The sequence below is a fragment of the Vanellus vanellus genome (assembly GCF_965231255.1).
Source record: "Vanellus vanellus genome assembly, chromosome: 1".
Classification (NCBI taxonomy): domain Eukaryota; kingdom Metazoa; phylum Chordata; class Aves; order Charadriiformes; family Charadriidae; genus Vanellus; species Vanellus vanellus.
Genome location: NC_138905.1, coordinates 51,201,421 through 51,345,599, shown reverse-complemented (window position 1 = coordinate 51,345,599; position 144,179 = coordinate 51,201,421). Strand labels below are relative to the sequence as shown.

Sequence of the window (144,179 nt, the reverse complement as noted above, 5' to 3'; positions counted from 1 at the left end):
CTTTATAGTTCATATAATTTACCAATGATGTACAAATATTTGCTCTTTAACACCCACTGCCAGCACGGGAACACTGAAAAAAGGCTTTCAGTTTGCTGAATAGATGCTTACAGAGAGTTTCCAAAGTTTTTTACTGATTTCTCTATGTGCTCTGTAATGCCAGTCAGATGAATCCATAGTACATGAGAAGTTACCTTTTAAAATATGTAATTGTTTTCATGATTTAGCATTACTTGAATAGAACGCACTAAATTTAGACCTTTCTTTCTGATAAGATATGAAAGATTGGAAGACCAGTTAAATGACCTCACTGATCTTCATCAACATGAGACAGCAAACTTGAAACAAGAGCTAGCCAGCATAGAGGAGAAAGTGGCGTATCAGGCATATGAGCGATCACGAGATGTTCAGGTACTTTTTTTTTTTTCCTTATCATAAACTTCTAACACTTTTGTAACGAATCTGGGGAAAGATTTAAGCCTGTTTTGTCTGTTTTAAGATAAAAACCCAGCACACTTAAATTGGTGATAGCTCCATTTGTTTCAATGGATTCAGAATCTTATCTGCTGGCATTTATGATATAGCCTAAGCAGACCAGTGGATGAAGAATGGCCTGTTTTAATTTCTTGCACCAGAGGAATGAATTTAGTCTCCTTGTATTGTGTAAAATGCTACTTTTGACACTGTCCTAACGCAAACCTCTTGCATAGACTTTTGACAATATGTAGTTATATCACTGGCAAGGTTTATTATAAATTGAGTTTAAGGTAAAAAGTAAGAGAGCTAATTGATAAATAGGCTTGTAGATTTGCCAGTTATAATTTAAGAGTTTTAATCCATGGTTACAATGGCCCCTATAATCAAAGCTGTGGGGTGTGTTCACTTCAGTGATCAATTGTAGTCATGTGTGGCTTCTGTCAAAAGCCAGTAATAATTTCTACAAGTCTGTTGTAGTTACATACTTGAATATTTATATACAAGATAATGTATTTTATATAACGCATAATATTTCTACCCAAAGTCTGAGCAAGTCATGCAAAATGGTGAAAGCATTGTTTAGCCTTACCTTGGGTTTAAATTTGCTGACAACTGAGGAATGCTCAAAGCCTGTCTTTGTATTGGCTCAGATGGTAAAAAAACACAACCACCCACCCACCCCCCCCATCCTGTCCCGTACACCCCTGTGTTCACATTTCTGCAAACGGAGAGCACAGGCAGCAGGACAGTCTCCCTGTTTCCTGATTGGTGTGAGAGTTGGGAATGCCCCGGAGACAGAGTGGGAAAGGGACGGATGGTACTGAATCTAAGCATATCATAGGTTGCTTTGTAGGTTTAAAGAAGAGAGGTCTTTTGTGCAGGACTGCTTTCTGTGCAGGCATCTTGAGGTTGTAAAAACTGAATGAGACCTGCATTCTTCAGCAGAAGGGCTGTGAAATGTTCACTAACTCGTTAGCAGAACCCTAGAGGGGTGTCAGAGACTTTTAAAACTAATTGAAGTGCTATGTTGATACAGCCTTGTTTCTTTTATCTCTGTACAGTTGGGTCTATTTAAACCTCTTACTGGGTTTGGCAAATAAGCTAAAACAGAGTAAAAGCATTTAAGTTGTGGATATTTTAACTAACAACCTAACTTTGGAGCACCCTGTCCCTAAGGGATGGGCAGATCGTTTTTAAAACACTTGCTCACCCTTTCAATGCAGAGCTGCAGGTATCAGACACTTACAGTTGGACTTTCTCTAAAGCAGCTCAAGATGATTTGAGAATAACTTATGGTCAGAGTGGAAGAAGGACCAGGAAGGTTCTTTATTGTGTAGTGGAGAGCATACATGAACCCTAAGGGACTTTGTACCACCCGTTAAGAACTGTCTTCTATCTTATTACTAATTCCTAGAACGGTGAAAGGAAGCAGCCTTTTGTAAGATGCTGTGCCACACGCTTTGCGTTGAATTTAGTGCCTGGCTGGTCACGCGATAAGCCAGTTCAACTTGCCAAAACAACAGAGAAGTGACCCAGCCAAAGAAAGCTAATAACTCTGTGTGCAGTGGTTTTGTTTGTTTGCTTTTATGGGGAGGATTTGGTTGAATCAGCTTACTATGTGATCAGGTAAACACCCCTGCCAGTGCAAGGAAAATGTTTGGAGTTTGAGAGTGGGAATGGAAGTTGGGAAGCTGGAGGATAATTTTTCTGTTTAACACAGTGGTAAAAGGTTATGTCAAGCTGATTGATCTCATTAATTATAGACTTGCACTGTGTTACATTGTGGTGCCCAAGTCCCAACTCCAGCAAAAAGTGGCACTTTGGCAAGCAAGTGAAGCAGTCAGAAATGTTTCCATGTTTCACTTTGAGAGGGCTTAAGTGTGGGGTTAGTGCCTTAGGAACCATTTTACTCAAAGACTGTTTTTAGTCCACCCTCAAGCAGAAGAGCAAGGTCTGCTTTCATTAGAACAAAATGTGAAGTGAAATATATCATGTGAGAGAGAGAATCCCATAAAAGCATCACTACAGATTTCTCCACTGTCTCCAGTGGACACTGCCCTGTTGGGGTATGGATTAATGAGCCTTCACAGTGACAGAGGAAGCAGGCAATCTCTTACTGAGGACTCAATCCCAGCACTGGAGTGGCTTTGAGGAAGAAGGTAATGTAGACCATAGAGGTGGTGTAAACCAAATGCTACATGTTATGAAGTAGATTTAATTAGTATTGCAGCAAGCCTGTACTACCTAATGTTTTCTATAGCGTATACAAAGAAACTAACTTTGCTGTTTTAATGCAGTAAAAGTTGCCATGGCAACAGCTTTCCCAGTTCTTTATCTCATCAGTATATGCAGGAAACATTATCTATTGTGAACATTAGAGTTATGATACTTTTTCTCAAGCATGAAAAATGTAAAAACTACATTTTGGACAGCGTTGTCAGTCTCGATTATGTCTGAGCAGACAGTAATACACATGCAGATATATATGTGCATTTATTTTTAAGAGTTGGTTCATTCAAGTTTTAGGAGTCTATAATAAATTACACTTCTGTCTAGCTGATGGATGGCTCTACAGCTAAAATGGGAAAAGCAGTGTATGGAAATACAGCTGCCCTAATTCTTGTTTTCTGTCTCCAGGAAGCCTTGGAATCATGCCAGACCCGGGTTTCAAAGCTGGAGCTCCATCAGCAAGAACAGCAGGCACAGCAGTCTGAAACGGTTAATGCCAAAGTGCTCCTGGGGAAATGTATAAATGTTATCCTGGCCTTCATGACTGTCATCTTAGTGTGTGTTTCTACTATTGCAAAGTTCATTGCTCCTATGATGAAGAGCCGTTTTCATATCATCTGCACTTTTTTTGCAGTGACACTGCTGGCAATATTTTGTAAAAACTGGGATCATATCATTTGTGCCATAGAAAGGATGATTATACCAAGATAAAGCTGCTGGTCTGGCTGCTTTCTTTTTCTTTTTTTCCCCTTCCCCTCACTTTTTTTTTAAGTGCTGTGTGTATACAGATTTTTTTTTTGTCAGTTTAAATATGCAGACTGGATGGCGAAGGCTACAAAGACTCTTGGACTTTAACATACTTGTTGGCAGTCACTTGCCTGTTCAATCTGATTGTGTCTAATTGGCTATGTCTGTGGTGAACTGCTCGCTTATGTCAGTCTTCTGCCTTAATCCAACGAGTTTTCCACTTTATACACCCACAAAAGATGGTATGATGCTCTGGGAGGGATCCAAACAACTGCAAGTGTCAGGTGTGCTTTTTACTAGACTGGAGTGCAAAGAGCGTGATCAGGAGGGAGTGCACCATAATGTGTAACCCTGTTAGGCTAGTAAGTTAACTTTCTCTCTGAATCCAACTAGAATGATAAACCAAATTATACAGCCATATGTCTTAATAGCTCTTGATTCTAAATTAATGGGTATCTGTATATGGAGTTTCTAGTTTTAAGGACCAGCAAAACTTGATGCTTCTGCTAGTAACCTTTTGCAGAGATTTTATTGTTTGTAAATTAGAACCATGATGACTATTGACCACAGTCAGCGGTTGTTCTATCCTGGCACTGTTCCTTATCACATTCGGGAAACACATAAATGTGGCATAAGGCTTCCAAAGATGAAATTAATCGAATGCCAAGATTTCTGTGCCACTTTGTAAAGGAGTAAAGAAGCAAGTAACTGGTGGGTAAGTTGTCGTGCAGACCAAAGCACTCTCTTACTTCAAGCCCTGCAACCTGCAAGGGGAAAGAAGTACACAGAAAGGCAACATTTAGGTTAGCCTTTGTTAGCACTGAATTGTTGGGGTGCTCTAACTGAATGCAAAGCAGATAGGTGGTGGGACTCGGTACAGTGGATTTCTTTCTTGGGTCAGATTAAGGAATGTGGAAGAACCATGAGGGAACAGCTTCCTGGGTGAGCAGGGAGTTAAATTTTTGTAAATATACACACACTGTGCAGACTCTTTTGACAAACATTCCTGAAAATAATGTATTAGGATACAGTACCACTACTAGGAGATAGGGTTGGGTTTGTTTTCTTACTGGAATTTATTTTGCTTGATTTAAGAACTGCAAAAAAAAATTCCCTGAAATCTGCTTGGCATTCAGCCATGATGTAAAACAAGATCTTTAATAAAAAAATAAAAAAATAAAACAAAACCAAAAACAAAACAAAGCACACCAAAACCAGAACAAACCACCACAACCAGAATTCTTCTCCACTCTCTGTTAAATGAAAAGATAGTGTCTCCAGTTATTTGATGTTCATTTGATGTTACTTTGAAAGTAATTTTCACAACAGATTTTCTTTTCAGTTGCAGTATTTGTTATGCTGGGTTTATGGGGCGGGGTGAGGGGATTACTCAGTGTATTTGTTTTTAATCAAGTGCAATAGTTGGTGTAACAACCTTATTCTGAGGAGAGGGAGTGGGGGAGGGGAGGCAGGGGAAGAACTTTGACATTTTACTACAATTGGATTAACAGTGAATACAGTTACTTTTTGTATCTTCAGGGACTGAAGGAAGGACAAAATTAACTGCATAAATAATGATATGACTCAGCATCTGGAAAACTCAATTAAAACACTTTAAAACTCATTAAAGAATTCTTTATATGTGCTACTTCTTTGAACCGAGAAATCTGGGAAGGATTCTGCTGGCTCGCAGGCACCGGAAATGGATCAGATCAGGCACACCCATGTCATCTAACCCAGCCCTACCTCATCATCAGGGGAAGGTGGAGTGGAAAGCAAAAGTCCTGCTAAGAGGGATATGACTTTATAAACCCCAAACTTATAAATCAGTCTATCCCTGGTTGTGTCAGGAGGAATTGTTATATAGATACATTCTTCTTTTCCTTTATTTATTTTTTTCTCTTTGCCTTTGGCCCTGTATTCCTGGTATCTGCTGAAGAAGGAAAGAGGTATTGTGTGCTGTATAAAACTTTTCTGTCTTGATTCCTGCCTGTGCTTCTGCTGTTCGGTTCAGGGACACCTTTCTTCTTGTGTATCTTAACCCATTTTGGCACTGTATACATGCATTGCAACAGGCCTTCACCCCCACCTTCCAAGTACTTTGCCTCCTTTTACAGCCAGCTCATAAACTCAGGGGATTGCTTCCACCAATGCAGCTCATAATTATCTTCACAGGAAAGTCCCTTCCACAATGTTAAAAAGATTAAAAGGAAAAAAGCAGTAGCTCTTTCCTGGCCTTTACATCACAAGAAAGGGTTTCTCTTGGTTTATTTTTATGCCCTTTTGATGTGTCCTGAGACCCTCTTGGTCTTTTCCACTGTTTTCATATAACTTTTTATCTTCATTTTTTAAAAGGTGTATAATGTCTTATAGTCTGTAATTTCAATTTCTTTAGCCAATGAGTGTGCTCCTTTTCAGACTCCTTTCCTTTCCGAAGTCTTTTCCTAAATTCTACGATCCATTTTACTAATCAGCCCTAGGACTGCCCCCTCCTTCCATAGGCCACAAGATTTATACATCCATTACAAAAAAAAAAAAAAAAAAAAAAACCAAGGATCCTGGTACTGATCCTCAGAAAGCTGTGACTCTTCATGGTGTTTCCTTCCTATCTTTATTATAATCTCTACTCTATTACATTTGCACAGCCACTTTCTGGTTTGGCCACTTGAGAAGACACTGTCTAGCATTTTTTTAAACACGTTCAGAAGGGTACGTGTGCAAGAAATAAATACTATGTGTTAATAAATTTTACATAAGATAAATTCCTTTGCCTGTTTTATGGTTATATGTTTAAAGAAAGAATCCTCCCAGTGCTAGTGTATGTAGTTAAAAATGTAATGTCAGTTAGTTTCAAGGTCAGGCAGGAAAAAGGTTAGTCAATTCTCTTATAACAAAGGAAGTTGGTGTGGTATGACCTGGGGCTGTGAAGGCTTCTGCTCCAAGGGCATCCTATTGCAGTCCTGGAAGACGACCTCAGTGCAAAATGAGAACATAAAATCAATGGCCCAATGAAAGATTGCTCACTGTCTTGATAAAATCTGACTGGGTCCAAATTGGAAACAGAAGGGTCCTGCGTTTCCATAGTGGCAGAGGACACAAAAAACTGTAAAGGCTACATAATGTTATTCATGCAAATTAAAACAACCCTAATTGGTAAACGGGCACAGCACTTCTGTAGGTTATTTTCCCTGCTGGATTTAAATCACTGGAGGATGTGAAATGCATCAAGAAATTAAAAAAAGATGTGAAGGGCAAAAGTCTGCTTTTGGGTGAAACAGCTACAGTTATGCACAGAGTAAGGCTGCAGCCAGGAGCCTCCACCATGTGGAAGGCCACCCAAAGGGGAGGGAGGTCTCCCCTCCCATTTTGTACCCTGTGCTGACACTGGTGTGTGGTGCAGTCTTCCATATGCCATGTGAGCTCACTAGGCTGGAAGAAAAACCAGCAAAAGAGGTGGATAGTTCTCCACATCTAGAGACTTAGAGGGCTGATAGAAAGGTCTCAACAGTGCAAAGCAGGGACAAAAAGGGAGATGAGCCTTTTTCTTTCTTGCTGCAATGACTTGTTGTCTGCCCCTAAAACTGTGCTCTAGGCAGCCTCCCTCCAGAATGACGGGGCAGCTTCAGCATAGAAAGGTTCTTCCTAGCTTTTGCCTACAGGGAACAGATGCCAACAGCAACAGAATGTGGTAGCCCAGGCTAGCCAGCTGTGTCTGTACGCAGGATCAAGAGCAGGCTCGTGGCCGGCCGGGCTAGCCAGCGCTGATGCCTGTGTCACTAACTTCAGTATCAGTATCATTTCCACCACCTGGGCTGGGATTATGTGAGTGTATGTATCTGGCCTGCAGTCAGAGCGCCACTTGCTGTGAAAGTATGCCTAGGCCATCCCAAATGGTTGTAAGACGTCTCTTAATGAGAATGTTGATCAGCTTCTCAACAAATTAACCGTGTTCTGTCAAGTTACCATTTGCTTTTACGTTCTCATACAACACATTAGAGGTTCTTTGTATACTCCTTACACTTACTCATCACAAGCCTCTAAGACGCACCCACTCAACAAAAGGTTGCCAGACAGTGTCTTTTCTGCTTGGTGCTGCCTGGTAGTCAATTATTTCACTTCACTTTTGACAGTAGTTTTCCAACTGAAACAGCCCTTCAGTTAGTGGTTAATACCTGTTCTATAGGCTTTTAGCAGCTTTTTTGCTCAGAGGTTTCTGGAGATTTAGTTTCTCGTGAAGGTTAGCACAATTTTTCTCATCTCTCCCATTTCAGCATTCAGGTCTAAATTAGGTTTCCTCTAGAACTTGTACAATGGATTCCTCCGCTAGCTTCAGCTATAACTCCATTATTGTTGAACATCCAATTAAGTCATTGACAGCATTGAATGAGACCTAATTTAAATTCCTACTCCTTTCTGCTTTACGTTATATGCATTCATGCAGCTTCTCATTTTACTGCACTCTTGTGATGTCTACTTGTTCTGAATTCTTAGAGAAGTGCTATCAAATCTGTCTACTTTTTACTTTAATATCAAAATGCCTGTGTGATGCAGTGCCTCTGCTGCAGGACCATCACATACAGATCTGATATCTGCACTACATGAAGGATATTTAAAAGCCAGTGGTTTTCTCTGAACAAATCATGACTGCTTATCTGGGGAATAGAAGTTCAACAGGCGAAGGCAAATTGCTGTAGGAAAGATACACAATCCACTGACTAGAAGTTGAAGCTAGACAAATCCAATGTAAGGATAAGCATCGGTTTTGTAATCATAAGGGTTACAGGTTAATAATTAGTTACTGAATAACATAAACAAGGACTCCAACATTTGAAGTTTAAGCTGAATGCTGCTGTTCAGAGAGGAATCAGTTCAGGCTTATGTTTGATACAAAGTCAGATGCATAACCACAGGTAGTGCTTTCTGGAGTTAAAATCAATGAACAAGAAAATATTTGGGAAAAAAACAAACAAACAAACAAAAAACAACCCACAGAAGCTTGTGGTTCATTTAGGTGGTATGGAAACCAGGCCCCTTTCCATTGTGATATAGACATTTTACTTCAATGGTACAACAGAAGGTAAACACAGATTAATGTAATTAAACACTTTAATTTGGGTAACAGAATTTAATCACTTCTGAAAGTCCATCTAGGAATAGCAATCAGGCAAATTTATTCTCTTTTTTAATCAAGCAAATATTTATCTGCTTTTTTCAGTTACCATCGTGCCAGAACATGGCCTTTAATTAATTACATTGCTCTACTTTAAAATGCAAGAGATTATAAAAGGCTTGTTTTCAGGTAAAGTTTGAATGGTCTCTCTGATGTTGGGTAGAATCCAGCGGAAAGAATCAGACAATTTTACATTACAGCAGTGAAAGACTAAAAAAAGTTTAATTTTAGTTAATGGAATTGCTTATTTTCCCTGAAAAAGCAAACTGAGTTGATGCTGTATATAAAGACTGCATGAGGACTAGTCAAGCTATCTTGTATGGTTGATTTGCTATGTGTTTAGCGTATTAAGTTGTACTGTTGTTGGAAAGTTTTGCACAAAGCCACCTTTCCTTTTTACCCAGGGAACCTGGGCTGGTAGTATCAAGGTGTACCAAAAATTGTCTGGTTTTATCGACTAACGTTAATTGTCTCAATGTGTGATCTACCATGTTTTTCATGCCATTTTCATTTTGTGCAACACTGTGGAAAGATGCAACTATGAAAATGTAATTTTTGTATATTTTGTTGTGTAATCATGACTGCCTCTAAGGTGCCATTAACATTTTTTAAAATAAAAATGCTTACATTTATTTGATGATGAATGTTATTTCTTAAACTTACTGTTTGATCACTCAAACCCCTATCAGTTTTTCTTTGTCAGTAACAGTTATTTAATTGACAGTAACAAAGATATTCAATGGACCATAAGCCCCAGCTTTAAAATACTGATGAAACTTAGTATTCTGCTCTGCTGCAGTTTTGACCAAAACTGGTAATTTGAATTTTATTTACAGCTATGCCATAGCAAAACTGCAAACATCAAATGAGATATCATCATTGCTTTTCTCCAGAGCTTGTGTGAACATCCTATGCAAACATGATGCTATTGTGCCAAGCAGTTGGACTCGCTTTGAATTTTTTTTTTTAAAACTGAATTAGTAACCTAAGCTGAATTTTTACATTATTGTCAGAAATTTTGGTCACATGTGCCAAAAAAGTAATACTGACATGCCTAATAGTTAACATAACTGACATAAAGCAAAACATTTGCATTTATTTTTCACAAAACAGAGGTCTTGTCAGCTGTCACTGGCAGCCATTGAGAACGGTATTATTTTTATACCAAGAACAGAGTTGAAACAGTGTGGTAACAGCATGTTGCTTTGCAATCATGCTGTACTTCCTATTTCCTCCTATTTGAGGAAATGGCATACAGCAGCTCCCACGTCACCTGCAGACTTTCCAAGGTCTTGTCATGCTGAGTTTCATGTGGGTGCCTGGAACTCAGTCTATATTAAGGCTAACTCCATTCACAAACAGCAGGTGCCCTCACAACCGCTAATAACTTTTCCCCACTTCTGGCATGGGCTGAACAACCCCTAACACACTGGCAAACCAGACATAAAAAAAGGCATCTCATCATCAGTTCTCTCAGTTGTTCATAACTGGCTTTGAAGAACGCATAACACACCCTGGTAACTGTTTTAGCACCCAAAACCAGAAAGGCAGGGAGGAAAAAAACGTTGCTGTTTAACTTAGCACAGAAAAAGAAGTGTCACTTATAGCCAAGTAGTGGTCACTACACAGTGTCAGCAATCACTGGATGAGACAAATAACCTTTACCAGCAGTATACACTGAAAATACTTTGTGTTGGTGCCACCAGTAACTCTGAGAACCAAAGTTGTATGAATGTGCCAGAAGCCACGTGAAGGCACCTAAGACTTCATCTGTTTCTTCACTGCAACTCATTTAGACACACCAAAACCTGCTTTGAACTAGCTAGTTCAGGCACTGCTAGCAGTGCGGTTTAAACTTAGCAATATGCTTCCTGAAGGCATGTGTGCCATTGCTCTACTCGTGCTAATGTGGAAGAGTACAGCAATCAAATGGCAGGTTCTGCCTCCCATGGCAACTGGCACAGAGCTGATGTAATTAAAGGGAGAAATTTCCATGCTGTATCCTCCTCAGTTCATGTTTGGACTGTGGACTGTGGCTGGCAACAGGTGGGGGAAGCCTAACCCGAAGGGGAAGAAAGATCCTGGGACAAGAGCTAGTAGGGCTCATCTATAGGGCTTTAAACTAGGTTTGAAGGGGGATGGGGATGAAACCAGGATTACAAAAGTGGTCCCTGGGAGAAGCGTACCAGTGCTTCTGGGTAAAAGTGTTAGCAAGGTCTTGCAGCCTGTCCCAGTGATGGTGGGGGATGGTGAATTGTGTGACAGCAAAGACATGAGGGGTAGTGATAATTTGGTAGCTACAGTAGTGTCTGAGCATGATCAGGTGAGAAATAGGGCTTGTCCCCAAAAGAAAGTGGCAGGACAATTAGCCCAGCTGAAGTGCATCTATACTAATGCACGCAGCATGGGGAATAAACAGGAGGAACTGGAGGCCATTGTACAGCAAGGAAACTATGATATAGTTGCCATCACAGAAACGTGGTGGGAGGACATACACAAGTGGAGTGCTGTAACTGATGGCTACCAACTCTTCAAAAAGGATAGGCAAGGAAGGAGAGGTGGTGGGGTGGCCCTCTATGTTAGGGGCAGTTTTGAATGTCTGGAACTTAACAGTGTGGATGACAGTGTTGAGTGTGTATGGATAAGAATTAAGGGGAAGGCCAATAAGGCAGACATCGTGATGGGAGTTTGTTATAGACCTCCCAATCAGGATGTAGAAGACGATGAAGTATTCTATAAGCAGCTGGCAGAGGTCTCACGATCATCTGCCCTTATTCTTGTGGGGGACTTCAACTTCCCAGACGTCTGCTGGAAATACTACACAGCAGAGAGGGAACAGTCATGGAGGTTCCTGGAGTGTGTGGAAGACAACTTCCTAACACAGCTGGTGAAGGAACCAACTAGGGGAAGTGCACTACTGGACCTACTGTTTGTTAACAGAGAAGGTCTTGTGGGGGATGTAAAGGTTGGAGGTCGCCTTGGGCAGAGTGATCACGAAATGATAGAATTTTCAATTCTTGATCAAGTAAGGCGGGGAGCCAGCAAAACTGCCACCTTGGACTTCCGAAGGGCAGACTTTAGCCTGTTTAGGAGCATGGTCGAGAGTGTCCCTTGGGAGGCAGTTTTGAAGAGCAAAGGTGCCCAGGAAGGCTGGGCATACTTCAAGCAGGTGCTCTTAAAAGTGCAGGAGAAAGCCATCCCCTTGTCTCGAAAAACTAGTAGATGGGGAAGAAGACCAGCCTGGCTAAATAGAGAACTTTGGCTGGACCTCAGGAAAAAAAGGAAAGTTTACATTCTCTGGAAAAGGGGGTTGGCAACTTATGAGGACTATCAAGATGTAACAAAGCTCTGTAGGGGGAAAATGAGAAGGGCCAAAGCTCAATCAGAACTCAGCTTGGCCACTGCAGTTAAAGACAATAAGAAGAGATTCTTTGAGTATATCAATAGAAAAAGGAAGACTAGGGAAAATGTAGGCCCACTGGTAAATGAGACAGGTGCCCTAGTGGTGGAAGACACAGAGAAGGCAGTTACTGAATGCCTTCTTTTCTTCGGTCTTCACTGCTAAAGCTGTCCCTCATGAATCCCATACTCTGAAGGCAAAGGGGAAGGTCTGGAGAGAGGAAGATTTTCCCTCTAGGAAGGACCTCCTCTAGGAGGGCCGTGTCAGAGACCATTTGGCCAAGTTGGACATTCATAAGTCCATGGGCCCTGATGGCATGCACCCGCGAGTGTTGAGAGCTGGCGGATGTTATTGCTAGACCACTCTCCATCGTCTTTGAAAGGTCATGGAGAATGGGAGAGGTGCCTGAGGACTGGAGGAAGGCTGACATCACTCCGATCTTCAAAAAAGGCAAGAAGGAGGACCCAGGGAACTACAGACTGGTTAGTCTCACCTCTGTCCCTGGGAAGGTAATGGAGCGACTCATTCTGGATGTCATCTCCAAACATGTTGAGGAACAGGAAGTTATTGGAAGTGGTCAACATGGATTTACCAAGGGTAAATCATGCTTGACCAATCTGATAGCTTTCTATGATGTTATAACTGGTTGGCTGGATGAGGGGAGAGTCGTAGATGTCATCTACCTTGACTTTAGCAAGGCTTTTGACACTGTCTCCCATAACATCCTCATTAGGAAGCTGAGGAAGTATGGGCTAGATGAGGTGACAGTGAGGTGGATTGAGAGCTGGCTGCGGGACAGAACTCAGAGAGTTGTGATCAGAGGCACAGAGTCTAGTTGGAGGCCTGTAACCAGTGGTGTCCCCCAGGGGTCAATACTTGGTCCAATTTTGTTTAATATATTCATTAATGACCTGGATGAGGGGACAGAGTGTATCCTCAGCAAGTTTGCTGATGATACCAAACTGGGTGGGGTGGCTGACACCCCAGAGGGCTGTGCTGCCATCCAGCGTGATCTGGACAGGCTGGAGAGCTGGGCAGAGAAGAACCTAATGAGGTTCAGCAAAAGCAAGTGCAAGGTCCTGCACCTGGGGAGGAAGAATGTAAAGCACCAGTATAGGTTAGGGGTGGACCTGCTGGGAAGTAGCTCCAAGGAGAAGGATCTAGGGGTCGTGGTAGACAGTAAATTATCCATGGCCCAGCAATGTGCCCTTGTTGCCAAAAAGGCCAATGGAATCCTGGGCTGCATAGGGAAGAGTGTGGCCAGTAGGTCGAGGGAGGTCATTCTCCCTCTCTACTCTGTACTGGTGAGGCCACAACTGGAATACTGTGTCCGGTTTTGGGCTCCTCAGTTCAAGAGAGACAGGGAACTGCTGGAGTGAGTCCAGCGAAGAGGGATGATTAAGGGATTGGAGCATCTCCCTTATGAGGAATGGCTGAGAGGAGACCTGGAGAAGAGAAGGCTGAGGGGAGACCTTATTATGGCGTACAAGTATCTGAAGGGTGGGTTGAAGGAGGATGGAGCCAGGCTCTTTTCAATGGTTCCAAGTGACAGGACGAGGGGTAATGGGCACAAGTTAGAACACAGGAAGTTCCGTTCAAATACACGGAAACACTTCTTTACGGTGAGGGTGACAGAGCACTGGAACAGGCTGTCCAGGGAGGTTGTAGAGTCCCCTTCTCTAGGGGAGTCCCCTTCGCTAGGGGAGATGATCTCTAGAGGTCCCTTCCAACTCTGAAAATTCCGTGATTCCGTGACTTACGTGGCAACTCATTAGTTTTGTGAGGTCAGCTAGTGGATTGATGCTATGTTACCTTTTACGTGCAGCTTACCAGATTCAGACAGAAGGGAAGCAGAGAGGCTGAACTCCCCTGCCTTAGGGCAAGCTTGAAACTAGCCAGTGCTAAGCTGCCGAAAGAAACATCAATACGCTTATGACAGGAAGTTTAGGAATTGAGCTTGCATTTGATGTAGTCGTGATCCCTTTGGTTTGGTGAGTGTGTGGTTCTAGCAATCTGTGTGTGTAAATTTGGAAAAACTCTTTTTAGTTAGTGTGGTTAGAATGGAGTCAGTCTAATGGAAATGAAAGCATAGTCCTCCCCCTCCACTCTGCCTTGGTGAGGAGTACTGTGTCCAGTTCTGGGCTCCCCAGCTCAAGGACAGGGAACTGCTGGAGAGGGTGCAGCATAGGGCTACCAAGAGGATTAGGGGACTGGAACACCTCTCCTATGAAAAAAGACTGAGGGAATTGGGTCTCTTTAGTCTGGAAAAAAGACGGTTGAGGGGGGACCTGACCAATGCTTATAAATACTTAAAGGGTGGGCGCCAGGAGGATGGGGCCAGGCTCTTTTCGGTGGTGCCCAGTGACAGGACAAGAGGTAATGGGCACAAACTTGAGTATAGGAAGTTCCACCTAAACATGAGGAGGAACTTCTTTACCTTGAGGGTGGCAGGGCACTGGAACAGGCTGCCCAGGGAGGTGGTGGAGTCTCAGTCTCTGGAGACATTCAAAACCCGCCTGGACGCGTTCCTGTGCAACCTGCTCTAAGGTGGCCCTGCTCTGGCAGGGGGGTTGGACTAGATGATCTCCAGAGGTCCCTTCCTATGATTCTATGATTCTATGATTCTGTGTCAGGACTGAAGCCTGCAATATATGAGAACAATATACATAAATGTGAAATCTCCTTGTATCCCAATAAATTTTTCTGTTGAATACCATTTTAATAAGTTGGTACTGGTCTGGGAAACATCCTTTTTCCCCATAGCCACAGACACATGGTTGAAGGGGAAGGACACAAAAGATCAGTATTCATAAGCACAAGATCCTCTCTGTACATGCTGAACAGAAAAGTAGAGAACAACGCCTGAGTGATCAGCAGTCCCATACAGCACACTTGCCTAAGTAATGGCTTCATAAACTGCCTCATGCTTTATATCTACGGATGTCCTATGTGCTAAAAATTACATTCTGGCCCTACTGAGCTCAACAGTAAAAACCCCTCTGAATATAACCAGGAAAGACTCTTATCACAGCACTATGGCACTTAAAGGCAATTTCACCTCCTGATTTTGTAATGCCAAAACAACTATTTTTCTCAGGCAATCTACACACAACGTATGGTTCTAACTCTCCACCACAAATAGCACACTACTTGTTCGCAGACATCTCTGCCCCAATTGTGTGAGACGATGAAACTATTTGAATGCTTTCAGGCTCTGCTGACTCAGAGGCTGAACAGAGCTTGTACTCCCAGCACCGATTCCCCACTTGGCCTCTATCCTGCTAAGTTGGATTCAGGTCAAGGTGACATAAACTAAGCATGGATTAAACTACAGGTATGACCAGCAGCATGTGTGTGTAACCGCAAACCCCTTCTCTAAAGATATACCACTGGGCTACAGGAGCTCGAGGATTTATCTAATCTAGCAACTATTTTCAGCTTGCTCAACTGAGGCAGCAAGGAAGGCTAAACGAGCTTTCAAACTCATCAAGCCATTTTCTGACCATACTTACACAGTGTCTTCTTCCAAAGACTCTATCTGTAAAACACGTCGAAATATTTTCCTGGGCTTCTCCACATATTTTACAGTTCTCTGTGTGTTGCCTTCTTTGTGTGAGGATGAACCTTGCTGCCTTGTGAAATGGTGAACTACCCAGAACTAATATAAGATGACATTTAAAGAGACATACAATCTCTTAATACTGTCAACCAAAAACCTTGAGGTCTCTAAATGAAATCTTACTTTTACGTGAGCCCCCAGTGAATTTAAATAGTGTACCTTAAAGAAATCTTACCTTTTTTTGAAATAAACTACTGAGATCTGTAGCTGCATAAATTTCTATTTCTACAAAGAAAAACTGTTGTGGGAATGCTTCAAAAAGGGGAATTTGCACCTGTTGGAATAATCCAACATATTATAAAGGTATTATACCTGCTTCCTTTAGGTTCTGACTTAATTAGAAGAGTAAAACTAACATAAACAAAGAGAAAACAAACCAACCCCAATATGTATTTCCCCTCTCTCCTCAACAGGATGGCTTCTTTTTACATTTACTTGTCTCCCAGTTTTTTTCATTTGTCTTGTAATATTGATAGTTGTCTTTTTCTAGTTGTTTCTCCCTCTTGCCCTCTACGCTCATCTCTTGATTGACCCTCTTCTCTCTCTGCTGTGTCCATAAGCCCCATGCACCTGCTTTCTATTCCTCTTTCCGTCAGCCATCTCCTCCTTGTGCCTTTGAACTCCATCTCATCTGTTGCTTTTTCTCTCTCTTTTCTTGTATTCTACAAGATTCCCAGGTCAAGCCCATCTGAGTCACTACAGCAGCTCTATTATTAAAGCAAGCAGAGGTAGGAGCAGGTTTTCGGAACAGCTTCTCACATTGCTGGGAGACATAGAGAGAGACGGTCACTGTGACAAAGAGGCGCATCATCACCACCCATAGTTCAAAAAATGCTAGCTATCAGGCAATTAACTAGAATTACCTGACTCAGAGGGCCTTGGAGGGAAACATGTACCCTTTTTTGATCAATGTGAAAAACATGGAAGCAAAAATAAAGTAACATGATTTCCATCATCTTGAGCCATCCTCTTAGAACAAGATTCAACACTGGAAAGGCTTGCACAATAATTGCACCATTATTTAACAAATTAGCTGGCAAGAGACACCCAATCCTGTTTGTTGATTTTAGTTACCTAAATAATTTTAGATTTTGTATTTTTTTTTTGCTATGTCCCCTGCAGAGCTCACTGAGTGACCTAGATTCTTGACATTGTTTCTCATGTAAATTAATTGTTTTCCAATAGATGATAGCTGAGCAATCCTGATGTGTACAGACACTAATAGAACCAGAGAAAGAATCTAGGCCACGCTACCATTCCTGTTAATGAAGCTGTATAAGGGAGGAAGAATGACCTTAGTTAGCATTAGTATTTGCAGAGCTGGTATTGAAAAAAATAATATAAACACAAGCAAATTTGATACAGAAAACAAGACAGTCAGGCATGCAACTTCATCATACTTTTTAGAAAGATTTTTTTTTATTATAAAGCTGTGTAGAACTATGGCTTTTTTTTTTGTTCATCATAATCTGATTTGCACCATAATTAAATTTTAGTTCATTTTGAAGGCGAACTTTTAAGTTGTAATGTTACTTATTTCAGTATAGGTACACATTGATAGATTGAATACTGTTGATATTTCACTTCTAATATTGCGAAGGCATTGACCACAAGCACAACACGGATGTAAAACTGTACAGCGACGTCAGTCTGCAGAGTCAGACTTCCAGCGAAGTAAGCACTGAACTCCTGTCATTGTAGCTATGGAAGTGACTTGTAGTATGTTTTGGACATCTTCTTATTAACTGAGCTTACAACCACCTCTAGGGGAGCCACCTGTAATTGCCATCTTCAGCTCTGTGTAAAACTATTGGCAAGTTTAGCATTTGGCTTTTTTCTCTTTTTTCATGAGGATGTGCGTGCGTCATCAGTAATGCCCACCTTCTAATACAATATTTGAAGCCAATTTAATCCTTTTTAAAGGACTGTAAATCTTACTAGCGGAGTGTCGATACCGGTCTGGATAATCAATCTCCCACTTCAATGTCTCTCTAAAATCTCTTCGACTGAAGAAATTTACGAGATCACGATTACAGTATTTCAACCACTCTTACAAGCCGACTTCTGTCAGAAAACAGCGACCATGGCCGGGAATGCCTGGAATGTATTTTCCTTTGTACGTGGCTATATACAATCCTGATTGTTCAGCTTGGTATGGACAAGCGCTACTTAGTACCGCTGAATACAAAACCATAACGCATACTTTTTACCTCAGCGAGAAAGCATTAGGCTCAGGCATCTATTATAGGAAATTACCGTGAGCTGCACGGCCGCGCTTTCGCCTCCCTCAGCGCTGCCAGGTCGCTTATTCTCCCTCCCCCCGAAGCGAAACGGCAGCGACTGTCACAGAACCTCATGAATTACGGTACAGAAGCTTCAGACTGCTGCACAGCGGCACAAAACAACGCGTTTGAAACGCGCCGCGTTCAACGGAGGGGCGTCACAGGGGCAGCCTATACCGACTCCGCCCTCCCCTCAAACGGCGGAGCGACCGTTGGCGCCGGGGGCACCGCCCCTGGCGCGCAGGCGGGCGGTGCCAGAGGGCTCAGGGGCGGGGCAAGCGGGCGGAGGGCCGGCGGCGCACGAGGCCGTTGCCCTGGCAACGCTGCTCCGCCCCCCTGTTTGAGCCTCGGCCTCCGCCACGCTCCCAGCATGCTCCGCGGCACCCCGGCGGGCGGAAGCGCCGGCGGGAGGTGAGGCGCCATTTTTAAATTCCTCGAACGGGTGGTGGCCGCTACCGGCTGAGGGGGCTGGTGTGTGAGGGGCAGGGCACCGTTGAGGGGAGGCCAGGCGGGAGCAGAGGGCGGGCGGGCGGACTGGGGTCTTCCTGCTTGGGGCTTCACCTCGCGGCGTAAGAGCTGGGAGGCCCTTCGGCCTTTGCTGCGGCCCCGCCCGCTCCTCCCCTGGGTTGTTAGTTACCGAGCGGAGAGCTGCAAAGCCGGGAGGAGAGGTCGGCAGCCCGTCCCAGAGTGCCATCGTCTTTGTTCTCGTGTATTGTCTGGTGGTGACAGTCTGCTGCGGCCTCTGTTGGCTGGTGGTGGGCTGGTGGGTTTGGGAATCGCCCAGCACAAGCCGGGGCGGCAAAGTTCATGGGTAGGAAGAGCCTGCTCACTGCCAGGCTTTCAAATGTTCACGTTTGCATGCTATTTTTCCCCACCAGTGAACTTCAGCATGTGCAGTTTGAGGATAGTGATTACTTTTCTGCACTTCTGGATGTGTGATGCCTGTATTAGTGTTGTTCCTCTGACCAAGCTCCTATGTCCACAAGTCATAGGAAAATTAACAGTAAAAGTGTCATGGTGACTTACATGGCTTGCTTTGCCTGGTGTGCTTTTAGTCCACATAATGTGGAGGTGTATATATTCATATTTCTGCCTACAGGAGGTGTGGGATACATACTAATGTGAGGCCTATGCCCTTTCTGAACATCTCTGGTTTTAGGTCAATGTGAAAGGGAAGTGATTTTTCAGAAGAGTTTTGGTTGTGGACTGTTGAACTATTTGTTACAAGCAGCCATCTGTATTCCCGAGTAAAACTGAATAAGATTGTATTCAGCAAAAGTTCCTCATGTGTGTTTGAAGGTCTCTTGTTATGAAAAAAACAGTGGAAAACACACATGGCATATGTAGGCTAGCTGTTCTTGAGTACAGCTAGATTTACCAACTGTAGTTCCCATGCAAAATTTCAATTTGGTCAATAACTGCTGTCAGTTTGACTTAGTAGTGTATATGGCTAAAGCAGAAATTTTAATCCTGAGTTAAGATATAACCTTGTTTGTTGCTTTTCACCTGACAAAATTAACCGTATCTCTAGTGTAAGACAGAAATTGAAAGGGTCATAGCGTGCTATGTGTAGGGATGGACACTGAAATAATGTATGCTTAATTGTTGGAATTTGTACTTTGACCAGTGTTGTGGAAGAAGTGGTAGTAGTTTGAATGAGATTGGTTCTATAATGTAGAAGTCATACAGATGTTCTCCAAAACTTCTGCACTTAGGCACGCAAAGGTATTAAGCGTTTATTTTCCCTGGATTCTCTACAGTGATATCTGAGCAGTGTCCAGATTATGGAACTTCCTATAATAATAAAGTTTTTTGTGTTTTTCTTTGATATTTTTTCCTCAGCATGTGTGTGTGTGTATATATATATTTAAGGTGATTACTTTGCCTATTCCAAGTTGCTGATGATGGATTAGTAGAATATGGACAGTTAAAGCAATTTCTCAAATGAGATATAATTTTGGTTTTTATTCACTTGATGTTCATGGGAATTCTGATCTACCGTGCGTGTGTTGCACAGTCATTTTAGGTAGGATTTGTTTCACTTGACTTTGACTGTTTAAAAGCTAGGTATCTAGTCCAAGGATGTGATTTTGTGAACGTCTGAGTACATGATGAGACAACTCTGCTCCTGAAAGGAGAATACGTTGCTCCTCTTCCTGCCTATTTATTTGGCTGTTTGTTCCTTTCTTCTAGTCCGTACCAGCTGTCTCCTTTCACTGATGATATAGCTTCTTGGATTTTTCCATGAGCTGGTGTGATTCACTGACGTCGCGGTAAAACTACTGAGTGTTTTCTGCTTGTTTAAGTGTGTTGTCTTCTTGAGTTAAGTCAGTTCGTGGAAGGGTCTGACGAATGATAACTCTAGGAACAGGGATGCAGAAAGGATGGAGCTTCCCGTTCCTGGTGACAGTGAGCTCTTGTATGGGATTATGCTTTTTCATTAGTTCATAATGTACTCTTACTGTAGACTCTTAAGCAGGGATGAGAAGGGGTAGTGTTTGAAGAGTCACTTTCATGAGGCTGTGCTTCCTTTGAGTGTCTTGCTTATTCTTTCAGGAAAATAGTTGTATTGTTTCACAAGACCTTGGCTAATTCAATTAGGAAAAAAAAAAGAAAGAGCATATAAAGATGTCTAGAGTTCTGACAGAGTCAGGCAAATGGATTAAACCATAGATTGTGTGAAACAGATGTTTGGCTTTCAACAGATTTTACTGAGAATTTTAGTGCTTGAACAAAACACGGCACAAGGCTAAATGCTGTTAAGTTTTTTTTATCAATAGTTGCAAAATTACATTGATTGTATCATTTAACTGTTTAAAATGGTGTTCAAATATGATAAATTTATGTGTGTTAAGTGTGGCTGTGGTATGGAAAGCAGAGCCATGAGTGAGTTATGTCACCCAGGTGAATTACCAATACCTGCTGAAATCATGAAACAATTGGAGAAGAAAGGCAAACCAAAGGTGATTCTTGGAAATGTAATTGAGTTACTTCACTTAGCTAAATATTCTACAATAAATATTGCTATTTCAGCTAGTGAGTGTGCATTTCCTAGGTTTTAGGACTCTGCACCAATACCTTTATATGTGTACCTGCACAAAATTATGTTAAGATTTCATAGTATGAATTTGGGGCAGCTGATACAAGTTGAATGTGATAAAATTCAGCAAATATATAGGTGGAGAATTAGTTTTAGATATAATGTGGTTTTAGTTTCTTTATGTTTTATGGTTCTCTACTTGAACAAATCTCAAACCGGGGAATAAATTTTAACTAGTGTTCCTTTAAAATATTTCTCTAAAATTATGAGTGTAGTCTTGTGTAATTTTGAAGATTATTTAAGTTGATTGACTATGAAAAAGTACCATAAGCCATTAGCACAGAAGAAATTCTTGTTAGTAATATACTTAAAATATCTGTAGCCCTAAACAAAGTTGACTGTTGACAGTTCACTGCCAGGAATTATTTTATGATTATTTGGGGGGGGGTGGGGGGAGGGGCGGCAAGGTTTGTGTTTGTAAGAATTTGAGTACGTTAAATATTACAAGTTGCTATTAATGATTTCAAGGAAAGAGCTCTCATGAAGTAATGAAATCTCTGTTTAGTTTGTTTCAGTTGTCACCAGGAATGCAAATCATGAAACTTGCCACTAGATGTCCCTACAAGCCAAAATAGTTTTGTTTCCTTAAATACAAATTGCTTAGGTTTTTGAAGTCTGAAACAATTGTTTTGTAAGCTACATTTTTTTTCCTCTGTTCTTTCCTTTTTTCTTTTTCATGAAATTTTCATCCAGGTGAATACATGACCAGGTGTGTGTCTTGCTTTACAATTTGTGCACTTTATGATAGTCTCTCATCACAGCTTTCGTTACTATACTTGTCACCTGCAGCAGCTTGGAACTCAAGAGTACAAAAGGCTGCAATTCCATTTATCTTTTTCTTTCGGTTGATATGCTCGCAGAAAATGCCATGGTTTTTTTATGTCTTTGACTATATATCTGTTATGCCACTTCAGAAGTACTTCTTACTCAAGCAAGTGGCAGGATTCAGACTCAACTTTAAATCTTGTGTTCCTAATTCTGAGTTTTGGCTTACGGTTTGATAGTTACATTTGGTATCTGGAGCTTGTGAAAGCAAAGATCTGAGATAGAGGAAAAGTACTATTGCCTGATTGTTTCTTGTGTTTGGTGTTGGTTGGTGTTGGTTTGGGTTTGCTTGTTTTTGTTTACAGTGATCATGATAACCCTGTTGGTATGCTTGAAAATTCTAAATTCTTAGGGATGTGCTGCCTTGGAGTTTCTCTGCACCAGAACTTTCTGTCCTCTCACATGGTTTATTGTCCTTAGGATCACTGACCAGTTCTCATACAGCTGTTGGTTTAACAGTCGAAAATGTACTTATATTGAGTTTGGAAATTGCTGCTGTTCTTTGTTTCTCATCAAACAACAAAATTCAGGAATGAAAAATAGATACTGTATTTATTAGAAGGTTGTTCAGAACTTGTGCTATTACTGTTTGAAATTTAAAGAGTGGGATGGTAGAAAACACTATATATTCAATTGTATATGTAAAGGTGAGGTATTTGTAGTGATGATGGAGATTTAACATTTTTCCTGTTTGAGTTTTACTTTGTACAGTTACACTTAGTATATTGCAAACATGGTACTGTTAGGCACCAGTCAAGTTGTGCCAAAAGCTTAAATGGCAGAGCAGTTGGTTTCAAAGCTTTGTAACTTCCCTCAAATTCAGTTACAGTCCTCCCTTCCCCAGATCCCTTATTAGCGTCAATAATGATTAGATCAATATATCTTGCTTCTAATATCGAAAATAGCTAATGAGGCATATTAGAATACTTCCTTATTTCTCAGCATCTGTCGATTTGCAGCTTTCTCACACCAATCTGATATTGTCACATTTAGCAAAACTCTTTCTGGAAAGGTCACAAGAAACCACCAGATAAACTTTGAAAATGAGGAAGTGACATGTATCAATGATGTTTTAGGGTTGCACTTTGAGCACGTATCTTCCAAACTGTCCATGAAACTTCTACTCTTCTCCAGAGATAGCTTGGTAGGAATTCAACAGTGAGAATTACCTGCTCTTCTTCCAGCTGAAATTATGGTGTATTGAGTAATACAACTTGTTAGGCTAGTGTGACAGATTGCGACTGTGTGAAAGCTGTGTCTGATGTCTGTGGCCTCTGCTTGAACCCTGGATAACATGGAATAATTAGGGTATTACTAGCATCATAGTTTGATTCTCAGTGTATAACATTTCTTGTAATCTGTCACATAGAGGTGCTTGTGCTTATTTTGTATTAACTCAAATAATCTCCATGTTAAAGTTTATTCTGTGCCCCTGGAAGGGCTATGACTTTTCAGGGCAGGCAGAATAAGCAGAGAAGAGTTGCGCTTTCAGTAGAGGTTTCTAACCTGAGTTACAGCAGGGCCAGAATTCTTCTGTACTGAAAGCAAAAGCAGCATGTGAAATCTTTGAACTGTGAATGTACTTGATTGCTAATTACATGTCCTTGTATTTGTTCAGGTGACTTGATCTTCTGGGATGTCAGCAGAAAAAGTGGATGGTGTTGTAGATTACTTATAAGTTAATTTTATTTTGTCCTCTACGTACTTATTGTGAACAGTCATCATAAAATGGATACTTTGGGCAGTCTTCTTCCTCCTGTGGTTGGAAATGGTGATATGTCTAATTCACAAGAATTGCAAAAACTTCTGATTGATGAAAAAATGCGATGTGAACACCATAAAGCAAATTATCAGACTATAAAGGCAGAACATTTAAGGTACACTAATTTAAACAGGTTTCTTCATTTGAGCTGTTAAAAGGTGAAGCTAAATGTTAGGTGGAAGGGATCTGTGTGTGTGTGTGTTAGCTATTTCTGTATTTAAGGACAGATTTGAGTGTTGTTCATATTAAAAAATAACCAATTCAAAATACCTTAAAACATTGCAGATTAGGTTTCTGAAATACTTTTTATGTTTGTAAATATGGGATAACTTTTCAATATATTACAGGAAGAGGATATTAATAGCTTAGTTCTAACTTGGTATCTGTATGTTTGCTTCTGCATGTGAGTTTTTTGAGCTTGAAGATCTAATTTTGGAGTGTAAATATAAAATAAATATGTATTTTATCTTGCAGATTACAAGAGGAATACACGAAATCACAAGATGAACTGAAGCGATTGTTAGTTGAAAAGCAGACTGTACATGACAAATTTCAGTTTCTTCTTGCTGAATATCGAGAGGAGTTGCTGGGTAAAACACAAGAGCTGGAAAAATTGAAGATGCAGGTGAGGTAATTTACTGGAAGGACTTAATATGAATTTTAATTCTGTAATAGGGCCATGCATACATTCAACATAGGTATATACATGTTACATAAACAGAAATGTATTTCAGGTATTTTGAAATTCACCCAACTCAAGTAATGTTTCTTCTCTACAGCGACTCTGGGATGAAATTATTGTTTTCTTGTTTAACTGAATCTTCCAAATCCTGTTGTTATGTGCTATGTGAATTGTAAGATACTTGGTGTCTGTGCGTGCTCTCCTCTTATGGGGAGAATCGTCTGCTGTGGAGGATAACTTAGATGCCTAAATCTGTTGCGATAAGTGACTGGAAAAATAGGTATTTGTTTCTCTTTGTGATGACAGCTTTCCCCATCTTTAAAAAAAAAATCCAAACAAACCAAAAAAATCCCCAACATTTGTGATAACGTGGATGACACTTTCTATAACTGCTTGCTTCCTTAAACTAATGCAGGACATAGTTCTTAGGAAACAAACATAGCATCTAACAAAGGATCCCAGACTGCGAATGGCGGAGATGTACCTTGGTACCGTAACTAGAATTAGTTTTCAAGGACCTTGGGGAACAGAAAAGTGGAAGAAAAGTATTATAAATTAGAAGATGTCACAGGTTGTGGATTATTTTTTTTTTAATGCTTTTTCTTGGTAGATATTTTGCTGTGTTAACCATACCCAAGAAAACTTAACAAAATACCATGCAGCATGGAGCTTAAGGCAGGACAACTTTCCTGATCTTAGTTTCATTTCAAATCTCTACTCATGTACCTGCAGGAGAACATGTATCTAATGTGTTTTACAGAGAATTGGTTTGGTGTTGCTCATTTTGATTCTTTGGGGTTGGTTCATTTACTGTTTAAGTTTTTCCAAATGCTAATTCTTTGTCTTTTATGTGAGACCACTTTTGCTTCTGCCCCTCCCCCACAAAGGAGATAAATCTTTTGGCAATTCAGCTTGACATTTGTATTGCTTCTACCAGTAAATACTGACATTTTAAATGCTTCTGTTATCCTCCTAGAGTATTTTTAGTTCGCTAATATGGTTGTTTTGCTTCTGTAACTACTATTGACAATTCTTTAGAAAAACATAGAAAATTAAGCAGGATTACTAAAATCATATTCAAAGTACTTTATTCCAGGCCATTTGTCCTATCACAGTGTAAATAAATGAATATGACTATTTATAATACTTTTCTGTCTTAAGGTGCTAACTCCTCAAAAATTAGAACTGTTAAAAGCACAAATACAGCAGGAATTGGAATCTCCTATGACAGAACGTTATCGGAAACTAGAAAATGTAAGTAGTAAGTATTGAAATTCTATTTCATTTAGAGTAGTGAACATCAATTTGTAGTTGTTCCTGAAACCTTAGGAAATTAAAACTGAAAGGGGAGCAAAGTATGACATTCTTTATCAGGTACTGTAGCTCCAGCAGTGAACATTGAAACCCAAGAAGAGGGAGAAGGAGGGATTCAGTTCATCAAATATAACTTGTGAAATGATAGGAACATTGCATGGACTTTTGAAGGAAATAAATCTGAAAACTTCTCTGATGTTTATGTTTTTTTTTTTTTGTCTAACTTAGGAAGTGGAAAAATACAGAACAGAATATAACAAACTTCGTTATGAACACACTTTTCTGAAATCAGAATTTGAACATCAAAAGGAAGAACATGCACGTATTTTAGAAGAGAAGAAAATAAAATACGAGGCTGAGGTACATAGAATGTTACAGTAGCTTAAAATGTATCTGATGACAAAGCTGCTTGAACATTGTGAAAATGTTGGTACTTGATGGGTTGTCAGTTTGACATAATTTCATAATGTAGAGTTTGTTTCCGTTCTCTTAATTCTTAAAATACTTTTATGACTTAGCCTAAAGCTGTCTCTGTAGGTTTGTTCAGTGATGTGTCGCAATATAATTTGTGCCATTATAAGTAAGAATAGAGTCACCTTCTGATAAATGACAGCCGGTAGCTTTGCTTAATGCTTTTTTTACTTGCATTTGTGATGGAATTTGAGACATTACATTAATTTGAAATTAATAAGTTATCTGAGCAACTGATGTAAGTTTAGATTTTAAATTACTTACATGGCAACTAATCCAAGAAGAAGGCAGCAGACGATATTGTTAATACCAGACAGGGTTGCATTTTGCAACTAAGTTGGATCATGACAGTGGTGGTCAAAAGGATACTGAAAACTTCGGTAACATTATTTCAGTTGTATTAACTCTTGAATAAACCATTAATGAATTTTTCTGTCTCAGAATTGGATTTTCAAAAGTTTAGCTAAGTAAATTGCTGGCTTATTTATGTTTTAAATATATGCAACAGTGTAAATGTGTTGCATATGTCATTTGCATATTCATTTAAGTATTTGTCTGAGAGCATATATACTAAGATGCCAGATTTGAATGTATTAGTCCAAACATGAGACACAAATCAAAGCAATCATCGCTTTCAAAATCTATCCAAATTTGGAAATGCAATGCATTAAAAACAGAACAGTTGTCCTTCCCAGAGCTAAACCCACATGCTGCTTTACAGCCTGCCACTTTGTGGGCTTGTTGAGTTTGTGGTATTCCTGCAGCTAATTAGCACGCTTACAGAGAATGAAACTACCTTGAGCCCAGGGCGTGATGTGATCTAGTTTCCCTCTCTTAGAGCCTTTTTAACCTCTCATGCCATTTATCACAAGGAGGCTACAAAAATTTCCTAATTCTTAAATGATGGCTTGGGCGTGCCATGCAATAAGTGTTAGAATCTCCCCATAAAAGGGATTTGGAGGGCTTTTGCTGCAGAAATTGGCTTTGATCCATGGAGCAACTTCTAAAAGAACTGCTGCAGATCAGAGTTTGGACTAGTCTCCAAATATCAAAAGAACTCTTACATCCCTTACTTTCTCACTCGTTTGCCCCCAATATTACATTCAGTCCACATAACTAATTTTGAAACACTAGAATCTATATATTTATAATATGTTAGTTACAATCTCAAGATTAGTTTGTACCTATCGTACTGCCTTGTAACAGAAAGATTGTTTTGTTTGCTTTTTTTCCTGCCTGACAGGGCCCAGTCATGTTGGCTGTCTTGAGTTACTAGCAGATTTGAGTTCTGTTGTGGTTATAGAATTGTGGAATCATAATATAAATTGGAAGACACCTCCTTCTGGTCCAACATCCTGCTTAAAATATCAAAGTGTAATGAGATCAGGTTGCTCAGGGCCATGTCCAGTTGAGTCTTTAACATTTGCGAGGATGGAGATTCTACAACCTTTCTGGACAAACTATTCCAGTATTTAACCATCTTCATGGTAAATTTTTTTTCCTAGTATCTAATTGGAATTTCACATGTTCCAACTTGTGTCCGTTGCCTCTCTTCCCATCACCGTACATCTCCTTCTCCAAGCTGAAGAGGCATAGTTCTCTCAGCCTGTCCTTATATGTCATGTTTCCCAACCCCTGTCTTGGTGGCCATCTACTGGACTTGCTCCGGTTTGTTGTTTGTGTACTGGACACAAACTCCAGATGCAGTCTTAAAACTACTGGAAGGGGACAAAGGATCACTTCCCTGGATCTGCTAGCTGTGCTTCTGCCAATCTGCCAGAATGCAGCTTGCCATCTTTACTGCAAGGGTATTCTGCTGACTAATGTTCAACTTGTTGTTCACTAGGACCCCCAGATCCTTTTCCTTGGAGCTGTTTCCTAGACAGTTGCCCCCAGCCTGTACTGTTGCACTGGGTTCCTTCAGCCTGTTCAGAGTCCTCTGAATAGCAGTTCTGCTTTCCAGCACATTGGCCATTTTCCCCTTATTTAGTGGCACCTGCAAACTTGCTGAAAGAGTGCTCCATCCCATCATGCAGATCACAAATGAGGTCATCAACCAGTATTGGACCCTGTACTGATCTCAGAAAGACCCCACTAGTTACAGGCAGTCAGCTGGGCTTTGCACCACCGATCATCACTCTTTGAGCCTGGCAGCCCAGCTGGCTTTCCACCTACTTTATCATCCACTTTTCCAGCCCATATCTTACCGATTTGGTGAGAGAGAAGATTATGGGAGACTGTATCAAAGGCCTTGTTAAAATCAAGGTATACAAGATTCACTGCCCTCTCCTTGTCTGCAGTGCCAGTCACCTCTTTATAGAAAGCAGAGAAGTAGGTCAGGCATGATTTGCCCTTGATAAACTCTGCTTTCCATCACCTTGTCTTTCATGTGTTTAGAAGTGGCTTTTGAGAGGGTTTGCTTATAACCTTCACTGTGAAGCTGTGAAGCTGACTGTCCTGTAGTTATCTGGATCCTTCTTGACCTCTGCTCTTCTTTGTGGACGTGCTGTCTGCCTCTTTCCAGTCATTAAGAACCTTCTCTGATTGCCATGACTTTTCAAAGATTATAGAGAATAGCCTTGCAACGATACCAGTGAGCTCTTTCAAAACGGTTGGATCCATTCCAAGAACTTGTGTGTGTCCAGTGGATTAAATGATCCCTAACGTCTTCTTCCTCTACTCTGGGTGCTGCTTTACAACCACAGACTGCTAGTGGGCTCAGGGACATCTGAGGTCCAAGGACAAGCCTTATCAGTGAAAACTGAAGCAGAAAAGGCCTTGAAGAACGGGTCTGTTGGTTTTCCTACTCTAAGAAAGAAAATAAATATGAATGTAATTTCATAATATTTTAAATGCACACTGTTGCTCTTTCCTGAATTGTCAACTGTACTTGTTGCTGCCTGACACCTAACCAATGTAAAAGCTTTTATTTTTCTGATTAACAACTATCAGATTGCAAGGCTGGATAAAGATAAAGAAGAACTCCATAATCAGCTGCTTAGTGTTGATCCCACGAGGGACAGTAAACGCGTGGAGGCACTCTCTAGAGAAAAGGCACAACTGTATCAGAAATTAAAAGGCTTAGAAGCAGAAGTAGCAGAACTAAGAGCAGAAAGAGACAATTGTGGTGTGCAAGCAGAAAATGTTCAAAGAGTACAAGTACGACAGTTAGCTGAGATGCAGGCTATGACAAGGTCTCTAGAGGTAAGTTTGTTTGTTTGTTTGTTTTTTTTATTTTGCCTCCTTTTAGAGTGTGGCAAGAATAACACTTGACCTGGTAGAACTGTCACTGAAGTCACTGATAACTTTGCCATTGACTCCACAATTTGCATTTGTACATTTCGGATTTAAAACCAAATTGTAAGTATGTTGGGAATTGGGAGTCATGTACTGCCAGTTCAACTTTGGAAAGGTGGAGAGCTCAACTGAGAGATTCTGTTGAACAATCTCCTTTCTAACCACGCGAGTGATATCCATGTTTGCAGTCAGTAAGATGCTTATGTCAGCACTTGTCACTTGGCTGGAGTTAGAAACGACTATGTTAATAATCTGCTACAGTAAATTTTTCATTCTTTTCAAAAATGTCATATGATGCTCCCCTATTTCTTTAATCCCGTCTTCGCGTGTTGTCTTTCTTGCCTACCTGTGTCTCTCCTTTCTCCAGCACATTACTGCAATTGTCTAGTTCTTTTCTATTACTCTCCCTTAAAAAACCGTTGGCGTTTCTGGCCTGTTGTATGGTTCTCAGGATTCCACTGTATTCCTCATCCGTGGTCTTCAGTCCCTCCTGTCAGTTCTTGCTACCTCCCTAGGTAGTGAGTCTTTCCATGTAGACTTCTCACACAGTTGCAGCATACAGATAGATGGTTCATTTTCCTTTTTACTGTTATCAGTGCTGTATACCTTTGTTACAAAATGCTCTGATCACAAATTAAAAAGAAAAGTGCTGTAATATTCTTAATTTAGAAAACTAAAAAAGTCTGCTGGAAATAGGTCAGTTCAGAAAAAGGAAGGTGAAATTGTGTGTTAGATTACCTTTTTGATACTTAATAAAGCTCAGGGTCTTGAGTCTATAATACTCAACAGTAATTGCATTTTATTTCCTCTTAATTTCCTCTTAATTTGTTTCCTCTTCATTCTTCAGTTAGTATAACTGCATAGGCAAACATATGACATCTTTTTGAGCACCACTTGTAGTCATGCTGGTGTTACAGCCCAGAAATTTACTGGTAGGAATACATGCTGCCTCCTAACGAAGTTGGATTACCTCTGCTTCTTCTGAAGTAGGATTGAAAATGTGTGTGATTCTGTGCAGGCAGTGTTAGTAAAAACAGTTGTGACTTTAGAGTAAAATTCGAGGCACTTGTATTGCAACATATTGTTGAGCAAAGATCATTATTTGTATATTATACTGTTATATAATACAAAGGGCCAGTAATATCTGAAAGCCCAAATCAATTGAACCATTCAAGTGAATAGCAAGAGTCAGCCCTGCTCCAAAAATCTTACAAATATCTCCTTTATTCAAGGCAGAAAAGAAGTCTGCTGAACTACAAATTGATCGACTTGAGAAAGAGCTGCGGATGAGTCATGAGCAAAACATTCTCTTAACTAGCAAACTTCACAAATCTGAACGAGAAGTCAATTCCTTAGCTACTAAAGTAAGTGCTTTTATGGTACCTGAAATACATTTTTCATATCCTGTTATGTTTAAGTTTGTATTTTGCATTAAGAATAATGTAATATCTTTTGCTGTGATTTAAAATCGGTTTGGATTTTTTTTCCCAATTTCAGTTGGAGGACATAGAATATGTAACTTTACAGGTAAAACTTCTTCCGTAAAAGTATCTCTAAGGATTGAGGTTATTCCCTTTTTATTTAATTTTCTAGATCTTTTTCTAAACAAAACAGGGCTCAAAGAGGTGTCTTTATATTCATGTTTTTAGTACTCATGAAAAGAGCCAGCCTTATTTGATGGAAACAAGCATTAGTTTTTCGTAAAGTGCAATAGAGCTTGAAATTGATTTTTTTTTTTTTTTTTTTTTTTTTTTTGTTAATGGAGCTTTGGTTTCTGGAGATCTTAAAAAGTATCCTCTGAATGGGCTGTGTGAAGCAAGCTGCATTGGAATCTCCTGCAGAGATTTAGGTTATATTAGAAGCAGGATAGTCACATTAGCATAGCATTTTTCTTGGGCTAATGCCAGCATAGCTTGTACAGAAACATTTCTGTACAGCACTGCATTGTGTCATTTTAAGTAGATCATTGTCTTGCAATGTGCTTGAATATCTTAGTTGTTGGGTTGGCACCAAATCTTAGAGGTTTTGTTTTATGCTTGTATTTTTTCTTCTTTTTTTTTTTTTTTGAGTGCTTAGATAAATTTCTAGGAAAAAAACTTAAGAAAAAAAGATCAGAAGGCTTCAAGTTTTCAAGTTTAGGGAAAACCTGAAAGTGCTTAAGGAACTTCACATCACTGTTTAGTATTTCGGCACAATTAGGTTAGTATGGATGCCTGGATGCCAGATTCAGAGTTTTATCTGGTTGCAGTGACTCCTCAGCTATACAACTTAAAGACAGATCCTTTATGCAATTTCATATGTGACTATTTGAATAAACAAGAAAAATCGAAACACTAGTAAACCGTTTTACCTTCAAATATTGGAGAATACTTACGCTGCTTTGTGTAAATTTGAGTCAGGATACTAGTCCTAATGAAATTGTTACTTGGATAAATATTAGCTTTCTGCTGTCTCTTATTCCCTCCTTTCTGGAGAGAATACTGGGTAATAAATTTTTATCACGTCTGTCAGTTTCTGGTAGCAAATTTAATCCCCTGTGTTTTCTTACCTTTCTGGAGGGCTTTAGTTAGTTCTGAACTAACAGTAAAACCAGGTCTTATAGATGAATGCAGAATGATTTTAAGCTTTCTGTTGACTTAAAGCTATCCTGCATTTCTGAATAAAATTTCCAAAATAACACTGACATGTGCTTTGTATGGATTCCTCCACAACCTTCTGCACCCATTCAAACTTATTCCTGAGCACAGGTGCACGCATTTGTCTTCTAGATTTTGTGCCTTAAAAAAGCCACCTTAAATCTTTGCAAGTTGCCTTGAAATGTTCTCAACTTAGTATTTAAGCAACCAAATCCACCATGTAGTTACTTAATAAGCTACTATGTCATTCTTAACCTTTTGCCACTTGTATATGCTAGCAGGTTGTAATTACATTTGTCATTGTGAATGGATTTTCATTATAAGTGCTTTCCTCTAGATATTTAATTCTCATTGACCGTGTAATTACTGAGTACAAATGCCTAAACTATAGAAAGTTTCCATGCAAGCGGTAATTGTCTTTGATTTGATGTTCTTAAAGCTCCTGCTTTTATGAGGCCGTTTGATGCGTATGTCACAGTTGTAGAGATTTAAAACGCACTTAAAAACTATGAAGACCTGGATTTTGAGAAAGTAGTGTAGCGCTCCAGGAGGTCAGGGGCACCATAAGTAGTTACCAAATTGAAATTACTTGGGGGAGCAATTGATAATCTGTTTTTGCATGTCACTGCTTTGTTTTACTTAGGGAGATTAAATTTATTTTAGCTTGATGCTGAGGTATCTTTAGTCAGAAGTGAAGTATGTGTGAACTGACATGCTGGTGCTTGAGTTAGCAAGGCATCAGGGTGTTATGCAACTTGGACCAGTGTCATAGCAAGATATTTCCAATGAGTAGTTTTTAGTACCCCGATACTCAGAGGCTAGCTTGTAGAATGTATAGTATTTACTCAGAAACCAAGTTTTCATGGGCAATCCCGCACATCTGTGCATGTATCACCAAGGCTTCTTAAGAGTAACTTTTCTACACTGTAGCTTGTAATAACTGGCTGGTTAAAGATGAAATACTTGTCAATAGTCAGATAGGCTGGTTCCTGGAATATATGTCGTGTTTGAGCACTTTAATTTTTTTAATCACAGAATATATAAAACTTGCATTTCAAGATGACTGACAACTCATTCAATAACCTTCAGTGTGTGACTTGAGGAATTAATAAAAACCTGCAATGGGATTTTATTATTGATTATGATTTGGGGAATCAGATCATGTCAATAGCTGTAGTGTTACAGCATGTATATAATCAACATTAGAAAAATATCTACAAGAGTGGATATTCTGGATTGGCTTCGGGAAAGCAGTAGATGGGGAAAAAAATTAAGGTATGTGTGTAGTCTATGGTTATTTGGCAGATTTTCTTGTTAGCAAAATATCACATGAAAAACTTACAGGAAAGCTGCAAATATATTTTTTTATTTTAGTTGATTTGGTTTGTTTGTTGTTTTTTCTAATTCATAGGTAGAAGAACTTAAACATTCGCATAAATTGGAAGTAACAAATGTCAAACTGGAGGCAGCAAGAACAAAGAGTGAGGTAGAAAGAGAGAGAAACAAGATTCAAAGTGAAATGGATGGTAAAATGTGCAATTAATTTCTAATGATTGCTTTTCTAACTTCTAGTTAGAATACTACAATTATTTTTCCTCCAAATATTCTCCAGCAGCTTTCACCTTCTAATTCTGGTCTAGGTCATAGGTCTGACAATTCATTTTGTATTTGAAATAACTGTGTTGTTTCACTTGGTCTACTGGGTTAAGAAGAACAGTTACAGAACAATTTTTCATCTATGTAAATTAGTGAATTTGTGACATGATTTAAGCATAATCTGTTTCAAATCCTGTACTTCATGTAAGCATTTTTTAGTCTTGCCAAATTCTAGACTGTTTCACACTGTGCTTGAAACTTTAACATACCATAGGGCTTCAGTGGTTCTTTTGTTTTCTGGTTCTGTGTCCGTGGTATTGATAACAATTAGGTAAGGCTGCCATGTGAAACAAAATACAATTTCTAGCTCATTCTTTGAAAAAAATAGGCAATGTTCTAAGCTACCTAATACAGCTGAGTATGTAGGCAACTTGAAATAGCTTTCTAGAGTGAAAAGCCAAAGCTTTCTAGTACTAGTTATGTGTTGGTGCTTTAAATCATTACAGATCTTTTAAGTGGCGTGTCTTCACTGATTCACCATAACCCCAAAATAATACCTTCGTCTTCCTGGAATAGTTGTTTCTGTTGACATGCTTTGATATTTAGTTCTCTAAGAGCAACTAAAAGTGGTGTTTTCTGTATCAGCAATGCACTTACAGAACATTGAGAACTAAAAATGTTGGACCCTAGGAAATATGAAACTAAATACAGGCAAGATTTAAGCTAACCTGAACTGGCTGTGGAAACCAGTTTGCATCTCTGAATTAGCTAAATAACCAGGAGTCATTGTTATGGCATGTTGTCTTATTTGCCAGTGAACACAGGTGTCTTGGTGACAAGTTTTTAATTTGCATCTTTTGTCCTTGCCTATAGAGTCATAATTTTAGCATAGTTTCATTTGGTAATATGAGTGAATTAAAATGTGAGATTTGTTGTAGTCAGGTTACTATGGTTTTACTGGTAACCAGTTACTGTTTACAATAAACTTTTCCAAAAAAAGAAAATAACCAATTCTCTCTACTTTTTTGTAGCTATAGTGGAACAGGGTTTATTTTTTGTTTGTTTGGTGGTTGTTTTTTTTTTTTTTTAATTCAGACACAACTGCTTAGCCAAAATTGCTTTAGAGTTTAAATCTACAATAATATCAACTGTTTAATTACTTTTTTATGTTAAAATAATAAACCCTGGTAGACAGAGATTCCAGTGTAATGTTTACTGTTCGAAAGTTTTTGAAATGTTGCTGTTATACTAAGAAAGGACATGTCTTTTCTGTTTTTCTTGTGGTTTTTTTTTTTTCCATTTGTTCATTCTATCATGTGAATTGTGAGTTTTAGCTCCCTTTTAACAATTTATAAAGTTATTTTAATACTGGATTTCATCAGGTTGATATCAATAATGACATTTTAACTTTTTTTAATGTATAACACAGGATTGCTGTCAGACAAGGAAATTCTTAAGGCAGCTGTTGAACGTCATAAGGTGCTTTTAGTAGAAAAGGATCGTGAGCTAATTCGTAAAGTGCAAGCTGCCAAAGAGGAAGTTTTTGAAAAAATTGCAGCCTTACAGGATGAAAAGTATGTTTGTTGATTTACTGCTCAACTTCTAAAAGAGGAGTGTTTTGAGTAACTTTTAAAAATGTCATTCTTAGCAACTAAACACTTCTGGCATTTTGTCATGATTCTTGTGTGCATGTTGAATGATGTCTCAGGTTAGAACTCGAGAATAGATTAGCTGATCTACAGAAGATGAAACTGGAACAAGATACTTGGAGACAATCTGAAAAGGATCAGTATGAAGAGAAACTACGTGTTGTACAGATGGCAGAAGAATCTAGCAAAAAGGAACTGCAGCGCTTGCGGTAGTGTGGCTTTTCTAATCTTAAGACAAACTTCTTATTTTTTCCCTGCTAATTTCTTTACAGTAGTCAGTATAAAAGTTTACTATTCATAGATAACACAAATGTTCATCATGGTAAATTAAACAATTGTCTTTTGTATTCTTTAAAATGAGGGCAGAATTAAAAATGTGCTGTTTAAAAAAAAAAATTAACATTTTTCATCCAAACCTTTAAAAATTATATGATTTTAATGAACAGTTTTAAGGCATAATTTTGCAATACTCATGTTTCTTAAAATTGGGTCCATGTTGGCTGCTGGCATAGACCCAGCATTAGAGTAAACAATTTCTCTTTCCACAGTGGCACCATATCAGCAACTGACAAACTGGGACCAACTCTTTGAGTTGATTATTGTATTTGTATGAATCTCAGTATGATAAAATGAGCAGAAGTGATACTCCAAAAGCAAACAAATCAACGTATTTCTTGCTCCTATATGAATTCTAATAATCAATAAAAATATATTTTTAATCATTTAGTTAAATATTTATCAGCCTTTCAAATTGTTAGAATATATTGCACGTCGGGCTGATTTGTCCTAAATTTTAAGATCTATATTTTAATTACATAAAAAAATAAGGATGTCTTATACAATTTTAGATTAAAAATTCAACAGCAAGCTATTCAGACAGAGGAGTTGGAAGAAAAGAAACGTGAAAGTGCTGATCTGAAACAGGTAAGGTGTTATTGTATTGTAATGTTTTATAGACAAATACAATCTTTCCTGCGGTTATCATGTCCAGTGTTTAAAGATTAGATTGAATTTTTAAGGCCTTTTTTTTCTGAGGGACAAAATGCATACAACAGATATTTAAAAGCAAAAGTGTTCAGAAATCAGTCATGCTTTTCTGGACCTTTATAAATGGATTACAGCTTTTTGCTTCATGCGTTTTGTGGGTACCAAGGATTTCAAAGCTGAATGTTTATAGATTGGTATATTGAATACGGATACGCACTATTTAACTGGAGATTCAGTTTCCATGGAGACTTATAAATTGTTTCTAGGTAATGCTTTGCATTTACACTGCATCTCTCATCTGAGGTTCTTCAAGTGCTTAACAGATGTTTCATAAATGAATAAACTAGTGTAAAGAGGTATATTTCTATTGCAGAGTGAATTGATGGCAGTGTTGAAAATAAAACCTGATTCTTTTAACTCCTGCTTGCCCATGATGTTATTTGGTAGGTAAGAACATAGCTGTGCTTCAAAGAAGTCTGCAAGCTGTGTGCACTTGAAGTTCAAGGCAACGTTTTTTTTCCTCCCGAAATCAGAAATTGGGGTATCAGAATGTCCATGTGGGGAGAGGAAAAGGAAAGGTAAATCATCCTTTCTGTGCTGGCTGCAGAGGTTGGACTTTTCAGACTGTATACATACTTGTTTTTGTGAACTGCTTGGTGCAGCCACTGCTGGTTGTAACGCATTATGCGTTATGAGAGAGAAGAATCTGGGCAGCTCCACAGCTCTGCCGCTAAATGTCGTGTGGTGCTCTAGTTCTGTTCAGCCCTGGGGCCCTGGATTTCTTGAGTTCTGGGAGACACACCATCCACTGAAGACTCCTGCCTCCCTTTTTTTTTCTACTACAATAGAAAACCTTCTTTGTCTGGTAATGATTTCCTGTAAAGCTTCTGGAGAAGCTGTTGAGTAAGGAGAAAAGAAACAAACAAGAAAGGCTAATGAAAAGCTAATGCAGCCAGTTGGTAGTCTGCATTTTGCTCTATCTCAGTATCTCAAAATTAATTCTCAAAATTAATTGCTAGTTATTTGCATACCTTCTCAAATAGAAAAAATTATTTTATTTTTTTTTTTTTAGCAAATTCATGACGTGCAACTCCAGCTTGCCTCGCTTTCTCAATCAGAAAACGATTTGCTGGAGTCTAATCAGAAGCTGAAGGAAATAATAGAGAGATTGAAACAAGAATGTCAACATGCAAGGACTCAGGCAGAAAAAGCTCAACTGGAAACAGAGAAGTACATTTTTTCTTCCTTTTGGCTCTACTTTTCCTTTTCATATTGCTTGTGTTCCTTCCACATGGGTTACTTAACTATGGATTGTAGATTCTGAATAAAGTCAAAATTAAAAATGAACAGGAAATATTGGATAAGTGTAAAAAATGGCTACACCTTCTGTTATGCAGTACGTATAAAAGCTTTGCTTGTGGTAACTTCAAAAATAGGAGTTTGTTTCCATTCATGTCTGTTACAATTAATTATTGACTAGTGAAATATGCTATTTGTATAAAATGGAATCCTATTTATGCTGAAGTGAATGTCAAATATATTAGTTTAAGTGGATCTAGAGTCTCACATGCAGTTCTTTTAAAAGCGTTTAAGCATTAAGGGTGAGAAAAGCATTTTAGCATTGTATTATGCTTTGATAAGGTTTTAGGGACCCAGTCTGTATATGTTTGTATATACCTTCCCCCCGCTGTCCCACTAGATCCTTTTAGCTGATATGAGGTAACTAAAAACTTATTGGGTATATTCTAGTTGCTCTCATCAAAATTAAAAATAATCTCTTTTTTGCATGGTCAAAACATGCTAATAAATGCTGGAGGAAACCAAATCTTGTTCAGACTCCATATAGCAATGAACGCTTTCCTGACATTTAAAGATTGTCAGTCTGAAATGGCTATTTAGTATTTCCTATCCTAATAACCAAATACATGTCTAACTTGTACTGGACTATTGTGTGGTGGGTTTTTTTAAAAAGTCAGTGTCCCAGATGAAATAGAAAACTGCCAAAAGATACAGTTTTTTGTTTTAACTTCTCTTTGGCTATGAAGTGGTACTGCGGTTGCTTTGTTGTCATTAGTTTAAGTATTGCTTTTCAGTTTTAACATTTGAAGAAATTACTGCATTAGGACTGCAGAGTATGTTCAGATGTCAGTAGCATTTAAATGCTCTGGATTTTTACTTTAGGAGGATGTATTCATATTTTCAGTGAGATTGTTACTGTCATTTGAGTGAGACTGTCAATGTCTTATGGACGATAGACCAGTCAGGAGCGGGTTTTCCTGGGAAGGCAGTGGAAGGAACTTGGCAGTCCTCGGAGATCATTGTATAAGTATGTAGGTAATGGGAGATGCACCCGTTTCTGATACTGCAGAAATTAAGCAGATTTGCAGTCTACATGTAAAGTCCTTAAGGTCTGTCCTACTGTTACCTGGGGAGAATGTTTCAATTCTTTTTCTGTGTGTGAAAGCACTTCCTTCCTCAGTTCAGTAATTCTTACAAACTTAGAACTCAAAGAGTTAAGTTGCACCAAAGCAACTTGGCTTCAAGAGGAAGTGAAATAAGGACCAAAAGATAAGAAAGCCTAAGATAAACAGTTTCAGATAAGTAAAATAATGCCAGTTGAGCCGTAAGTAGGCAAAGCAGCTGCCTGCCTGGCTGTGTCAATCTTAGGCTTGGAAATGAAAATGTGAAAGGAGAAAAAGGGCTGAAGGCAAACTATGAGACTGATACAGATCAGAGATGAGCTCAAACAGGCACTTGTTAAGCTTTTCAGGAATAGCATAAGTGGCACTAAAAAAAAAATCTCATGGCATTTTTAACCACTGTCTCAATTGAAATTCTTTTACTGTAAAGCAGTGCTTTTCGAGAAAGCTCTTTGGTTCCTGAGTAGTAGTGGATATTCATAGGCAACAGCAACGTACAAACCACACTGGGTCTGCTAAAAGAACTGTCACAGGTATCAAGTGGGCCAGGATCCTGGTTCTGATATGGGAGTGGATGATTCCTAATACATCTGTTGTGGAGAAGGGAAGGGCTGTTTGGTGAGAAGTTTCTGGAGATTCATTCAGAGTCCCTGTAGGGGAAACTGCATCAACCCAGGATTGGAGTGGCATGGATGCACTGATACCAAGCCTTGGACTGCATTTCTTAAAAACTGCTGCACAGAATCTCACCTTTTTTCTTTTATAGTAATATGCAGTTAGTTCCTGTCTACTTTGACCCACAATGCAGATAGCTCAAACAAAGAAGGCAGCAGAGAGAAACTGGTTCCTTTCCTATCCACTGCTAGAGAACACAGCCTAATTTTAGTATGTTTTAACCATGCGAAGGCCTGAACAGATAACATATGCTGTTGGTGGTGTGTGTTCAGCTGGAATGTTGTCTAGGAACCATATTGGTGGGAGCTTCCCATTGTGTTGGTGTTTGTTCTGGCTGGGAGCACACACTAGTCAGCTGTACTTCTCTGTTAGAAAGGCATAGTAGACTGCACAGGGCAACAACCTGTTCTCTTACATCTCACCTCCCAAACACAGCAGGCAGCTGTCAGCTCTTCTGACAACTGATGTTTTGGCATAGGTGTCTACTGTTGTGTTCCAGTGTGATTGTTTGATCTGAATGTAGAAATTTTCTGCAGACGGTTTGGCAACACTCCCAACCAGCAGGCAGCCAACAATTAACTAGCTTATTGGAATCAGTTTTCAAAATTTGCCTCATAGTTGAAGAAAACCTAGGATGATGCGAATGCACAGGTTTGAATGTTGTTAGTCACGATTAGATTGTTAGCACAATCAAATTTAAATCTGATCCTTCAAGTATATAAAGGTAGGAGTTGTGAGAAGGCACATCTATTTTAAGAGCATTAAGCCAACACGCTACTTTGTATATATAGCCTCTTAATCTTTTAATCTGATTTTTTTCAAAGGACTTTAGAATACAAACGGATAGAATGGCTGGAGGAGAAGCATGTGCTTACTCAGCGCATCACAGAGAAAGAAGAGAAATACAACCAAGTGAAGAACAAGCTATGTCGAGCTGCTGTTGCTCAGAAAAAGGCATGTTGACTCGTCCTTTATGAATGATCCAGCTTATGAAAAGTTCAGCTTTACTTTGGCCAGCTAGAATTGTTTTATTATTGAGAGTTTATTTGCAATCTACTGAATATAGTAACAAAATATATCAGGTTCTTTAAGATCAGTATAGAAATAGGTTGAAGTGATATGCAAAAGAATATTACAGCCAACAACTTTGTTATAATGCCATCAAAGATTTTGAAGTTTTTTTTGCACACGCACGCATGTGTGTATATACAGTTATTCAAGAGGTGGACTCCTTGATTAGTAAGGATGATGTTTTGGATACTAGACAACTGATGTTCTACTTTTCCTTGATGGAATATTAAAATTTTATGTCTTCTGCTAAGCTTTCTATTTTGAAGTAACTTGAAAGGAAAAGCTGATTAATTGTTTATAAAAGCTCAAGATTAATTGGCAGTTTTATACATTGGACATATACAGGTTATGAAACCTACCAGTAGCTTTTAAGGTTGTAAAAATTTGAGGTCAACATGAGCAAAAAAAAAAATCCCACCAAACAAAAAACCCCAACCAAACAAAAAATGGTCATATTTATACTTTTTTATACATGGTCACTTAAAGAATGACTTTTGTAATTCTCAAATACAGTTAGTGTTTGTTTTACAGTTAGTCACTGACCAATGAGTGACTGACAGCTGTGCATCTTTCACTCGCAGCTATGGATCATTTCCCGTCTCTTCTGTTTCCCATCACGGGGATTCAGAACCTTAACACAATGGAGCACTTCATCTTAAGGAAGGATAATCTGAAAAACTGTCACAGCTTTGAAACCATGTACAATGTAGATTTAATTTTTACAGAATCTAATCTGTTCAGGCATTACTTAGCTGTTTGAAATGTCTGTTTGACAGAGAAAGACTCTCACTGATAATAAACAAAGGAGGATGCAAGAGAAATTAGAACTTTTGGAAGCCAAGATAGAAGAGCTAGAAAAAGAAAACCAGGTGCTAAACAGGTAATAAACTTTGCTTTTTCTTATTTGAAAAATGAAAAATACCCAAGATCTGACTTACAAATATGAGGTAATTTTGAAGATACACGACACTTAGTTTAGTAACTGGAGTCCAGTCTAATGGCATTTTTAGCACTAGAATTCTTTGAATGGAGTCTATTTAGGATGGGCAGCTGAGAGTTTACAAGACACCTGCAGGGCTGTCTCTTTGGGGAGAAATGAGGGGAAAATATCTGATAGATATAGTTGCAGGAATCCCTTCAAAAGAAGGAAGTGAAAGAGACTTCAGAATTGCAAGAGAAACAGACCTGGCATCTCTTTGAAAGACAAACTCGGATTTTTTTTATTTTTTTTTATTTTTTTTTTCTCTCTTCATTGAGCACCTATGGAGGGCTCAATTCAAAGAATTAATTTAATGTGGCTCCTGTGGCTCATTACTGTGAACGCTACTAAAAGCTTAATTTATTCCATGTAATTTATAATCTGTAATACAGCAGATAGTTTACTGTATAGAGGAACTTCTAGATAGACATTTAGGCAGAAGAATATACTTTCCTTCCACTTTCCAGTTCATCTGGCATGGCACATTCCTTCATAGGGATAGTAAACAGCGGAGTACTCGGGGAGAGGTATGCTTCTGTCTTGGGATAATAAAGATCTTGAGCAATAAGAAATTTCTTATTTCCTAGGCAGAATGTTTCCCATGAAGAATACGCACGCCTCCAGAAGAGACTAAAGGACTTGCAACGTAGGCACAATGAATTCCGGAGTTTAATTCTGAATCCTAACATACCGTCGCTCAATCCCATCAGTATAATGTCATCATCTGCCTTGCCTCCGGGGCCTGAAGCATCCTTCCCCCTTCTTCAGGTGGTGATGTATTACGAGTTCTGAAAACAATACAATGAAAGAGGGTCCTGGAACAGTCCTTCATTATAGACCTTAGTCTTAAGGAAGCAGCATTTGATCTCTGAACAGAGGAAAAGGAACTTTGAGGAATGCATCTAGTGATGTTCCCTTCCTCGCAACGGCAAGGAGTTCTTGAAAGACAAACGATACGTTACAGAATGTAACAAATGGGCAGTTTTAATTCAATTCTCCCTACTTTGTCCTTCTCCCAAGAGGCTTTAAATGGCTGCTTCTGGGTAAGAAATACAGTAGTGTTGGCCTCACACCGTGGTGTCATTATTAAAAAGCAGCATTGCTGCTCTTGATTTCTTGCATGGTTAAAAGAGTTTTACTTGCTCCAGTGAGCTTCTGAGGGTGAAAATCTCTCTAATCTCAAATTATTGCTCATTTTGGTCCCTTGTAGGTGTGCAAATTGTAGTAGTAACTTTTTTATTATTATTATTTCAAGGAGGAACAGCATCAAAGAGAGCTTTCCCTGCTTCGCAAGCGGTTGGAAGAACTAGAAACAACACAGAGAAAACAGCTGCAAGATCTTGGACCATCTAGAGAGCGAGTAACAGGGGGCGCATACAGGAACTTGGCTAGAAACCCGATCGCTGGAGAAGGCGATGCACAAAGTGAGGACTCTAAATAAAATCTGCAAATTCTACATGCTGTTAGTTTTCAATAGCTTATCCTTTGTACATGGTTTTAATACTTTGACAAAAACCATGCCTGTATGTGCCTGAATAGCATAAAATATATTCTGCATAGTTTTGTATTTATTTTTGATAGACTTTCATAAATTATCAAATATAATGGTTCAAAACAAAAGCAGTGAAAAATTAATTACATTTTGAAATGTTTTTATATAAATTATGTAAAATTATTTGGAAGTCAAAATATGAAATAATCTCGTCACACGAACCTTTAAAAAATATCAAGGTTTAGGTTGTGCTGACATTTAGGATAAAAACTAAAATAAAAAAATTTGGACAAATCCTTTAAAACTTATTTGATAATATCCTCTTACTCCTTCAACGTAGAAGTTGCTCTCTTGGTTTGGAGTTTTGCTGGGTTGCTGTTTTGACTGTTGATGGTGCTGTAATCCACATTGGGATTGTTATTTTGAAGTTCCCATGCAGATAGAGAGGATGAAATGAAATGGAAAAAGTGCCGAAAACTTTTATTTGCTACCCTTGACAATGTGCCTCTTGTATTTTTATAACTGAAATAAGCAATAATTGGGGTTTTTAATATAATGTAGTAGAGATGAAGTATAACAAATTGCCTTCACACTATGAAAACGTAAGTTTGTATTTGTGGCACTGCAATTTAACTACAATAAAATTATTTATTCAAGGTTGAATTTATTTGTTTAAAATATTTTTTTTTTCCCTTCATTATCAGTTTAGTAACAGAAACTTGTAATGGATAAATTTTTTTTTTTTTTTTTTTTTGGCTTGATAGTGAAAACTTTCCTGGAAGTGTAGGAATGATTTTTATCTGTGGGGGGTTTTGGGGTTTTTTTTTTTTGGTGGTTTATTTTTTTGGGGTTTTTTTCCAAAATACTTTCACTAAGGTATGAGACAGTGAGACAGGCGCTGCGATTTCTTTTAATGGCTTATTCTGTATTGTTACTAGACTGCAGTAATAGACAACAGGAGTTGGATATGGTGGCATTGTCCTCGACTCAGCTCTTCTCTCTAGAGGCTGCATTTTTGATTTTCCATGCAGTACATAAGTGTAAGGATTGTTCTACACTTTCTCGGGGAATTTGTTAGACTTCTCCAAGGAAAACAGTGTAACTATTAGAAGTAACAGAAGCTATTTCCGCTGTCTCCTGCTGGATTAATTTGGAAAAAGTACCTGTCTGCACCTGAGCCAGCTTTGCCAAATGTAGCGTTCTCTAAGGGTTACCATATAACGGTTGCAAAGAGCTGGTGCGCGGCAGCCTGGCGTGTCTGTCCCCAACCCTGGTTGTGTGGCCTTCAGCAAGACTGCATCTGATGTCAGGGGGTGGGCAGGCTGTACTCAAACAAGGGGAGACTTGGAGGGCAGAAAAGGGTAACAGCAGCAGGAAGAATGATGGTTATCTACTGGCTTGTGGGCTCCATTTCCCAGTCTGTCTCGGGCTTTTTGTGCAAGAGTTAATTTCCTGTCCCTGCAGCACCCTCCTCAAAGAACGCTTATTGCGTTATCCTCATTTTCAACATTTTTAGCTTTTTAAAAAGTATCATCAGCCTCAGAGCCTTAAAGCAACTCAGTTGTAGTGTGGCTCCCGAGGGCTGCGTGGAGGCGCAGCGGGCACTGCATCTCAGCCTGCCTCTGGCCTGCTGCCACGTCCCAGAGCCGGGAAAACTGCAGGGAAAACCCCTCGGCAGCTGCTGGGTTTCAGGCCAGCACCCCTCTGCCCCCAGCACCCTTCTGCCCCCAGCACCCCCTGGTGCTGCGCCCTACCCACCTGCCTTCTTGTGTCGTTACCAGCTGCAGATGGACGGCAGTGGTTTGTACCGCAGGGTGCGGGCCCGTGACTGTTGCGGTACTTCTCCATGTGTCACACACCGCGCTCTGTGGGATCTTGGCACTGCTACAAGCTTCTTTTAATCATTTTTAAAGTAGGCAAGTTAATCAAAAATAACCTCCAAATGCATTTTATTCTAGGTAAACCCATACAAACACCAACATGTATTTGTCATTTGCACTTTTTTTTTTTAACCATTCATTTTAAACAACAGATTCACTTCTGTACAACAGGAATTACTTTACACATTAGTAAGATTTGACTTCAAACTAGATGACTGCAAAATAATGCTCTGTAAGCTAGTGTTAGAAAATATGCTGTTTGCCATAGCAGTTTGCCTGTAAACATGTGAAAAATAGGTTAAAGAGAAGTTTGCTTTCATTTCAGAGAATGCTATTAGATTTGTTGGGTTGCCGTAATACAGCTTTAGTCAGAGGTGGTTCTTTTCTGTCCATGTAACAGCGAATTGCAGGTATGGAAGGTGTCCCAATGTTTTGTGTGCTGACCCAAACCTACCAAAAGAGCCACAATCACTTAATTATACTTCACATCACTTCGTGAGATCCACTTGATGGGTTACAAAGTCCCAGCATGACTTTAAATGGTTTACTAACAGAGTGACGCTGTTTAGGAGGCTTGAATAAAAGGCAATAATCCTATTCCAGGCTGTAGGCTAAAGCTACAGGGCCTGCTTCAACACATACTTAGTCTCTAGAAATCATTAAAGCTATTGTAGCAAACAAGCAGTAGTACAAATACAGAATAGGACTGGTTTTCATTTCCTCATCATATAAACACATAGAGTGAAGTTCACAGGACCAGACCCACGCAAACAGATTATATTTTACAGCTTTTTCAAGCAGAAATGTTGGGGTTTCTTTTTTTTTTCTGCCTGTACAGAAGGTTACTGTTGAACAAAACTATCACAGTTCATTCAAATGCACTGCCAGCAAACACCTGAAGTGGAACAGAACTGCTGAGCTGTCTCTCTAACTGGAAAGAGTAATCTGCTCATGCCCCTCCTTTAATATTAATTACTGTGCTTTTTTTTTATTTATTTATTTGATGGTGCTTTAAAAGGTTAAGAATGATAAAAATCAAGCCCTTAAGTACAGGTATTCTAAGCTTAAGTGCTAGTCAAGCCACGGTCCACTCCTTTAGGACAGAGGGCAAGACAGGTTAGGGTTGGAGTGGGGTTTTTTTTCCAATTAAAATTAAACTTATCACAATATATTATGCCAGGCAGAGATGAGAACTGCTGAAAGTAAGTACTGCAACACTGTAGTGCAGTTTTCTGAACAAAGCCGTACATTCCATCAAGTATAAAGTGTAAACTTAATAGCAAGTGTAAGACTTGACTTAAAAAAAAAAAAAAAGAAACACAAAAAAAAGCCATCACAGTAGGGGTTGGTGGCTGCCCTTGCTGATATGCAAGAGAGACAACTTGTGCAATCACATGGCATGGAGGGGGGGGGCAGACCAGTAGGCAACACGGTTTTGTCTGTTTTTCCTCATGCTAACAGGCAGCTGTGCTGCTGCCAAAGTGTGGTGAGCATTCGCCGGCGCTGGCCGGCCATGTGCCGTGGGATTGTGCCTGGTCCCAACTTCTGGTCGCCACTGCAGCCAAACCAGACAGCTTTAGTACTGCTGTACCCCAGCCGCTGGGCTCCTCCAGTGCAGCCATGCACACTAATAAACGTTTTGAGCGCTCTGCTGCCTGGGAGCCCTGCGTGGGCGTCTCTGGCTGGTCACAGCCCCAGCACAGGCTTTCAATACTAAACTTGGGCCACCTGTGCCATTCACAGCCCATAGCATCCTGGTCGCTGCTAGGGGACGGCTCTTCCCTCGCCGCTGCACTACGCTACTCGCCCGCAGTGGTGGGTCCCTCCGGAAATGTGTGGAAACATATCCTCTCATCAATGCCTTCCCTCAAATCTAAGGGAGCCTTAGTAAGTGCCTCCGTGTGACTGAAGCCGAGTTCACGGTGACAAAAGATTTCAGGTGCGTAGCGGAAGGCAGGACTGTGCTGGTGCCGTAGCCGAGCCAGAGCCACGGCTGCTCCTCCGTGGCTTTGCATGGTAGCCACTGCACCAGTCTCTGCTCAGCAGTGTGGCCATGCACCTGCTTTCCAGCTGGGCTAATTTTAGCCACCAATGCAAATGTAATGGACGCCCTCCTTTGAAAACAGCCAAGCCTCAAAAAAACCACGCCAGCAGGATGAAGGCAGACAGTTACCCCTCCCCTCCTCCACCCCAGCTATCGCATTTGTATCAGTTTCTCATAGAGAGTCAGGGATTACACCAGCCCTCCCCTTCTGACATGTTAGTAAACTGACCCTCTTTTGACAAAGCCTTTTGTGTGGACAACCTGAAAAAAAATTAAATAAATCTGCTGGCTTTACATTTGTGAGGTCCTCGCAGAGGGACGGGCAGGACTGTCAGCACTGATGCACGGGGCCCATCACGCACCTGAGGACAGGTATGTGCACCAACATGCAGCCATTGTCAGCTGCTTCATCAAATCGCAACGGTGTTCCGATGCGGTGCAGCTGCACGGAGGTTTCACGTGTGAAGAAGCTGCTCACGAGTGTTTCACAGCTTATTTAAGGATGGAAAGGTAGAAATGTAAACACAGACTGATGCCGGTCTAGTGCCCTCCTCCAAAAGCCGACACCCCCCTCGCTCAGTGGTTGGCTTCACCCTGCACGTGGAATTTCTAACCTAAGGAAGAAAAGTCCTGCCATGTGGCATTTGGCCTTTTTCTTCTGCTAAACACACTTGTCCTAAGTGTCACTTTGGTGCTAGTTTGATTTTTTTTTTTTTTTTTTTTTTTTTCTCCAAACAGGAACCAGTGTACATTTGCCTGGAAGGAAGGAAACTGCAGCTGACCCGTATTCTGAAGCCGGAGCTCATCCAAGACAGTTTGTGAAGGCTGCAAAGGATGTGGCGCAACATCAGCTTTCTCTCTTAAAAAAAAAGAGCCACTTACAAGTAGCAACTTACAAGTTCACACGGGCACCCCTGAACTTGCAGTGTGTTTTGCGCATCATCTCCTATGAGCTTGTTTTTAAGCAAGCAGAAAGCTTACTTAGGCAATATTTTTGAACCAAAGGGTATGTGTGCTCGAGTACCTAAAAATGCTGGCCCTGCCAACACTAGACTCACTTTTGCTTTCACATGCCCGCATTTAAATGTGTAACCCTGCCCATACTTCATTCCCAAACATAGATAGTACTTGGAATGGTCAGAGTGGAGAAGAGTGTCCAAATGTTTCAAACCCTGTACATATAGTCAGTCAAAACAGTTTTGGGAGCAGTAGCGCTTATTTAAAATCCCCCACAGTGACGCTGTGAGTCAGTGCTCTGCTCAAAGCCATTTGCATTTTTTCTTTTCATCAAATAAGGCTTTTACTTGCTGGAGCTGTTTCTGGACTTCTTCAAACCCCCGTTCTCGCTCGAGTTTGCTGACAATCTGTTAACAATTAGCAAAAAAGAGAATCATTTTTTTAGTGCTTATTTTACTTGCTATTTTTTAAAGCCTGCTTTTCTGCATTCCAACAACTGCTGGCAGAAAAATCCATCTGAATGCCTGCCTATATGTAAACATTCTTTTCTGACTTTAACACTTTATTTTGGTAGTTTTCCTTTCAAGTCATGATGATTACAGGATTTGCAACACTTCCACAAAAGAATGACAGAGCCAAGCAAAAAAAAAAAAACCCAAACAAATCCAACACATGTTCATCCCTTGAAGTGTGAGGCAAGGCCAGCGGTCCAGCTTTACCCGAGAGCAGAGTTGCAAACGGTATTTTATTTCTCTTCCTCTGCCCTATAAATGGAGGGCAATAAACTGCCTCTCTTCCTCTAACTAACTGGCCTGTTTGGCACCGGCCCAGGTGATAGGAAGGAGCATTACTGCTGTCTGAAAACTCTTTTGCTGGCAACTCTACAAAGCAACTGAGGTCTCAGCAAACAGTGAATGAGGTTGAGCTGCTCCCAGTCAAAAGCCAGAGGGAGAAGAGCAGAGGGAGGGTTTCCTACTAAGGATGGGGTAAGTTTAGCCAGTACTAGCTTCAAAAAAGCAAAAATGGGCACTAAGATTAAAAAGTATTCTCAAGTCTCCTGTGTCAATAATTTTAATTAGCTTAATAAAGTGTAGTGCCAGTATCATCCCAAGCTTCTTTTAAGAGGCAAAGATATAATGCTGAACTCGGATAATTTGAGATGTTGGAGATCAGAAGCGGTAAGCTAGCTAACAGGTGACTGAGAGCGGGATGATTGCAGCAAGCGCTGATGCTGTGCTGCTGGGGATGAAAGAGAGAAAGGTCTGGTTGCTGGGAGACCCAGACAACCTGCTGGAAGTGGTAACGAGCCCTTCAGGCGGCACACCCCAGCTGGCTCGCTCTTATCTTCCTTCCTGCGCAGGCACACGCAGCCTCTGTTAAGGATGCCGAGAAAAACGGAGTGGAGAATCCTATCGTGCAAAACGGAGGGCAGGGATTTTCTTACAAAGCAGCTTAGAGGTAGCCTGTGACTAAGTGCTTTCAGTTGAGAAAAGATTTATTTTGTGAGCAATAGCAGGGACTGGAAGCTACAGCTCCTTTTCTTTAAGAGAAGGGCTATTAGAGGGCTCTGATGGGAAAGGAGCAGACACTTCTTGCTGTAAGGCTGAGTGTGCTCCACTGAGGTGTTTGTACTGACAACATGTTAAGTCGAGATCCCTGGTGCTAGTCTCATCTGATCTCTGAATCTCCAGGGAAATGGAGCGCGTGCACAGGAGTTGTGACAGGCATTAGCAGATACTCTGCAAACACAGTAAAACAAGAAGTCTAGAGTACATAGGAACTTCCTCAAAACTGCAGGGAGAATTTTATTGCTACTATATCTCTGTGAAATACAGTGGTGATGGTAAAGGTGCGCTTTCAAACTTTTGGCCTGTGACCCCTCTGCAAGGTGGGGGCTCCCGCCGCCCCGGGGGCTGCACCGCTCTGGCCCCACTCAGCTCAGCGGGAGGAACAGCCTTGGCTGCACCACGGAGGGGCTGTCTCTGGACTGGCCCCCAGTAAGTCACATGCCAGGCCAGCCCTTGGTTACTTTGTGAAGCCCAACTTACAGGCCTGAGGTGGCAAGTTAACATTAAGAAGTTAAAGAGGAATGGCAGATGTGCTTACCTCATCATAATATTTCACTACGTATTTGTAGATTTCAATCAAGGCCACTTTCTCATTAAATTCATTTTCATGTTTCTAAAACAGAAAAACAGTTCTGGTCAGGTTGTCTCCTTTTTAAAAAACTTAACATGAAAGCAAATGAAGTGCCCACTTCTCAACCATACCTTAGATTCCTGAGTTAGAAATTCTTCAACCTCTGAAGTGGTCAAGGGGGGCAGATCCCTGATGGCTTTATAGTATGCTTTCACCTCCTTCTTGTAGAGTGGAATGTCCTTAGCGTAGAGAAGTTTATTTGTTGGTGCTTCCTTAAAAGAAAATATTTGAAGCCTTGTCAATTTTCACAGCACAGATTTCCTAAGGTTCCACCTCCACATAGTTAATTGCATCTAATTGTGTCTGTTCTCTGTGTGACTCATGTCTCTTTGCAGTGGTTATATGCAAGGAATCAAGGTTATGAAATAAAGATGAAGAACAGACGCAGGACCTCAGTAACAGTGCATTGTGTTTCATGACAGTTGCCATATAATTATTTCTATTGGCATCGGGAGTGATGAACATTTGTCCCTCAGACATATTTTTCTTTCTTCCTTCCTCCTCACCCCTCCCCAGACCTGAAAGATGGTGAAGCTGAACCGAAGGCCTCGAGGCTGATACCCTATTTACATACAGGATACAGCAGTGCTGTGGAAAGTTCCCCTCGGGTAACATGCCAGAGCGCCTTGCTAGATCCTGTCCTGGCAGAGGTTCCCCTAAAACTCTTTGGTCCCTACTACTCCTTTCGCTCCAGGGTTCGAGAGTGCGGAGAGCTGACTGCCAGGCATGCACAGCCAAAGGGATTTATTTTTTTCCCCAGGGCTTCAACAACCCAGGTCAGCACTCACCTACCGGGCAGCTTTAGGCTCATCCGAGGAAATAAATGCTGATGTTTGTGGTAGGAGCCAAAGCCCCACCTGGAAACCATGTTTTCAGAATGTAAAAGTGGGGGCTGGTAGTTTCCTGTCACTGCTCTAGTACAAATTCTGGGGAATAAATGACACAGCCATGTGATATCTTGTCACTGTCGTTTCCACTGTGTGATGAAATGATGTAAGCGTTTGTTTTCTAAGTGGCTAAAGAATGTTTTAAGATAAAAGGCTAAAAATCATGAAAGCAAATACTTTTTAGTACTAAAAGGCCACGAGGTGTTTACTGCATTGCAAACGTTTATCAGGTTTCAGCATCTCTTTTCAAATGCCTAATGGGAGCTGTTGTATCAACAGTACTTCACGATGGATGCTGAGCATAGAAACCTCGGAGACCATGCTCATTTGCAGTTTTTCCATCAAGTGAGTGATGTGATTAGTTTTAATTCATGACATTTCATTCCTAAAACAAGATAAATAAGCGCATTATTTGTTATTTACCTTTAACAGATGAGCAAGTTGGTTCAGATCACATAGGAAATTAGTCCTTTTTTTTTTTTTTTTTTTTAGGCTAAAAAATCTCTAGCCTGTTTTTCTTGGTAGTATGAGCCTGAAAAAATGCTTCCTGCTTTGGTCCAAAGAAAAGGAAAATATCCTCGGGGAAAAATGAAGTATTTCTGACCCCCAGAGTTCTGGACACTGTACTAAAGGTCTTTGGAATGTAAGATTTCTGGACTTGTTGCTCCAGCAAATAATTTTGCATATAAAAAGGGAGCAGTGTGAAAGAAACTGTTTCAAACTTCAGGGTTCTTTCAAGTATTCTAACAGCTCCCGGTAGCTTACTATGTGTGCTTTCTGCGCAATGGTGTGTGGCAGACAAAAGTTGGACTACTTATCAAGCAATGGTAATACTTTTAAGACCTTTGTTTAAAAATTCTTTAAAACTTCATTAAAATCTTACAATTTTCATCCTCTTCCAGCTACTCTATAAGCACACTGTGCAGAAACTCACTGCAGAGAAGACAAGCAGCAGTTAACTATAAATATGGCATTCTAGTAGTTGTATCTGCCTACTCCAGTGAATTCTTCAAAGCCTTGTGAGACAGAGCAACAAGGAATGGAAACCCAACCTAATCAGGCCACTAATTTTTTCCCTGGTGTCAGCAGATGCAGGGCTACATCCCTTAAATCATTATCCAGTTGAAAAAGACATTGGTTGAGAAGTTAGCAAAAGACTGGAAGGGCAACATTACCTTCCCCAGTGTCTGTTCTGCTAGAGAAAAGGCATCCATGAAGGCTTGTGCGATTACAGACAAACAGCCATCTATATGTGAAGTCTTCTTAATATCAAAGACAAACTGGGGATTCTTCAGTATGTTCACCCAGAAGCGAAGAGGAAGACTAGACAGAGAAAGAACAAGTGTCCTTAAAATTAACCATTCATGTAGCACAACTGCTTTAAAATGGTAGTTTAATTGCACTGCACTCATGGAAAGAAGCACATTTCTCAGCTGCTTATTCATGTTAAAAAAGAGATCAGGGAGCAAAGGCTACAGAGCAAACACATCAGTCAGTCACCCTTCTGTCTTCAAATAATGCTTGCAACCTGCAGATACTTCTTTCTGAGTGTGAAGTCAGTATACTGACTTAGAAGTTCTGGAAGCTATGGTGGTTTGTACTGGTACGCAACCAATACACTAACACTACTGGGATCCACAAAGCCAAACCACATCTTCACCTAGTCATGCCAAAATCTTATTCTTCTGATCACCTGTTCCATCTTTGCAACTACATTTTCAGAGAGTGCCTGTGCTCCTGTGTGCATCATATGGACATACCTGTTGGTTTTCCATATATGGACCACATCAGGGTCAGTAATTTTTTTGCTCTCAGCCTGGGCATCCAGAAAGTCAAAAAAGTACTTGATGGCAACAGGTGCTTTATTGTTGGGTAAACTCCAAATGCTCTTGAAGAGGTTTTCAACAACTGAATGAATTGCAACCTGAAAAGTAAGAAAATGAGCAGTGCTATTATTAAACAAGAAAAGAGCAGGATTTCTTGTCTCAGAGAGCTGAGCGTGCCGCAAGGCAACCACACACAGAAACTACAAGAGGCTTGTGGCAAACATCTAGGGCATAGGTTATTGGCGCACAAGGCAGTCAATAACAAAAATGAAACTACAAATACACCATAATGAGCCGCTTTCAAATGTCATGTGTCCTGTGACTTTACCGACAGGAGAATTGTGGTGAACCTTGTGATAAATCGTAGGTGGAAGTAATCACTTGTTCCAACAAAGACAACATCAACTCTTCAGATACTGTTGGCACCGTTGCTAAAGGCATTTGGAAGTTGTGACTGGAAGTCAGAGGGAGGTGAGCAAAAGGAGTTTAACTAGTTTTCTAGGTCACTGGTCTTCATGGGCCACCTGTGACACATGTTGAACATGTGCTCATCAACATTTCACAGCCAAGCGACTATGGCCCTTCATCCAATTCTAGGATAACAGTTTGGGTGGCATACAAAGACACTAATATGAGAAAGAACTGAAATCTGGGTATTTCTGATCCAGAAGTGAAGCTATTTGGCAAACAAAAGCAAGGGCTTGGTTGCTGATGGACTCACTGACATCATCACAGGGTATTCCTAAGTAGAGGCAAACAAAGCAAAACACTGTTTTGTGCTTCTTTTCTTCACATCTGTTCTGAAGGTCAGTTCAGCCCCGTCTTCTCTCAACAAGGATTTAAGTGTATCCCAGGGCTTTGATGCGCTACTGGCCAGTTCCTTTCATGTGGCAAACTCTGCAATTGTGTCTGTGTGCATGTACGGGTGACAGAGAGAGAGGGAGAGAAACACGGTTCAATGCAATTTCCTTTAGTGCACGATGTATCACGGGTGAAATTTCGCAGTGAAGTATACCACCGCACTGTTGTTCAGAGCACTACCCTACTTTGGAGAAGGAGATGATTAATTTAAAGCCCTTTAAAGGAGTGTTTCTTAAGAGCCTGATCTTTTCTTTTGTACTTCAGTCTTCCACCATAAGATATTACTGGGTTTAGTCCAGTAATTCCTAAGGGCTTATGTTAGTTTCCACAGCTAATGAGAAATGACCAGTCTTCACCCTCACTTTGGGTAGTGTCCTAAATTACTTCAGATGCTATCAACACTCTAATTAAATAATGATTGATAGATTTTTAAATACAAGAAGGCCACAATCATCATCCCTTCAGGCCTCTTGTATCACACAGCACTCAGTGTTGTGCACTGATTAATATTTTAAGCAATATGCTGTTGCAAAGAGTTTTATAACCCTTTTGAGTAAGTCAGAAACAAGATGACATTACCAGAGGGAGTGAGCAGGGCTTATTCCTAAGGAATGCACGTTGTATAAATTAGGTAATGGTATTCTAAATCCTACAGACATTGTTTTTAAAATTAATGTAGTTATTTTGGATGCTTAATTTGAGACCCTAAAAGATTATTTCATTTCATGGGCAGTATTTTGTGAAACTCAGACCTTGGAAGTTGTACCTAAACTGGGCAAACGCCAGTAGAGAGTAAGGAGATTGTTGACCGAAAGCTGCCTTTCCAGAAGGGACGGGACTCTGTGGTATTCAGTGGCAAAACTCACTTTCTATAAGCTCAATAACTTCTTTTCTTCTTTAACCTGAGAGAAAAGGTTTTGCTTACTGAGGAGATAGAGAGTGCGAGTAACAGACAATTTTAGAACTCTAGCATTAGAAAACCTGAAATGTGGCCATCTTTGCAAATGGTCATAATCCGTAGTTAGCACAGTGATTTTTATAGGTTACCTTTTTATTTAACATTTGCTATACATGGAGGAAGTCTGTAATTTCTGCTTTAATTTCTATTTCTGTTGTGCCAAACTAGCCACACCTAACACCAGCCCTCCCTCAACATAAGGCCTTTACAGTTTACCTTGGTTGACAAAAGCTTTGTCAGATACATTTCCTTCACTTTGAATTTTTGCTTTCCTTTGTGACCTGCTCCTTTCACGTCTTTGTTTGCTTCAGAGTCGGGTAAAATCTGTCATGAAGAGATTAGAGAGATTACACCGATAGAAATGCAGCTCAGTATTAAATCTGCCACTTAACAGTGTAATGACTGAACTCACCAAATGACAGTGTTCATCCGAGTAGTCCACATCTAAACAACAGAAAGCAGAGAGCAAACAGGCATTAATCAAACACACAGCTACAAGCTTGTGAATTCTGCTGGGTTGTGCGGCAGAGTGCATGTCAGGATGCTGAGCAAGCAGGCTTGGTGTCACGCTTTCCTGCCTGCAGTGTGGGGGAAGCTGCTGAGAAACACACAGGTGCTGGCACACCTCCCCAGTACCAACCTGTAGCTCCGATCACTAAGCTAGGGCATCATCTGCTGCTGCTGGGGTAAGCTGGCAGCAAATCACAGCTCCTCTGAAAGGAGGACGACAGGCAGCAGAGGAGATGATTGCATTGGTTTAGTCTCTGTTAAAGAGCACTCAGTGCAGGCAGGCTGAGGTCAGGCTCAAAAGCAATGGCTGAGAACGGACAACCCTGTTCTTGCCGAGGGAGGCACCAATGCCATCCTAGTGATTTGTACATCAGGGACAAAATTCTCCTAATTTCAGATAGCCACTTTGACAGTGAGATGAATCACACACTAGGAGTGCCTTTCTCTCCCCAGGGGCTACAGAAAGTCCATCTCCCCCGAGCTACCAGTTGGGTTGAAGGCAACCTGCATCATAGGGGTAGGTGAGATGAACCGACCCCTTGTTAAGCACCCTTTAACTCCTGACCTGCTGTTGCGACAGCCAAGTCAAAGCTTTCAGAAACACAATCAAGAGAAAAAGGAAAATTCCAAAACTGCATTTTTTTGTTATGCCTGTCTCTAGACAGTGCACCGCTATGTCTGTGATACACAACACAGGGCACCAGAGCAGGGCATGTTCCCTGTGGTGGTATCACCAGTCAGCACTTTGTGTCACCTGGGCTTCCCTGCCCTGCTTTCCTGCCTATGAGTCTCTATCTCGAAGCATTTGTTTGCTGAGGACTGTAAGTCCTTCTGTCCTTCTTTTCTTTGCCTTCTTCCCTCCTCCTAGTCCCACTGTGCCTGCCAGAGGCCCAGAGCGGGGTTACATAGCCCTTCATTTGGCTCAGCTATACCGAAGTCCCAATTTTTCTGACCTTCTATTGACCAAGTTACAACCTGTCATAGCTCAGCTCTCTGCATTCCCAGCCCGTTCTCCACGAAAGATTAAATAAATTGCAGTTCCTTTGTTACCTGATCGGGTACTTGTCTTCTTTTTAAAGACTTTTATGGCTGCTCCGTTTGAAATCTGAAAGCAAAAAAACAAATGTATCTTGCTGAAACAAAAGTGTCTAGAATTCATGAAACTCTCGGTTTCATTTCCTCTGTCCTTTAAGCCCGTGGCAGCAGAGGAGACTGTTCTCACTACGGCTCAAGCGAGCAGCCAGGGCTGGGCTTTCAGGCATGGGCAGCAGCTGCAGTTTGTTAGCCTTACCTGACAAGGTGGGAAGGCAGTGCTTCTGACAAGGTCGCCATTAAGGCCTTTCCCTTTCTTTGATTTTTCTGGTTCAGCCCCTATTTGGACATTTTCGTTTTCATGTACTGTTTTGTGCTGCTTCTTGCACCCATCCCTCTACAGATTGCCTGGGCTGGATTCTCTGGCTCCAATGCAATAGGATCTTATGGGAATGTGAGGCAGGGAGGGGAACACAGGGATGATTTCTCTTCCAGCCCCCTTTCTTCCAGCTCAGCCCATTCCAGAGATTTCCCCCATGCCCTACAGAGGGGCCACGCTGAGGGTCTAGCCTGGTGCTCCCAAGAACTATTTTCAAACTTCAGTTCCCAAAGTGAGCAAAATATTCATGCCCTGTGGACTGGTAAGGTCAAGATCCATATCTAGCCACCTTGGGATTTCTAGGAAGAATCTTCCCCCCTCCTTCCCTGAATTTATAGCACTGCCAGGATAGTAACTTATCTTTACAAGAAACTGGCAAGTCATGTTGTTATTGTCGAAGAGTAACTCAAAAACGGCCCCCACTGAGAACTACACCACTGCTCTGCTGTCAAATGTTGGGTCTTGCCAAGTGCTAGTACACGTCCCTCTATAATTACAAAAACAACTGGCCAGTTCTAGGAAGGGATCTCTGCCAAAATAATTTAAGTGTTTTTTAAACCTTGGCAGCCAGCCCGGTGTGAGAAACCAGTTTAAACATTAAGATACTCTATCAAAAGCTGTGTCTTGCGCCACAGAAATCTGCACTTATACTTGCTCCTGAAAAGTAAATACAATCTATTTTATAAATATGGTGGGGCTTGCATGGTTTCCATTTATCATACAGCATTTCAGAGCTCTTTCAGACAACACAGAACACTTTAAAACCACGCTATAAGTGGGAATATTCTCTAAGGTTAGCTTCTGAGGTGACACAAACACCCAGAGAGAACAAGAGTCCTCCTACTTGGCCCTGAAGATAGGTAAACAGGAACAGGGCTACCCAGAAACTTGCTCTCTCCCAGAGCAGCATGAGCAGCGTGCTGCCCTTACTCTCTCTCCAAGAAGCAGGAGAGCAGCTCAATGCTGAAATGTGTCAGCTCCTGTTCTGTGGGAGACGGGTAGAGCTCAGGAGAACTGTGCTTCCCTCCAGGAACCAGAGACATTGGTACAGGGCAGTCATGATCCAAGACCCCATTTCAGGTTTTATTTCTGTGACCAATACTGCTTTTAGCACTGCGAGGAATGAGCTTTCCCCCTTCTTTATCATTACTGCACCGGTCATACTTGCTGTTTCTCTCAGATCAATAAAAAAAAAAAAAAAAGCCCTTCTTTTTGGGTCCTGATGCCTAAATCACTTTTCACGGTGGGCTGCTCACATGGGCACCTCAAAACATCCTTACTTTGTCACATGCATTACTGTGGGGGACAAACAGAGAGAGGGGAAATCTGTTCAGATCCACACAACACAAAGTACAGATACTTTGCAAAACAGAAGATTTAGTAGTGTGGTTGTACGCCTCTTCCTTGTTCTCCAGGCCTCCTGTCCTCCCTCTAATCTGGTCATACATTCAGATCACACATTCAGATTCACTCTCTGGGGCTGTGCCTGCTCCTGGAATGTTGATAAATTTGCTACAGGTTGAGGAATTTGAGATCTGATTGGACAGCAGATCTGAAAGCGGTTCTCTAGCTCTCTTGCGTGGGAAATAGGACATCATGATAACCAGGAACTTTCTTGTCAAGGTTTGTGGTTATTCTTATGCAAACAATAGTGCAGAACTCATAAATAATCACATCAATAACCCTATCAGGAGCAAAAAATCAGAGCAAAAGGAGCACACAAGTCAGAGACACATGAAAGTCCAATATGAATACAGTGTATTTTTCTCCCTTCAGAAACACCACACAAAAATGTAAACATCCCCTACTTGCACATTTCAAAAATCAGTGTACAAACTAAGCCTGCTTTTTCAAGAGTGGTTGATGATTCTGAGACCTTTACAACACAACCCTCACGCTGCAATATCTTAAAAAAAAAAGACAGTACTTCCCAGTTTCAAAAATCTGCTTACTTTCTAGCATTTAAGGCTGGCAAACAAACAAACAAAATATCCAGGTTTGCCACAAAACTCTAGCCAGTGTTGAAATGTAAGTTGAAGTTCCTCAGGCAATGTGACTACCCTCACGCTGTGTATGCAATGTTCCCTTTTCTTGTTAACTGCACACCTTTACATTCCTTTTTGCATTAATGTGCACACAAGAAAATAAACTAGACATGCTAATGGCTGATACTTGCCACTAAGCCACTGCCTAAAATGCCACTAAGCTTCTGCCTAAAATGTACGTTATTTTGTCAGTGCCAGAAAAAGTGAACTAAAATATCTAACAGAGATACCCAGCACAATTTCCATAAGGCAGCTGCTAAGCTATAATTAGTGTAGTTACAGCTTTGCAAAAACAAATGAACCTCCAACCTAACTTGCATCTGCCTGCAGAAACCACAGACAAAAACAAGGGCTGGGACAAAGATGCCCAGGGATGACAGTGACCAACTGGAGCAGACTCATTTGCCAGGTGGTATGGCACCCATGAGCCCCGGCACGCCATGAGGTGAGAAGTGCAAAAAAGCTGCCAGGGAAAATTAGGGAGCACTTGCAATAGCTGCCTGCAGTAAAGAGGGCGGGTACTATCACATTACACAGAAGTTCAGACATCTAATCAGATTCAAATCTACATTGACCTTTGCTGCATAGACTCTGACTGCAACACTAGATGTCCTAATTTGTACAAAATCTTCACATGTGGAGGGAAGTCCCATGCTAATCTATAGGCAAGATTCAAGAGAGGCACAGGAAAAGCTGTATTTAAGACACTCAGCACATCTGGGTTCACTGCTGCCTCCTTTGGAGGCAAGGAGAGCAATAAATGCCTACAGAAATCTGTAAAGTGACTCCAAATGAGCTTGCTCCAGATGTGACCAGCCTTGAGCACCACCCAAGCCATGAAGAGTCGTGCTAGGAGTCCTTGTTCCTCTCTGTGGATGGCACTGTACTTGCTCATGCAGACAGCAACGTGCTCAGGGCTGGCTGAGGTTTCTCAGCACCATACTGCATTGCATGACACAGACTTAAACTCATCAGCAAGACTTCTAAACAAATAAAAATCGATTCTTGTGTTAAGAGCCAGGCTTTCAAATTTAGCGACGAGGCATGAAGAAAGCTCACTAAAAGCACTCAGCACACTAACCTCATTTCCAAAATCTATCTGTGAGCATCAAAATGTGAGCTACCATATCACCTGAAGCCAATCATCTGCCGCACATTTTACCTCAGCCTCTCACCCTCTATTTTGACTAGTGTCAGTGGAAACTCCTTAGACAGGCAATGCTGCTCGCTATGCTTTCACGATGTGCTGCACCCACAAGGGCTCTGCCACCAGCTGCAGCCTTGTTTGTTGTTGCAATGACGGACGGATTATTGCAGCATTGAAAAGGACTGGTTTATAGGTGCAATTGGAAGCACAGGGAAAAACTTACGGTGCAAGTGGTGACAGTAGATGGAAGCAGAAACAGAGAAAGAAGGAAGGAGACTGACACAGAAGGTCTCAAGAAAAGAGCAACAAAACTCATCAGTCCTTTTTATTCTGACTCTCAATGAGCTTTCATAAGCATCGCTACGACCTGTTCAGATAATCAAAATATGAGGTGGGAAGAGGTAAACAATTGCTCACGGTGCAACAAAAACTCAGCGAAACTAGGAAAGATTCAAGGCAATGTTCCTAGCTGGAAATCTGATGCTCTTTTAACTGAAATGCTCAACAGAAGTAACAGTTTACCTGGTATGCTTGAACCAAGCAACCCTGCAACAAGCAAACCTCTGAAAAGTAACAGAAAACATATGACTCATTGGCAAGAAAGTTACGTGTCACATATTTCTTTCCTTCTGTTGACGATGCTCAGCTATCTTTTCAAGATTTTTGTCAATCAAGATACTCCTGTGCAGACAGCATTTGGGAGTTGGGGGAGAAACTGCTTCTTGATTCATTGGTATGGCTCCTGTGCTTACCTCATAATGACCGATGGTATTTAGCTTCCTTATCCCATCCTCCATCACTTCTGAGGAACCATCAATATCTAACAATTCTCTTTGCTGCTCCTCAGACACGAGTTCTACAGTATGACATCAACAGAAAACAATTACATCTCAATGGCATTCTCGCTGTACCAACATTTGTAAAGAAAAACACCACCTAATTATTTTTGGACCAGTGGATCCCAACTAAGCTGTTTCTCTCTGTCCTTGTGGTAGGTCACATGAGAGTGTTTGTGCATTCCCACACTACAGATTCCTTTTCTGGGGTGACAGCCTGAGTGGCTTCCATTACTGCAGGCTATTGGTGCTTCACGTTGTGTTGGTCAAGGTGGAGGTTTTGGAGACGCTTTCACCTAATCTAGCTATTTTATTGCACAAGTGTGCCCTGGTGTTATGACCGTGTTGGGACTAGAAGAAAGGTTTCACAAGCCATTTCTAAGAGACCACAAAAATGACCTGTATAAGACTGACATATATTTGTGAAGGGTGGTCAGGCACTGGTGGTGGATATAACCATTGGATACGACAGTAAATTATCATCACTTGACAATGCAGCAGCTGAGAAGGTAAGAAAGTATTTAGCAAGTCTGGGAGGTGATGAATGCCAATAATATAGAGTTTGTTGGATTTCTTATTGGAGCATGCGGGAAGTGGTATAGTGGGAACTACCAGCTTTTATCTGACCTTGGGCTCTTGAAAACCCAACAAGAAAAGGTGGCTCGACTCTTCTCCAGAATGGCTGTATTTACATCTGCAGATATTGTACATATCTTTGTGAGTCACATGTGAACTATTCTACAAACCTATTCTGACTGTAAATAAACTATATTTGTGGGTTCTCCTGATCAAGGGAAACTTAGGCCTGTTGGAAGGGCGGGCAGTAGGAGGGATAGTAGGTAGGGACTAAAGTACTTGATAATCGTGACGTGTCATCTTACCTGGTGACAAAATTTATCAACCGGCTGTACTTAGGTGGACGGACCACCTTACGTAACCCAGAAAAGGAACATATAAATTACATGTGTTCAATAAATAACGTGTTTGTTAACTGCATGCTGAAGTTTTTGCAGAAGCAAAGCAGATGTAGTGCCAATGTTCTAACTGGTAGAATAACGATATAGTATTTCCCCAGAAATTCCTTACAAAAGTTATGTTCTGCCTAAATGCTAAAAAAAAAATAAAATAAAGTCAAAGCCAACGGTAGGAATTCCTAAAAAGAAAACTCCACAGACAGACAGACCAGGGAACGCCATGAAAACATAACACAGTGACACGGTCTTACCAAGACCAATTTCATCCAATTGAAGACCATAAAGAAAGCCATTCTTATTAAGGAAAGCCTGAAGGCTCTTCTCCTTGGCTTGGCCTATGGTGTCGCAGTCCAGAACATTAACTTGGATAGTCTGACAGGCATCTCCACTCTCATTTTCTGGGATCTTTTCAAAGATAACATTCACTGTCTGGGGAAAGAAACACACGTTACTCTGACACCAGGCATAGGAAACCTACAAACTCCCGACAGCAAACCTGAGAGATTTTCAGCATATTTATTACTAAAGCTATTTCAAATAAAGATTATTTGAAGGGATTACACAATGAAGCATTTAGAATTCCTCATGTCCAAAGAATCAAAGATATGTAGCTATAGTGTATTTTGTATTCTGCTTTTGTGCAAATCTATTTCAGTGAATTACCAAAAACAGACAGGAGACCAGGAAAAATTACAATGCACATTCTAAAAGAAGCAGATCTTTTATTTAAAATGAATGCCTTAAAAGCAAAACTGTAAGCTACTAGAGATCTGATAAGGTTGCTAAGTAAGTCGTCATGGTAAGCACGATTGATTTTGAGTGGATAGGAAGCAGTGTTAAAATGCATATTTACACCTGCAGATTATGCTGAGTACATTATATCATACAAAAAACCACACCTTCCCTGGAGGCATCAGTGTCCGTCTGCATGCAGCCATGTCTCTAGAGGCAGCATAGACAGGGCTACTGCAGAAGCAGTGGAAAGGGAAAGCATGTTGCAGAAGACACAACCCAAAATGGTCCAGATCTGCACAGAAAAGTGTCATTTATTCTATTAGTTATTACTTCAGGTCAAACACCCACATGACCTGCCCAGTTACAACACCCCTGCCCTTTAGCTCACAGCTACTCTTAGCTCTCATCTGCTGGGCTGCACACAAGGTGAGTATGGGCTAGAGGCAGGTGCCAGTGAGACTGGGTGACCATCTCCAGGGAATATTTTTAGTTCGGTCGTATTTCTGGTCAGGTCAGGCAGATCAACTGCTTCCAAAAGGCAGGAAAAAGGGATGAGCAAAAGACTGCTAATGCCAAGTGATAATAATACTCATTTCCAGTGCCGTAGCCTGCTCGTTGCAGACACATCACTGTTCAACTACATGGATACAGACATTCGGCTGCAGGTGTCTCAGGAAAGAATTAAAACAAGAGTTCTGGGTGCCAGCGCTTGACTGCAAGTGGCATAGGAAAATCTACATACTTGAACCATTCTGGTTGTTGGACATTTCTGGTATAGCACATATCTTTTGACTGAAATGTAAGCACTGCAGGTGTGATTCAGTGAAGAAGAGAGATCATTACAGAGGAAGCACCTAAAATTTTTTTTTCCCTGCTGTCATGTGAAGGAAAGAACCTCTGTCCAGGTTGTTGCAGGGACAACTTTTCTCTCTTCTTAGAAAAATGTATAGTTATTAATAGTTGTAGAATGCTATTTTCTGCTTTCCAGCAGGAGTGGAAATTACCGACACCCAGGTGGTGAAAAAAAGTAGTCCAATAAGACATAAATTAACTTCACTATTTCTAGAGAAGCAAAAGGAGTATTAAAAACAGGCCTGCAAAACTATGAAGATCAGGATTTAACAAAGACTACGATGTAGCTGAAGTAACTGAGAATAACTTAATCAGGACAGTGAGATGTTTAATTGTGAGGAAAATGAGACCACAGAAAGGACAGACTGAAAGGAAGAGGACGAGACGCGGGAACAGTGCCTGCAGAAGGAGAACCAGACTGGATGCCATGCCTCAGGTTGGGATTTCATGCGGAAAATTAGTAAAAAATATATTGGCACAGGAATGAGGGAGTCATGCTTGGTTAGGCCCACAGACCAACTGAACAGACAGCAGTCCTGTCCTTGACTTTGATTGCCCTGAGGTCATGGTCTTGCAGGATAAAAATGTGGACAGGGACTAACTGTATTTTGTCTTTGGAAAACTCATTTTAATCAAAGTCTCTTTCTCTTCTAGTCTCCAAACTGATCATTCTGGAGTAGCTACTCACATTTAACTGATGTTGATCTGTCTTCATACCCCTGGAAGCATTCCTTCCTTTAGTTGATCCTTTCCTCCTAACATTACTTCTACACTGCAATATTCATGTTCCTGCTTCTCCTTCATTTCCTTTTCCTTTCAGACTGTCAAGAGAAACTGTCTTTTTCTCTGCTGCATTTGCTTTTCAGCATATGCTCTCACACAGATTGCATATAAAAGTGCAGACTCTAGAGTTATTAGCATGTGAGAGTCCTCCCATCTCTGCTCAGCTCATTGTAGGATGACAGAACTGTAAAAGGAGAGTAGTAGTCCTTTATGTAGGTGGAATACAAGTCATTTATGGACTCCTTAATCAAAAGTATCCACAATGTGAGGATAATAACAATACTTTACAACTCAAAGAAGTGGTCAGATGGGAATAAATATTTTAACACATAAAAGTCTCAAAACCAACAGAGCCAGACAGTTTTGCTGATATGATTTCCTGCAGAAATTAATCTTAAGTGACGAAGCAATTGATGGGGAGATAGGAAAGCCAATTATTATTATGTCTTCTCTCTGTAGCTGAAGTTTTCATAAATCAGATTCAACCTGTCTGACAGCGCAATCCCTGGCTTTAGAAACCATTAATCAGAAGCTGACAGTCACCATCACTGCATTTAGGCACAAAATGTAGAACTGGAAAAAGAACCAAAAATTATTGTAAAATTATGAAAGCCCTTTTATGATCAGCTCTAAAGGTCAGAAAACATTTAAGAGAAATCACAGGAGGACACATGGAAGTCACAAGGAAATATCATCAGGCTCTTTTCTAAGCTCTCCCACTTTGCAAAGGGAAAAAAATACAAGTTAACTTAGGGAAAGATTCAGGAGGAAATTACAGGACATGTGGGTCAACTTGGTAATATCTAGAGTTGAGACTTCATGCACTAGAAATTAGTGGTTAGCAACACAAAGTCACAGTGCTCTTCAGCAAAAGCTTAACACAGGTTGGAAGAATTGTTAAGGGCTACTCAGGGAGAACAAGGCAAGCATCTGCAACTATTTGTATTGAACTAGCTTGGAACCTAGCTAAAAGACAGAAACAAATTTTAAAAACATTTTTTTACTCACGCAGTGACAGTAATAACATTTGAAGACGTTTACAGATTTTTTTTAGATTTGTAGTTTTCTTCAAAAATGAATTTCAAACAATGACTTATTTAGTAAAGCCATTAATAATCGTAGCAGATAATAAATGAGATGTAGCTTAATACAGACATACAGCTTAATACAGAAATACAGTGTACTCTTCACTGGGTAAAAAACTGGCTGGATGGCCATGCCCAGAGAGTGGTCGTGAATGGAGTTAAATCCAGTTGGTGTCCAGACACAAGTGGTGTTCCCCAGGGCTCGGTGCTGTGGGCAGTTCTGTTTAATATCTTTATAAATGATCTGGATGAGGGGATCGAATGCACCCTCAGTAAGTTCACAGACGACACTAAGCTAGGTGGGCGTGTTGATCTGCTTGAGGGTAGGATGGCTCTGCAGAGGGATCTCGACAGACTGGACCGATGGGCCAAGGCCAATGATATGAGGTTCAACAAGGCCAAGTGCTGGGTCCTGCACTTGGGTCACAACAACCCCATGCAACGCTACAGGCTTGGGGCAGAGTGGCTCAAAAGCTGCCCGGCGGAAAATGACCTGGGGGTGTTGGTGGATGGCCAGCTGAATATGAGCCAGCAGTGTGCCCAGGTGGCCAAAAAGGCCAACAGCATCCTGGCCTGTATCAGGAATAGTGTGGTGAGCAGGACTAGGGAAGTGATCATCCCCCTGTACTTGGCACTGGTGAGGCCCCACCTCGAGTACTGTATTCAGTTTTGGGCCCCTCACTACAAGAAGGACATTGAGGTGCTGGAGCGTGTCCAGAGAAGGGCTACAAAGCTGGTGAGGGGTCTGGAGGACAAGTCTTATGAGGATCTGCTGAGGGAACTGGGGATGTTTAGCCTGGAGAAGAGGAGGCTGAGGGGAGACCTTATCACTGTCTACAACTACCTGAAAGGAGGTTGTAGAGAGGTGGGGGCTGACCTCTTCTCCCTGGTGACAAGTGATAGGACAAGAGGAAATGGGTTCAAGTTCTGTCAGACGAGGTTTAGAAAAATTAATTTTTTTCACTGAAAGTGTTATTAAACATTGGAATAGGCTGCCCAGGGAGGTGGTGGATTCGCCATCCCTGGAAGTGTTTAAAAAAACGGTAGATGTGGTACTTGAGGACGTGGTTTACAAGTGGTTTTGTTACGGTAGGTTAATGGTTGGACCTGATGATCTTAAAGGTCCCTTCCAGCTTCAGCAATTCTATGATTCTATATGATAATACCATATTTTCTTAGAAGTAGAGAAAAATCATCTGGGATATTCAAGGGCTCTTATTCATTACTCTGTTCTCTGTTCAGCTATGCAACTGAACAAAGCGTATTTCCATTTATCAAACAGACTGAGAAAAAAAAAGAAACAAGAAAAACTTTTGATTGGTAAAAGTTAGAGAAGTATGTAAAGGAGACAGCACCATGACGTACGGCACAATGGAATTGCCTTAAACCTACTCCCATGTCTCCCAGACTAAGAAATACAGGAAAAATCAGATTGACTGTATGATCCTTCTGTAGCAGCCAGAACAGTTACCCATGAAGAGGTTATAGAACAGCTAACAAATTGGCATAGACAACGTTACAGGAGTTAAACTTTGGCTAGATGGGTATTACACAAAGCAAGGCTTGTAGTCTCGATGCTACAGTATGGTACTCAATCTGTATCTAATTCAGAAGACTCTTCTGTAGCCAACATCTGCACTGCTTGCTTCCTAGCGAGGGTTGTTGTGTCCTTTTCTGCTGACGAAAATCCCCATATGTCACATGCTTTTAATAGCTTCCTTATCTCTCACAAAGTGTGCCTAATAATACCACAACCACGGCGTCTTCTTAGGAAATTGGGTTCCCTGTCTCTGCTTTACTCCTTTACAGCCCTCCCACTTCTTTTAACACCCTTCTTTTAACTCATAAAGCAGTTGAACACTTTAAACAACCCTCCACCACATGGCTTTGCTTCACTTTCAATAAAAGGCTGTTGGCTGAACAGGTGAATTGAACCATTTCTTCCCATCTAAAAATGCAAACTCATTTCAGCAAAGAATTCAACAGCCCAAATCCCTTTTCTAAAATAAGCAGTGACTATTCAAAAGAAGTTTGTAGCTCTTAAATGCCCAAGCACCAAGTCTACCACATGAAGAAGTCTCCCTGGTTTTCCAGAGATGTTCCATCGAGAACTTTTCCCAAGTCAGACTTGCATTGTGTAGCTTTTCTATTTAAAATGAAACACTTCAGTGAAATGCTAACACTCAGTTGTGCACTGCACTTCTTCAGTCATTGAGCAAATTATCCACCAAGGGGGGCAGCTGCTTGTCTGCCTGTGAGAAGGCAGGCTCCCTTCCTCAGCCTGCAAAAAGGCTCCATGACACATCCAAGTCTCTTTCAAGGCAGTTTAATTTCTCAAAACTCAAATATAAGCACAGTGTGAAACCACACGGCTCCTCAGCTCATACTGAACCAGTGCTTTTAGAAGTATCTTTTCTTCAATTCCTCTGCTTGAGTATTTACTTCAGCAGCCCATCTCTGTACAATATCTGACCCTTTCCAGAAGAGAGGGGTAACAGTAGGGGGTTGGCTGGTCCCAAGGTCAGTGGCCTTTTTAAAAAAGGCATGGGGCCCAGCCAAGGGACAGCTCCAGTACAATTCAAAACCAATATGTTTCTTAGTTGTTTTATTTTCTAGCTCCAAATAGCCTGAATTTTAGAAAGTATCTCCCATCTTTCCTTCTTTCTCTATGCCCAGCGCTTCTTCCTTGTCCTGCTCCAACAGTTTATCTGCATAGTGGTGTGTTTAGGAGACCTGTAGAGGTCCCCTTGATTTTTAGGAGCCCGTCTGTATTCTGTTTTTATTGGTTTGGAACTGAAGTCCCAGTCCTGAAAGGAGAGATTCGTATGCAGAGTGCCTACACCCTTGTTTGCGCCCTGCTGCTGATCTGAGAGTTGAACTCCCTACCAGATGCATCCCTGTGTCTTCAAGTGCCTACACACCTTAAAAATCTGAACACTGAGTATCTGCAGATGTGCTTCAGTATCTTCCTATCAACCTCTTTTTGGCTGTGTTTTTATACTTTGCTCTGGACAGGTAGGCTTTAATGTATTGCTATTGTGGGGACATGGAAAGGGGCAAAACAAAATACCAACAAAATACTGCAAGATTTAGAATGTAACTGCAGTGAGCAAATGTGCAAATGCATTTCAAAACTCATCTCAGAATCTATTTCACTTAGGAACCAAAACCTGAAATCCTTTAGGCAGAAATTTTCTTCCAAAGAATGGAGAAAATACTTGGTTCCCTGTCTGCACGCTCACAGGTTCTGTATGCCATTGCAGTGCATGTGAAGTGGTGTTAGTGAGAGAAGAAAATCTGACTCCTTCCACTTTAGCATCCTATTAAATGCTATTGTTGAAGAGAAAACGTGCACAGCTGGCCTGCTTCCCCAGTCCAGAAAACTTCACTCTTCCACCTAAATCTCTTTCACAGCACAGTTTTAGTTTCCAGTGTAAATCTTAGACAAAACACCAACCAAAACTGTTTCCCTGTCCAACCAGAGCTTGAGTCCTTGGGCTCCATCTCTGTAATTTTACTGCAGGATCTTCTTTCCTTTTCTGACAGTTTTAAAGGGAACGTTCAGCCACTTCTCAACTAAGTCAAATAAACTGCTGGACCTTAGCAGGGAAAGTGACTTATTAACCCTATAACAGTATTATTATCTCCCATTTAAACACAGGAATACAAAGTACAAAAGCAGCAAACAACATTCAAGAAAGGCTATCTGCTCTCTCACTTCCTCATCCATCCGCAGACAGCCTTCCCCACTGATACCAAGTCCTTCGCATCACTTCCCCTCTTCATACTGCAGGCTGCCCACAAGACCTTATCAGCGACTGCATGCATAGAAGTTGCACTAGGAAAAGTATTTAAGGCAGTGTTCAGCAGCTTCAGTCTCAGCTATCCCCATGATGAGGTGCTCTCAATTTGAATCTGTGCTATAAATAAGAAAAGTCAATCAATTCCACAGGACCAGATGTTCCTGCGCAGTCTACTAGTAACAGGCATACTGAGCTTGCTTGAAAATTGTTGCTCTAAGTAACTACTGGGTTTTGTATCCTATGGCTATATAGAGCAATATATTTAAACTTACCCTGGATCCCAAATGCATGCCAGCATGCAGTGCACAAACAAGAAAACCAAAGATACTGTATTATGCATTTAGTTTTTAGTCACAAACTTCCTTTCCAAATGCAGTGTGGTAACTTAGCTTGAAGTACCTTCAAATGAAGCTTCCAACAACAGCTTTGTAAATAGCTATAAGAAGATTCGACTATAAATTTGTCAGTCCAAGAGCTTTCATCAGAAAATGACAATTCAGAAATGTTTTGCAGAAAGATTGTCATTTCAGTGAGCTTTCTATGTGACCTGGTGAGCCAAGTCCAACAGATTGCTGACCAGTCAAAATTTCCAGGGTCATGTAGTCTACTCCAGTATGTGACATCTTAGGACCTCCAGGTTCTTGCTGCAAATATGGAAGATGGGAAGACCTGGAAGCTCCAGCCCTACCTGAGGCTCAGAATATGGGCTCTGAGAAGGACTTAAGTCTCCTCCAAAGCCACCAGCACTTGCAGTGTCCCTGCCATGGCAGTCACTGCCCTGTCAGTTTCTGCTCACAAGCTATAAAGCCCACTATTGAGTTGCATTTCTCGTACTCCTAAGTATGTCTGGTGACTCTGATAGGAAGCCAGGAGTTAAGAAGCAAGGGAGCAATGGAAATGACTGAAAATGCAGATTTTTAAGTTCTCAGACTCAAATTCATTTGTAAATTCTGGGAAAAAAAGTACTCTGGTTGTTCTGAAAAGCCATTTCAGACCTCCAGCTCAGAAAGTCACAATTTTTACATGCTCTGAAGTGCAATAATCCTTGCTATCCCTTCTCCCCTCAGTTTCAGAATGACAATCAGTAAGCGAATTCCAGTTTTCAAAGAATTGTGTGTAACTGTAAAGCACTTTGTAGTTACTTTGAGAAAGGCAAGAAATCTATGGTAAAGTTCAGAAACTTAGCTAGGCTTCCCAGATACCTTGTTTTTAACCAAGCAACTAATTAAAATCCACCACACTGTAACCTTGCTAATTTGGAGCTAATAACATGGAAACCCACAGCAGATTATTGCTGCCTGAAGATTAGCCACAAGTAAACACAATAGAAAAATAAAACCTCTGCGTTCCATTCTTTCATTCATTGGAAAAGTGTAATTTAGTTTAAATTCTAAGCATATGTTTATATTTTTGTAGTACATGTTAAAATAAGAAGGAATTTTAATATCCTGAGACTTCATTAAACCTAACCTTTGGCGATTAAGGCATGCTGTGAAGCGAGGAGTGCTATTTGTGAAATGTATATTGGTGAAATACCAGCTAGTTAAGCTCTATTGGGTTTTGAAACCTTGTCAGCAATAACAATTTTATTATCTGGGTACTTAAACATCACCTTATTGTCTAAGAGCCTTAATTTAGCTTTCCAGAAAAATACCAAACATTGTAGCTGTCCGTGTTTGGAGAGAACACAAACTGGCAAACATACCACTGTTTTGAATTCAGACACTTGCCACAGCAGCCAGTCTTCGTTAAGCGTGTACAGCGCTTTGCAAGTTATGGCGTCAACAGGTCCTTTGTTTATCCTCTGATTGAGGGTTGTCACTAGCAAATAGAAAGGTTCACCAATTGTCTCCTAGGACATGAAACAAATGCAAGGAACATGTTTATTTTTGTAATCATTAAATGGGCATGAATAACTGGAAAAAAAAAAATCAAGTGTAACAAATTATTTCCTTTTAACTAACTTGTCATCTTGCAATTAGAAAAGAAAATCCCTTTGAGCAGATTTATCTAGCTATTTGTTTAACCTCCATCCTTTGCTTTTTGGTGTGAAATTCTCATGCAAATAGCAAGGGACAGCTGGAGTGTGTGGCGAGATAGCTCCCAACCCCTTGCTGTGCAACAAGCACGCTACAGACAAGCTGCTCCTACTCCACCTGGCAGATGCTTCCTAGTTCCACCAAAGAGCGGGTGGGGGATGAGACGTGCATGTGTTCACACACATACTTCAGCTATTTCTTCCTTCTTCAGTCTTGTCAGAAACCAAGCTAACAACTAGTTTCCTTTTGAATTGCTGTCTCCCCTTGTTGTCCTTGAAAAAAAGCCTTGGGAGCAAGGTGGTGGGACACACATTGGTGTATCAGCAAAACAGGGAATGAAACTGGGGCTTCTCTCTCCTGCCTGAACCCCAGGCTTCAGGAAAGCACCTGAGAAAGGAAGGATGAATCTTTGTTTCCACGTGACACCATTCCTTGCAGCCTGGTTAAGGCATCTCACTAGCACAGCTCTTTACAGAGAACAGATCTCTGACAGTTCCTTGGCTCTCTCCTGGCATTTCAGAAAACTGGTGCGAGCTGCTGAGCCTCAAACAATTCTGCTGCTGTATTAATGCAAGGACTGATATGAGTGATACCAACAGTGTGATACCATCACACTGGTAAGAGCGACAGGAAGCATAACCAAGCACCGAAACCAAAATGAAGTGCTACCAAGTGGGCTAAAATAAACAAACAGTAAAATGAAAGAAAATGCTTATTTTGTTTCCACTTGAAGTCATTTAGTTCTTGAAATCTGGAATGCTGTTCGGAGGTTAAGAAGTTTGGAAAGAAGTTTACTTTTCCAAAAGATGGTATTCCTTAAATCTCCATTATGTGGCAGCTTTCCAACAGCTTGCATAGAAAGGTATAGCTGCATTTTAACTAGTGTGTCAGTCTTCTAGTATGATCACAATACATCTCATGGAGATGAAATAATGCCTGACATGAGAAAAGGATACTCTAGAATTACAAAATTACCCAAATCTCAGCCAAATAAATGACATGATCATCACTTACAGATGTGCTCTTTTCCTACATCCCATTGACGCCAGCTAGCTAAGTCACCTAAACTAGAAAAGCACGCATTAATAATGTTAAATGTTAGACTGAATGCTTTAAACTGATCTCCTCTAACAATTCCTATGGAAGAAACCAGTTAAAAAGATTCTTTGTCTATCTTACGTACTGAAAAGATGTACACGTACCCGGAGAAATCCAGAAAGGCAGACAGACATCCAGTTTGTCAGCAATTTTTCTACCACAGATTCGGTTCGTCTGAGCAGGAGCTTAGGCTGTACATTGCTTGATTGCTCCATCAAGTCCTTTGTCAACACTTCCAATATATGGGTTAGATAAACTAGCTTAGTTTGTAGTGCAATAGTCAAGAAGGATGCAAACAAGCATCTGTTAAAAAAAAAAAAAAAGAAAATAAAGAATGCTATAATATCTGGAATTTCTCTTCCCAGGCACCTTTAATAAATGAAACACTCTTTAGCGCAGTTCATATCCTAAGTGTTCCCTCCTCAGGTACAGAAACTGTCCACTGATGTCTACAAAAATATAAAAAAATGCAAGTCCATCTGCTCCTGTGATTATTTTTTAAACACAGAATTTGTGTCTCTAAATTTAATTCAGCAGAATAACACCTGCTTCAGTGACAGAACATTTCTAAACTGTAGAACTGTTGATCTAACTGCAGGAAGTGTTTACAGTTTTGAAGTGAGTTTTCCTGCTCCTTTGCCTCTTTGTTTACATGTACAAACATTCTGATTTCTCTTTAATGGGTTGTTTTAATGGCAATGTTTTTTCTTCCTCAGTGTGCGCAGATGGAGAAGATGGAAAAATGCTCTGGAGTAATGCAAGCTTGTTTTGCAAGAAGTAGAAATTACATTTGTGTGCTACAATCCATGGTGGTTTTTCCTGCTAATTCTTTGTCTTGAAGATGATAAGCATAATCATACTATACCTGTCTTTCACAGAGAAATTTTTCTGCTTTTCAAGGGTGTGAATGAGAGTAACAAGAAAGTTCTTGTTACAAATTAAAGCATGCAACATGTTGAAGCTTTCATCCTTGCTCGTTTGGTCTCTGCTCTGGAATAGTTAAACAAAAATAAGCAAACTGTAGTTTGGCTATGATGGATTCTTCATGCTCAGAAAAATGGTAAGCAACATACGGGACAAGTTCCTGGCCTCATTCAAATCAGTGGGAATTTTGCATTTATTTCATGGGTCTCAGGATTTTCCCGAAGACACATTTGCATTTGTGTACAACACAGAGTACATACATGCAGAGCATACATTTTCTGTCATATACACAAAGTAATGCCAACAGTTAAGCTTGCCTGACATTTCCCATTACTAGATCCTGTTTATTTTATTTAAGTAAGTTATAATATACATTGGGCACCAGCATCTTGCATATCAAATTCTTTCATATATAAATCCATGTAACTCTCCTCATGGGTGAAAGGGAACATATTGAAAATGCAATCTGATGTGTTCTAGGACAAGACTGAGATAACAGATACAACAAACCTTGATAAAATATTTATTAATTAAGGCACATCACAATACATCAACTTACCTGTGGCATGTCTTCACTGAAGATGGATGCAAAGTCTCCTGACTAAAATATAAGACAGGTGATATTTATCATTCTTAACGTATACCAAAAGTTCCTAACACATGTACGTTAAACACACCAAGCATGATCCGGACGGCATACAACTTGAAATAAAACAATGGAAATGCTGCCTTCTAATGCAGGTACAATATGAAAACTCTACACAATAACTTCTGCAAAGGTGCTGCCAAGGTTCACTGAAAAGTGAACTCTCAAAGATGACCTGATATTGATTTCAAGTGTTACTGTGTGTGTTATGCTACACTGCTGAGCTGCACTAGCACAGCAGTCAACTAACACTGCAGGAAAAGCTGTTTATTACCCTCATCTGCAAATGTGCTGGTGTGCAAGGGGTGCTGTGGGCTGCATCCTTCCTGGACAGCAATGATAGCTTTTGGTATACAGAGTTTCTATAACAGAGTGACACTTGAGTTCATCTGCCTCCATTCATTTCAAGGCACTTCATGAATGTTCATTAATGAACTCTCCAGGAGGTCCACGCTGTCAGTCTCCAGAGAGGCACAGGTGCCACCACACATCCAGTCCTAGCGAAAGCTCTCACAACAAACAGAAGCCCCCAGTTCTCGAATACCTCGTCAATGCCTCTCGTCTGACTCTTACAGCCTGTAAGATCCCAACACAGCTGCATGTTCCCAAAGCAGCACCCTTGAGCAACAAATTCACACTAGGAACATTTACTGTCATCTGCTTTATGCTGGCAGCCCCTAGTTTCCTTACAGAATCATAGAATCACAGAATGGTTTGGGTTGGAAGGGATCTTCAAAGATCATCTAGTCCAACCCCCTGCCATAGGCAGGGACATCTTTCAGTAAATTAGGTTGCTCAAAGTCCCGTCCAACCTGACCTTGAACACTTCCAGGAATGGGGCATCCACAAATTCTCTGGGCAACCTCTTCCAGTGTCTTACCACCTTCATTGTAAAGAATTCTTCCTTATGTCCAATCTAAATCTACGCTTTTTCAGTTTAAAACCATTGCCCCTCATCCTATCACTACAGGCCGTGGTGAAAAGTCTTTCCCCATCTTTCTTATAAGCCTCCTTTATATTGAAAGGCTACAATAAGGTCTCCCTGGAGCCTTCTCTTCTCCGGGCTGAACAACCCCAACTTGCTCAGGCTTTCATCACTGGAGAGGTGTCCCAGCTCTCTGACCGTTTTCATGTCCCTCCTCTGGACCGACCCTAACAGGTCCATGTCTGTGCTGGGGACCCCAGAGCTGGGTGCAGTACTCCAGGTGAGGTCTCATAAGAGCGCAACAGAGGATCAGAATCACCTCCCTTGACCTGTTGGCCACGCTTCTTTTTATGCAGCCCAGGGTACAATTCGCTTCCTGGGCTGCAAGCCCACACTGCTGGCTCACATCTAATTTCTCATCTACGTATGTGATTTTCATCCCTCCCTTTCCTCATGCCTCCTGTTCTCTTCTCTCCTACCATATTCTCCTTCCTCTTCCTCTGCTCACTATTCCCATTTTTCCAAAACTTCTTCAGCACCCTTAACACCACCGACCAATAAAACACACACACACACACAGAGTGAAACAACCAGAACCACGTTAAAGGTTAACAATGCTTATGAACAGGGAACATGCACGGTAGCATTAAACTAAACAATGTGGGAAATTGAGAGAAAACAGAAATAATAATCCAAATCTAACAAGTAAAGCAAAAATCAGGCTGAACCTAAGGAATATTTTAAGTATAGATGTAATACCCATTTAACACCTACAAGCATTAAGCACAAAACAAAAGCGATTAAGCCAGATTAAATATAGAAAATTGAAGCAGCGGGAAGCAAGAAGCTCAAAATGAAGATGGGGTCCATCACTCTTCATTTCAGGTATCTGACTCCCTCTTTAAGCAACTCATCCCACCCTGAGATAGATGTCTCAGGCAAGTGGGATGAAACACTTTCTTGAGCTGCCTGTCTCTGCACTGACTACAGAAGATGCTTTGAACAGCTTTGATGTCCGTGTTTAAACAGCTTAGATTAGATGAGACAAAGTCCATCGAACACACTGGAAGACTGAAAGAGTACAATATAGACATCATCCAAACACATGAGCTTAGAGAGGGAAGTGTTGGTTTTTCACTTCGACCCTTTTGTCAACCCTTCTGACACTTGATTGCAATCTACTATCCTATCGCCTTTTCTGTTCATCTGTAATATTTGTTTAGCAGAGCACTGGTCTCCTACCACATTCATACAGCACAAAGCATGTTTGGACACTTCTGCAATGTAAACGGTAAGTACTTAGCTGTAAAAATTGGTACACGGTACACTAAATAACTTGCTTGATGCTGCATGTCTGTAGAGAGTTAATATTTGCAAGTTTACCTTTGTGGTATCAGTATTTCAAACAGAGACAAAATCTAATTGGAGAAATTTCCAGGATGCACAGTGGCATGAGACTTGCCAAGGAAAAACCTTCCCTTTCTGACCTCACACAATGCAACAGAGTGGTAGACTTCATGCCTTTTTTTCTTTCCTTTTTATTTGCATAAAGCAAAGCGTTTCCATCCAGACAGCTTCTACAGATTGTTACTGTTTTGACAGGGGACTATCACTAGGAAAAGATATATTCCTAAAAATAAAAACATTATTTTAATGCTAATGTGCCTGGCAACAAAAACTGAAAGGAAAGAGATGCAGAAAGTAAGGTTTCCTTGGTCTACTTTCTTCAAACCTCCTAGTGACCCCATACAAACTAGATTGGGGGACATCACAGCAGTACCAGAAGAGATATTCCCAGTTTGAAATCATAGAATCATAGAATTGTCTAGATTGGAAGGGACCTTTAAGATCATCACGTCCAACCATCAACCTAACCCTGCCAAAACCAGCACTAAACCATGTCCCTAAGCACCACATCTACCCATCTTTTCAATATCTCCAGGGATGGCACTTCCACCGCTTCCCTGGGCAGTCTGTCCCAAGTTTCCTTTGCTGTAAGAACTGGACTCAAAGTGTACAAAGATTATGCACCTGTAACTGTTAAATGTTATTCTGCCTTGGTATCTGATATTTGGCGTTGTACAAAAAAAGGTCCTGATTCTGCACTATCATATGTGTTTAACTATCACAATGAGCTTTTAGTGGGATCCCACACAGTGATGAAGTGAAGCAGATAAGACTACAGGACTGGGCCACATGAGGACTAGTAGATAATTTGCATACATACCAGCATACATACCAGCTATATCCTAAAACACCACAGCACTAACCAAGGGTTTCTACTCATTGGTGTCAGTTACACAGCAAAATATCACCAGCTGAGATCACAGCTTCTGCCACTTAGAAAATGCCAGTAAGTGCTGATTAACATCATGATATGATTTTGAAAGTTGTGGCAAACGTACTTAGCATCGTAATGTGCCATATACATGAAAAAATAGCAAGAGAAGTAAAACATTCAAGAGAAGGCCTCTTCAGTCCTCTGATGCAGTGGCAGAAACTGCTCCAAAGAACAATGAAAGTGTCTACCTCTAAACTGGACAGTACTTAAGTACTTCTGAAATTTTTAAGCATTTGACCTGCACTCCTTTGAATCAAGGTCTTAACCATTTCTGTCAGCAGCTTGGAGTAGAAAGTCAGCATGACCTTAAAGCTGTTTCTTCATCCCACAAGTCTAATTAAGAAGTGTCATGATGTTAGCTAGCATGTTAGCTAGCCTGACTGTTACTTTAATTAGCTATAGCATGGAAAGTGAAAGCATGAGAACAAAAAAGCAATGGATAAATTATAGCGTAGGATGGCCCTGAAGGGCAAGCAGCTTAGTGAGGCTGGGCAAAAAAGAAACGGATGCACACACAACCCTTGAAAATTCAACAACAGTGCTTTATCTACAGCGTTTAGGTTTGGTTAAATACAGACATGTACAGGTGTAAGTGTTCTTTGGTAACTCTTGATTTAAGGACAGTTTCTTGTGAAAACAATGTGCAATTACTGCGTAGTATTTACTTTAGTTATTTGATCCTGACCTTTATAGCTTTTTCATTATTAGGCAGGGTTGAAACCTGAAAGACTTGTCAATACTTACCTCTGGAAAGAAAGTTCTAAGAGCAAAGTGTTTGTAGTCAAGGAAGGGAACAGTTCCAAAACTATCCACCACATCTAATTCATCCATCTGCAGTTCAGCAAATCCTGAAAAAGTGCCCCCCGGCCCCACCCAGAGAGTTAGTTTAGTTGACACAAAATCATGTTCACAATTATAACTTGGCCCCAGTAGACATTCCTTAAAAAACAGTTTTCAGGGAAGAGGGGTTGTTTTTCAAGTGGAAGCTCTTATGAGCGGGAAAGTAACAATCCATTTTTTTCCCCCACCATTGTTGAAGGAAATATTACATGCAATCCTCTTAGCTCAGTGCTATCTGTTACTGCTATGCACGCCAACATTAAAGAGGAACTCTGATACAACACAAAAATATTTTAGCAGCCATAAAATTAAAATGTTCATATAATGTGAGCTTCTTGACAGTTTCAGTTCAGAAATTATGCTGTACTTAAACTCTATAAAGCTCTTTTGACCTACCCTCGCGTATTTCCTTTCGAATCTCATATTCCAGCAGTTCAAGTTGCTGACTCTGTTTACGAGTTAACTCTTTGGATTTGTATCTAGTAACTATGAATGCAGCTAAAAAGGAAGAAAAAAAGATTCTGAGTACAGAAATTGCAGAACAGACAAACCCTATACAAGACATATTTTAATATTATTTTAAGAAACAGAAAGATTAGTATATACTTGCACTCTCCAGGAGGATTACTGCTTCTGCTGCTGTCAGTGTGCTAGTACCCATGAGCTGTAGTTAAACCCCAATGTTTAATAAAAAACATTCCTTTTAACAAGGTCTTAGAAGTGTCAATCCAACTTTATTTGAAAGTACAGCACACCCTGCTATGTGCAACCTGCACAGTGAGACACAGAACCTAACAACCAGTTCTACTACCAGCAACCTACTTAAAGTAGCACTGATTAAACATGAAAAACAGTTGTTTTCAACAGGAAATCCACTTCCAAATTGTTAACTTCTCTAAAGCTTATTTTGAGAGAGTAAAGGCACGAGATATGGTTCCTGTAAAAGTAATGTACTTTTTAAAAGAAACTAAACTAAACCAAACAACAAACCCCTAAAATTATTACAATGGATGGAAACTTAGCAAATATATAACCAGGTCAAAACATTCAGAAAACAGGAGTGACGAACAGAAGAGGGGATAACTGTTTACCCCCCTCAATTTAGTAGTGACCTATAAATTCATGAATGATCCAAATGAAACTGAGCAGAAACACCACAAACACTGCCTGAGGATAAGCAGTTTGTTAGGGAACATCTGCCACAGGGACTGGAGGACAGCCCAGCTCTGACAGCTAGAAGGGCCCAAGTTGCGACACACGGGTGTCAGTCCTATGGCTTGCCTCAGTAAATGGTGGTGAGTAATCCCAGCAGAACAACCAAAACTACTGTCTTGTAACATGCTGTAGTCTGAGATGTACTTCACCACCAGACCAGAGTTAACTTTGTCCACTCCTATTGGGAACAGGGGAAAACCACCAGACTGTGACAGTCCCAAAAATGTACGCATGTATGTGTATGTGGTTATGTGTCATGATTATACCCTTCAGCAAATCAAAACCTGAAACCACATTATTGTACTTACCTATAATGACACCCACTACAATAGGTAGCAAAATAAGAACATATAAATATATGTGAGATGATGTTGGTTTGACTTCATGCTCAAAATTTCCTAATTTGACCTGAAGAAAAATAATGGCTGTGTTAATACAAGACATATTATATCAGTGCTTAAAATCACATTTAATGTATATAAAAAAAAAATAAATTATTTGAGGCATATGAAGGACCCTGGTTCTGCAGATTACTGGGAAGACAGCAGTAATTCAGGAAAACATATGTGAAGCAAAACAAACTTAACTTTTACTGTATTTGGTGTTTAAGCAGGATAACAGAGCGGCGTCCTCATGCAGCACCAAATTTTGCCATCACTCTTGCTGCAAATGAGGGCCATGAAATGAATAGCAAGATCTGCCTCCACCTGGCCAAGTGGCTCATGCACTTCAGAATCACTGCTAAATGTTCTGGCATTTTGAAGTGAGGAAGGTACGTGTTGATAGTTAAAAACATTCCTTTGCACTCACAGCGTTACTCTGCTGAGCAGAAAAGTAAGACAAACTCACGCTAATAATGAGGGGAAGTAAAATTTTTGATAGATGTGTGCCTCACAGCCCTCTTCCCTATTTCTTTGCAGAAGTTTCAACCTCTTTGTGTAGGATGTAGGGAGTCCGCTTGAGAACAAATACAACATACATGTACAACATCCCCCAACAGCCACTACACTTGTCAAAGGTAGGACAGGCATTAATTCTTAGGAATACACAAAAGTGCTGAAGTGTGCCAGATGCCAAACTGAGGCATTCACCACTCATAATTATGGCAGAAGAAATGTCACAAAGGAGGATCTCAAAAAGGACTGTGAAAGTACATAAATAAAGGGTAGCTAAGACTACAAACAGACTATAAGTAAAAATACGTTTCAACGCAGAAAAAGAATACCACCAAGTGCCAGGGACAGAAATAAGCCTGAGATAATTGAAAAGAAGAGTTGGTTTGAAATTATTTTGGGTTACAGCAGGGAAGGCAGAGATTTGGTGACTTCAATCACTGGCTTGTCACAGGAAGTTAGCAGGCAGGGCAGCTGGACACTGCCAACTGGACAGTCACATTGCAGCTACACGGATGTGAGCAAACAAAGAAATCCCACAGGGCTGGAAGGATGCAGCCTTCGTATTTCTGGGGCTACAAAGCAGAAGACAAAGCAGACCTATTTCCTCCACCAAATATATTTTTTGTATATGTGTTTTCACAGTTCCTATACAAAGCACTTTCGGTCTGAGCCTTCCTAGGATCCCATTTGCCTTTTCTAAGGCTGAAATGCATTGGTGGCTAAATACCTTAATCATCCCATGACTAATACACCTGCCTTTCTCCACTTGCCGTGTCCAACCAAAACATTCCTAAAGCAGAAATTCCTGTTACTCATTCCTGCTTATTGAAAATTGAGGCAAAGCGTTCATTTAATTCTCCACTTATACGTCGATTATCTTTACTCTTCACCATAACCTTCATATTCAGTGGCCCCATTTCTTCCCTTATCTTTTATTTATCTTGCTTATGAATCATGGACTAAATAAGGTACACCTGCATTCATCCGATTCCTCTTCCTAAGTTCATTTCGTTTTTCCTGCATGACATTATAAAACCTCCTCTGAGCTTTATGTCATCAGCAAATGTTATTAGAGCATGCCTTATTTTTGCACTCAAGCCACTAGTGAGTGATATTAAATAATATCTGTATGAAAATCGACATAGCCCAGAGTCAGATCCCCACACACAGCATCCAGTTTTTCTAATCCCTAGCATCTTCATAATCACCATGTTAAGTAGTTTACTGAATGACTTCCAGGTACATGTGATCTACCACTTTTTTTGTTGTTGAGGAAACGACTCATCTTGCCAAATAAGGATATCTAGCATAATCTGCTTTCATTAAAAAGAAATTGACAATTATCCCATTTTCCATTTACCTCCAGGTCTTTCACAAGTCCCTCATTCAAAACACATTATAAAGCTTTACATAGAGCTAGATTAAATCAGTAAGCCTCTATTTTCCTAGTTATTTTTTTCTTTGAAATACTGGTTTTATATTTGCTGCTCTCCAGTCATACAGTACCTCTCCTGACTCTACAGTTTTATTTAAAATCTTTCCTACTAAGCCTACAATATCATGTGCCGGTTTCTTCTCAGTGCTGTGATAGGAATGAACCTGTTCCAACTGTCTTGAGCCCCTTGATCTATCTGAATCTTGCTTCTGTCACAAGAATGGCATTTTCTTCTTTGACACCTCCATTCAGACTGATCATCCTGGTTTTGACCCCACAGTCAATAAATATCCTCTTTCCTCCTCAAACTAAAGCAAGAGATATGTTTATTCTTGGGCTGTACCTATCTTTTATACCCACCTTATTCTTTCTTCAGAGTGGCGCTACTTCTTCTATAATGATTTATTTATAAGATTGAAAAAACATGTGATGATTTCCTACTTTTAATTTTTTCTTGATGTTGGAAAAAATAATTCTTAAGGTACCAGAAGTGAAATGTTACATTATAAGTATTGCATTTGATTTGCTTTAGTGAAGTGGTGACCCTTCTATGACAGTAACCCCTGTGAAGCTTGCAGGATGAGCATGTGATATTGCAATGCAATGTTAATATTTAAATGCAACACCAATCTCAGAAAGGCTTTTCCATGCCATAACTAGCTCAGACGGCAGGATCCACAGATGGGGGATCAGTTAACAGTGATATGAAATTGAGAATAGCTTCGTTAATCTTTACTATGAGCCATATGCCTTGAAGTCAATAGAGTTATTTCAGTTTTATACCACCATACACTGCAATAAGAGTCTGGCATCATTTTTCTCCCTCATAAATGGTGACAATTGCTTTTTAAAAAATTCATATCTTCATCTTATTCATGGAGCAAATATCTTAAGCTGCCATTTAGCGTTGACATCCATGCTAATGTTCTTATATTTGGGGCTGGCTTTGTGCCATATGTTCACAGCATTTTGGCCTCCCCGGTGCATGCTGAATTTTATGCCCTTTTTCATCCAGAAATGCATTCTCTCTGTCTTAGCGGTGACCACTATGCACTGTTCAAGATCCTCATCTACTTTAGTGGGAAAAAGTGAATGGGAGGACACAACGCTTTTTCTCATGGCCACGCTGCAGCAGCAGCTTGCTTACAGATCTAAGATGAGGGGCTCTCCTGGAGCCAGTGATGCTTTATCAGTGATGTCTGTGCTGCAGGCAGAGGTCTGACAAGCTACTGCTCTCCTGGAGCTCAGCAGCAGTGAGCTCAGCTTGGACTGCAAAGCCTACTTCTGACACGACAGCGGTAACCAGACAGTAAATGAACTCAGCGCTGTTAGTGGTACCTAAGCTAGGTAGGCATGCTTGGATGTGAGGAAGACAACCAGACTACCAAGTATCAGAAGAACAAAAAATGCATCCAGTTCCTCCCTCTATAAAGAGTATTCATGGCCAGAGCATTAATGTTATATTTTGCTACATTTGCATAAACATCCAAACATTGTTAAATTGCAACAAAAGGGAATTCTACTTACAAAAACCTTCACTGTGGAAAAGTCAATCTTGTCTGTTCCTTCCCTTTTGAATTTGCACAGTATGGTGCTACGGTCTGGTTTTTTGGTAATATTTTGAACGCTGAACCATATCTTTTTTGTCTGTGCACCATTCATATATGATAGATAAACCTCTACCTCAGTTTTAGAAATATTCAAGTTGTCATTTTCTTTCTAGAGGGAAAAAATTGAAGATAACGAACAGTCATTAAATAACGGTAAGAAGTAAAACGATCCCCAACAACTATTTTAAATGAGGAATTGTAAGTTATTACTTTCAAACTTACATATATTTTTAATTCCAGATCAGGATCCAGCTCAGTGTGCAGCTGGTAGTTAATGAACACTGGGTCAGGATGATAGTGTAATTTGACACATGGTATAAAGGTAGTTTCCACTTTTAACATCATATCAACAACTTTACCCTCTGTTGCATGGCTCAGGCTTGGCGTTAAGTAATGATATTCAGATTCATTTCCAGGATACCTAGAGACCTAGAAATGCAATAGCAAAGCTGTAACAGTCATTAAGCACTCAACAGTGGGTACAATTATAAACAGAGGCACTCAAAATCATTTTAACATCTTCCTGACTTCACACAGATATCTGCTAAACCTCTTCTCTGCGATCAGGGCTGCATGCAGAGCACCTGGGAAAGTTTCTGTGTTGAGCGTGCATCTACCTTTAAGCACATTTATCACACACGCCGCACGCTGCTTTAAGGCTGATTGCACACTGCTAAGGCAGCTATTTCCTGCAGTGAGACAGGAATAGTGACAGTGATTTCTCCTTCCTTCCCCTCAATGCAGGTGACAAGAGAAGAGCAGGACGAGATCTCCACCACCCCTAGGCATTGGATCTCCCAGCTTAACTCTTGATAGAGGAGAGTTGCTACTGTCACCCCATTGGTTATGCCATGGGGTGGTGCTGCTGTTTTCTGGTCTCTGTGCTGCAAGCCCAGGAGGTAACAGGGTGCCCACCTCCGCACAGCCTCGGAGGAAGGGTTTCGTCTCAAAATCAGCTCCAGTCTCCTGCCCCTTGCTGAGGCACTGGCACCCTTTGGGTTCTCAACACAAAGCCAGAGACAAGTACACCATGCCTTCTTCTGTACATGGAGGCTGGGGAGGTTTAAAAAGGACAAATTCGGAGCAAGTCTATAAAGCATAGAAAAAAGGCTCAGAGAATCATGCAGGAGAGTAGCTTATATGTATCCATGATCCTGTACTGAGAATGTGTGCAACAGTAATCCTACAAGTGGTCATATTTATTTTAGTAGAGTGACTGATGTGTGCCTGCAACTGTTTGAAAAATATTGAGATCCTTCTGAAACCTTAGGAATAAAACTTAATCCCTTAAGAGACCTCTGTTTGGTATTGTAAAGGAGATTAAGACTTACAGTGAAGTTTGATCTCTGGTCGTCTGAAATAATCACACTGTCCACCACATTAAAATTTCTACCAATCGTAGTAATTTTGCGACCACCACTGTAAAAAAAAAAAAAAAAAGGAAAGGGAGGGGAAGGGAAGTAAATACTATCTGTTTTCCCACAGATAAGCCTTGCATTAAGGCTTCAGCCATGAACAAACCACTCGTGCATTTTGCTTTGGTAGCAGCCAATGTAATGAAGTCAAACTGCAGGACAAAATAATTTCAGCTATACAGTGTACTTCCATTATTTCCTCATAATCATAGAATCATAGAATCAGTGAGGTTGGAAGGGACCTTTAAGATCATCAAGTCCAACCATTAACCTACCCTGATAAAAACACCACCACTCCTAAACCATGTCCCTAAGCAGCTCATCTACCCTTTTCTTAAACACCTCCAGGGATGGTGAATCCACCACCTCTCTGGGCAGCTTATTCCAATGTTTAATAACCCTTTCAGTGAAAAAATGCTTCCTAATATCCAATCTAAACCTGCCCTGACATAACTTGAATGTTATAATATGTAATATATAATATAATAATGTAATGGTAAATGCTTTTGCTACCGCAAAACCAAATGACTTGATATGCATACTCCTTTTCAGGGACTCTCCACCTTGTTTTCTATTCATGGAGCCAAAGAACTAGACCATGATTTAATATTCTGTCTTGAAGACATGGTATTTCACTGCCCCAGAGCAGCCCTGCCTGTGCTTAATTCTTGTCTTCTTCAGGACAAACCAATGGTGCCAGGCACCTCACAGGAAACATTCTCGGCAGTGTTCAGACCATCTGTCTCAGCACACACAATGGCGCCTGTGTCTGAGGGTCTGGCTCACAATCTCTGCTGAACACAGTTGGAGTGGTTTAAGGTATTATTAATTTCCAGCTGTCTGAGCTGCCCCTCACCTGGAGATGAGGGCATAAGCCCTAGTGGCTCAGCTGCTGCAGCTTCCAGCCCAACTTACTACCTCAAATCCACACCTGCCAGTGCTTGATGCCAAGAGATCAGATTAAGAACGTGAAAGTGAGTAAAAACTGTGCACACAGAGAGACAGGTGGAAAGCTGTGCCTGAGAATATCTTAAAACCACCCTGTAAGTCTTTCACCAAAGCTATAAGTCTCCCACATTACACAGCAGAGGCTTGAAAAGGGCTCTTATGGCTTTAGGGAACCCGGTCCTAAAGCAAGTCTGAGCGTATCATCGCAGTGGTGATTATTTTCACTTCATTTCCGATTCACCAATACTTTATACTGTTTCAGAGGTGAAGGATATATTAGTATCAAGAAACCAAAGTTAATTGGAGCTTGAATTTATGCATGCTACCGTATTTTGGATTTGGCTTTAGTATGAAAAGACTATTTTTGACTTCTACAAAGGAGACCTGGGCTAGGCAAGAAGGAGTTTACAGAATCCTGCAGAACACAGAATCCATCTTGCAGCTATCATGACCCTATCTGTATGTTAAACGTGAAATCAGTTCACCAGCGTAAATTCATCCTCTACAACAGGTTACAACAGTTATCCAAGTTTACATCAGCTGCAGTCTGGCTGAGAAAGGAGGCTTGTATCAGCTCAGTGGAACTACATTTTAATAAATACACAAAAAGTACAGAAAGACAAATTTACCTGATCCAGGAGGTATTTGGTGTGATTCCAGAACATGATGGTAGTGAAACATAATGTAGGGTCATTGGTGGTGAACACTTTTTCCCATTAGCCTGTATACATATACTTTTGGCCTCTTTACGTGTTGGTGGGAGAGTAAATGTCATTTGTGTATCGTTTAGCACATTTCTTACTTTAATGCTGGAGGAGAAAGAAAACAGTCAGATGCTGAAACACAGATGCCACTATACCATCATTGATGTTACTACACAAAACCTATAGCCTAAAGCAAAGGATGAGGGGAGAAGAAGAATTAATCTTTCTTTGAGCTGCCAGATGGAAGTGGAAAGTGAGAGCAGGGAGTTGAAAAGATAAAGTAGGGCATCTTTTGAATGAAGTTGCTATGTGTCACAATAATCACAGAAGATGGTACAGATATTGGTCTTACAGCCTTGGGATGATGCTATGTAACGCAATGTGTGATTTTGCTGTGTAAACTGTGTACTGTGCAGTGTACTTCTCTGTGCTACCAACACATTAGCTAGTCAAGAATGAGAATCTTCACTTTCCTTTTGTTTCTTCTTTTTCTCTTTCTTTCCCTCTTCCTTTCTTCCCTTCTCACCTTCCTCCCTTTCTCTCCTTCCTCTTTGTCTCTGCTTCCTCTCTCTCCCTCCTTTCCCTCTCTCAATCCTTCTCTCCTTTTGTTTTCTGTGGTCCCCAAGAAATCAATGGTTGAACTAAAAATTCAACTGTAACATATGAATACTTTTTCAAGTGCTAGCTATGTAAAATCGTCTTGGTAATTACAGGCAGCCATCGCAGCTGCACCTGAAAATGACTGATTCAGAATAAGATAGCCTAATTATCTAGAGGGTTACACTGTGCAATCATCAACAGAGAAAAGTACATGCTGTTGCATAAGAGATTCCCTTCCCTGGCATGGTGTCTGTGCTTTCAGAAGCAGAATCCTAGAATAGATGGAGGATATTTTGAAGCAGAGGTGAGTCAAACAAAAGCTGAGGCTTTCCTGTCACCTAACTTCTCATTGCCTGCTGCAAGGCACAGAACCACTGTAACTGTTTCTGAGAGCTGCCCATCCCTTGTATTATACCCAAACAACAAATTCATTTCCATCCTTTGGGAATTTAACGTGGAAATTTAACTAAAGGAGTGCAGATATCCGCCCCTCTGTTGAGGAGAGGTCCATGACAACTATTCACACAGCTGTACTGCCAGGGAAAAATGGGCATAATTTTCACCATGCAAATTAAATAGTATTATTTTTCAGAGCTTAACTCACATGTCTGGTTTACAGCCAGTGATTCCAGTCAGTATCAGTTTTATGCCTGATGCACGTGTGAAGTTTTCTCCTTTGACTGTTATTTCACTTTTGCCTAATGTAGAAATCCACAAAGGTTCAATGGAATGAATGTTGATATGCTATTAGAAAACAAAGCAAAACAAAATCTGGTTATAAAGAGGCTAGGAAGTTAGATAACAGCTGCAAAAACAACCACCACTCAGGAATGCGGGTTTTATGGCACCGGGATAAATTTTTCTTATTAGTTTCAAATCTTGTTAAGCTTGATCCTGGGAAGTACTGTCAATCACAACTTATTTACAAGCCAACTATTTTACCTACATATTTTATATTTCAATTTATCTCATAACAAAGTTGCCCAAAGGAATGACAGCCTGACATACTGGAAGGTAAGTATCACAGAAACCCAGCTTGAAATGATACATTTTGTGTGGCTGTTGAAAAAATAAGAAACAATGCTGGACAAAATCCATGGTGCCGTCACTATGAGAGATCAGAGAAACAAATGAAAGCATCTCTCGAGACCTGAAAAGGGGAAGCAGGGTCAAATCCTAGAGAGAAAGAGCCCCAGAATTAGCTTTACTAGAACGTTTTTTTCAAAGTCATACATAGAGCTAAAGGTACAACACAACTACGGGGACTTTTTGGTATCCCATTTTGATGCTAAGAAATTTACAAATCTATTTTCCAGCATTTAAGAATAATCCTAGTTTGCTCTGATGCTGTCACAGTCTTGCAGAAATGTGGCCAATTTTTAAACTGTGCTTTTCTTTGTGTATCTTTATATTTACTTATTCTAACTTACTAACACTACCAAGCAAGAAGAGAGATTTTTTTCCCTAGTGTATTTACTTGATACATTTGACAGCATCTCATGTTTAATCAGTTTTGCTGCTTCCCCAGTTTTATAATCACACAGTTTCCTCTCTGTGTATCTTTCAGACAACAAACTGAAAACATTCAAAAAACCCCAGGAAAATACGCATGTGAAACCACAAACTGTTTGGGACCTTCTCAGGCAAACGATTTCTAGCTTACTTTTAGACTGCCTATAATACTAGTTTAAAGTGAGTTTTTAGAGTATTGTGATTATCCTGATTTCTGCTGTGCACCTGTGAACAATACATCCACTGGGCAGGTCAGCCTTCTTGACCCTGAGAAGGGCGCTGGTGTAAAACTTCTCAGAAAGTCCTTGCCACGGGGTTTTTCTCCCCACTAATCTTTTCATGTACCCAGAGCAGCACCAAGCCTTCGGGCTGGTGGCCTGAGGGGACCACCAGGGTCACATCACCATCCACTGCAAACACAGCATTTGCCCATTTCAGAAAGGTCCCCGGCACGTTGTCCCCACATGCTACCGTGGCCCGCTGAATGCTCAAGTGCTCTGGAGCAAACGTGAGACCTGTCACAATTGATCGAAAGCTGCAACTTGTGCCTTAGGAAAGGGCAAGAGAGTGCAAAGGCTGGGGCCAGAGGGCCTGCAAAGTGGCCTCCAAGCTGACCTCTGATATGGGTAATGCAGGAGGGTAAAGGAAACCCCTGATAAACAGCCTGAGGGGGAAAACTCACTCCCACCCTGACCTGGGGATCGGTTTAACCCTTAGTATGCGAGCAGGAGATCTGAAGCAGAAATCTGAGATGTTAAAGATAGCAAAGCACCAGTGCTTTTCTCCACCCGCATCCCGTCCCTCTGCTTGTGCCCATCCTCTGTTAACACAGTTAACATCCTCATACAAATCCAGAAGCCAAATACTACAGAAAGGAGTAAAACATTGCTTCGGGGTTCTCAGTGGTAACCAGCAGGGAGCCCTGAAGCCCAGGAGTAACACGGTATATCACACCCATACACAGAGATCCCCCTGAGTGTCATCAGGGCTGTGAGCCCCGCTGAGGGGAACGCCAGGCATGCCCTGCCCAGGGGTGCAGCGCTTCAGGGACCCCCTGGGCTCTCTGCCCGGCACTGCACACCACAGGGCGCTTCAGCTTAGCTTGCCTTGTTCCTTACACCAAGAAGAAATGGTGGTAAGAATGGATTACTCTGGAAGTTTCAGCCTCCCCTGACACCATGCCTTCCCTGTGGTGGCACAACATGGACTCCCTTGCCACGTCCTGCCTCATCATGGCGTCAGCACAGTCACCCCAGTGCTGAGGCAAGCCATCCTCGGCTGCTCGAGAGCCTTGGCCCGTGACACTTTCCTCAGCAGCAAAAGAAACTGTGGATTTCCTCGTGGAAATGAGGGACCAAGCATCCTTGCTGGTGTCCGTAGTGCCCGCTTCCCCAGCGCCAGAGAGCCGCAGACCTTCCAGTCGCTGCACGGCAGGGGGAAGAGATGCCCGGCAGCAAGAGGGGAGGGAGACAGCGGAGGGGCAGTGGGATATTTATAAAAATCATTAGTCGTGAGGCATGTGATGAAAGCAGCATAAACGCGCAGAGATACATATAGCAAGCCTGCGCCGGGTCCTCAGGTAATATAAATCAGCACAGCCCTGTCAACTTCAATAGAGCACCACGTTTTGAGCTGCAGCCCCCCCAGTCCCCATCCCCTGGACAGCCTAACGCTTCCCTGGGGCTGCGTAAACAGTGGCAGCCACATCCTCAGAGGTGTGGTTAGCATGGCTGCAGGTCGCAGTGAGATATCTGGCAGCAGCCCAGGTTAAGCAGCCTCTGCCACCCTAGGAAGCTCAGGAGCCCGTCCCCCATGCCGGCACAGCCCCTCCCGCAGTGCTCTCACAGGGCCCGGGGGCCACGCGATGAACTGGATCGGGGAACCGGCCCAGAGGAAAAACAACCTGCTGAAAGAAAAGGGTTATTTCCAGCCGAATCAGTTCCCCAGCCAAGCGTACTCGCACAACCACTCCAATGGCTGCCCCGGCGCAGGGAGGGGGAAGGTGCACACATGGAAACCGGCAGCTGGAGTCAGGAGGAGGGCTGGGGCTGCCACCGAAAAAAAAGTGTATTAATCTAAATGCTTGGCTGGGGTTGTGGGAAAACACAAATCCTCCTTCTCAGCCCTCCAATAAGTTCTCCTTAAAGCGCGAGCAGTCAAAGGAGAGCAGGATTTCAAATGCAATTTCAAGCCCTCTGAATGGATCAATCACTTCTAAATAAACATCTGCCTTTGGACTGCCTCTAGTGCTTTCACTGCCTTGTCCATCACTGTCTTTCCAAGATAAGGCATGTGGAAGAAAGCCATCTCCCAGGCAATTCCAACTATTTACCAATGTCAAATTAATGCACTTGGAAGCAGAGCAAAGAAGAATTTCCTCTGTTCTTTCACCAGCCGTAATGCTTTATATGCTTTAATGCTCAGAAGCACAAGTATTACAATCCCACTCATCTCTGTGAAAAACAAAATGGATTTTGTGATCTTGTTTAAGAAACCTCAGCTGAACAGCTGAATTTAAGAGGTAATTCCTGTCTTCACAGGTAAAAGTTTGGGTAGTTCTAACGAAACGTTTAGAGATAAGAACACAGTTGCTATTTATACCAACCATGCTATCACTCACATAAAAGCAGAAACAAAAAAGTGTAGGCAGCAAATCTCTACGTACTGACTCATCAGTCAATTTCTCTTCACTACTCATTTCTTTTCTAACACCTGCATGTCATCAGCAACCGCTGATGACAAGATCACTAAATTTTATGAAAAAAATAAAACCATTTTGGCACCATAAAGAATGGAGGGATGACCTTGTGGTTAAAGGGCTGGCCTACGAGGCAAATCATATAGCCTGTACACCCACATACAGTCTACATGATTTCAATAGAGAACTCAACGATCAGATTAGAAGGTACTTTGCATCAGTGACACTACTTCCTTTTGAGTGATCCATCTTGAGCAGGATGGATGTAGAGTAGCTCCATCTCCGTTTTTGTCTACAGCCTGGAAGCAAAGAAACTTTTTCTGGAAGTGCGAACCAAGGATTTACTAACACCCAGGGATTTCAGTTCCTGGATGCATCCTCTAGCCACCTGACTGTTATGCAGGAACTGGGCGGCACATCTTCCCCTTCCTTCTGCTCCCCTGGCAGGTATGTTTGAGGAGAAGTTGTGATCTGGCTGCATCAAATGAGGGAAAGGTTTGAGACTCTGAAACCTAGTTTCACAGAGCTGTCTGTCACAGCAGAACTCAAACATGCATTTTAGCCTTGGTAAGAGATTAAGTCTGTGGTGTTCTACTCTGGTATTTTTTTATTGGTGGTCAGCTTACATATCCAGCCCTCAGCACGCTGGCTCCTGTGGGGTACCTAAATACAGCATACAGGGGCTTCAGCATTTAAAGCAATATTGTACATCTACATCTGTATCTAGAGGTAGCACATGAACATTGCAGTGTTCATTGTTTCAATGCCTGGATCTGAAACGCTGATCTTTGTTGGTACCTTTAAGCACCAACAAAGCACTAAGAAAAAATAGTATTAATCCAATTTCTGCATTGCCTTTCTATGTAACCAACAGCCTCCCCATCCATATCTCTATTATTCCTGCAAAGTCCTCTCATTTTACATAAATTTCTCCCCCAGCCCACAGAACCCCGATAATGCCGATCTTAAAATGCTAACTAACCTCTGTTTTCTGTGCAGTGGTGATCCCCGTGGAAGCTGCTGCGTTACAACTATCCTGAAAAAAAATCAGCATTTCTCCATGTCAGGACAAGGAAGAGACAGATTGCTGTTCAGATGTAAAAAATACAAGGAGAAGGCATCACGGGGGATTCCAGCCCTCCCCAACAAACTTCACCTGGCAGGTGGTGGCAGGAGAGACACGCATCCATTTACAGCTGGCACACTCACCCTTGTGTATACACCGTGAGCAGCTGGTAACACAGAAAACAGAGGTTTTGTAAGACACAGGGACTCAATCTAGGTTCAGCCATGAATGTGAAATTTCAAGTGACAGAAAAACGCACAAACCCAAGAGAACAACCTGGCAAACATGTAATGAAATGTGTAAAACGCATAACCTGCGTTTACCCTCCAAGCCTATTGTTCTCTTGTGCTTATTGTGAGGACAAATTCAGTATGAAATACAATCTGTGATGACATGCTGAGTCCTAAATTTCCAAAAAGCATGAAGCAGACGGAACACCCTGGGTTTCATTTTGTTGTGGTTTTCTCCAGTACATAAGTGGCCAGATAGTACATTTTAATCAGAAAAGGGCAGAAAACCATCACTGATTCTTTCACATCTTGCCTAAACTTCTGTTCTGTATATGTGCTAGCAAGTACTGCTAGCTTGCTATTGCCTTCCCCTACCAAAAAATATGTCTGTTGGAGACTAGTTTGTCCTTATCTTGCTTTGCAATGCATCTATCAGCATGGAGGAGAGCCAAGAGCAGCACAGGCCCTCTCCACGCATGCTGAGAAATGCTCTGATTTAGAAAGACAGCTCCTTCCCTGTGTTGCTCCAGGGACAGGGAAGTGATATGCCACCTCCCAAAACGCAGGAGTTCAATTTCATCCTGGGTGCCTATGAATTAGCTTCTTTGTATAGGGAGGAGCATTCTGAACAGGAACACTGTAGTTACCAACAGCATATGTTAGCCAGATCTTTAAGTTTTAACGACTACCTCTCATAAAGGGTTAGGCCATGTACTGGGCAAAAATGCCTTCTACTGCGAGCTCTTAACAAAGAGTGTGGCTCTGAAAAATAATGTGTACAGAACAACAGGTATTCATTATTCCTATTAGCAGATTAGATATTACTTTCTGGTTTAATTGTATTCATGTTACCCATGGACGACATTTGAACTGCATCCGGCTCAATTAAAAACCAGCTCCATAAAGTGACTTTTACAGAATCTCCTGACTCCTCTGATCTAGGTCTTATGCTGAGTACCAGAGGCCCACCTTTTTCACAAGGACAGAAAGGATTTTAATGTCATTGTGACATCCTTTATTATCTCTCCAGGCACTTGTCATAAATTCAGTCATCGTAATGACTCTCCTACAGCTAGCTGCCAGGGTCCCGTTAAATAAAAGAGTTATCAGAAGAAGTAGCTTTCTAAGTACTGTAAAAAAAGAGGAGGAGGAGGAAATGGGCCAAGAAAAGGGATTTGACTATCTTTAGTGAAATGTCTTTCCTTAATAAATACAAAATAAAAGAATGATCATACTTCAGTCCCCCTCCACTCCCCCTCCCCCAAACAGCTTAATGAACTTCAATAGGAACCAGGCTCTTACTTTTTCAACCGAAACGTTTGTGTGATATTCCAAGAGCTTGAGGACAGCGATGCTTCAAGAACCAGACAATCTGGAAAAATGTGACTGTTAGACATATGATGAATATTACAGGAAATAACTGAAAAAAAAAAAAAACAAACCTGAAAGAAAAAATAATTGGGCTGAAAGGTCACATGCCTTCAGCTGTTCTCTACATGGTATGCGCCTTCTCATACACACATTCACTCACACTTACTACATTTTGTCCTTCCATAGGACCCTTCAGCTGACTTACTCCAAGACTTTATACAGATTCATTAATTAAGTTTGATGCCACCACTGCATGACATACAAAAGTAATGTTATCGTCAGGATACAGATAAGGAAATGCTACCGTGGAGCAGCGATATAAAATCATCTCCCAAAGAGCACACAGTGGTATACTGTGGCACAGCCAGAACCTGAACTCCGCCCTTCTAACACAACAGACTGTTCTAATGCAAGACACCCCAACATACCATGCTTCTCTCTCTTTCTGTCTCGGAGGCTTGGTTTCAGAGTCTTCTTTTGTAATCTATGCAGTAGCAATTTTCATCCTATTTAAATCTTTTATGATTGCATGAGTCAATTTGCCATTATTTCAGCTAGCAATTACTATACCAACAATTCACTGGCAGCTGTGGAATGAAAGAGTATCTTCTCCCATGAGCAGAATACCACATCGAAAAACAGAGTTAGATATATACCACTTAAGCCATGGTTCCTTTCATCTGTGTGCCTGCAGATGTGTACGTCTGCAGAATGAATGACTGTCTGCGATCAAATGAAACACATGTGTGCAGACCTCTCTGGCTTCTCTATGCTAAGAAGTAGATAGCTTTTTAAGCCAGGAAAGTTACAGAGATTTAAAGTATACCTGCCTTGCAAAGGTAGAGAAAGCTTTGTCTTTATCACTGGCTGGCCTGCCCAGATGGAAACCAGCTTTGGCTACATCTACATTGTTAAATCAGAAGCATCTCCTGCTTCACACATCAGTATGGCACTTGGGTGCTCGCTGCAAAGGTCACCTGCACTGCTTGTTAGAAACAGCCCTTGAGACTGGTTATATGTTTAAATACCTTACTAAATGGATAGCAAAGAGTCTGGTTTTTAAAGGTATTTTAATGCTTGAAGGTGTGGATGAGCACGCATAGACGTTCTGAAATCCTTCACCTATTTGCATCTCCAGAAATCTACGTATCTGCAGAAATCTGACATGTTAGGCACCAAATCGCCTAAACCACTTGCCTAGGTCATTATATGAGGAAGGTCTCAAGCCAAGAGCTACTGAAAAATAGTATTTTACTAGAAGTAATAAGTAAAGGTAAGGAATTTATCTGCTTCTGGCAGAGCTTGTCTCCTCTTGTAAGTTTGTATAAATACTTTAAAAACAACATTGTCAAATACGGTTTCCTGATTTTGTCTGTGTTGAATTTAATGGAACCTATTATCTTCTGTATGGCCTGGGCTGACCTTTCAAAACGTACCAGACTGCACTGAGCGGCAGGTATTTTCAAAATGTTTGGTTTTTTTTTTTTGCCAGAAATGATACCTGAAGGAGCTTTGCAAGCGCATCTTCTCGTGAGACTAAGGTCCCATTATATGAGGTACCACAAATAATCAACATAACTTCCACACTTGCATTATCCACTACTATATCTCAGCTCGTAGAAGCATGTGAATGGCAGTAATACTGGTGGGCACAAGCTACGCTCACAGCCTTCTGGTTAACACTGTCAAAGGGCTCATCTTTGGCACAAAGCACAGGCAAGGCGAGCTAGATTCCGTAACACTATACTCCGAAAACCTGCTAACGGAGTAACAGAAAGCCTTAGTATGAGAAGACAGAGGACCAAAACAAGGTACTCCACAATTATAAGAAAACATGGCTTTTGGGACTCGGTGAATAAAGGACATTTTTTTCCTTCTCTAATGCATTTGTCATTCTTAAAAATCCACTAACAGTGTTTACTAAAGACAGCTTAATAGACCAGAATACTCAAGGATATAACCCTAGCTGTCACCTGCTAGTGACAAAGTCTTGTCTTCTCAATTCCCAAATCAATATTGGACAGGAATGTGATACACAGCACTTGTATGAGTAACAGCCAAAGGATGAGCTCCTGAGACCCCAATATTCCAAAGAACCTGATTCAGGGGCAAGGGTCCCTGAGAGAGAGAGCTCGTTGCAGCACTGAGCTCTTCAGAATGGGTCATCATAAGTTCTGGTTAACATTTCATTCCTCTTTCTACACAAAGGAATTATAAGAGAATCAGATTCATGCAGAGTATTACATGTCTTTTGGGCTATATTCTCTAGGAAAAGATAAAGGCAGGCATTTATCTGAATTTTCTGTTTCCTCTTCAAGTCACTTAAGAGCATATGGTAACCCTGAGCTTGCTATCTTTGTCCCATAGTTTAGATTAAAATTCTCTTTTGTATTCTAACATAAGCAACTTAAAAAAGGTATAAGGTCAACCTGTATTGAAAAAGCTCTGTGCTTCTATACAGACCCCTGAAACAATGCAAGGGGGACGTTTTCCTCCCATTAGTCAAATAAGACTCTGCTATAAAGGATTATCATCTTTGAGACCAAAGCCTAGGGAACAGCTCAAAAGTCTAGACATGCAGTAATTTACCACCTCATTCTAAAACTTCTAGTTGTCCATGAGATGCACAAAACAGATCATATGCATCATGCGTCCAATACAAATGGCTCAGGTCTCTAATTCTGAGAACTACTGGTAAACAAACTAGTGTGAGAATTATTGCAAAATGATTCAACCAATAATTCAGAAAGAGGAATGAAGTCAAGTCAAAAAGATGTACCCACCAAATTGCCCCTGAACCATGTACTTTTCTGCTAATTCTCTACATGGAACAACCACTTTCTCACAAGTGTCTAAGGTTGAAACAGTTAATTGAATGTTAAGATTATTTATTGTACAGACATTACTAGCATAAATAAGAGGAGAATCTGACTCTGAGAGTTTCTTGCAAAAACAAATTCTGTTTGCAGATAAGAGAAGCGTTAAGATGGGTTAATTTGTCAAGGCAGAACACTGGACCAACATCCAGCCAGCTTGATTGTCATTGCAGCTATCTTAAATTTTCACAGACAGCGACTAATGGCACCATGTAAATATACTCCTAATGGTAAAAGACTGCACTGCTACAGGCTGAACTGAAGAAGCTGCTTCTAGCCATAGGTTAACATGTCTTATTACTTCTAGAGAGGATTCCATATTAACAAATCTTTAATTATCAAGAATAGTGTGAGTATACTCAAATCACTTGACAAAACAGGAATTTTTTTTTTCAATGACATTTAATAAAAAGCATTACCTAATTTCACACTCATTAGGCCTGTATTTATGTTCAGTTCTCCTGAATAATAAGGACCATGAATAAGCATTAAGTATATGTAATAGTAAAATACCATTATCTGTGACGACCAGAGTGGTTAGATTGCAGAAACAGGATGACTTCTTCAGCACTATATTTTCATAAAATATTTCAACAGGTTTTACAATTTTTATCACACAGGAAGTAAGGATTTTGCTTATACTTGCAGTCACAGCAACCTATAAAACAATAAAAACAAGAATACAACAGATTTCTTGTAATACTTTTTACCTTGTCACCTTGTCTTTACAGAAAATGACAAACTATGAAACGTACAAAATGAAAATATTTGTGGTGGAAGCAGACAATTCGCTAGGTAGCCTCCCAAAGGAGAGGGCCTCTAACTGAAGCAGCAATACAAAAAGTCCTGAAAGGAGCAGCATTGCTTACTTCCAGAAATTAAATGGATTTGTAAGGTACGTGAGGGGAGCAATCTGGAATAATTTTGGATTTTAAAATGAGAATTTATCTATAATAGTGTTATATGCTCTTATATTCCCTTAAAAACATTTGAGCAAGAATGTACAAACCCTCACAGAGAGACAACGTTTGCATCTATAACCAAAGTGCATTTAATTATGAAACAGAATTTGTCTTGTAATGAATTATCCTTTGTTTCTGGCTGAGAGTGCTTTACAAATATGATCACATTAGTGCATTCAATCAGGAAACCAGAAACAATAGCATGCAGATTAAGTGGCCAGTCACAATACTTGATAATCAAACACTCAAGGCTGTGTGTGCTGTGAACAGATACTGACTAAATAGCAATATCAAACACTTAAAGACGTATTTGTGTTACCATATGTGTCCCAGTGAATGTTTTGTAACTTGTGAAAAAGCTCAGAACTTACATAATGCACTTGATATACAGTCACTGGAAATATTAAAATAGCTGATAAAGTGATGTAATGGAAATGTTGCCTTTGTCAGCATAGTGAATTTTTGACTCAACATCATGAAGTATAGCCTCAGGATACATTTTATAGGAGAGCAAGAGAACGTCTAACTGATTGACACATTCAACTTACTGGGATTTCCAATACATTTGCCAACTGTTGAGATAAGAGGGACTAATACATAGAACATGGTGACAAAAGAAGGGAAGCTGCAATAAGCAACAAAATTACACATTTTAAGTCACAATAAACAAACACGCATAAAACTGGGTGTACGTACCTGATCTTTGGCTGGGAAACTTAGCAGGATTTTCAGATCTTTATCAGGTGCATGTGAAATGTTATACCAACCCTTTATGCTGTTTGAACTTGTACAATTTTCTTTTAATGTGCACCTAAAATTATACATAAAATTATACTAGCCTTCTTATGGTAGCTTTGACTTCAAACACTGTACTTCAACTTATTTAACGTTATTGATTTTTTACAGGAACGCTATTGATTTTTTACAGGAATATGGTTACAACTGCAAAAAGCTTCGGGAAAACAATCAGTAAAATCTTCTGCTTACCAAAATAAATTACAATGCATTGATATATGCTCTAGGGTCCTGATTAAGTCAATGGGACTCAAGCAAATATTAGATGCTTGGCCAGTAACAGTGGACTTGGTAGCCTGGGATGGAATTCATTACTCCCAACTTTTGATTGCTCCATTGTACAGCTCTAGATCTGACTCCCCCAGTTCCATCTATACTCCATGGGGAGAAATATGCTCTTCCAGGGTGCAATTCACCTAACCTATTTTAGACATCCATACAAAAATTAAATGAGTAATGCTATAGAAGCCTTCTTTCCAAAGAGTATAAGAGGAGATAGGGATGAAGCTCAGATGTAGAGCTACGCTACAAATGTGTACAGCTGATGAGATGCATCCTCCTTCCTAATCTCCTCTGTCGTCCACTGATGTAAATGGTAGGCTTTCCCTTTTATGTCAGTGCACTTGGTTAAAACCACCAGGTTTGAAAAGGTAGTTCAAAAGAACTTTCTGTCTTGAATAATAAAATCAATTTCAGAAGCAGGACAGCACAAAGTAAATAAAAATGTTACAGATGCCAGATTGTAGGAAATAGAAACTATACAACATAAAATTAAGGAAGAATGAGCAAACATTGGGATATACAAGTATCACCAGGATTACACATGTTAAAAACTTGAGTTTGAAAGATGAATCCTTAAAATACTGTCTACTGTGAACAGTCAATGAACAATCCATAGATTAACTCCAAGTAATTTCATACAGCTAGCAATTAATGGCAAATGCTAATTTCATATATCTTATTTTAAGATTGAATATTTATAAATAAATTTAAGATTTAATATTGTTTTAATAATCCTGCTTTTCTACCAAATGTAGAAGAATGGGTAGCTTTAATCATGTGCTCAGTGACATGTGCCTTAATGAACTAACTATTCCTTTGCTAAAAACTAGAAATGAGTACATACTTGCAAAGCATGGGCCCTTTTCATGAGGAGCTCACTGTATAAACGTATTTCACAAACAATGTCTTTTCTCTCCAGAAGGAATAACACAAGAATGACTTTCAAGAAAAATATCCCCCACTTTCCAAAATGCCCGAAATAACCCAAATAACACAAACCGTAGAAACCATAAAGCCATCTTCTCTGTAGGTCAAAATGTTGGCAACTGGAATGCAGTTAAGCACAAGGTCACTTCCTTTGTGGTCTAACTCAGGAAACTGAGTTCCTGCTGCACAAGAACCTGGTGAGGCTTTGCATTTGAATACATTCAGATCATAACCCTACTGTAAGAAATTGGGACTATGCTGACATATTTTAAACTGCCTTAACCAGGACAAATTTCAGTGTCATTTATATCTCTCTTCACCTTACTGAGATCACAAAGGTCCACTGGCACCACAATTTTAGAACCACAGAGGATGGGATCAGTCATCAACAGATATGCATAAACCAGATGCTTGGATATGTACAGGTAGATAACTCTCACTAGCAATGACACATGGAAGAGAGATGTCCTATATTTTTCAGCCAGGCTGAGGATCATAATCTTGAAGATGCAAGGGAACAGACTTGTGATACTTGGCATTACATAAGTGTATGCATTTCAGTGACACTAAAATTAAAATACCAAAAAAGAAAACTGTTTGTAAAGCTGCATATTTAAAACTGTCCTAGGATTAAGTTATTTGCCTTCTTAGACTGCCTGAGGAATACAAGCAGTGAACTTTTTTCCTTCATCTACAATGAAGAATCTAAGAGCTTAATGGCAAAAACAGTAATGCCACCCAGGACCCAGGGTTGTGCTTGTCTTCATGCCAGGAAAAAAATGTGTCTTTTGTTGCTCTAAAAGCTGTCCTTACACTCAAACAATGTGATATGGAGAACAGTCATTTCGTAGGAAGCAGTCGCAAAGGAGAAAGTAGAGCATCTGATGCCCCTCAGCATAAATTATCACAATTGCTCTGCACAGGCCAAGAGTAGCATGAATTTCTCTCACATAAAGATAAGATTTTTTTTTATATCCCTGTTTTCAGATAATTGATATTGTTTGCAAGCACACTGTAATGAATATAACAGATAAATATTATTTGTGAACCACTACTAAGAAAGCAAAAATATCAGTGCTGCTAACACAGCTGAAAGTTTCTGGAGTCTGGCTTCCTTGGAAAGGTGGACTGGATCGGGCCCTATAAAAGTATGCATAGATATGTGTACAGAGAAAAGCAGAGTCAAGATTTTTTTGATCTTTCACAGCAAGCTGGTTCTTTATACTATAAAAGATTCCTCTTCACAATTGGAATCGAGTTCTTCTTGTTTCATTATGATAACATCATACCTATGCATACTGGCTCATTCATATTTACTTACGTCTCTGCTTCACTAATCTTGTATTAACTACAGATCCTACTGAGTCTGCCCTCTCTGCTGTGCTAAAGCATACTGATTTCCTCATGGAATGAGAACATGGTTTCAGAGAAAGTTTTGGCTTCATTTTCCTAGGTACCAGCCCCTGAATGAAGTCCACAGATGTCACAAACACTGACCAAATTCAAAAGTAAGTCTGGGCATGTAAGATAACTAAGACATATTGTGTTATTTCCATATGGAAAATACATATAAACCATCAGTGCCTTGCATTGGAATAATTTCGGCATACTTCAGGTAAATCTGATTAATCTATAGAAAATCTATAAACATTAAGAGAAATCACTCAACGCTGACTAATTGTTTTGAATGATTGTAAATGAAAAGGAGAATTTATATATTTGTCCCTACGGAAGAAAGAGTAGAAATAGGAACAGTAGAAACTTTTTATTTTATTTTGTTTTCACTTGCAATAAGATGTGCAGATTTTTTCATAAAGATACTGGATTTGAGTTCATGCTGTTTTTAAAGTGAAGCACTGCTGGTAAGTTTTATTTTTAAAATGGAGTGCATATTTAGTATAAAATTTATTTCCTAGTAAGAGTATAAAACATATAATCAACCTCAAAATTATTATGGAATATTTTGCTTTAGTGGGCATATATGGACTTTGATTTAAAATACTGGCTAAAAATACATCTTCTTCTTTTTCTAAAGTTCACTCAGGAGCTCTCTCTTCACAAACCCAAATATTTAATGATGCTAAGTCCTTAACAGTGAAAAATCACGTGGGTGTTGAATGAGATTCATATTATAGCAATTCATTTTTTCTCAAATTTCTGTTTCAACCAGACGGAAACTTTTGGTGATTCCCCTCATAAACAGGGGATTTACTGACTAATAACTGTTATTCGCAAACTCTTTATAAGGTAACTAAAAGCCTGAAAAACTTAGCACTGTAACATATACAGTTTCTAACAAGGTAGCAAAAGACAGTTTGAAGAAAACACATTACAGAATAAACACCTACTCTCTTCTAATAACTACCTTTGCAAATACAAAGTAGCAGATCTTCAGCAAAATGACATTAACATTGAAACAAACCAAAACGGGTCATATTAACCTTCTAAAGAAGGCTACTAGTGGAATTCCTCAAAAACCAATCTTATAACTACTGTTGTCTGATGTTTTAATCAGTGGTGAACTGGCATTACACCGTGGACGTCTGCTGATGATACAAAGTTGGGAACACTACCATGCAGAGGAAGATGAGAATATCACATAGGAAATCTTGGATAATCTTGAAATGGGATGACATTTCAAAGCCTAAAGTACAAGAACATGTACCTAGAGCAATAAAAATCTCACAACCCATATGTGCTATAGACTGGAAACTCATCAGTTGGAAAGAAAACAAAGAAAGAGAAGGACCTGGGGGCACTGTTTAATCATGGATGATTGTGGCCCATCAATGTGATGCAGTCATGAAAAAGACATTTGTGATCCCAGGACACACTGACTAAGATGCTTCCTGGACAGACTGATGTCTGGACAGACACCATGCAGCAAGGCACAGCTGAAATCTCTTCTGGAATTCTGTGGCAGTCCTGGCCAGCCTTATTTTAAAAGGATGCATAAACTCCACAGAAGGGCTACTGGAGCCGAGTTAAGAAAGGAATGTTTTATGCGAGAGGATCTTAGTGAAGTTAGCTGTTTCAGGCACACCGAAATGAAAGTGAAAAAAGAGACTGCTTTCACAAAAACACTGAAGAGATAAGTGTGAGGGAGGGGGAAAACCTATGTAAGCCAAGGTGATGTGAGCACCAGAACAAATGAGTTTAACCTGTCCATGAACACACACGTGATGAAAATGAGTAGACAGATTTTAACCAGCAGAACAATGAGACTTTCAGATAGCCACCCCATCAGGGCAGGGAGGACAAAAAGCCTGTCTAAATCTAGGGTGGTCATTGCCAAGACCAGGCTTGATGACCCAGGAATTTCTCCAGTCGAGGCCAAAGACATACAGCAGCTTTCAAACCTGCTTCAAGGAAAGCAGCAAAACTAATGACTCAAATGCAAGGATGAAGCATTTGCAAATAAATTCTCCTCCGGCCTAAACCAAAGGCAGTGGTTCCAAAGCAAGGAACTGTGAATACTGAAGACAACTGAGCACTCTTCCCCTGTTCTCACATGCAAGATGCCCCTAGCTATTAAGATGCTTCAAGCACAAGTATATGATTTTATCTCTTAATCAATCTGGAAAGCAAAGACATCTGTTCTAAAATGAAAATAATCTCCTCTTTTTAGCCCAACTTCTATTTTATGGGTACATCTCAAAAATCTGAAGGTTAATGTGGTCTTTAAAAGGTGCAGAGCTCCCTTTCACATGACAATAAAGTGTCTCACATTTATGGCTATGACTGATTCTGTAAAAATTCAGTAGATGTAATCTTGATACTGAATAACCCCAAGCCAGTCAAAATGCACACTGCCTAATAATACATTGCTTTTATAAGAAAGTCTAAAATACCAAAAAATACCTTTGATTCAAAGAACACCACCCACAGTAGGGATCTTTTGCAGATAAGCATTCTTCCTCGGAAACATATCTACCACAATTTGCGACTGGTATTCTTCTCACCTAAAACCAAAGAGTGCAATAACATACTGAATTAAAATAGTCTCCATAAAGAGGGAAAGTGAGGGTTACCATTAAAAATCTGACAGCAACCACGCACGATCACTTCAGGAAAGTTTCCTTATGGACTCCCCTCTGCCAGAAGACCTTTGGACAGAAATATGCAGCCTATTTTACACACGCTGTATTTAGCCATCAGATGATGAATCTCCTCTGACAATGACAAGGCCAGCATGGACAAAGTAATGCAGGAAAGCCTAATTAGCACAGTGAATTATAGATAACAATAGAAAGGAAATATATTTTACAAATAATGTTCTGCTTAGCAGGATATAATTTTCTTCTCATCAAAAGTGAGATTTTTAAATGATTGATGAAGGTGCATCCAAAAATGCATGCACAAACCAAAATGCATCTGTGTTTGCATCACCATGTCAGGTAACTGCATGTGCACACTAGAACAAACGCATGCAACTACTTAACATGCATGAAAATGCCATTTCAATAAGTAAATGTAGATAATTGTGGCTATATTGTATGTAGCTATACTTGTACATTCAGCTTGAATATCCTAGCCAGCCATTTTCAGAAAAGGAAAGGAAAAAGAAAAAGAGAAAGCAGATTACAAATACTGAATACAAATACAAATAATGTCATTAATAACAATGGCAATCAATAATATTAGTAAGAAAAATATTCCTAATTCAAATAATTTATTTTACAAACTAGCAAGAATTGAAAGTTCCTGTATTTTGTGAATGGAAACAAGGTTACATGGTACATGGCTTTCTGCAGAATTATATGTACTGTTTTTTCCAGCCATCTTGTAAAATTCTACTTATCTGAAGGTGTGTGAGATAATCAGTTCAGAAATCAGCCAACATCGCAGACTATTAGTAAGTCAAAAAAGACAGTGCTGAAGCCTTATTTAAGCTCCAAGAGATGATCAGAGAGAGGCATTTATACCTAAAAGCTGTTGTTCCTCTATGACAACTTGCTCTTTTACCAAAGCTAAAGAACATTCAAGTCTTTGAATATCTACACATACTTTTGACTGAAATTTTGATTCCTTCTGCATTTGTGATAGATGGTTTATATCAGTCAGGAGTTCTCCTACCAACTTACCCACTCTCTCAGATGGCAGGCTAAAATGCTATGTTCACTGCTGGAAAAGTGATTTTATTGTAAATGAAGGTAATCAAATGCTGGGTGAAATCCTGTCCAGCTAAGATAGACAGCCAGCCCTTATGTTTTCACTGCCATGTTCCCTGCTGCTGGCGAGACAAAGGAATTTGCCGAGTTGATGCTCAGTAGCCGCTGCAGGATGTGCTGCAACAACTGCACTGGCTCCTGGGAGCTGCTCTCTGCTTGAGATGCAGCTCTGACGCGTTTGCTCGCATGCAGTAGCTCCCAGTGATTGCTGAACTCCTTGGCCTCACTATGCATACACATTAATCACTTCTGATTGTGTTTTGTTTTGCTATCTCTAACTGAAGATGAGACTTTTATCACTGATTTCAGCAGAACTAAGACTTCGAGCCCATCTCTCAAATTAAGAGATTCCTCCACATTAGAAACTCTATAATTGACTAGCAAACCCTGGCCTACCAGTACCTGTATTGCTAATTCAAAGGAACTCCATCTCTAAAGAGCCAACAAGTTTTGTTTGCTACCTCCAAGCTTGATTCTGCATGATGCCTCCAGGAAAAAGAGAAACAAAGACTCTCTGGACAGAATGACATAAAATAAGCATGGGATTAAGGGTGCAGCAACAGTGGGCAGCACCATGACAGTGGAGGCTCTTCTGAACTTTGGAGAAGTGCAACCCAAACTTATAACCAGATATTAGATGTAAAGTGGGTAACTGCCGTTTGGACATTTAAGGTCTAACTCTGACCCAAACTGATGCTTCACCTATAAAGCGGCAGAAATTCTTAAAGCAGTAGTTTACTTGAATTTATTATTTTATTTAGTATTGGGCTTACCTTATTGGCAGAGGACAGATAGATGTAGTTATTATCTACTGGATCAAGTCGAAGTTTGGGGAAAACTGAGGTTTCTTCCTTAATTTCGTATAAAACCTCTGGGCAATTAGATTCCATATCCTCATTAAGAATAGCCTAAAACACACGAAATTAAATTATTCACAAGTCCTTTTATTGCTCAGTTAGCATTTTAAACAAAAGCCTAATTTCAGCTACATCACAGCTTCTGAGACGATTTACTGGTTCAATTCACCTACTGCATTGGCTCTCACACCGCAGAAAAATGGAGAAAAAGACCACCGGAACAGAATTTCAACAAAATCCATGCCAGACACATTTTGCACTGAATCTGGCACCGGTTTAGTGTATGAAACATTCCTCCCACAAGGTATGTTCCTGATTGACGCAGAAACTGAATGTGGAAGAAATGCATATATCCCAAAGTCACAATGTGTTAAGTACTCCTATGAACGGAGAAGAAAGTATTAGCATTCAGTAAACAAATTAACATCCAGACACCCGTAATGTAAAAAGGAACCTATGCAACTGACTGACAACTGTCTTCAGGACAGAAGTTTCTTTGTGGCTTCTGTGAGTATGTATCTGAGATGGTATTTCTTTTTCTTACCTTGCCCAACTCTACAGTTTTCCACCACGCTTCACACAGAATTCAAGAAAACCAGAGACCACAGAAACTTTACTTCGCAAGTTAATAAGCACACCAACATTGACATAAGGTTCTCCATAAACAAGACTAAACAAGGGAGATATGTTCATGGTCTCCACTGTGCTAAGGGGACAGGGAAGACTTCAATTTCAGTTTTCATTATCAAAAGCATAGTGAAATCAAACGGGCAAAAGCTTTTCAAGCTCTCTAGTATATGCCTCTCCAACTGCCTGCTTAATACAAACAAAAACTGAAAGTCATTCTTTGCAGTGTAGACAGGGAATGAACATTCTTGCAAAATCCAGAAAAAACGTAGAGCATAAAGGACATTTGAATGGATGCTTGAAAAGTTTGATAAAGAGATAAGATGACTTTCACTTCCAGGTGATGGATTTAAGCTAGCATAGGTCAATTATTCAGAAGCTAAGGCAAAATAATCTTGACTTTTCTCTCTAACAGACAGCTATTCACATCACACAGATAGGCTAACAAACAAATAAATATGCTTCCAAAATCTAACAATATTTATTATTTCTACTGGAAAATCAAAGCAAGGAAGGAAACAAAAGACACAGTAACTGAGAACTCCACAGTCCATAAATTGATACTGTAAGCATTAGCAGTTTAATGAAACGTTTCCATGAATTTTAAGCAGGGAACATAATTGCTTTTGAAAGTTATCTTGCTCTCCAAGTAACAATAGAGCAGTTACTTCACAAACAAGCAAAAAAGAAATAGAGATTCTGGGGATTATATCTCTTTATAAGACAGTGCCTAAACCAGAAAACATTTACCACTTGAACACAGCAGCAGCTGATGGAGAAGGGAAGAACTGCCACACTCAGCTTACCTTCAGTAACTGTCCGTCATCTGTTCCCAAAAAGAGAACTATCTGATTCAAAACAACTGTGCCATAAACAGCCACTAATCCAGAGTGAATCAAGGTAGGTAATTTCTTGATTGATCGTGCCTCCTGAAAATCAGATACAAGAGAAAGCTATTACTAAATCACTTGCTGAAAGGGAAAAGGAAAAAAAGAAAAAGAAGAATCCCTGGAAAGATTCTTGGAGAACTCAACTTTAGACAACACTTTGGGTAACATTTTAATTCTCACACAACTTTTTTTTTTATACACGCCAACTGGTCATACCTGTGATAGAGATTACATCTACTGTAGCCAAACCACTGACTTCAGTGGGACATAGACTTGCCCTAACAGCAGCAAGTTACTTTGCAATGGAATTTCTCTTTTTTTGGGACATAATGTCCTAGGCTTATTTTGAATTGCCAGTTCTTCTCAATGAACCCATGCTTTGCCATCACCTGACTGCACCTACCATGAAGGCTTCAGATACACTCAGCAAGCACTTTTAAAGGCATGCAAATATTCTAGAGAAAGGAGGCACTTCAAACACACAGAAATCTGTGTGTGTGTGTCAGAGAATGCACAGCTTCATCCTCCCCTTTCTAGTTTCCTGCTTTACACTAAAGGAAGTTGAGACTTGCATATTACATAAATAGAAAAATGAGATAAAGCAGTATAAAGTTCATGTCAGGAAGAACATAAATGTACCTGTGTGAACTTTAAAATCATCGTGTTACCTACAATTCTCCATCCAAGCTGGAGCAAGTTAAGTGACAAACGTGTAAGCAGTTCATGAAAGAAAACGATCATGCAGAAACCCCCTGTATCTTGTGGAAGGGAAAATCAAACAAAATGACCCCGACTGTAGATGATCGAGTGCTGAAAGGAAGCCCTGATGTGTAAGAATAAGGTCATTCACCAGGGGAGAGATGGTCTCTGCCCCAAACTCCCTACAAGCCCAGATGTCTCCCTAGCAAGCAGTACCTCAGTTTTGCAGTCCTGTGATTGCTTTAAGTCAATCTCTGTGGCAGATACTGCCAAAGGTGTGATGCCACCTGCTCTCCAAATGGGTCCAACTCCAGCCAAGCTTGACCTCCCCTTCCCCTCTATTAGTATAACGGTCTCCAGTGAACTTAGTCAAGGAAATGAAGTGTCTGGAAATTGGTCTGTAAATCCATCTACTGACCTACCTAAGTGTTCATGAGTCATTCTCCTCATCGCATGAACATGTGGCTGCACGGACACCAGTGCTGGCACAATGGAGAGGTGGGGGAAGAGCTCAGGTAGGACCAGAACCTTGGGAACAAGCCCAGTAGGTCAGCTTACAAAGCCTGGAATCTCAGCCTCAAGGATGGATTCCTAAACCTACGGGAACCCTCTGAGTGCAAGAACCTATTTCACTTTGATGCATAAGACAAAGTGTGAGAATGGACCATTAAAACTGACATTTTGCAGAAAGGTGAAGGCATTTCTCAAAGTTATGAAGTGAATCCATAACACAGTAACAGCTGAATTCAACTTTCTTGCATGCTAGGATGCTGGCTTAACCCCAAAAAGTCTTTCCACATAGAAATAACTTTTTTCTAAACTGCAATCCTAAGTCAATTAAAATCTTTTTCAGTCATCTGAATTATTTTAATTAACTTGCAAGAACAGCCACTTGGAGTAAAAGACGACTTGATTAAATTTCATATTTAAAGATTATTTTTTTCTTGCAGCAGGAAGAAGACACGGGAACTGTGATGTACTGGCACAGAACTTCAGTAAAACCCACTTAGGCATGAGACTCCAGTACCATGGAGGTCTGTTTTAGATGGGGGAGGGGAAGTGATTGCAAGCATTTTAAGGTGGAAAAAGTTAATTCACTTTTTCGTTAGATCAGACGGTAACAAAACTCCAGCACTGGTGCACACAATGAGCCTTCGCTCAGGCTAAGGAGTGAGGAGGTGAAGCTTCCAGGCTTTGATTTCCACCAGAATTAGAATTTTTTGTTTCTGCAGTGCACCGTACAGTAGCGTAAGGAAAACAAACCACCTCGCAGCCTCTGTACAATAAGATTACAGAAGAGGGGAGGACTGACTCAGTCTCTGAAAATCTTTGCTGCCAGATTTTATTTTGACCCACATACTAATAAAATAACTAGTGTCATATCAGTGCATCCTCCTCCCCTGACTGAAGAACCTATACTGACAAGTGTGGAAGCCTCCTCCCCTCATTCTGCTTGCTAGAGGGAGGGTCAATGCGACATTGAGCTAATACAGATAAGAAGAGGGGGAATTTAGACAGTGGGCAGTCACAACAAAAATTGCCTCCTCTCTTTTGCAACGTATTTCTCCAGCTAGCCCACACCCTCCAGGGTGCAGCTGCTGCTTTCACCCTTCTGTCATCCCCTTTCCATGTGCATTTATTTTTTTAACAAGCCCTTTTACCTCTTCCACTGTGACTAATGGGGTTACAGCACTCTAGGGCCTTCCCAAGCTTTTTCTTTCACAGCTAAAACCATCCCTAAAAAGCATTTACAGTCTAAACTTCTCTTCTACTTGAAGAATCACTCATCACCATCATCATCTATCTGTCTATCCTGTAACATTTTCAGGGTCATACAAAAACAAGAAAAGCAAAAGAAAATACAATACTGCTCTAGAAGACCGTTCTTTTTTAATTCTTCAGTTCCACCCTCTGTTCTATTCTATAGTACCCCAAAATCTTCACGTGCACAGGTAAGCCTAGAGATCTCCTGAATTAACTTACCTTTTGCTTTTAAGTTCACCCCCCTATGCTGTTTCGTTACTGGCATGAAAGGTATTTATACTCATTTTCTATTTTGCATCTCATTTTCAGATTTATCTCTGTACGATTCCAGCTGCAGCAACCATATTCACGCTTCTACTTTCTGTCTTGATTTCCCCCTGATTATTTTACATTGCGTGCCTCAGAGGGAAGGGCAGCGTTTTTAGCTCACGCAGCACTCAACATATTGCAGCTGGCCAAAAAGTATAAATAAGGGGTTTGAGCATCAGAGTGAATGAACAGATGCCGCTATACAAAAGGACACAAAACTTGTGAGCAGTGTATAGCAATAGTCAATACTGGAACAACACATAGATGTTTTTTCTAGAGGGAAAAAACTTCTGGAACCTCATTCTTCTTTCTTAACTTTATCACCCTTCAACTTCCTACATCAATTTTTATTATATCAGAGGGTAACAAACTTAAATATTGGTGCATGCAGTGAGCCTTTATTAGGGCTAAGGGATGAGGAGATGAACTGTTCCAAAATTTTATTTCCATGAGGTTTCTTAATTTCTGCACTGCATAGCAATGCTAGGTGGACAAACCATCCCAGGCAAGCAGACTGTAAAAAATCAAAGAGGTTGACCAGAAAATGAGTGGTTCTTCACAGAGACCTTGGAGAGGCAAGGCAGGAGGGACAGTCAGAGGCTATGCTTGAGCAAGAGGTTGATAGAGACTCCTGAGATGGGGGAGGCTAGAAATTTGTGACTTCTTGCAGCAGCAGAAAAACTCCTGTTCTGCCCTCAGATCTGAGTTTACAGAATTGATAAAGTGTCCTAATAATCAATGAGGGAGAACAAGCTCCATTAAGGAAGGCTTTGAAACCAACTGAGCTTGAACAGAGTATTAGCAGAAAGCAAGAGGAAGTGGTGGGTGACCACGGTTGGCAATTCCCTGCTGTGAAAGATGAAGGCACACAACTGCTAAACTGCCATGCTGTTACAACACATTTCTGGTTTTTTAAGGCCCCTGATCCATTACACTGCAGAGAGACTGCCACTTATTTTCCATTCCTTGGACCGCTACCCATTGTTGCACATCCACATGGGCACCAAAGATGTTGCATAGTGCAGATCAGGACTATACATCTCTGGGGCCAAAGTGAAGGAGATGAGACCCTAGGCTTTGTTAATCCTATGGGGTCAGTGAAAGGTGATGCTTTTCTGGATTTGCTACTCACAAACAAGGAAGTCTGTGACCGGAGATGTGATAATCAATGGCAGTCTTCACTGTAGTAACTATGAAATAACTGAGTTCAGGACCCTGAGGGCGGCGAGGAAAGAACAGCAGAGTACACAGCCAGAGACCAGGCTTCAGCTTGTTCAGGGAACTGGTTAGTGGAATCCCCCGAGAAGCAGTTTTGAAAGGAAATGGAGCTCAGGAAAGCTAGTAGGTCTTCCAGGACAACCTCCTCCAAGCATAAAACTCAGGAAAACAGGCAGATGTATCAGGAGATGGTCCCCAGCTAAGCAGGGAAGTCATGATTGAATGACAATGCAGAAAAACAGTATAGAGATGGAAGCAAGAACAAGCAACTAAGGAGGAACCGCCTGGACGTGTAGGGGATGGTGTTAGGAAAGCCCAAGCTCACCTGGTGTTGAAACTGGCAAGGGAAGTTCTCGGCAACTAGAGCTTCTATCACCACATGAGCAATAAAAGAACAAGCAATGAAAATGTGGGCCAGCTGCTGAGTAGGTCAGGTGATTTACTGACAGTGGATCCACATAAGGTTCTGACTTCACTGGCAAGGTCTTGTGGTCCTTTGTACCTACAGAGTTCAAGGAGGAGAGAAACTACCAGTACTGGAAGACAATTAAGCCAGGGATCTCTTAAGAAATTTCAGCTTACGGAAGTGCCAGGGGAACCAGATGGGATCTGTAGGAAGATGCTGAGAGACTGTATGATGACACTGCGAGGCCATTCTCTCATATTTCAAAAGTTGTGCAGATCAGGGGAAGTCTCCAACAACTGCATAAAGGCAAATTATTCACTCATCTTCAAAAAAACAGACAAGAAGGATGACCTGAAGAACTCCATATTGTTCAGTCTCACTTTTTTCCAGGGAAAATCATGGAGCAAACCCTCTTGGAAGCCATTTCTAGGCACATGAAGAAGAAAGTGACTGCGAAAAGCCAGCATGGACTCACCAAGGATAAATCATGCCTGACCAACCTGATTGCCTTCTGTGATGAAATGACATAATTTGTGGAGGAGGGGAGAACAGTGGATGTCACTGACTATAGCAAAGCTCTTGACACCATTTCCCACAGCATCCTTGTATCCAAGTTAAGATGTTACAATTTAGACAGGGGGACTACTGGATGGGTGGAAAAATTGGATGGATCATTAGGCTTAAAGGGTACTGCTTAATGCCTTTTACTCTACCTAGACACTGGTTACAGGTGGAGTGCCTCAGGGAACCTATCCTGGGACATGTCCTGCTCAATATCTTTATCAATGACCTGGAGGAAGACACTGAAAGCTTCTGGGTTAAGTTTGCAGATGACATTAAAATGAGTTGTCATGCTTCAGTGCCGGGCTGCCATTCAGAGGGACCTAGATAGGCTGTAGGAATGGGCCAACAGGAACTCCAGGAAATTCAGCAAGGACAAATGCAAAGCCCTTCACCTGGAATGGACTAACTCCCTGTGACAGTACAAACTGGGGAGCAGCTCTGCTGCAAGGACACAAAGGTCCTGGAGGTCAGTAGGCTAAACGGTATATCCAGGCAGCACAGAAGGTTAACAGCATCCTGGGCTGTATCAACAGGAGCATCACCAGATAGAGCAACGAAAGTGATTATTCTCTTTACCTGGCACATGTTCAATTGTGTCTAGGATACTGTGCCCAGTTCTGGGACCCTCAGTACAGCACTGATACATGGGAGTGAGTTCAGCAGTGGGCCACTGTGATGGTTGGAGCCTGGAGCACCTGCCCTATGAGGAGAGGCTGAGGGAACTGGGCTGGTTCAGCCTACAGAAGAGACAATTTCAGAGGGACCAGAGAAACAGAGCCAGGCTCTTGTCTGAAGTGTATGCAGTACAACAAGAGACAATGACACAAAATGAAACAGGGGAGGTTTCTAGAGGATAGGAGATTAAAAAACATCACTATGAGGACAATTAAGCAGAACAGGTTGTCCAGAGAAGTTGTGCAGTCTCCATCCCTGAAGGTTTCAAGATCTGACAGGACAAAGCCTGGACAGGACAAAGCAACCTTGTTTGATCTCAGAGCTGACCCTGCTGCGAGCTGAGGGCTGGACTGGAGACCTCCTCTGAGGTTCTTTCCAACCTGAATGATTCTGTGATCCCAAGGAAGCAAATCCTCTGTTCAAGTGGCCCCAGGCTCTCAAAAGTTTCCATTGAGATCTGAAGCCAGATCACTAAAAGCAACTCTTCTTCTTAATGATAATGTCAGAGTTTACAAGTCCCATATGGCTTACTTCCTACACCAAACAGGGATGAACTGAAAATTCATTGTAACCAGAGAGAAATATTCACTCTAGAAACATCCACTCTAGAAACCTGTCAAACATCAGATGAAATACTAGCAGTCTGGTAATACACAGAAGATGACTTTACTACTACAAAATTAATTACAGGATCAATTTTGAAACCAAATGATATTTAGAAGCCTGTAATTCTTTCCTTAAATAAAAGACCATGAATCATTTTGGAATTAGTTACCATACAAACTCAAATGTCATTCCTGCAAATTTATGGCCATGATTAAACTGATATGACTCTGTTGACTTCAAAATCTAATTTCAGTAGAGCTTATACCAGTTAGGATTTGTCCTACGATTCCAAACTATGCTTGATAAATTAAGGGACATATACCAACCCACATATTTATCACGCACTGAAAAATGCAAAAATTCAACCAAGATAGCTTAGCATTCAGTAGCTATCACAGCTACTTGGCCTTTGCACATCATAAAATAAACACCTTAATATAAACTACAGCAACTTCTCTCTGTCTTACAGGTATATGCCTAACACATTTTAGGATTTTCTCCATGAAAAACTGTAGAATCCTTTTCTCCCCATGCAACTTTTTTTTAATAGCAAACCTCATTTCCAGATTTGTCATTGCGGTTAGGTAACATCCTAGAACTCTCTCCTGTTGATGTTCCCTAATGTAAGCACTTCCCCAACTTATTTGCTTGGCTGTGATCCACAAGATCCTGGATCTCTGGGAGAGATCTGAGATTCCAGAAACTCCTGTTCAGCCATGGAATAACAGAAGGAAAGGCCTTCTTAAAGCTTACTAGCTACTGAAGCAAGTTTGTGACAAATTCCAACATTCCTCCTATGTACTGGCTACAGAGCTTTGATTTCATAATTGTGATCCACCAAAAATTTTTGTTAGGGCTCACTCAGTTTTCTGAAAAGAAAAGGAGAGTGAGATTTGGCAAATTCACAGTTATTAAATAAGGAAAGTATAAAGAAGATGTGTTTACGTACATGCAGGTTATGCTAGCACGTCCATTAACGCATACACCTCAACAGTGCATATAAGTAGATATAATCAAAACTAAGGGACATGTGGATCAGAGGAAAACAAGCTGAATATAAAACTGCAAAATGTTTTCAGAGTAGTTTCATCTAAGACACCACTTGCCTCTTGCTAAAATGCTTTGAGCACACTACTGCACAAAATGAAAACAGACTTAGCTAGTTTTCATAAGAAGGAATTCCACTGAATTTGTAGCAGTTGCATACTTTTTGATAAAGTTGGTAACCAAGGATCTTAAAAATAACTAACTTTCAATAACAGACTCAAATCCATCATTAAAACATAATGCAAGTGTCAACTTTGGCCTAAGTAGCAATGTGAGGCTAAAGAGATTACACACCTACAATGAGTTGCTACAGGATGCGGAGCAATTTGGTTCCAATCCAGTGAAGTACTCAAGTTCACGCTGAACTTTAAATGCATGGGCAGTTCCCTTCAGATGATGGAACTACTTATATGTCTAATGTTAAATATGCCCTTAAGTGCTTTACTGGGTTATGGCCAGAAAGCTCAGTACCGTACAGGAATGAGTTCAGAGCAGAACATGCAGCGGTAGTATAGCAGGGAATTCAGGACCGCAAATACCTCAGACTAAGTCCCTCTTGCAGCGTACTATGAAGAAGCACAGTGCCAACACAGTGCAAATACAAGCAGCTGTGTGAATGCAGACAGGTAAGAGGATGTCTTGCCTAAAGGTAACCAGAATAATTACAGAAATCTGAAGAATGACAAGATCAGAACGAAAACAAACTGACACTACTCCCTAACGTATACTCTAACTATAAACTGTATTCCTGCAGTGAAAAAAATTGTATTTTCGATTCCTATGTAAACTGACAGTCATGTCCATGATCCGTGTACCTCATCACATCACGCCTGAGCTCCAGAATTCAAGCATACCCAGCAAAGAAGACTAAGACCCGCAGCACCCTACAACACATGGCATCTGCAATGCAAAAGTCAGGATGACATTCAGCATGGTCCACTCACCACAAACACCATATAGGTCTTGCACTCCAGGCCATCATGATGATGCAACACATTCATTTCCTCAGTATCAACACTGTCTTTAAAAAGACTGGGCTTTAAGGTACACGTTAAATACTGTTGCTTGCTGCCACTCCTACACATCGTACTGCAATGTACTTGCGACGGCTCCGTGCTACTAGGTGCTCCTTTCTGGCCAGAGACACTGCCAGCTACCGCACACACTTCTCCTACAAACTACCCACCGACGGACGCGCTGCGCACCATCTTCCTGCCAGTTCTGAAGCCCGCCCGCTTCTGAGTCCAAGAAGAGTATGTTCCACGTTTGCAGGGACTCCCATGATTTGGTGAGAGACAGTAGAAGAATCTGGACTAAAACAACCCAGAAGCAGCAGCATATGGGCCTGTCATCTCCAAACTTACTCTGCAATAGCCTAGCCTAACCTTCTGTAGTATAAAAAACATATTAAAGCTGAACTACATGCATTTATTTCTATGTTTATACATCATAAGCACATATAATTAGCTTAAAAAGGAAACATAATTAGCCATGTAATGTTACAGGTCATATTACTACATAACACCCAGATGCCCTGCTATCTCACAAAATATTAAAATACCACTTTCCTGACAGTGGTAAACTGTATTTACTATTGTGCCAAAGTATCATGATTAATAATATCACCATAGCTAAGGACATAATGTTAAGCTAACAATCCTTTTAATAAAGTTGAGATTCTACAGCATTGCACCCAAATATAATCTACATTCCCAGGAGAGACAAGCCTTTTGGGACATGGAAGTAACTTTGAAGACACAGGAGTGTGATCTGAATCAGACCAATCCTTAAACAAGTGGATCATTGATTTTTCATTTTCAGGCACTGGGAGGCAATGGAGACGGGGCACTGAGAGGAACACTGGTCAGACAGAAATACCCACCTGACCGTACCTGCATTACGTTACTCTATGAAATCCATGAGACTCTTCTGGAATTTCAAGTGTGGGGCTTTGGAAAGTGTTTACAAAGGATCTGCTGCCCAGGGAGGCTTCTTTTTTTTTTTTTCCTGCTTTGCAGGCTCAGAAAGCACCTCATAAAGAAACTCCATGAGCAATTAGGAATAAGGAATACAAATTAAGGATCCAACTAGCAAATAGGTATTTTGGGGTGAAGATGAGACTTCAAATTCATTCAGCAAGTTTGCCTAGTGAGAGCACAGAAATCATGCAGTAAGCTATAAACTGGCATGGGAAATCAAAGGATTGGGTCTGGCTGTGTTGTGAGAGTTTCACTATTTACTTCAGCACAGGTGTTTCACTCACATATGGGGTTCTCATTATACCTACATCCTCTAACACTGGCAATAGCCTCACAACTCAGTAGGGAGATGAGCTGACTGAATCACATGTCCCCTCCAGTAGTTTGTATTTGGAAGAATCTGGGCACTGTGCTCTACTACGGGATATATTTGGGAAGCCGAGGAACGACAGTAAATCTACTGCACTTCTTTCAGGGAGTTTCTAACAAACTCACTCATAACACAGCAAGGATTCGGGGGTTAAGCTGCAAAGCCCCTGGGTGGTGGGGGAGCTGCAAAAGGCTAGGGCTTGCTTTATGATGGCTTGCTTGATCCCCTACGGTCGTCCCTGATACATTTCAGCATTGTTCCTTTTGCCACAGCTCTGAAAAGACTTCTGAGTGTGACTTAAAAACCTTGCAAAAGCACCTTCTTCTCCTGAATTACATTTTTAGCTTCTTGAATTTCATTTTTAGTTCATTTCTTTAGTAGCTACCATGGCTGCAGCAAAGCCTGTGGCCTTGCCCATCCTACCCTCCACACGCACAGCTTACCCTCAAAAGGAGGAAGGAGCTGAAGAGAGAGTGTTAGAGAAGTAGGTGACCAGGGGATCTCCATGGGATACCGCTGCCTGTGAAAATGTAACCACTGCAACAACAAAGACATATCTGCTGTCTCCTGCGCATACAGGTTTGGGGGGGTGGCTGTGAGCCCTCTCAAGCAAGGCCAATCCTGCGAGGTTTGGGAAACATCTACCACCAAACAAGCAACCATAAATAACTAGTGAGCAATGTGGATAACAACGCACACAGCCCAGTGCACAAGAGTCAATTTGATGAGTTTTTTTCCATTTCTGATGTAGCTGCAATGACATGAGATGTGAATGCACTGAATAAGGTAGGAGATGCTTTATCTAGGCTGCACGGAAAATACAATGAAGTATCCTTGGCAGAAATGGGCACATTGCACAAGGAGCCTGCGACTCAGGCCTGACCCAGGATGCCCTCAGGTGTTCCCTCAGACATGTCTTTCCCGAGATGTAGGTGGGAAGGACACTCCAGGATCTGGTAAAGAATTTTTACAAACAGAAAGTGGCACAGAAATCTTTAGGGCTGATTGAGCCAGGGCTGATGCACATAGCCTGAAGTCCCCTGTGAACTTCATGTGCCTTCAGGTCAGGGACACCCCAGGAGTCATGTACAGTGACACCAGCCACAACAACAGTGTCAACAACTGCGTGCAGGATGAAAGCTTAACAAAACGATGCCCAGACTTACACAGCTCTTCCCGTTCATGCTGAAGTGCGTGAACGCACAGGCTTGCTCCTTCATCTCCTCCATCCCGAAGATGCAGACAGCGGTGTCGTTCCAGGCTTTGGTGCTGCGGCTGTGGCGGAAAACACCCACCCACCAGCCCCGCTCACCCTGGCGGACAAGGCTGGAGGAAACGATGAGGCTCCTGCACCCGCACTCCAAATACACATGCCCTTGCAAAGTAAGGCCACCCTCTGTTGGGTGCAGCTGGTGCAGGACAGCCATGCTTGGTGGCTCCATGTCCTCACTGAACCTGGCCTTCAACCTGTAGTAGGGAAAGAAGAGGTGATCCCCCCACTGGAGCGCGTCAACAAAGTGCAAAGGCTCCTCCTTGCGCTTGATGATGCCCAGCTCCTCCTTGGACTCCAGGTTGACCATGCTGCGCACGGTGATGACGGTCGCCTCGTCCGACTGGGAGGGCTCGCAGCCCAGGTGGTTCCCGTAGCGGCCGGCCGAGTAGGTGGCCGCCACGGCCAGGTACCAAGCACCGGCCAGCTGGAAGACGACGCCGGCGGTGGAGCCGTCGGGCAGGCAGCTGACCACCTCGCTGCGGTTCAAGCGCTGCCGGTAGGCCGGCTGCTCCCACACCTCGCAGGTGCCGTCCTTCTGGGTCCAGCCGGCCAGCAGGACACCCTCCCCTCGGGCCTCCTCGTAGGGCAGCAGCAGGTTGCTCCGCACGCCGGGGGGTTCGCCGCAGCCCTGCCCCGCCGCCGCCGGCACCACACGGCGGCGGGGCCGCAGCTCGGGCCGCAGCTCGTAGAGGCAGCTGCCGCCCGCCACCAGCACGCCGCCGCCGCTCACCTCGATGTTGTCGATGGGGGCCCCCGGCAGCTCGAAGCTCTGGGGGCTGCCGGCGCCCGCCAGCGCCGCCAGCAGGGGCAGCGCCCAGCTGAGGGCGGGCGGCGCCGCCGCCATGGGCGCGGGCGCGGGCTCGGCTCGGCTCCGCCGGGCGCCTCAGGCGGCGGCGGGCGGCGGGCGCTGCTGCGCCATGCTGCGCGGAGGGGCCGGGCGCGCTGCCGCCGCCGCCGCCGCCGCTTCTCCCTCTGCCGCGGCCGGGCTGCGTGCGGGCGGGGAGTTCCTCTTTCGGGGCGGGGAGGAGGGGGGGGGGGGATGCCTGTACGGGAGAGGTGGGCCGGGCTCCTCCGGGAGGGTTGCCGAGCCACCTCGCCGCCGTGCGCCGCCGCTCCCCCTCCGCCCCCCGGCCCCGCCGGCCGGCCCGCCTCGCCGCGGACGGGGGGCGGCGGCAGCGGCGGCGGCGCCGCCGCGGGAGCCCACCTCGGCCGCCGGGGATGGGGGCGGCCCCCTTCGCCGCGGTGTGGCGGGACGCGGGGAGGGGGGGGGCGGTGAGACCCGCCTCGCCTCAGGCGGGCCACCTCCCCTGGCCGCCCCCCCTTCGGCGGCGCCCATCACCCGGTCCCTCACGGGGACATCTCCGGGGCAGGGCGGCCCCCGCGCACCCCGCTTTGCTTCGCTCCCCGGCCGGCTGATGCCCCCCCCCTGCAGCCACCGTGCGGGCGGGGGGCGGAGGAGGGAGGCAAGGCGGCCGGGGGTTAAGGGTGCTGAGGGGGGCGAGAAGGCCCCGGGGCCGCTCCGCTGGTGGGCGCGGGGTGGTCGGGCTCTGCGGGGCACACGTCTCTGCCCGCTGCGGGCTTGGAAACCCGGTTTATGCCTGTTAGAACAGCCGTGCTGCTACGCGGCGCCCCGGTAGCCCGGTCGGTCGCTGCCACCGCGGGCGGAAAGGTTGAGGTGTCAGCTCATCGCTGCTTAGAAATGTCGTGGTCTCGCCTGAGGTAGAACAAAGGCTCCAGGCTTTCTCCCCAGTTCAGCAGGGTAGACAAAAAAGCCCTGCTTGCCTCCGGCCGCTCTGCTGCCAGATGGACGCCCTTCCAAACACCCGCTCCGCGGGCAGGACGACGGGCCATGTGGAATGGCGCAACCGATTTGCTTTATTTCCCAGCGGGTCGTTGCTGGTATGGGCTCATCAAAGTGCGAAGTATAGGTTGCGGGCTCAGCTGATGGTAAATTATCATTTCGCTGAATTTTAAATGAAAAATGGGCTTATGGAAGGTAGCAAAGATGCGTTTTAGTGTTCTCTCATGGGTGTCTCTGGAAACGGTGCGGATGGGCATAGGGCCCATTGCCACTCCTACTGAGACAAGGGTATAACATTCAAAACCGAGAGGCCAGCTGACCCTCCATTTACACAGCTTTTATCCTAAAGTAGCTTTACAGCAGGAATAAGTGGAACTATAAAAGCTAAAACAAAAGAAACCTCTACATAAAAGAGTCAAGCGCAACATTTTCGAGTAGGAAGTGAGACACAGTGAGCAAATTTTTATTATCTTTCTCCATTACTGTACCCAGCAGCAGTTATTGTGCAAGAATTGATGTTGCTCTGGTCAGCAAAAATATTTTACCATCTTGCAGCAATCAGCGTCTAGGACAAACATTACTGTGAACTTCGGAGCCCTCCACAACTCATCTGCTTCTCTCTTGTACAGTGACTCCAAAATGCATCCAAAATCTACAAAATGCAGCAGAGGATGTGGAGCAGAATTATTGCGCAATTTTTCTTCTCGCCAGATGCGAAGAGATGCTCTGCCTACTAACAAACTGTCTGCAGCTCCCCGTGCAGGACTGAACTTCTAGTCAACACGTAAGTGAAGTAAATCCTCATGCCAATATCACCAAAATAGACTATGTACAGAAATGCAATTTATACATCTTTGGAAAGGACACTGAACATGTTATGCTGGAGTGCATTATACACCACCTTGCCTTCTAGTTGCTTTTCAGTGCAAATATAAAGCTTTCAGTGATCTGCATTTTGCTCACAACCCACAAGGCGAACTGGGAAAGCACACCAGCCTCCTGTCTGCAAGACATCTTTGGTCCTGGCCACAGAGCATGTCCAGCAGTAGGTCTCCTTCTGCAGACGTCCCTCCCTTTGCAAAATCACTGAGCTCTTTTCATGGCTTTCAGGACTGACCAAATGGCCTGTTTCTCGGGCTTTATCGTTAAAATAAGGCACATGTACTTCATCAAATGACTGATTTGCTTAAATGGGTGAGGCCAGGCTTATTTTAGTCTTAGAGAACAGCAGCAGCCCCTCAGGCTGCAGACTTCTCTGAACTGCCAAAACAGCAATGTTCTGCTTCAAATTTGCTTATTCTAGGACCTGGGAAGGCTGGACTGCATACGGCTGCTGTCACAAGAAAACAGTCTAGTTGTGTGGGGTAGCAGGTACTACCATGATGGGGTGGGGTGGGGTAGGGTAGGGTAGGGTAGGGTAAGGTAAGGTAGGGTTGGAGGCTGCACCCCAGCTGTCCCAGGGACAGCCATAGGAGCCCAATTCTGCAGACTCTTCCCTGCCTGCATCACTTTTCCGTCTCTGTTCTTTCCTCCCTCTTCCCAGGGAAATAGTAGCTTGGATCAGAGCCTCATCTTGCAACGTTTAATTTTGCGTACACTTCTGAGAGCCACTGAAACAGCTTTGCACTGAGAATTAGTGCATGAAGTTTTGCTCATGAGTGGCCCAGTTCTTGAAGCGGCAAAGTATTCTCAATTCCTTTCAAAGTAAATAGGAGCTCCTATCTTCAACCCATTCTTCCAGAGATACCCATCAGGACACCAGAAGAGTTGAGCTTCTACAGATATTATGGAAATAGAAAGGGAGGCTACAGGTTTAGTTTGTGATGCTGCGGAGTACCCTATTTGTTATTAATACAGCAGACTAGAAAACAGCGCAATCCGTTAATGATTGAACTGATTCCAACATGAACTGATGTTCATATTTGAACTAGATGATCTTCAAAGGTCCTTTTAAAGCCAAACCATTCTATGATACTCTTATAAACACTAAGCAGACAACGGCAAATCCTCTTGCTGTGTTTTCTTGGCTGTCAGTTCCACAGTTGGTGTTTTTATCCCATTGTTGCACTGTGGTTTGTTTTTCAGGCATTGAAGGAACAGCAAACAAGGGAGTCTGCCTGTTGGTGTTAGACTTTACAAAGCGTTGCTGCCTAACTCTGGCACTCTGACCAAAATTTCTAAAAAAGCCAGGGAACCAAATTGAGCTTCTTTCACTAATCCAAAGCAAGCTTTCTATATTTCAGCAGGGCGTATGAGATCTGAAGTTAGAATGTGAATCACACCAGGACTTGGTTCTACACGTACAGTTTAAAGAGCTCTCATTTAGACCTTCATCAGTATTAGGCAGAACACATCCTGAATTAACTTACGATTGCTTTCACACTACAGTTCATCTGCCTGCTTCCCTCCTCCTTATTTCTCATCTGCATGTTAAATTTCTCTGAATTTATGACTCCACAGAGAATCTGACAAAATATTGCTCAGTAAATGAGTTTTATTTTTTATGTTTAATTTATTTAGCTTAACTTTGATATTTTCCCTGTTTTGAAGCTCCAAGCCCAATTAAGGTTTGATTTGATTTGTTTATTTAATGCATGTGGTTACCTTAACTTGGTTCTGAAAAGTGTTTTCTCAAAGGGTAAATAACCCTCCGTTTATGAAGTAATAATAGGTAGCATTAATGTTAACATGCATTTTATCCTCAGTGTAATACTTGAAATAACTGCTTTTCTCATTATATAGTTAAGTCAATTTTGTACTGTAACTAAATGTTGACAAAATAAAAAGGAAACGCTGAGAAGGATTCCCTTCCTGCCAGGGTAAGTGCATTTGAATACTGAAACTGAGTTTGCAGATTTGGATTTTAGTTCTGCTTTTTAGTTTTGTTTTTATGCATTATTTAATCTGAAAGTTACTGACCCTTCAGCATTTTTTTGTGGTGGTCTTCACAATGAGGAAATGGCAGATTCAAGAACAGGCGCCTTTGTGACCCTCAAGAGGAAATTGCAGTCGCTATTGCAAAAAATGAGCAATTAACTGTGAAAGGTCTGCAAATAATGCAATTGAAGGTAGAGGACATTGATCTGAATTCATGAATGTACTAGTCACATATTTGCTTGTATTCAAATATTCACAGGTACTAATACTTTCTGTGTTGTGGGAAGGAGAGGGAAAGAAGAAAAGAAGGGGAGGAGGGAGGAAAAAACAAAAGAAGGAAGAAGGTTTTAATTTTATCTCCATTATAAATGCTATACAATTTTGGATAAGAAATCAGGCGTGCTGGTTTTAGCTGGGATGGTGTTAATTTTCTTCATAGTAGCTGGTATAAGGCTATGTTTCGATTTGTGCTGGAAACAGTGTTGATAATATAGGGATGTCTTAGTTAATGCTGACCAGTGCTTACACGGGGTCAAGGCGTTTTGTGCTCCTCTCACCACCCCACCAGGCAGTAGGCTGGGGGTGCATAAGAAGCTGGGAGGGGACACAGCTGGGACAGCTGACCCCAACTGACCAAAGGGATATTCCATACCATATGACATCATGCTCAGCATATAAAGCTGGGGGAAAAAGAAGGAATGGGGGATGTTTGGAGTCATGCCATTTGTCTTCCCAAGTAACTGTTACGTGTGATGGAGCCCGGCTTCCCTGGAGATAGCTGAACACCTGCCTGCCAATGGGGAAGCAGTGAATGAATTCCTTGTTTTGCTTTGCTTGCATGCGTGGCTTTTGCTTTACCTGTTAAACTGTCTTTATCTCAACCCACGAGTTTTCTCGCTTTTCTAATTCTCTCCCCCATCCCACTGGGGTAGAGCGAGCAAGCAGCTGTGTGATGCATAGTTGCTGGCTGGGGTGAAACCACGACATCAGGAAACCACGACATCAGGAAACCACGATTATATATGTAAAACACATCTTTTTCAATCACATTGTATTTCCTTTCTTTTCAAATGTGGTATTTTTGAGATACAGTAGCAACGTTACAGGAAAGGAACTGAGGAATATACACAAAGGAAAAATATAGTTTGCTCTCTCTACATTGAAAAATGTTCATAATATAAATTAAAGCAACACTGAGAAGGCTGGTTTTGTATCAGAAACACAAGCAGGAAGCCTGGGCTCTAGGTGATCTGTGCCACAACATTCCTATATAATGTTGGGCAAGGCAAATCCCTCTCTGAACCCTGTGTTTGTCTCCACTGTTTATGAAAGAAGTAAAATTACTTACCTTTCAAGGAAGCTCTGGGAATCCACACCAGTAAAGGTACTATATGCATGGGAAATAAAATTATAGGACTATAGGAAGGCACACATGCTGTATAGGTAACATCATTACTGCAAATAACGTTTTTTTATCCTCAGCTTATCTTAACTTCCAGAGCTAATACATATCAACAGGTGTTTTACCTAGGATGTATTTTCTTTTTATTTTATTTATTATAAAGGTTTGCACCAAGGCATCCAGCAAAATAATGTCTCCATGCAATAAAAAAGAGGAATGAGAGTTGAACAATACCAGTCTCCTTTTTTTGTTCTTCACAGCTGGCAGGGTTCATGGGTAGTGCTGTCTGGCTTGTACCGCGCTGAAGCAGAACAATGCACCTGGATGGTACTGGCCAAAGTGTGGTAATATACCTGAAACTGCTAATTGCTGGTGTATTTGCATCTGCTGTTTGTATGCACACAAAGAGTACCCGGCACAGAAGGACCTATGGACAGAGAGCTTTCCCTATAGTCACTTGGGGATGGGTTTTGTGTATCAGTGTATCTTGCTAACATCCAAAGCAATGCAGAATAAGGAAGGCACAAAGGTGTCTCAAAACCATGGTAGGTCCCTCCATCCTCTGTAGGTATGCACATCGTTTCATTTTTCTGGTGCTGCCTGTCTGAAGGAAAAAAAAAAAAAAACAAACCACCACTTGGAATGAAAGGTGCCAGGGTTTGAGCGAAAGAAAAGCTTTGTGGGTGTAACAAGAGGAAATGCAGGGAGACTATGAAGATAATGCTGGGGATTACTGAGAGAAAAAGGTTGAGCCATGGAGGATGAGAGAGGATGTGAGGCAGGTGTGGGGACGGGAGCAATATCTTTTTAGACTAAGAGACAGCAGAGTGTAGATAAATCTGAAGAGAAGGCTGGTAACAGCCAACAAGGAGTATACAGTCATAACTCCTTGGGGATCTGTGTGGGGTGGCATCAGCTGTAGCCACCAGTGATAAGTCCATGGGCTCCAGGGAAAATGTTTTTTTGCTGGAGTCCCACTAATGTGTCTGAGCCACTTGCACAGGGAGATGCTCCCTTCTGATGAAACGCTAGAGCTATACACAACACCTGGGCATCTCTGACCTAGCAGAGTGCTCTGGATGTTGGTTAACGCTTCTCTTCATAAGACCAGCACATTATAACCAAAAGACTCAGCTTCCAGCTAACTAGGGCTGGAAATTTTGAGGTGGGTTCTGACTATCAGAACATGGTCCTTGAAAAAAAATTTAAGAGGAGCAACGAGTTCAGAAAGTGGCAATGCTTTTAGAGTGGAACTTCATGACTTTATGGTGGGGGTATCTGACATGGAAACCTGCAGGAATTAATGACCCAGAAGTCTCCTTCCAGTGCTTCATTCTTATATCAAGCTGGCTAGGAAGGGTACTGCCTGGTGCTGCTCAAATGCTTTTAAAAGTGACCCAAGCTCTTAACCTCACTGTGTCTTCAGCCAGTGATGATAATCACACAGTGGAGGGACCTAATATCTAGAGTGAGGTATGAAGCAAGAGCGATGTTGATCAAATGAGAAAAGGCCAAACACTCTATGATGTGGCCCTTCCTGTGTTTGCCAAAATACAAACCAGAAAGTTCTGCATTAAGTCAGTTCCTCAGCATTAGACAAATATGCCCTGAGTAAAAAAACTGTGCCAGTAGAAAAGGAAAGCTATCAAGAACCTGTCCTAAAGTCCTCTTCATTTTTCCCCTTTGCACCTTTACACCTGCAGAGGAGATACTCATCTGAAGGCTTACTAAACCATTTCAAACAAAATCTGTTGGGTCAGCACGTTTGCTGTTAAAGCTGTCTAAACCAGTCCATCCGATTCGAATGTGACAGCAGTAGGAGAGCTTGTGTGGGTTTTTCTGCTGGCAGATCTGAAGGGATGATAAATTCAAGCAGAGGGTTGTGGTGGTAAACAGCTGGGCATAGACGAAGGAGTGGTAAAGGAAATGGTGGCTAATCCCCCAAGAGTCTGGGTATACCTCTGTTAATGTCTTGTTGATGTGAACTGAGGCTCTGTGATGTGTACATCCCTTTCACAGACCCCTCGAGTGTTTCTTAATTTACCTTTTTATTAAAGACTCATCAGCTGTCATTAAGACCATTTAGCACAAAAACACCATAGCACTGCCTTGCATCAGCGCAACCATTTGCAGAGTCACCGTCTGCCTAAATCCTGAATATTTTCTTATACCTGGCACCCTTCTCTTATTCAGTTTTGTTCTCACCCTATTCGTTTCCAACAAGCATACCATTTAATGGATATTCAAATAATTTTTAATGGATAAGTTTAGCAAGAGCTTTTTAAAAATAGAGCTTTTTGCAACTGAATTGAAGAAATTTTCACCTGCTATAGGATTTGAAAAGCCTGTGTCATTCCACTAATAAGAACCTTCAAGTAGTAGAAAAGTTCAAATGCATGCTAAAATTTGTTCATGGAATTTATTTCAAATTAAACTTGGAATACTCACTCAGAATTGAAAGAACCAAGTACTCAAAGTTGGGGAATAAGATGCTGTAATCTTCCTGAGGGACGAGCAAAGTGAATGACTGCTTTAAAGAATTGTCATCTCAATTTTAATTACAGAACTTGTCCAAGAATCATCATAGCATTATTGCATATTGATATGCTCCAGGATTAGAATAAATTCCGAATGGATCAAGTACTACCTATTTCCACCATTCTTTTGTCTGATTTACCTAAATGATATCAATTTTGTGCGATCCCACTACAAATGTGAGTAAACACACTTATTATTTTTAACTCTGGCTTTTGGTTGTGGTTGTTAATCTGGTCACAGTCAGAGTTTCATAATCTGACACAAAGACATCACTTGGGAATTGAGTCAGATTACAGACATATGCCATTGTAGCAGATATAGATAGAAATAGTTGTTAACTTTAAGAGAAGGGTACTGAAGGCTGTTATATACAAAGGAACAACCCTTAATTATACATAGTTTCCAAAGTATTCAAATCCCTTTCACTAATTGTGACAGTCACTTATAGGAAGTGTTGCTTTTGCTTGCCGTTAGACCCACTTGCATCAGTCGGATCTAAACGCAGATAATAGTCCGAGTCCACCCTTCAGCACTGTAACACTGACATTGCATCCTTTGCCTTCCAGTACGTGGACTAAAAAGTGATAGCATACCAAACCTGCTTCCCCAGGGCAGTTTGGGAAAAGGATCCTCCGCAATCTCTCATGTGCCAGTGTCATGGTTTGGGCCAGACTGGACAGATGCTCTCTGAGAAGGGAGAGTGTCTCCACTCCAGGAGAGGAGGAAGAGAGAGAGAGAGAGAGAGAGATTTATGAGTTTAGAAAAAACTAAACTGATTTAATGAAATATTAATAAAATAATAAAAAGAAAATATCAAAATATATACAAGATTTACAAAACTGTATCAAGTTCCCAGGATGATAATCACGTCAGTGGCAGACACTGGGAAAGTCCCAAACTGGACTCAATGACAGATGAGAACTGGATTCAGGAAGGCACGGATTGGGATCAAAGGCAGACAAACGGAGTCCTCCTTGGACACTGGCCATTGAAGAAAAAGAGAACCGACCCTTTGATCCCTCAGCTTTTATACTGAGCATGATGCAGATGGGATGGAATACCCTGTTGGTCAGTTTTGGGTCACCTGTCCTGTCCGCTCCTCTCCGCAGGTGGGACCCCCACTGTGCTTTTCCACTTCTGACCCTTCAATGGGGCAAATAACAAAATTAGCTGGCCTTGGGTGTTATAGCAATAAATATAAGCAAGAGCCTCTCTGCATACCATTCCTTGGCATAAATTAGAAACAATCAGGTCTTAGGAGTCTCTGGAATCGGACAGTGTCTGAAAAAATATGCTGTTAATTTCAGAGAGATCAGTTAGAAGAGGCTTAGCTGCAAAGTAAAATTACTGAACAGAAAATCGGTTCTGTTTTACCTCAAACCAGGACGGCCAGAAATTCCAGTTCCCTCCATGCGTCTTTCCTCCTTCAGCCTGTGAGTCCTACCATCCTACAGTCCTGCCATCCTAGAGCCCACACACTAACTGTGGGAGAGATCCCATCTGAAACACCGACTGCGGCATCCAGTCATTACCAAATGTACAGGCCTCCACATACCCAGTTCTACAAATTAAAACACTTACCTATGTTAGAGAAAGGTCAAACATGTCTGCAGAAAAGCAACTTGGATTTTCCTTTTGTAAGTAAAGATGTAAACAACACACTGGTTTTAGATAGGTTAATACAGAGAGATGCATGGAATTAAAAATTATTTTGGAATAGAAAACAAAATGTTTTTCCAAATGCGTGTTCACTTTAGGGACCGTGTAACTAAGCACCTATTTACGTATGTATCTACTTCTCCTTGCATACTGACCTCTATATTTTGAAATACTGTTGGTGAGAGAAAGAAAAATAACTGTATTGTTTCCCAAAGTTAAAGATCTATGCAATTATGCTGTGAAATGAATGGCTTATCAGGAAAAAATAACTTTGCAATTAGCTGTGTGTAGGAAGGCAATGGAAGATGTTAACTCCACTTGGGGGGTAACCTGAAAACTATTCTGGTGTTCAGACCAGACTTGATCTCTCACTGCTGGTGCTTGACCTTTCCTCCCTGACTCCATGGCTGGTTTCCAGCAGCAAATCTTCCAGGAAAGGTACAAGCTGACCCAAGTTTAACTTCTTATTCATCATTCTGGCAATTGTTTTTTGTGTATCTCAATCTCGCTTCCCCTTTTTTTGTTTCTGCTGAAGAGACTTTTGCATGGAAACAGGACATTAGAGGCAGACAGGCTAGCCCGATGCCGCAGGGTATTCAGTCTGCGATCTCCAAGCTGATTTTTTTTTTCTTCTACAGTAATCTAAGAGGAATCAAGAAGACAACAGAGTGAAAGACAAGCTTGGCACATAAAAAAACCCTATTTCTGTAGAGAATATTTTTCAAAGTTGGGTATCAACAATCTTTTTATAAGTGGATTTTTTAAAAAACTATTATCAACATGACAGCAGTACTTAGTTTGTTTTTTTTTTTTTTCATTGCTGTTAACGAAAGTCTGATTAATTAAGTTAGCCAAATTAATTAAGCTAATGAAATTAACCAAGCGAATTTTCAGTTTTGTGTCCAGAGGCTACAAAGATGGTTTTTGCCAAATTATCTCTTCAGTGTTCCCACTCTGAGATAAAAGAAAGACCCAAGATACTTGCTACCTTTGCCACCAGAGAGCAGTGGAATTAAGTATTTTAATTACAACAATAATTGTTTTTAATTAGTGACATGCACTAAATGCAAGAGCTTGCCTTTCCTTGAATGCTGTTGAACAGTGGTGCCTCTGAATGAAACAGGGACAAACCCCTTAATACGATATGAATTTGTTTGAAATTGTTTCTTTTTTTTTGTAGTATTTCCCTTCACTCTGTTCATTCTGAGAGGATCTGACTGAATTGTCATCGTTTCCGATGATTCACCAGCAAATTTACACAGAAGAGCTCATTAGTTGATGGTTATACCCCCTATACATCAATCTGGAATACCATGTGGAAAGCCAGTCTCCAGTCGTTTAATTGCTGCCACTTTTGCAATGAAGAGTCTAACAGGGAATGCTCTGCCTATTTCCCTCCATCCTTCTGTCCCTCCCTCTCTTCCTTCCTCACTTTGTCTGTTTTCTTTTTCTTTTTCTTTTTCTTTTTCTTTTTCTTTTTCTTTTTCTTTTTCTTTTTCTTTTTCTTTTTCTTTTTCTTTTTCTTTTTCTTTTTCTTTTTCTTTTTCTTTTTCTTTTTCTTTTTCTTTTTCTTTTTCTTTTTCTTTTCCTTTTCCTTTTCCCTTTCCTTTTCCTTTTCCTTTTCCTTTTTCCTTTTTCCTTTTTCCTTTTTCCTTTTCATTTTCCTTTTCCTTTTCCTTTTCCTTTTCCTTTTCCTTTTCCTTTTCCTTTTCCTTTTCCTTTTCCTTTTCCTTTTCCTTTTCCTTTTCCTTTTCCTTTTCCTTTTCCTTTTCCTTTTCCCTTTCCTTTTCCTTTTCTCTTTCTCTCTCTCTTTCTCTTTCTCTCTTTCTTCCTATACCAGACACATTTTCTTTTTTTTTGTTATGTGAACAGTATATTGCTTTTAATATTCTTGTTGAAGTACTACAAAGGAAGGTCCTCATCTGGTATAAAATGTCACAACTCTGTGGTCAATGAAGCAATAGCAGTTTATTCCAAAGGAGGATCTAAAACAGAGGAGAATATGTAGTCTGAATTAAAAGAAAAAAAAAAAGAAATTTAAAAGGAATATTTAAAAAGCCATAATTTTTTTGTCTGCAAAATCAATGCCTGAGAGTATATGGTGTTCTCTATATCTCTATATTCTCTATATACTTATCATTTTATCTCATAATCTCTACATTCATTAGTTCACCAAATAATCTATTTTGAGACCTCCCATCCAAGTCATCCACCAGATAACATGACACTCAGCCAAAAATACGCATTGAAAGTCTGTAATAGTATAAAGTGTGCGATAATGATCTAAAATTTACCCTAGTGAGAACTAGTTTTCTGCATGAACACTTCTGTTAAGTATTTCTGGGAACATTCAACATGTACAAGAAGCCTTTGACTCATTGTCTTTAAAAACAAATTTTAAAAATGAATAGATATACATGCAGTTAGGCCTGGATTCAAAAAGACGGTTCAAGAAATAGATCTGTTACAGACGTATGTGGAAGCCAGACAGTGGCTCAAAGAGCAAATCAAGAAGCTTGATTTTTGCACAGGGAAGAGCTGCAAGAAATACAATCTTTGCAGGAATGCTCTGGATTAACATAGTTTGTCAGCCCACATGTCTCTTCCTTTAAAAGAGTAGCAGTAAATAAAGTCTCTCCCTTTTCAAGGTACTTATAGTCTCTTAATCCAGGCTAAGGAAAATACTTTCCAAAACTGACCCATAGGTGATGCAGCTCAGCAAAAAGGACGACATTTAACAGCTGTGTTCAAAAGTCTCCCGGGGTCATTGTTTGCAGTGAGTGTTGGCAGCCACCAGACTGGGAGGGGCTTCAAACATTTTGGAAGACAGGATTATAATTCAAAATGATCTTTACAAATTGGAGAAGTAGCCTGGGGGGAAAATAGAATGAAATTCAATAAGGAAAAGAAAAACCCACATAATTTGTTCAGCTGTAAAACCCATGGCTAGAAAGATGATACAAGTTCCTTGAAAGCAGAGGATTCCACATGTAACTGAAACAACCAGTGTCGCAGGCACAAGACTGGGAAAAAAGGCAACTCACAGTTTTACAGAAAAGGACCCATGGGTTATCCTATCACAAACTGGAATATGAGTCAAGAGCATCACGCGTTTGTGCAAAATCACTTGGAGATGAAACTTCTGTATAAGCAGAAATATTGTCTGCAAGAGCATGAAGCAATCCTTCTGCTCTGCTCAGCAGCAGCAAGGCTGCGGCTGATGTGTTGCCTCTGGTTTTGGGCATCATCCTTCAGGGAGGAGGAGTACCAGTAGAAAGCAACAAAAAAAAACAGAAGCAGAGTGGACTGGATTAATGAGAATCAGTTTGAATTTATTTTTCTCCAGAGGAAAAGAGAGAAGGGTAAACAGAAAAGGGTTGCGATGATCTTCAACCACGCAACAGGAAAGGAAACCATATGTTCCCCTTGTCTGTGGTTGATTGCATGACAGGAAAACTACAGTGAGTAAGGTTCAGATTGGACATTACGAAATGTCAGGAAAGCAAAGTCTCGAAGGGTAAACTACTGGGCAGTATTTAAGAACATAAGACTCGCTCAGGAATGACAGGCAGAGCTGGTCTTACCTGGGTGGTTCCACAGCGTCCCACTGAATTTGTGATAGACTTTCTGACTCTGTCTTGCTGAAAATAACTGGGCCTAAGCAGACAGCAATAATGAGTAACTGGAAGAGAGAGATGCACGTGTGTGTATAGGGATGACACCATTTATTGGGGAAGATGTCTTATGCATTCATGTTTCGTATCTTCGTCCCAAACTCAGGCCAATAACATGCTCTATGATGTTAGGATGGCATTTGCTTCTATCTCTCATTCTCTGTCGGTGCCCTGTATTTATCATTCCTTTTTCCCCTTCAAACTGTTGTTTTTTGGCTGGAAGGGAGTGGGAAAGGGGGTTCTCACTCTCTCATCCTTATTGGAACATCCTGCGTTTTACAGGGTTTGGAAAAAAGCTCCACAAGTCCTCGTGGGGACGCTGACCTCTCTCTATTACCACTGTGAGAAAAGGGAAGGTCCCTTGTAGTGCGACGGCTGCTGACGCCACTAAGCTTGAGCAAAGCAAAATAAGGTAAATATTTTGCAGGCAGAACATTTTCAAAATATTGCCTGGGAAAACTGATGAGAAAATATCTCACTAATACATATTTATTAAAGATAGAAGAACTATCTCAGATATGAAAGAGCAACTACTGAAGCATGAAGAAGGGATGTGGATTCTCTTTTAAGTACAAGTTTAAATGCAACACAAACTTTATATCATTTATTAATCAGTGCTTTTTTAATTGATCACAACTAATCAGTATTTAATAGACATAAGAAAGAATAAGACTTCAAGCAATCAGCAAGTTTGCTGATGACACTAAACTGGGAGGAGTGGCTGACACGCCAGAAGGCTGTGCCACCTTACAGCATGACCTGGACAGGCTGGAGAGTTGGGCAGAGAGGAACCTAATGAAATTCAACAAGGGTAAATGTAGGGTACTGCATCTGGGGAGGAATAACCCCACGCATCAGTACAGGTTGGGGGCTGACCTCCTGGAGAGCAGCTCTGTGGAAAGGGACCTGGGAGTCCTGATGGACAACAGGATGACCATGAGCCAGCAATGTGCCCTGGCGGCCAAGAGGGCCAATGGCATCCTGGGGCGCATCAAAAAGAGTGTGGCCAGCAGGCCGAGGGAGGTCATCCTCCCCCTCTACTCTGCCCTGGTGAGGCCGCATCTGGAGTACTGCATCCAGTTCTGGGCTCCCCAGTTCAAGAAAGACAGGGATCTGCTGGAGAGGGTCCAGCAAAGGGCTACGAAGATGATTAGGGGATTAGAACATCTTTCGTATGAGGAAAGGCTGAGGAACTTGGGTCTCTTTAGTCTAGAGAAAAGAAGAATGAGGGGAGATCTTATTAATGCTTTCAAATACTTAAAGGGAGGATGCCAGAGGGATGGGAGGAGTCTTTTTTCAGTGGTGCCCATTGATAGGAGGAGGGGTAATGGGCACAAGCTTGAACATAGAAAGTTCCATCTTAACATGAGGAGGAACTTCACTTTGAGGGTAGTGAAGCACTGGAACAGGCTGCCCAGAGAGGTTGTGGAGTCTCCCACTCTGGAGACATTAAAAACCCGCCTGGACGCTGTCCTGTGCAACCTATTGTAGGTGACCCTGCTCTGGCAGGGGGGTTGGACTAGATGATCTCCAGAGGTCCCTTCCAACCCTGACTATTCTGTGATTCTGTGACTTTATATTTGCTACAAAGAAGTATCATTGTTCTTGGTGTACTGGAGTTTTTTGTTCTTTCTTTTTTGTATCGTTGTTAGGTATTGTAATCAATGTAGGAAGTCCCTTCATGTCAGTCAGAGATCTCTAGAGACTGAAAATTTCGGTCACAACTAGAAATCATAGAAGATAGGACTAAACAGTACTTTAAGAGGTCCTCCAGTCCATCCTCTTTCTCATAATGGAGGAACAATTACAAGTAAATCCTTCTCAAGAGATTTTTGTCTCTCCTATTTTTAAGAGTCATCAGTGTTGGAGGGTCCTCTACCTCCCAAGACGAGCTATTCCTGTGCTTCATTAGCTGTACAGGCAGAGCCTGAATGGATAAGCTGAAGCAGGTCTTCTCTGGCTATTTAGGAAACTATCACAAAACCCTGCTTTCAGAGGTGTCTACACAGCAGCTGGAGGGTGAAAATGGAGAAAGCCCCAGCGTATCAAGCTCACGGTCCCGCCTGTGAAAGTAACTGTGAAGGTGGGTGGCTGAGACGCATTTTCTTCTTCTGTGGATAGAGGAAACCCTAGAAGAGGGGAGGGGTAGAAATGCGGATGTCCCCAGCTGTTTGCTTCTTCCTAACTCCAACATCATCCACTTCAAAGTGAGTGTTTGTATGGCAGGGCATTCTCTCAGCCAGTAGTTCCCAAAGGAGGAACAACTCACCAAAGTAAGGATCACATCTGTAATTAGTTGAGCAGTAAGTGTGTTGCTCTCAGGTGCTTAAAGTCTGGCATGGTAGGAGGGAGACAGAACTAGGAGAAACAACTAGGACAGGAACCAGTTTGGAAACTGTCTCGCCAGGCGTTTATCTTGGTGCACAAGGGACAAAAAACTTGGCATCTGCTGGTGCGTGTCTTTAAACCTCTTTATGGTGAGTGTGTTTGGCAGCTTCCCCTTAAGCTTCACAGATGGCTTTGCGAGGGCAGCGGTGATCTACAGTTACGACCACAAGCCGGCAGGCGAGGGCTGGTCTGTGGTGAGCCCTCAGCAAGGGCTCACTCTCACCGCCTCTGCATCAGCCAGCTTTTCCTTTTTTTCTTTTTTTCTCTTTTTCTTTTTCTTTTTCTTTTTCTTTTTCTTTTTCTTTTTCTTTTTCTTTTTCTTTTTCTTTTTCTTTTTCTTTTTCTCTCTTTCTCTTTCTCTTTCTCTTTCTCTTTCTCTTTCTCTTTCTCTTTCTCTTTTTTTTTCTCTTTCTCTTTCTCTTTCTCTTTCTCTTTCTCTTTTTTTTTCTCTTTCTCTTTCTCTTTTTTTTTCTGCTTTCCACACACCAGGTTATCTCTCTGAGCTACCACGGGTGGCCACATATTTGTAACCACCTGCACCTCACACCACCTGTGTTCATTATCTTGTGTGAAGGGTGCGTTAGTGGTTTTCCTATTAGTACTAATATTAGTACTAATCTTACACTGCCTTGAAAATGTTATTTTACTTTTATGTGGTGCACTAAGAGCTTAGGCTGAGTATTTAGAAATACATTTATTATTATAGCAAGATGTTTCTGACTGCTACTGTCAAAGTAGGTACCCCTCTACAGACACGCATCCCACTGTCCACCCCAGGATTCAGCCTTGATTTTCCTGAAATGATCCCAGCACTCAGTCCAAAGGTCCAAGGCCATGCAGAGAAAACCCCATGTCTTAGGGACGTCACTGACAGTTTTTCCAGCAGGAGGGAAGGTACGGCAGCAGAAGCCTTCCTACACACGCTTAAGGGATGCTTAGTGCATCTCCGGTTAACGTAGGTCACAGCCTGTGCCATTCCAGCTCTGCTGCCCCCGTTACCCGGAGCAGGGGATGAAGCCTGCAGGGGAGCACCAGCATCAGCTGCCCTCATGCCTACGTGGGATGGATGCATTTGGGGGGGCAGTATTTCAGCCCCGGTGTTTTTTCCACAAACACTGATTCATGAAGCGTTGATACTGTGCAGTCATGTCAGCTTTTAAATAGCGAATGATGTGGACTGGCAAATAGTGGACTCTTGGTGTTGATATTCTGGGTCTGCCTATTTGTTTTCCTACAAAATGCTCCATGTGCATGCACACACACACACACATATGTAATTATATATAACACATATGTACACATATAAATAGCGATATATATAATGTCAGAGGCAGGGAATATTATTGTTTTATAGCATAGGCTATATATAGCCAGGAGCTTACCGCAGATATTTTGCTTTTTATTTGCAATTACATGGATCACCTCCCTTCCCACAAATTGTTATATAACCCTCCCATGGCAACTGCAGCAGTTGCACAGGAAAATAATGTTAGGAAAATATGTATATTTAGCTGTTTCAGTGCAAAAGGGCATATTCCAAGGGTAATTAGACACCTCAATGCCTAACTCTTTTAGTACTCCTGAGAGAGGCTGGAAACAGTTTCCCCTTGCTAGGATCTCCCTGAGCTTAGCTGGAAGCTTTTTACCTGGTGGACACGAGCGTACTGGAGTTGGGAAATCTTTGGGCTAGTAAAATTTGCAGTCTATATTTTAGCCACTGGGTGCCGCTACCAATTCAGTTGACAAAACCAGTTTCTCCAGCAAATACAGGATTGTAATTTTAACAGCATGCCTTGTTCGAGCTCAGCGTGTGGCACTAGGTTTTGTGGGGCTGCCTGTTGGCCAAAGGTTCATAGAATAACTCTTTTCTCATAGTCGCCAACGGGCTGCAGTTCAGCTGCAGTCAAGATGTTTCTTCACAAAGGAATGACTTATTAAAGTGCACAAGTAAAAGGTGAGCAGAATTAATAATAAAAGGACCTAAAAGAGAACTTGAAGAGGTATTTCATAAACGTCATATGGTTATAGAGGGTTAAACCCCATAATTCTTATGATATGATTCAAGGTGCTGCTGCTGAAAATAACCTATGCACCTCTGCTGTTATACAAACTCATAAAAAGTATTAGTGAAACAAGATGATCAATTAATCCTGTTCCAAACTTCAAACATCTCCTCCATCATCATTAGAAAAGTGCTGTTTCAGATATTTTTTAATCAACCGCAGATTTTTTCAAACTGCTTCCTTACATTGTCCTTGCTATTTTAGTGATCTGTTGTGAACTGCCGGGTGTAAATGCAATACCGTCATGGTAGTCTAATGATACATTCAGACCTGAGAACATTTATTTGCAGTCCCCAGTGTTTAGGAAAATACATATTTTCTCACACAGGAAAAGCATGCAGCTCAACAGATGCAACTACTTACTGAAAAACCTGTCAGCATTTTGCAGCATCTTCAGGTAGAGGGAGAAAACACAATGCTGTCAAGTCATCTCTCCAACAACATCTGGGCAGATGCCAGCTGAAAACCACTGACAGAGCACTTGCCTGGGTCACCTCTGAGAGGCAATGACAAAAGGAGAGGAGGAATCCTGTACTGGGTGGCCAGAGAAGAAGAGAGGAGTGGTGGTAGCAGCAGCACTAAGGACAAGTGGCAGGAGAAAAAGGAGCAGGATTTTGGGGGTGAAGGGAAAGGGATATACTACTACCAATTTTCTCTAGTGAGCCTTTGTTACAAAACAATTGGGAGCCACTAACCTACAATTCATGGTTCTGCAGGTGATAGAGACCCTGTCGTCATCCTGGAAATCGTAAATTTTTCCTGGAAATCATAACTTCTTGAATGCTGCTGGCATCTGTCCAAGGCAGACATAATTTCACCTATCCCCTGACTGAAATCAATTCATGATAGTGCAGCATGGGAAGATCCCGACAAATAAACTCACAGAGCTGCTCTTGATTGTGGAGTGGATTTCACATTTTAAACAGAAATTTGCCTCTATTCATAGTCAGTTGCTTTCACTTGCCTGATATTAGCTCATGCAACAGTGAGTTTCAGGCATGCATTTCAGTGTCAAGCCTTTGAAAAGAATTTCACATTTTTCTGTTAGTTATATATCACCTTGTTTCACTTCCCTGTATTCTGCAAGATCCTGGATTTAAAAAGGTAAATAAAAGATATTAAGGGCGACTTCATGCCATTTCCGTGAAAGGTCCAGAACTGATGTTCCCACAGGAAAATAGTCTGCTCAGTTCCCTAAATGTGAGCTCAATAAAAATCCCCCGATTCTCATTAAATGGCTGGAATGTGTCAGACTTTAGAAATCAAAATACTCTGCTGAAATCGTTTAGAGAAAGCTCTGGCACTCTCCTGCCTGATGTGCGCGTGAATGCGTGCATGTATGTAGGCATATACGTACTCCTGCCCCACTTGGTAGCAGCTCAGCAGCTGCGTTGACTTTGGTATTGGATCTGAGCAGTCTGTGGCTGTTATCTCATTGTGGAGAACATGAAGCAGTTTGGTATCTGCTCCCCACCAGGAGGAAAACACCTTCCAAAACACCCAAATCCTCCACTAAATGAATTCATGTTGGTCTGGCAAGTCCAATCACCATCTTAAAACTCTTTTTTCCCTAGAGAGGTGCTGCAATGGCGTTTCATTTGCATGAGCTATTTACTCACAGGTTTGCTAACACCATGTGAAGTTATTATTGCTGTCCATGAACTTGTGTCCTGAGAGAACAGGTGGCCCCCAAGACCTCATGTGTTGGGGCAAGCAGCTCCTTTTGAAGCTGTCGTCACTGCTCCAGGGCTCCGCATCCTCTTGCCTCTCCCTTGGGAGGACTTCAGTGCAAGGGACCATTTTGCTGGCAGCTAGAGTAAGAGCTGGGAGGGCACTAGCAGTTGCTGGAAAAGAAGAACAGGCGCTCGACCCTATCTCCAAATGTAATGGTGTTGTGTTTTCCCAGACTGATAACCACGTCCCCTTTTTGTTAGTAAAGATCTCTCCATTTGCATCGTTTCTCACCTGCCTGCTTGCAGCAGGTGTAAGGGCAGGCAGGGCCGGTGCCTTTAGCTTTCGCAGGTCTCAGGATGTGGGCTCGAGTTGCTAAGCCGCTTGGCAGACGGTTGACAATTGCATTCACAAGGGTGGGAAAGAACAATATTTATTTAAAGAATTAAGCTAATCGAGGATATGGCCGAAGGATGGGGGAGAGGGAGTAACACAACCCAACTGCCCCAGGACCTGCTGGCAGATCGCTGCAGATAAACCATAAATACTTGTGCTAAACAAAGACAACAATATTTGTCCTTTAGGGTTTTTCTGATTAGAGCACTGGTCAAACTTGGCATTTTTTTTAAAAGATGTGACAAGACCAAAAGTGCAAATGCATGGAAGGAGGCTTGACTCAGTTGCTTTCTATTGATGCCCCATACAGGCGAGCTGGGAGGAGCAGGAATCTAAGATTTCCTGCAAAACCAAAATGCAGCGTAGTCTTCTGTAGCGAAGACTGGAGAATAAAACAGTAAGACATCTACTAAACTCCTCAGCAGGGGGAAGAGCCTGCCCACCTTCACGTGCACAGCTGAACAAACACTCTGCCTCTGCTGCGATCCAAAGATACAGTGCCCGCGCCTCCTTCCTGCTATTAGCTTTCTAAGCACGGCACAGCAGCAGCAGGCTTCAGCCGAAGCTTGCACAAGCCTTGCAAAAAATCGGCGCTGTTGCTTCTTGGCTGAAGCTGGTTTGGATATTCCTGAAATGCGTTGCAGAAGTAATCATAGTCTGAGTGCCTTCTGGAGATCTTGTTCTGACTCGAAAGCAACAAAAACCTCGAGCCTGCAGGATAATCCGAGTGCTTCAAACAGTCGCCCTTCCTCCGTGTGGATGGTCCCAAAATTGGAGCCTGAAAGTAACTGCCATTGCAATTAGCGGCTTCAGGGGAACAAAGAAGGGGCTCTGTTTACTACAGTGAGACTGGTAAGATGATCTCTTTCCCAGCCCTAAGTTCCCACTGGTACAATAATAACCAATAACTGGGATTTCCATCACTTGCATCCTCTGGGAGACACTTATATATCATTGATTCATATTGCAAGTTTCCTTGTTATGTGACTGCTATAAGCCTGGCAAATCAAAGAGCGCTGACAGCCTACTGAAGGACGGGATGCTGAGCAGATCCGGACAGGAATTTTTCAACAAAACAACATGTCAACACCAAAACATTTAAAGGAAACAATAGGAGTGCCAGTGAAAGTTTAATGAGGAAGGTATTTCGGAGAGAGACGCATCCCCTTCCGACTGATGGGTACCCCATGGGGGGGAACGTTATCTGGCAAGCAGGAGGCCACCACTCATTGAATTTGTGCCTGGGTGTCTCCCTCCACCCTGACCTGCCAGAGTTGCCACCTGCAATATAGACCAACGGCATACTCCTTTCAAAGCCAGTATGCCAGATGGCATCCTCCCTTCCCAAATTAGAGATGAAGCATGTTGGCAGAAACTCCTGGGGAAGCAGGAAATGTCTGCATGATGCTTCCCCCTCCCTTCCCAGCAGATCTCCTCGCTGCCTCGTGGCTGCCTGAATCAGCAGCTCCCAGCTCCCGCCGGCGTCAGAACCGAACCCAGAGCTCCTTAGTTTTCCGCAATTACAGAAATAACTCTGTATAGCTGAGCCCTCTGTTCCCACCATTTTATTTCCAGTGCTTCAAAACCCTGTTTGGTTATGCGCTACAGAGGCGGTAGTACCTATGCAGGTCTAGTTGGATATGATATAGTTGAATCCTTAAAAGTAAACTGGTTTGAGAGTACCTAGAAGCAAAAAAAAACCCCCCATCTCTTAAAATATTCTTTTAATAAACAGCTTTCTAAGTTTTGAATTATTTGCATGAAGTTCCCACAATGAGATATTTGGGACCAAAAGCTGGCATTTGACGAAAAATGGGAGCTAAAGTAGATGGAACATTTCAGTCCTGTGGCAGTGGGTGTTATAATCAGGCTTCTAGCCCAGAGCTGCTTGCCTGATTTCCGCAGGCACCTTTTGAGAGGAACGGCTGACCTATTCCCTCATGGAAAGACCAACTTTCAGGCATTAACTAAAGCACTCGCAACAGGTGTAAACAACTTTCCATTAGAGGTAAAGTTCCCGATACATTAGACAACATCACACTTTAACCTTCCAAAATCTAATTTAATTCCTAGGATCAATAGCTCGTGTTACTAATACATTTTGCCAAAACCTGGGATCATGTCCTACATATTATAGTAATTCTTTCCAGAAGAATTTCAATTTGTAAATAATGAAGAGCTCATACAACTCCTTCTGTTAGCAGTGCTGCTGGGCCTTTTGCCAGTTTGTAAGCTGAAGAATTTTGGTGTTTAGTGCTCCCATCTGTTCGGAAAGCCTGAGGGTGAGTAGTTATCAAAAGCAATATGTGGGCTTTTTTATTCCATGTCTGAGATTTTATGACACACTTTGTCACAAAACAGGCCACTGGGGAGAAGAGATTTCCCTCCTCCGGAGTCTCTCTGCCCAAGGAACCTCTGAAGTCCCACATACTTGATTTTTGCCCAGTCTTGGTCCAAACTGACCAAAATTCGCACAAATATCTAATAATTCCCATCCTGATGCCTCAGATAGAAAGAAGACCAAGTGTTTCACGGTTACGAAAGAATTAAAATCTCAGGCATGTATATACTCAGCGCAGAGGAATTCGATAAACACAGCTCTGTTTGAACGAGGGCTTTGAAGACAGCCCCGCTGTCAAGGTATAAGGAAGCTTTTGTTCCTCAAATAAACACTTCAAATGCACCCTTCTGCTGCGTCAAGGTTTGGAAGGTGAAGGCTCCTCTCCCTGTGGGGACGATGGGGCACACGGCTGGGGGACACAGGGCTGCAGGCAACCTGCCTGCTCCGTGGGGACTGCCTGCCTGGTGGGAGCCCATCTGAGCCACCCAGTGAAAGGGCGTTCTCGCTGCCTTTTGGACAGGACGCCTCAACCCTCCCGGTCTGAGTGCCCTCCAGTATAAAGGTTATTTTCCACAAGTGACCATTGCATTAGAAGTCACTCAGGACACATAAGGGCAGGTAGTTTGACAGCTACAAGCTCTCTACATGCTGTGTCAATGTCCGGCTGTCCTCTGTCCCACCACAGGGACACCCTCCTCTACTGCCAAAGGTGCTCTCTGCCTCTTCCCCTGGGGCAAGTGGGTGATGCTGGGGTGGCATTCGCATCACATCACCGGCAAGCCCTGTCTGTAGAGCTTGTAGAGCTTGCACAAAAAAAAAAGTTGTTGTGGACTTCTTCTGGCAGCACAGGAGGCGGTGCAGATGCTGATGGCTCCAGGGCTGGTAGCATCCACTGCAGAGAGCAGAGGTGGGACATGTCAGTCTTTGTAGAAACCTTCTCCTGGTTCATCAAAACAAGTTACTGCCCCCAGTGATCCTGAATCCCAGTGAGATGGCAGGTTATAAACAGAGTAATTCTCCCCTCTGCTTTTTATTTCTTCAGGAAGGCTTAACTGTACAAATTAAGAAACCAAACTCCTGAATTGGACAAAATAAAGGAAAAACTCCAAGGGGCCTTAGATGACAAGTAGATTTTTAGCTGTTGTTTAAAGTCTTCAGTTTGCAGACACCAGCTTCTTTGGGGTTTTACTCTTGGCCTGCTTTAACTCAGAAGACTCACTGTCAAGATAATCATGAGCAGGATCCTAAATGTTTACTGAAGTTTCTGATCTGCTTGTTGTAAATGTGAAGTGTTGTAAATGTTGTAAACGTTGATAGTTTTTGTTAGATTCATCCACTAAAAAACTGGTGGTTTCATGTAGCTGTGTTTTAGCACAGCAGAGACCAGACAAAATCCAAATGAACTCTATTACTGAAATTAAAACCACTACTAAGAACTCAGAATTCAAACAAGCTCCGCAGTCACAGAAGCCTGGCACGGCAGGCACAAGGTGAAAAAAAAGTGTCAAAACACAAGCCTGAGAAGGAGCTCCAAGGAACCATTTTTTCACACCCTTTTATCTCCAAATCAGCCGATTTCCATATTCATTAGGTATAGTCTGTAAGTAGAACTCCGCAGTAACTCAGAGTACCGCATCTGACTGGTTTCCCATAACTTTGCCTGCATTTACTTTGCAATATCATTACAATTGTGAAGCAACTTCCACTCAACCCTGCACAAGTCTATTGAACGTTTGAAAGTCAGGCCAGCTAGTCTCATTAAAAAAAAACCCTCATCAGTTAAAAGTGTCAGAGCTGCTTTTCTTTTCCAGAGTCACAATGCATTCCAGTCCTAACTGGCACAGCAAGAGGTTTATTACCCTCCTGCTTGGTTAAGAAACAACAGAAGTCTTCCCTGTCGATGCAGACCATCTAAAACCCCTTCTGCTTTGTATTTGTTATCAGATCTTCCAACGCACCACAGCTAATTAGGCCTTTGCCTTCCAGACCCCAATTCCCCTACTCCTGTCCTTCAGTTTCAGTTTTAGTTGGCTCATGTAGTGCAACTGAACAAGACTGTTTTTGTTAAATTTCCCGGCTTCAGAGGGATTGTTTGGAAAGTGATGAGAAGAGCCTAAAACCAGTACCTGAGTGAGATTTAGGCACTTACTCCTCTTTTTCATTCAAATGAGAGGCCCACATTTGAAATATCCTTGAAAGCCAAGGCCTTAAGGGCAGGAAATTGTACATTTAGGGTTTTATCCTCAAGCTGGTAGAAATCCTCCTAACTCCAGCCATGCGTGTGGCTGGGATAATGAGTAACACCGCAGCAGGCAGCCGGTGGCCAAGCCATCCCCAGGCGCGAGAGGCTGCTGCTGCTGCTGCTCCCCGTTCAAAGGGCAGTGCTCGGCACCGCTGGGGAGCCCGAGCTCTGCCCGTTCTGGCACGGCGGCGGGTTCAAGATGCTCGGCAGGTGGCGGGGAGAGGTGGGGCGAAGGCAAGGTCACCGTGCTCTGCGGGGTCTGGCAGCCCCTGGAGCCCACCGGCTGGCCGAGGACAGCTTCCGGCGGGGGGAGGTCCCACGCGCCGTCTTCTGGGAAGCGATGCTCTCGGCACCCTCCGTGGGTGCGAAGGGCATGGTCCGAAAGATAAGACACAGGCTTTGGCTCCTTGCCACCGCTTGGGAAAGGTTGGTAGGGAAGCAATGGGGTTCAGCTCGCTGCATGGCTGATTTAGCCGACTCAGGCGTGGTGCTGCCAACGGGCTGCCCGGGAGAGCAAACACACGCAGGGCTGGCGCGGCGAGGTGTCAATAGACATTTTATTTGCTTGCTTGGGTTATTTTTTGTTTGTTTTCAAAGGGAACCTCCTTTCCCCCTTTCTCCACAGGATTCCAGCACGGGCAGAAAGCGTGACTGTAGAGCGGCGTGATGTGCCATGAAAGGCCTTACAGAAACAGCACACCTCTGCGATTGCAGTGATTGGGGATGGGAGCACGGAGCGTCCTGTGGGAAAGAGGAGGGCTCTGGAGGAGCTGCTTAACAAAGTGAAAGGGTCTCTTTCAGCAGCCGAGAAACCGTATCAGTATTGACTGCAAGCATTAACCTTGTATCTAGAGTTTTATAGTTTAGAAAGTTCGACTTCCTGGAAGTTAATTGAATGTTTCTTTTCCAAGTTTGAGCACAGTACACCCTCATCGAGGATCCAGTGGATGAATTCAAGCTTTTGTATACTTTACAGCATGGTGCTTGCCATCTGTGACACTTGGATACAAATTCTCTGCAAGACTCGTTGGCATTTGAAAAACTAAAGTTTTTTGTGTGATTTTTTTTCCATCTGAAGATGAGCTACAGGAACTCCAATTTTATTTAGTTGAGTACTAAATTAATTGCACATGGTTTGTTTGTCTTTGGTGCCTAAATATGTCAGCTTTAAACTTTACAGTTAACAGCCGCAAGGAGGCACAAAACTAGGAGCTTGTGTTTCTCAGCCGCTGCCCAGACAGCTGCAAGCTCAAGCTCTGGGATATCTATTTTCAAGTTTCTTTGAAATTTTCAGAACTGGCCTGATCATTTCATCTTCAGTGGATGCTGAACTGCGGCGGAAGGTGCGATGGGCACAGGGGGCTTCCACAGGGAACGGCAGAGTTCCCGGGGACGTCCCATCCAGAGGTGTGAGTCCAGTGACTCTTGTATCTGCTAAGATGGGTGTATGCTATGAAGTCATATTTAAGTCAAGCTGTTATCTACAAGGCTGCTGGAAAGCTCTGGATTAAAACCCAACTGCAACAAATCTTTCTGAACTCACCAGAGTTTCCTGTGCAAGGCGCTAAATTGTACCAAAATTTGCTTTTAAAGACCATAAAGAAAGAGAACTGAACACACAGAAACAAATTAATGACACCATTT

General features: G+C 41.5%; 3 protein-coding genes across 3 annotated transcripts in view; 2 read left to right on the top strand and 1 right to left on the bottom strand.

The window, feature by feature from the left end:
• The window catches only part of TMCC3 (transmembrane and coiled-coil domain family 3), a gene marked incomplete at both ends in the record, with an annotated part of 5,506 nt that extends 2,089 nt beyond the window's left edge, over nt 1–3,417 (top strand). The window contains 2 exons of the mRNA XM_082480083.1: nt 276–411; nt 3,115–3,417. Coding sequence (XP_082336209.1) covers nt 276–411; nt 3,115–3,417 — 439 coding nt within the window. The remainder of the gene's footprint in view (nt 1–275; nt 412–3,114) is intronic.
• Nucleotides 3,418–23,562: 20,145 nt separating this feature from the next.
• On the top strand, nt 23,563–43,543 carry CEP83 (centrosomal protein 83). The gene is made up of 15 exons (XM_082490508.1): nt 23,563–23,726; nt 24,086–24,236; nt 25,455–25,547; nt 25,836–25,967; nt 29,031–29,282; nt 30,608–30,739; nt 33,423–33,537; nt 35,037–35,181; nt 35,316–35,465; nt 36,105–36,180; nt 37,316–37,473; nt 40,163–40,292; nt 41,186–41,289; nt 41,976–42,156; nt 42,644–43,543. Exons 1-15 carry the CDS (start codon nt 23,578–23,580, stop codon nt 42,827–42,829), a joined length of 2,154 nt encoding a protein of 717 aa, XP_082346634.1. The 5' UTR covers nt 23,563–23,577; the 3' UTR covers nt 42,830–43,543.
• Nucleotides 43,544–47,410: 3,867 nt separating this feature from the next.
• PLXNC1 (plexin C1) lies at nt 47,411–118,327 on the bottom strand (the record flags this gene model as incomplete). Its single annotated transcript, XM_082495902.1, has 31 exons — nt 47,411–48,168; nt 49,868–49,942; nt 50,032–50,172; nt 52,023–52,170; nt 52,608–52,771; nt 54,709–54,816; nt 54,905–54,936; nt 56,053–56,107; nt 60,358–60,461; nt 61,667–61,844; nt 70,379–70,525; nt 71,915–72,113; nt 72,676–72,800; nt 73,294–73,335; nt 77,391–77,494; nt 77,883–77,984; nt 79,010–79,109; nt 82,560–82,751; nt 82,865–83,071; nt 83,974–84,061; nt 85,635–85,814; nt 86,914–87,053; nt 91,502–91,555; nt 91,676–91,751; nt 93,118–93,187; nt 96,576–96,720; nt 97,721–97,835; nt 102,890–102,990; nt 104,973–105,107; nt 106,490–106,612; nt 117,377–118,327. The coding sequence occupies 31 exons, from the start codon at nt 118,325–118,327 to the stop codon at nt 48,064–48,066; spliced, it is 4,506 nt and encodes a 1,501-aa protein (XP_082352028.1). The 3' UTR covers nt 47,411–48,063.
• Nucleotides 118,328–144,179: the final 25,852 nt, after the last annotated feature.

Bases quoted from the DNA above. Each gene is read 5' to 3' on its own strand.
- CEP83 (XM_082490508.1), top strand. From the start codon at position 23,578: ATGGATACTTTGGGCAGTCTTCTTCCTCCTGTGGTTGGAAATGGTGAT. The intron at 23,727-24,085 runs GTACACTAATTT...TTTATCTTGCAG, and splicing joins ATAAAGGCAGAACATTTAAG to ATTACAAGAGGAATACACGA. The intron at 36,181-37,315 runs GTAAGGTGTTAT...TTTTTTTTTTAG, and splicing joins AAAGTGCTGATCTGAAACAG to CAAATTCATGACGTGCAACT.